Source organism: Natator depressus, chromosome 5, assembly GCF_965152275.1.
Source record: "Natator depressus isolate rNatDep1 chromosome 5, rNatDep2.hap1, whole genome shotgun sequence".
Lineage (NCBI taxonomy): Eukaryota > Metazoa > Chordata > Testudines > Cheloniidae > Natator > Natator depressus.
Window position 1 is genome coordinate 101,757,452 of NC_134238.1, and position 121,896 is coordinate 101,879,347.

Genomic DNA, 121,896 nt, shown 5'->3' on the forward strand with positions numbered 1-121,896 from the left:
CTCAAACAGTTCATGATGTGGGCCTAATCTTACCAAAATTGTTCTATGGACCATTTCCCCTCCCATTCGAGATCAGGCAACACCTTTGTGGCAGGTACAGCAAATGCTTACAAATAAAAGTAGTACTAGGAACGCATTTATAGTAATTTCAGTCCTGGGAACGTGGGATCTGCCAGTTCACTGAAGACCACCATCAGGTCCTCCATGTGCCACCACCGATTTACACTTTACACTGATCTACCACTTCTGAAGTATGGATGATCTTATTAAATTATATCTTTAAATTAATGTATCATGAAAAGCCTGTATGTATGTGGATCCACCATGAGTTAACGGAGCTGTGTATTGTCATTTGTGGTCACTTTCACAAAAATACATATTCCTGACCAGCCATTGTACTGGACAGGCAACCTGGCTGAAGGCAAGTTAAAACAGTTGGCCTTAAAGGGTTGCACCGTCACTTGAGCCTCTGGGTCAATGAATTTGGGGTCCACCAGGGATTGGTGGATAGCTGACACCTGTGCTCCAGTGTCTCTTCACGTAGTAACCTTCCTCCCACCCACACTCACAGTTCCCCTTCGCTCTGGGGGTATTTGCGAAGCATCTGGGCCTGAAGGCTCTCGGTGGGACCCCAGAGTGATGAGTTGCAGTCGGCTGGTGCTCTTGAGGCAGTTGGCCTTCATATGCCCCAGCTCATTACATTTAAAGCATCACCCAGCTGACTGTGGGCTGGGGTGAGGTGGATAGTTGGAGAATAGGGTGATGGGATAAGAGGGCATTTGGGGGTCTCCCTGGCTGCGTGGAGGGCTCCTCCTTGAGAGGTGGGGTCTTGGGCTGACCCTGATGGTGGGGTGTCATCTCGGGTTGCCCCTTCTGGTATCCCCACTGACTGCTACTAGCTTCCTTCTTCTCCGCCACTTCCATGCATTTGGTTCCCATCTGCCCAGCCTCAATTACAGTTTTGGGTTGCCCACCTAGGATGTACCTTTCTATTTCCTCAGGAACACCCTCTAAGACGTGCTCCATTTGCATGAGGAGAGACAGATCTTCCAGAGACTTAACACTTGCTCCCGATATCTAGGCATCCCAATTTTTTACAATCTGGTAGGCGCGTTGGGGATATGTGACGTCTGGTTTCCACTTTAGGGCTCTGAACCGCTGACGGGCACACTCGGGGATCAGCCCCATCCCAGTTCTGGCCTTTTAAAACGTTCAGACTCGTTCATGTGTTCTTTAGGCATTTCAACTGCCACCTCTGCTAGGGGTCCATTGAGTTGTGGCCTCATCTCCTCTATATACTGGTCTGCAGGGATGTTGTACCCAAGGCAGGCCCTTTCAAACTTTTCTAAGAAGGCCTCTGTATCATCGCCTACCTTGTCCAGTTTTAATGTTACAAGCAAAACAAAAGCACCTGGGGTTCGCACAGAGGACTCAACAAGCCAAAAAGAAATAAAAGGAGAAAAATCGAACTGCGTTTTCCTACACATTTCCTGGTCCACTTACATATCTGGGGTTTCCCTCTCCAGTTGGGAGAACAGACAAACAAAGGGAGAGTTTTTCCCGCATTTTAAAAAGTTCTAGACAGGAAAGCCCTCACTTCCTTTTACCTGTGCATCACAGTGAGATTTTTTATCCCTTTACAGGTAAAGCAAGTAGAGACCAGCTATTAAAACGGATGTTATAGCTAACTGTCTGGGTGTCCAGAAAAGAGAGCTACCTCCCCTGCTTCATTTAATCACAACAGCTTTATGAAAGGCCTTGCGGCTGGCGGCGGCCCGGCCCCCCTCCGGCCAACAAGAGTGACCAGGAAAGGTGAGCTATTACTAGCAGGAAAGCGCGGGGGGGGGGGGGGGGGGAAGGGACCTTTTGTAGTGATAATCAAGGTGGGCCATTTCCAGCACTTTACAAGAACAGTAGGAGGGGAAATAAACAAGGGGAAATAGTTTTACTTTGTGTAATGACCCATCCACTCCCAGTCTTTATTCAAGCCTAAGTTAATTGTATCCAGTTTGCAAATTAATTCCAATTCAGCAGTGTCTCGTTGGAGTCTGGTTTTGAAGATTTTTTGTTGAAGAATTGCAACTTTTAGGTCTGTAATCGAGTGACCAAAGAGACTGAAGTGTTCTCCGACTGGTTTCTGAATGTTACAATTCTTGACGTCTGATTTGTGTCCATTTATTCTTTTATATAGAGACCATCCAGTTTGGCCAATGTACATGGCAGAGGGGCATTGCTGGCACATGATGGCATATATCACACTGGTAGATGAGCAGGTGAATGAGCCTCCGATAGTGTGGCTGATGTGATTAGGCCCTTTGATGGTGTTCCCTGAATAGATATGTTGGCAATGGGCTATGTTGCAAGGATAGGTTCCTGGGTTAGTGTTTTTGTTGTGTGGTGTGTGGTTGCTGGTGAGTATTTGCTTCAGGTTGGGGGGCTGTCTGTAAGCAAGGACTGGCCTGTCTCCCAAGATCTGTGAGAGTGATGGGTCGTCCTTCAGGATAGATTGTAAATCCTTGATGATGCGTTGGAGAGGTTTTAGTTGGGGGCTGAAGGTGATGGCTAGTGGCGTTCTGTTATTTTCTTTGTTGGGCCTGTCCTGTAGTAGGTAACTTCTGGGTACTCTTCTGGCTCTGTCAATCTGTTTCTTCACTTCAGCAGGTGGGTACTGTAGTTGTAAGAACACTTGATAGAGATCTTGTAGGCGTTTGACTCTGTCTGAGGGGTTGGAGCAAATGCGGTTGTATCGTACAGCTTGGCTGTAGACAATGGATCGTGTGGCGTGGTCTGGATGAAAGCTGGAGGCATGTAGGTCTCCTGCTGGTAATAGCTCACCTTTCCTGGTCACTCTTGTTACAGTCTGTATTGTAATACCCATTGTTTTATTTCTCTGTGTATATAAAATCTCCCCACTATATTTTCCATTGTATGAATCCGATGAAGTGAGCTGTAGCTCACGAAAGCTTATGCTCTAACTAATTTGTTAGTCTCTAAGGTGCCATAAGTACTCCTTTTCTTTTTACAAAGAGATTAGGTTCTTCTCTGCTCCTTTCTACAATTTAATTACATTTCCCAGTAGGCTTTTAGCTTGTTACAAACACAATTAAGGTCCAGTTTACACTACAAGTTAGAACCATGTCTGTGACAAAGGGCTCCCTCACTGGATTGTAATGGAAGGGTAACCAAGGCTTTAGTACCTCGCCTATATGCACATTTTTTGGTAAATCTTCCAACACTGCACTGCCCTGCAACTCCTGCAGGAGTTGCTATGGGCTACTGTTGCCAGGACATACGTGTTTAACCCACTGTGTTGTGAAGCTCTGTTCAGAGCAGGTCTGTATGACATGATGGTAAAAATGTTTGTAGTTGTTTTCTATGATAGCTGCTGCTGGTGCAACAGGAGGAGATTTCCCTAAAAATGCTAGTGTAGGCACAGCTGGTTGCAAATATATTGGAATACTTATAACTTCACCAGTGCAGCACAACATATGCTATTTCCTATCTACGTTGGTAGAGAAAACCTGTTCCTCTGGACCTAAGTTAAAGACCTCATCCTAGATGTTGCAACTATTATAATCAAAGTTTGTAAAATGCCTGGTCATTTTGTGTGGGTGGAAGACTTTTTACAGGTGATGAATAGCTCAAGGGGCTTTCTGTAATGCTTTTTTACCTATTGTAGTCTAGGCACCTTTACCTCTTCATCACCACTACAGCTGAATTCCATCCTTCATTATTCCAGCAGAGTTTTTTATATGTAACTAAGAGAAAGGAAGTGATCTCTCTCTCTCTCTCCTGATTTCAGGTTTTAACTGATAAACACCAATAAAATACCAATTTATTTTTTATAAAGAGGAAATCTGTGTTTATTCAATGAACACCAGAAAAACACCTGATATGGTTACTTGTATCGAAGGGCTTGTCTACATGGAGCAGTAATGGGGACTACAAAGGTGTGATTTCTAAAGTGAACTGACATGTTGTGCATTAACTGATACGTCTAAATCCCACTGGTGCGCACTAAAGGTTCCCTAGTGTGCTTTAACACAGTACTGTTTGACACAGTACTATGTTAAAGTGCATTAGGGAACATCACAAAGAGATTACTCATTATAGTACATACTATTGTAATGGGTAATGTATATAATATACATCTATACAAACAGAAATCCCCTGATTCTGGAACTGCTACATAAAACTCAAGAATTGCTAAAAATAACCCCCAAAATATGAAATTAATAAGGCCCCAAAACAGAATCCATAGCTATACAGCAAATGATCAAGAGTCCTTTTCCCCTTTATTTTTAGTTGCTCTAGGGAAGGTTGACTCTGGCTATCATCTCAGTTGTTAGAGAACAATGATGAAGAGAGGAACTGTATTCACAAAATTACTGAAATTACTCTTTGCCCAATTTTATCATTTAGTCATAAAGCTTATTAGGCAGTCAGTCAATCTCAGGTTATTTCAGTTATCAAACAGGACTTCAGATATGTGAATATACATTTCCAATAATTCTCTTTATAAAACAGGACAGTCCACAAAAACTGCAGACTGCTATGTACTTCTCCAAACAAGCACATTTGCAAACACCTCCATTACAAGCTTATACTTGCCAAGTTATTTTTAATGTAGTCATTTGAAGTTTCATTGTAGTGAAAAATAAATCTGCAGAAAAATTCAAGCAGAACTAATTGCTATGTAAACAGTATTTTTTAAAATCTGCTAATTGGGTTTCTCCAGTTTTCTTCCATATGAGATAAAACCATGGCATAAATCCTCCTATACCAGCAGGACAAAATAAAAGCTTGTGTGACATTCCCTCTTTAAAAGGAGGCTAAATCTGCTCTCTTAAATCCTCCCAAGCAGTAATGAAAGTCATTCTACTAAAAATCTACCAAAATAGTCTTCAGAAGAACAAAATCTTAGAAAGTCAATACCCAGTTCCACCAGCAAAATGAAAACAACATGCAACGAATGCGCTGGCATATGTGGTCTTGGAGAAATTAAATTATCAGATAAGAAATCACCATTCTACAATGTTCCTTTCTGCCTGTCCAGACATGAGGAACTTCAACTGCAGCACTCAGTTCCAGAACACAGTCAGTACCTAAATTTTTTTGAGTTGTACTGAAGTACAGCATGCAGGCCCCGTCTCCAAATGGAGGCATCTGAAAAGGCAGCCACAAGCCTGTAATTGTAAAGGTAAGGCACACATGGTTGCTGCTTTCTACAATTCTGAAGAGGAAACAATCCATCTCAACTCAAGAAGCAGACAGCTCTTATAAAATAACACTTCACTGAAGGCAGGGCCTCTTTCTCCAGGAAGGGTAAACTTCCTTAATGCAACATCTTACTCAGTGAACTTGGAAGTCTTATGAGGTTAATAAGCCTTTCTTGGGAGTAAAAAATGATAAACCATTGATCCGAATTCCTACTTTCCAGATTTCTTTTAGATAGATATAAAGAGTCCTCTTTATAGCAGGATTGAGATGGTGCTTTAATTTCTCATTTCAAGGTGCTAGACAAATTATGTTGAGAGAGAATTCTTGGGGCAAGTAGAAAGAGAGAAAACCATCTGGGGAAGAAACTGAGAAACAAGCTTGAGCCTTAACTTGATGAAAAACCAGGCTGAGATGGCTGCAGGATAGAGCTTGAAGCTTCCCACTCCCCTGGCTGTACAAATGACCCACAGAAAAGCAGTTTTAACCGTGAGAACTGAAGATATTTCTTAGGGGCTAGGGGTTTATAAGAAACGTGAGGGTGTTCAGCATCATGCTGGCGTTCCGAGGGTCTCATAGATGGTGAAAATTCAACTTTTAACATACTCTGAAGTAACTCCCTTTCTCCAGATGAGAGTTTATGGATGGACAAACTCCTTCCTTGTTTGATAAAGGCCTAATCAAACTCTCACTAATGTTAAGAAGAGTCTTTCCATTCCCTTCAATGGGCACTAGATCAAAGCCTAGTTGCCAAAAACACCCAGGACAGGATTTAAAATTTAAGACAGTTCCAGCCAAATTTAGACTGCTGACAGCTTAGGCAGGGTATAATGTGAAACTTTTCCCAGGATTCCTGCATGATTGCCTGAATGGTTTTAAGGTGGGTCTGCTCTGAAAAGTGAATCTTAAAAATGGCATAAGGGTTTTTCCTGTTATGATCACTCAATTTCTTAATCCAATATGCTCAGTTTACAGACTTGGCCTGGGATCTTAGAGTCTTTGCAAAAGAAGGAATAGGTGTGTTAATGACAAGGCTAATGGCTGTAAAAAAACAGTAAAAGTGTGTTTTTCTCACCCATGTCAGCAGATACAACTTTGAATACACAGAGAAAGCAGATCTACTGTGTAGGTATATGACATTTTTTACAGTCACTTTTCATAGTCGAGCCAAATGTACTTTTCTGGTAGGCTTTGGGTCCCCCACGGTCCTCCCCAAATAGACATCCCCAAGTTACACAAACAGCTTAAAGGAGGATGTGAAAGACCCCAAAAGCAAATTGTCTGTCTGGTCAGTGTATTTTCCTTTTGAATGGAACTGGAAAGGACCCTGGGTAAATGAAAAAAGAAGGGCTGAACTTCTGGGATTTAGTTATCTAAACAAATATGGTGATTAGCATATCAAGAAATATGTATTTTATATAGCTCTTGTTCAGCCAGTGGCATCTTTAGTCAGAAGGAAGGAGGGAATCCTAGGAATTGTGGTGAACTAAAAGTTTTTGAGGGAAGATGATGGTAAAAGAAGCCAAATGCACTGGTATGAGATCCACACAACACTAGGGACAAGGGGAGAAAAGCACCTTGAATTTGAGAGAGGGGACTTCTTTTCTGATCTGGAGGAAGGTCAAATTCAAGAAAAGGATTAAAGAGGAGTCCAAAGTGAGCAGAACAAAAAGGCCTCCCCTAATGCAATCATACCTGGCACCTGAACTTGTTGTCAGAAGGGCATCTCGTGGAAGCTGAAGTGTCTGCCCAGAGCTGAAGCACTCAAGAGACCTCTTCTCTAGGAGCATGAAGGGGTCCACGCAACAAGCGGCACAGAAGGCATCATCTGATGAATTGATTCATCCCTGATCCACAGCTGGAGCTCCTTCTTCTCCTGTTTACTAGAGCAGTCAAGAGTTTCAAGAGCTTTACTTGCTTCAAGAGCTTTACTGTACCCATGCCTGTTACTTTCAGAAGAAAAGAAAATACTGGTCTAACGGAAGGGACACAGGAACTCACTACTGAGTATTCTTGATTTTGACTGGATGGCTATATGGTGATACATGGGAAGGAGAAGCAGTCCACTGGATTTGGATCGGTAGAGCCCTAGCCCAAGCAGAAACAAAAATCCATATGAGTTATATTCTATCCATGTTCCTTGTGCAGAACTTCATTTGATGGCATCCGACGTTATCTCAGCAAAGACTGTGGATATTAGATAGTCATATATTTGCATGTCCAAATAACTAAACATGCTGAAGGCTATATCAAAATTACATTAGTAAAAGTTAAGTTTATGTATTGTTTGGTGTGTTGTCCCACCCCCCAACCGCATACTGATAAATATTCATATACATACAAAAATATATGAATCTGCTATAGGAAACAGGAAAAAATAGTTCATCATAAACACATGAAAGAAAAGATTTGACAGAAACACCATTTTGAAACTAATGAAAATTATTTCTTCTGCAACATCAAAGAGAGAAAGCAAAAGGTCAAAAATCACTTCATAGTGAGTAAGACTACGATTTAGTCATGGATATTTTTAGTAAAAGTCACGGACAGGTCACAGGTGCTAAATCAGTCACTAAATGTAATGCATATACACTGTAAAGAGGTGCATGTATAAATTGTTCTCCCACGATGCAATAGATACAGTTTTCAACTACTAAATCTTAGGTGCTGGGGACACTTCAGCGGACGCTGCTGCTGGGGGTGGGGGCGGTGCTCCGGCCGTCGCTGCTGCTCCTGAGGGGAGGGGTGGCCCAGGACCCTGCTGGGCTGCTGATCCGGGTTGGAGGTGGGGCAGCCAGTGGCCCTGCCGTTGCTGTTCCTCTGGGCAGGAGGTGGCCTGGAGTCCCGCCACTGCTCCTTTGGGCGTGGGGAAGCCCAGGGGCCCTGCCGCCTCCACTCCTGCTCCGGGCAGGGGCGGCCTAGGGCGGCGGTGCTGTTCCCAGACGGCTGCTCTGGGGCAGCACCCGGGACCAGTTGCCTGGGTCAGCCACACCAGCCGCTGCAGCTGCGGAAGTCCTGGAGGTCCTGGAAAGTCACGGAATCAGTGACTTCCATGACCTTCGTGAAAGACTTGAAGCCTTAATAATGAGAGTTTCTTTGAAATATGAAATCTGTAAACAGGAAACCTGTTCCTAATTATTGAAATCCTATATGTAATGCAAATCACAGCTCAAAGCTTGGTGGCTTAAATAATTCTTTTTGGCAAAGTTCCACTCTGCAAGATTTTTCTGTATTAATGCATGTCTACTGTAAAGAGGTGCATGTATAAATTCTTCTCCTACGATGCAACAGATACAGTCTTAAAATACTGTCAAAACAAAGCAGTACAGCAACATGATTTATTACATGTTATTGTTGCTTAACAGTACACTGGTCCAAAATTACTAAAATACTTAAAAAACTATACATTATGTAAACAAAACATAAATAAGACAGCATAGTTCTTTGTACATATAGTTTAGTACAGATTGTTAGGGATCAGGAATATGTACAATTTTACACCATGGACTGGATTTTTACAATGCATAAATATATTTTTTTACAGAAACAAATCAAACAAAAATAAGATTTGACAAAAATAAAAAAGACACATATTGTTATAAACATGCCGCCTAATGGTTCAAATTGTAAAATGAAACATGTCAATGTAAATGTGCAAAATGCTAGATTCCTTTAAACTAAAATCAAATTTTACACTTTGCTATGTATATTAACAAGTTGGTCATTTTGACCATTTTATTAAATAACCCTTTGAACGCTTAGCTTAGAGGGAAAACAAACAGATCCTCTCACATCTCCCACAAACAAACTGAAAACAGCTGCAATCTAATACAAAGATTAGATTTAAATAAATCAACTATTTAAAGTATGTTTCAAACAGTGTAAGAAATGTTCAACAGTTATAATGATTTCCAAAGTCCAAAGAATGCCCCAAACATGTGAAATTGGCTCATTCACTCCAAATTCAGGATGCGGCTTTGTCAGATTTACCTAGGCCAGATGACTGAAAAGCAGGGAAGACACTAGTAGGATTTATGCTTTTGGACACTGCAATGGGTGACAGGGAAGAAGACAGAGAAGAAACCACCTTTGATGCTGGAGTATTTATAGCATTCAAAATGGCTCCTTCTGGGCTGACCAACAGTTTCTTGATAGATGTATCTAAGTGAAATACTGAAGTGCTACTTGGTAACTGAGAGTTACCAGCATTTATGGCAGGAACCAAAGAAGTTTTAGCTAAAACATTAACTGGAGCTTTTATCACTGAAGACATAGACAGTGTTGCTGTAGACGGTGGAGCGCTTGATTTAGCAGCAGTGTTTACTATCTGTGGTGTTGCATGTACGATGGGCAGAGTGTTTGCTGTCCCAAGAGAGTTCACAATTTTTGTAGAGCTTTTCAGAGGATGTTTTGATGTCTGCCAACTTAATGAATTACTTGGTGCTAGTGTGATGTTCTGGGAAATATGATTTACAAATGGTAGACCTCGAGCCCCTTGGCCATTGTTAATAAGTAAAGGAGGCCCATGTTTTGGATTAGCAGAGATGAGAAGAACATGGCTGCCTGCTCCAAGGCCTTGCGGTGGAACAATAAATCGAGTGCCATTAATCATGATGTGAGTTCCAGGTGCCAAAGGCGTACATGTGTTAATAACTATTTTCTGTTGAATACAAGTTTCATTCAACTGACCCATTGCCTGGCTAGTTACAGTTGGTGAAACAGTAGCAGTCTGAATGACAGAGGCACCTGGAGCACAAGAGTAAGCATGAGCTGGTTTTGTTAAACTAGGAGGTATCTGCTGGCATGGGAGAGAAGTAAAGTTGGAAAAACTAATTATTTTACCTGTAGTTGGTGAAGCAAATGGCAATACATTTTGAGGTTTGTGAAAGTTTGCATTAGTTGGCACTGCAGCTGAAATTCCTGGTGACTGAAATTGTACCAGTGTGGGGGGCTGTCCTTTTGGAAGGGGCAGACATTGTGCAGCAGCTGGAACTGCTGTCAAGCGAGGAACTGTTTGAATGACTTTAGTGGAGGCTGCCACAGGTCCAGGCAAGGTAACTGGAAACTGCAAAGCAGACGGTACACTTTGAGAAGATACTCTTGGTTGTGTAGTTGAAATAAGAACAGATGAAGCAAGATGTCCTGTTTTCACAGTTGATATGGCCATAGTATTTCCAATATTTGATGTACATAGTCGACTAGTTACAACTGGCCTTATTCTTGAAGAAGTGTCATTTCCACTAACCAAAACAGTGGGTTGTGTCCCAATAGAAGTCCCACTTGGTGTCACTGAAACTGAATCTAAACATGCATTTGCTGTTGTTACTATAAAAGCTTTTGCTGCAACACTTATAGATTCATTAACAGATGTAATACTTTGATTCACAAAACCTGAACATCCTGGAACCAAACTACCACTTGTTGACAAAGGCAAAATAAAACCCTTGCTGTTTATGTCATCTATTCCTTTGGGAGCTGCGGACTTCAGTATGTTAATTGGTGGAACATGCTGTGCATTGCCTGTGCTATTTACAATGGCTTGACCTATGTTTAGTCCAATTTTAACATCTTTTATTTGAGACACAGTAGGTGATGAACTTGCTTTTATTGGTGCTCCCATTGTAGATGGAATTAGAAGTAACTGAGGTTGTTCTGGGGTGTTAACATATGTTTTGCCTATGGAGGAAGGCAGGGCCTGTTTTAATGATTCTGCAACTAGACTGGTGTTTGATGGACTACTGGGAATTGGAGTATTAATGAAAACCAATTTTTGGGCACTAACACCAGTGGATGTTGGTGTAGGTATTATATTTACTCCTGTAGCTCCACAAGGAGAAAGAATAGGTGGATTTGTGACCAACATAAGTTTTTGAATCGGAGTACCACGGATCACATCTCCATTTGTTGCTGTAGCAGTCTCAGGTTGTGTAACAGGATATTTTTTAGTTTTAATACCAACCTGTTGCTGTGTTGAAGGAGTCTGGGTAATGTCTGTGCTACTTTGTTCAATATTTCCTGAAGAAATGCTAATTACATTAACAGTACCGTTTGGAGTTGCTGGCACCAAAGTGCTAGTTGATGAAATGGAGGACAAGAAAGTAGGAGATGATACCTGTTGAGTTTCCTCTATTACTTGATCCAAACTGCCACTAGTGGGAAGCTGCCCTAATGGAAATTTGAGATTTTTCCCTATTATCTGGTTTAAGCCTGCAGGAATGGCTGGAATGGTAACAGAAGATGTTGTTGAGGGGGCAAACCCAGAAACAAAAGACTGACCAAACAGTGGGAGACTAGATGCGGCCGTCGCTACAGATGAAAAAGTAGAGGTTGACAACGTAGTGGATTTTGGAACCAAAAATGCCTGAAGCTGAGGTGCATAAGTGAAAACTGAATTTGGAGATAAAGTATTAGGTGAAATCTGGTCTGGGTTTGTCTGTACTTTAACAATTCCAGTGTTCCCCCCTCGTGTTGTGACAAGAATGGACTGCGATTCTCTTATACACACTGTTTTCAGCTCCTGTTTAGCTTCACAGGAGTCACTAGCCTGCTGTGGTGCTAGACTGTGAATGGAACAAGTAGTATTTGCAGATCCACTTAGTGTTGTTGCTGATGCCAAAGGCTGACCTAATGTGGAAACAGTGGATGACGGTAAAGGTACAGAGAATGTGTCAGGTGAAACCGTAGTCTTCGTTTTGCCAGCTTCACTTTGGCTAATTTTAACTGCTGATGCTAGTAAGTTACTTGTTGCAGTTACAGAGGACAAAGGTTGTGGTCTGTTCACTGGACTAGTCACTTGTGACAAATGTGTAACACTCTTGTTAAAAACTGTACAAGATAGTTGAGTGGTAGCATTTACAGTTGGGTTTACAAGAACAGGTGCTAAAGAATCGTTAACGTGTGCTGCCTGTGGGAAAGATGTACAGTGCAGCTTTGCCACAGCTTTTCCTTCTTTGTGTTGTATGAGAAAATTTTGGGGTAAAATAAGAACTTGCTGCATGACTTTTTCTCCTGTTTTAGAGTCAATCACAGGCTGCATTTGAATCTTCACTGAGCTGTTATGGACATCTATTGGTACACAATGGCCACTTGGCATTTTGTATACCATTTGTAAAGGACTCTTTGAATTGGTCTGGCAGGGCAATGCTGGCTTTAGTGGGGATGATTCCACAGACGACATAACTGCCTTTTCAGAAGCAAATATGTCCCTACCCATAGGGGGTGTCAGCTGATTTGTTAAGGTCACTTTGTTCCCAATATTCTTAGCAAGCAAAGCCTGGATGGGTTTGGTCCCTTTCAGAAAGTTTGATACTGACATTGCAGAATCTGTCAGGGCAAATGATTCTGGAGATGATAGCTCGCTTTGTTTCAGTTCACTCAAACAACTGTTAGTCTGCATCTCACTTTTGGCACTCTGGACTGTAGCCTCACTTGTGCTTAATTTAGCTTTCTTCCTTGGTGAAAGGTCTTTTGTGCTATCATCCAGGGAACTATTTTGCTTGGACTGACGTTTAATAGATTTGGACAGTGTCTTCTGTATTTCTTTAGAAGTCAATTCTTTCTTCAGTAGCCTGCTCCTTCCTGCAGGAAAATCCATTTCTAACAGTTTCATTTCATCTGCAGAAAGAATTAAACAAGTAATTGTAAATATACCACAAGTTAAATGTTTGCAACTGACACAGCTATATGATAGTTTATTAGTGTTTAGCTAAATGCAATGCAGTAGTTTATAAGTATGCTGTCATGTAAAGAATAGTTTCTGATGTGATGACAGTACTAATCATCCCATTAATTACATGTTTAAACATAATTTTAAAAAACCATAAGAACTTAGCCTCGAGCCAATTTACATTTCAAATCCTATTGAGGAGGCACAGAATTTCATTTAAAAAATCATTAAGTCCCAAATTTGTATTTATGAATGCATCAAATTACAACATTCTAAGTGACAGCATAGTTTCCAGGATTTGATGTTACAATGCTTTAATTTAAAGCAAATTCATGAATTAAAAATAGAAATCCAGAAGTTTTTATACAAAACCAATAGATAGTTATGGCTCCACTGCCTTTCATCCCAATTCATCCCAACTATTTAAAGAGCACAGGGAAAATGCTAGGGATGGATCAGGAGTAGACGGGTACATGCCCATAACACTGAGGGCAACAGGAATTTGTGGTGTTGTGCTATCCATAGACAGCCCTGTAGCAGATGCTGTCAGTTCTAAGCTCTAATTCACGTTGGGTGCCATTTCAGCACCCACCACAGGCCAGAATCCAGAGGGCACAAATGTAGCACAAAGCTACCTTTGCCCACCCTTTCTCTCAGCTCTGCTTCCAAGAAGGTCAGCACAGAATCTAGACCAATATAATTCACCATAGTAAAAATAACATGTAATACACAGCTACAACCAAAAAACCACAACACCAAGCACAGGAAAACTGTAGGCCTTGTAGCACGTCCACATGGTCACTAAATCCCAGCTAAGTGCTTACCAAACTCTGAACGATCTTTTTGCAGGATCTCCAGATGCTCTGCAGCTTCTGAAGATTTACTGGCTACTGCATTGAAAGATTCTTTTCCATTATCAACTTCACCTTCTTCATTACTCCATAGTTCTCTGGCAAATTTTTCATGGTCTGGCTGTCTTTTGAAATCATCATAGTCCTTCTTCAGTCGAGACCTTGAACAGAATATCAGACATAATGACTAACTTCTGCACCCTATTTTAAATATTTTATTAAGGAAATACTTAACTATTCATACTTGTACCTATACTTACTGCCCAAAAACTTAATTAACATAGTTAAGATTCCCTAGCACAGGCTTGTGCCCTTCCAAACTGAGCACAGTGACTAAACTTAACCCGCTGAAAACCAGGAAATACAGATCTAAGGTAACGGCTCCCTTCTTGCCACAACCAAAATTCTGTCCCCCTGGAGCTAGCAATAGGTACTGGGACCAAATCAAATCTGACCTATTGCTAACAGTATCTGCCACTTTTTGTGTTGTATCCAACACAATTCTATGCCATCATTCCTTTTCATACTCTCTCAGAGACCTTCACTGTATTAGGTGCAGCTGTATTGGTTCAGGAATCAGTTGCAGCAAGTTCCCTGAGCTCACCCTGACATCTGAGTTGAGGCACAGCTGCAGCTAGAGACATGAGGGATCTCTGCTTTTGGTCTGTGTTATATACTAGGTCCAATTAGATTATCATAATGTTTCCTCTTGGCTCTAAAAATCTAAGAATGCCTGAAAGAACTTTTAAAATGTCTCAAGTCTCAGGGCTGCTAGAACAGCTGCTATTTACCTCCAGTGCCTGATATTCCACTAGGTATGTCAATAAGATGGGACCATAAGAGTGCTTCACCCCATTTTAACATAATTTTACATATTCTCAATGCCCACCAGAATTCCACATCTGTCCTAGCATTCACACACTACCAGGCACTCTCTTTGTCCTCTGTTCTGCACTACTGCTCTGAGAAGTTCTACAGTTTGTTGGAATATATCAAAGTGAATCAGAAGGATAAGACATCGGTAACTGAAGGTGATGACCGAGAGGGAATCCTTAGTACAAGGTGTTAACAACTAGCAAGTCTTTGGAGATTTGTCTAGAACAGGTAAAGTGGTCAAGTGTAATTTACAGAGCTGGAAAGACCTATTAACAACATTTTAAATACAGCTTCCTTGATGTGGATCTTGGTGCTGGTCTGCAGCTGATGTCAAATCTGACACCAGCTGAGGTCAGTCCAATCAGGTAATCTCAGTTTTGTGCAAATCAGTGCCAAAGTTTGAGCAACAAGTGGGTGCAAAAAAATTTGTAAGAACAGGAAAATTTTATTCACAGTTAAAAGGTGTTGTATCTCAGGACCCATGGGTCCAAATGAATCCAACTTTGCACAATTAACTCTACTCTGGACATTGACTTGGCATAGTAATTCTAAAAACAATTGGAGTATGCATGGGAATTTTAGGGCATTTTGAAAAATCAGATGTTAGACAGAAAGCTCTGCTTAATCTTATCTATGGAGTCGTTAGCACTCCTGCATAACATTAAAACATCTAGCTCTTTAAACTGAAATACTGTCTATACCTCACACATAACCTTAAAGGATTGTTGTTACCAGGATGTTAGCATCAATTATTACTTTAAAAAATGTAACTTTTGTGTTTTGTTCATCTCTCTCACATTGTTCCAAAGAGTACCCCATTTACCTATTTCTCTGAAAAGCCTTCATTAGTTTTGGTTCCCATGGTAACAATTCATTTAGCAGTCGTACCAATGTACAGTGCAATTCCTTTACTGCTTGTTTCCGATGGTACCATCTTCCCTGCAAACATAAAAACATTTATTTATTATTGCATTATAGCTGCGTCTAATAAATATATTAGTCTGACACCAATGTCAGTGTACTTCCATGCAACATATAAAAAAGAAAATACAAAACTAAACATATATTACATTTGACTTTATCAATGCAGTCCAGTCTCAGCTTTAGTAAGGCAAACTCTAATCTTATTTAGAATACTTTTATTGAAAACAAACCCAGAAACAAAATCCTCATAAATAAAGGTCTCTTACCAAAATGTTTACTTTTTCAGGGACTAAGGTCCACTCCTGCAAACGTTTAAACATGTGCTTAACTTTACTTCCATGAGTAACTTTAAACATGTGAGATAATCCCATTGGGCTCAAAGGGACTAGACTCAAATGTGTAAAGTTTCATGTGTAAATGTTTACAAGATTAGGACTTAAAATTGTATTACAGCAAACCTAAACACTATTTTTAATTAGAGGTACATATTTTATGAATTATCAGATTGAAATAGACACTTTACAAAAAGAAAAGATATTTTATAATTTTCAAGATTATAAACTTCCCAGAAAATTACTTTTGGGGCTAACGTGTCTTACAATTGTATTTTATCCAAAGGCGAGTTTCTTGGGAAAGTTCTATACGTGGTGAGATTAATCATGATTCATGTTTTTAATTGCACAGTTTATCGTGATTCATGTTTTTAATTGCTTGACATCCCTAGAAAAATTGTAAAAATCTGTCACAAAAAGAAAGTGTTCCTCCTTTTATTTTCTGATAACTCAGATATATCCCAGGTATAGAAGGTTTCAGAGTAGCAGCCGTGTTAGTCTGTATTCGCAAAAAGAAAAGGAGTACTAGTGGCACCTTAGAGACTAACCAATTTATTTGAGCATAAGCTTTCGTGAGCTACAGCTCACTTCATCGGATGCATGCTCAAATAAATTGATTAGTCTCTAAGGTGACACTAGTACTCCTTTTCTTTTTGTGAATACAGACTAACACGGCCTACTCTGAAACCTTCTATACCTGGGATATATCTGAGTTATCAGAAAATAAAAGGAGGAGCACTTTCTTTCTGTGACAGATTTTTACAATTTTTCTAGGGATGTCAAGCAATTAAAAACATGAATCACGATAAATCGTGCAATTAAAAACATGAATCATCATTAATCTGACTATTAAACAATAAACCATTTATTTAAATATTTTTGGATGTTTCTACATTTTAAAATATACTGATTTCAATTATAATACAGAATACAAAGTGTACAGTGCTCAGTTTATATTTATTTTTTATTACAAGTATTTGCATTGTAAAAAAACAAAAGAAATAGTATTTTTTAATTCACCTAATATAAGTACTGTAGTGCAATCTCTTTATCATGAAAGTTGAACTTACAAATGAAGAATTATGTACAAAAAAACTGCATTCAAAAATAAAACAATGTAAAATTTTCGAGCCTGTAAGTCCACTCGGTTCTACTTCTTGTTCAGCCAATCGTGCAGACAAACAAGTTTGTTTACATTTGCAAGAGATAATGCAGCCCACTTCTTGTTTCCAATGTCACCTGAAAGTGAGAACAGGCGTTTGCATGGCACTGTTGTAGCCGGTGTCGCAAGATATTTAAGTGCCAGATGCGCTAAAGATTTGTATGTCCCTTCATGCTTCAACTGCCATTCCAGGGGACATGCGTCCATGCTGATGATGGGTTCTGCTCGATAACAATCCAAAGCAGTGCGGACTGACACACGTTCATTTTCGTTATCTGAGTCAGATGCCACCTGCAGAAGGTTGATTTTCTTTTTTGGTGGTTCGGGTTCTGGAGTTTCTGCATTGGAGTGTTGCGCTTTTAAGACTTCTGAAAACATGCTCCACACCTCGTCCCTCTCAGATTTTGGAAGGCTCTTCAGATTCTTAAACCTTGGGTCAAGTGCTGTAGCTGTCTTTAGAAATCTCACATTGGTACCTTCTTTGCATTTTGCCAAATCTGCAGTGAAAGTGTTCTTAAAATGAACATGTGCTAGGTCATCATCCGAGACAGCTATAACATGAAATATATGGCAGAATCCGGGTAAAACAGAGCAGGGGACATACAGTTCTCCCCCAAGGAGTTCAGTCACAAATTTAATTAACGCATCATTTTTTTAACGAGCGTCATCATGGAAGCATGTCCCCTGGAATGGTGGCCAAAGCATGATGTTTAGTATATCTGACATGTAAATATCTTGCAACGCCAGCTACAAAAGTGTCATGCAAATGCCTGTTCTCACTTTCTGGTGACATTGTAAATAAGAAGAGGGCAGCATTATCGCTCGTAAATGTAAACAAACTTATTTGTCTTAGTAATTGGCTAAACAAGAAGTCGGACTGAGTGGACTTGTAGGCTCTGCAGTTTTACTTTGTTTTGTTTCTGAGTGAAGTTATGTAACCAAAAAAAATCTACATTTGTAAGTTGCACTTTCATGACAAAGCAATTGCACTACAGTACTTGTATGAGGTGAACTGAAAAATACTACTTCTTTTACTATTTTTACAGTGCAAATATTTATAATAAAAATAATATACACTAATTTCAATTACAACACAGAATACAATATATATGAAAATATAGAAAAATATCCAACATATTTAATACATTTCAATCGGTATTCTATTGTTTAACAGTGCGATTAAAACTGATTAATCACGATTAATTTTTTTGAGTTAACTGCGATTAATCGACAGCCGTAATTTTTCCAGTTAGATAACTCAAAACGGTTTTCTTTTCCAAACTGAACCTTAGTTTGTATAATCCTCCATGAAGAATGCATGTTAAACAGAGTAATGTGCAATGTACACTACATTATTTTCCTTACTAGTTATTTAAGTGGGCATCGATTGTGATTATTAAAAAAAATTAGTAATTTAACACTATACATTTACATGGCACTTTACAAAGCAGGACATATATGCTTTATATATATTTGCCACAAGAGCTTAATTATTGAGGTAGTCATAAAAATGAGTCTGGATATCCACACTCTGCTCTCATACTTTTGCCACCTCGCTAAGTTCAGTGTACTAGAGGAACGAACTGGACTCAGTGGGCCAAATCCTAGATTCGCTCTTGCCATAGATGATGTTGAGACAGGGAAAGACGGCATGGTTCTGCTGCAAAAACAGGGAGAGGAGTTGGTGGGAACTCATCTCCACATTTGATCTGCACCCTTAGTTTGCTGCAGAGCTCTGCTCTATAAGGGCTACCTGTACCCCAGAATGCATGGAATTTTTGCAAGAAGCGTTGGATTAGGGCCTGAAGTTACAGCCCTTCAAGAGTCTGCAGTAGTCTCCATGGCTTGTTGGAAAGATTCCTTTCCACCCATCCCCAGGAGACTTCCCCAGTGCACAGCATGATCACTCAGGTTGCTAGCTTGTTTGAAAACAGTCCACTGTTTTTGCTATGATGTGCAATCATTTGCATTTTATACAGCAGAATGAATGACTACTTATTGCTTATTCTTTAATTAAAATTACAAAAAACAAGGTACTTGAATGAAAAGCTATACATTAATGCCAAATTATGATTAAGATTTAACACCCAGAAAAGTCAGGAAATTATGTGTTTTAATTCCCCCATGTGTAAATTGGTCACACTGCTCATATTATATATTGAAGTAAAAAACTGTCAACAGATACTATAATAAAAAGTTATATATGTGCAATATAGCCTAATTAGAATCCTGCTATTGGTTACTCATAAGAGTAGTCAATAGAACTATTTACAGTAGAAAACAATTAGTTTGAGCAGATTTATTTCATTTTAAAGAGTATATTTAAAATTCCACATAGAGAATTACAGACATAAATGCATTTGTATATCATATAGTACTATTGGAATACATAAAATGGATAATACTGAAAACAAAACATTAAAATAAGTAAACAGAATCTGACTGACTTCAGGACACTGAGATATTGTACATGTCTTGAATTCAGCACAGATTAAGACACATAAAAGTAAGATAAAGATGATGGATTAATATGTGAAATGTAGCTTGGGTTGAACAAAGAATGAAGGAATAAACGGATTTTTTTGAGACTCTTTTACCTCTAGAGATCACTGATATTCTGATTTGGGCAGGGAAAGTAGAATTTATCTTAGGTGGATTGGGCCACTGAATAAACTTTAAAGTAAAAAGTTGTAGAATGTGCTGACAAAATTGGCACAAGCATAGGCTTTAGTGTAAGAATGGACTACGAGCTTTTATTAGATTAAAATCACCTGAGGAGGGAACATCAGATGTGTAGAGGTCACATTCCTCTAATTTAAAAAGCAAGATGGGAAATTCTAATTTCAATTTCTTAAGAAAATTCATGTCATTCAGATTAAAATCTCTGGACAACTCCACATTCTGTTTGTTTTCCCAATCATTTCTGTGCGACTATGATACAAAATATCATGGCTTATTTGAAATGTAATTATGTTCTTGAATCCCAATTGTTCATTTTTCTCAGGATCCTGGAGTACAGCTGTTGGAGCTAAACCTACTGGTATTAATGCATAATGACAAGTAGAATAGAATGTGCAGAGTACTCTTTCCTCACATATGTTTAAAGCACACAGTAGATAAGAAAAAAAGGTACAAGGCCATTTGTTTTACTGGGCCAGGTTTTTTATCAGTGCAGTTCAATGTAGCTTTCAAGACAGAGAGTGCGATTTGTGAGAAGACCCTTTGTGGAATAAATGATCTGTTAGCAAACTTCAGACATAAAACTAGTCAAAAACAATGAAAATAGAAAACATGTTTTCTGAGGTACATTACAAACCCCAGCATTTTACTTCCTACACAAGTGCAAAATAACCAGGACTCTATTTCACACCTATGATAGAACATATAGCCTTGTATTCTTTATTACAGAGAAAACTAAATCACAGTTAAAGACAGGGATCGGATTGGGTCAGCTCATGGTATTACGCCTATATAAGCAATTCCTTGGTGGCCCACTAGTTTCTACAGAAATTCAGCATTCATTTAAAAATAATTATTTCTAGTCCCTGTTGTCTCAAAGATAATGTTCTGAATGTGACTTGATGCAGTGCCGAATCTACAGACAAATGGAATGAAAAATTACTGTTACAACCAAATGCTGCTCTTCTTCCGTGGGCACAGAAAGGGCCAAATGCAGTGGACCAATTATGATTCTACTGCACAAAGAAAGAGGGTTTGGCTGCTCAGGGAACTCTACAGAAGCGGTTTCATGGAGTGACTAATAAATCTGTCACTTTATGATTCCATGCACAACTCCTTCCCTCAATGAGGGGCATATTGTGATAAACAAAGTGGGGGAATAGCTCCCTTTGATGGTCACCCACAGCCAGGCTAAACAGGCCTCCACACCTAACTCCATTCCTGAGCCTCCTACAGGAACCCAGCCAGAGGTGTTGAAACCAGACCCCAGACCAGAGTCTATGACAGAGTCTATAACGGATCCAATTCCTGGGACCCAGCCCGAACCAGTCCAAGGATCGGAACTGGTAGAGCAGTCAGCACCAGCGCCCATGCTTGCAACCCCACCAGAGTCAGGGAGCCAGCACCAAGGGGTGCCACAGAGCCTGCACCCGCAGCAGCAGCTAAACCGGCGCAAGAGGCTCAACCGGAGCCTGAAATAGCATCTAGTGCACCAGCGGAGAGTGGTTCACAGTCAACAGAAAAACCTGCATCACTTCCAGGGGGACCAAGCCCAAGTCCACAACCCAGCGAGGAACTAATGTCTCCAGCATCAAGGGAGCAGTTCCAGGCAGAGCAGGAAGCGGATGAGAGAATCAAGGGAGCTTGGACAGCGGAATGGAGTGACCCATCGCCTCTCAGCTCTTCTAATAGGTCCAGGTTTGTTATAGAAGGAGGACTCTTATACAAGGAGACTCTTTCTGGTGGCACAAGGAGGACTGGCATCCTCAGACAGTTGGTAGTTCCAACGAAGTACAGGGAAAAGCTCTTGAGCTTAGCCCACGATCACCCTAGTGTCCATGCTGGGGTGAACAGGACCAAAAACCGTTTGGGGATGTCCTTCCACTGGGAGGGAATGGGCAAGGATGTTTCTACCTATGTCCAGTCTTGTGAGGTGTGCCAGAGGGTGGGAAAGCCCCAAGACCAGGTCAAGGCCCCTCTCCAGCCACTCCCCATCATTGAGGTTCCATTTCAGCATGTAGCTGTGAATATTCTGGGTCCTTTTCCTAAGAAGACACCCAGAGGAAAGCTATACATTCTGATCTTCATGGATTTTGCTACCCGATGGCTGGAAGCAGTAGCTCCAAGCAATACCAGGGCTAAAAGCGTGAGCCAGGCATTGACAGACATTTTTGCCAAGGTAGGTTGGCCCTCTGACATCCCTATGGATTTGGGAACTAACTTCCTGGCAGAGACCATGAAACATCTTTGGGAAGCTCATGGGGTGAACCACTAGGTGGCCACCCCTTACCACCATCAAACAAATGGCCTAGTGGAGAAATATAAAGGGACTTTGGGGGCCATGATACGTAAATTTGGGAATGAGCACTCCAATGACTGGTACAATATCACAGTCTGGGATTTTCACCATTTGAACTCGTTTATGGCCATGAAGTTAAGGGACCATTACAACTGGTGAAGCAGCAATGGGAGGAGGTTACATCTTCTCCAGGAACTAACATTTTGGACTTTGTAACCAACCTACAAAACACCCTCAAAGACTCTCTAGCCCAGTGGCTCTCAAACTTTTTTTTTACTGGTGACCCCTTTCACAGAGCAAACCTCTGAATGTGACCCACACCCCTTATAAATTAAAAACATTTTTAATATATTTAACACCATTATAAATGCTGGAGGCAAAACGGGGTTTGTGGTGGAGGTTGACAGCTCACGACCCCCCATGTAATAGCCTCGAGACCACCTCAGGGGTCCTGACCCCCAATTTGAGAACCCCTACTCTAGCCCTTGCTCGAGAAAACCTACAGGATGCTCAACAAGAGCAAAAGGCCTGGTATGATAAACATGCCAGAGAGCGTTCCTTCAGAGCAGGTGACCAAGTCACAGTCCTGAAAGCACTCAGGCCAATAAGATGGAAGCGTTGTGGGAGGGGCCATTTATGGTCCGAGAGCACCTGGGAACTGTTAATTACCTCATAGCATTCCCAGACCCTACCCTAAAACCTAAACTATACCATGTTAATTCTCTAAAGCCCTTTTATTCCCGAAAAATCAAGGTTCTCCAGTTTACCACCCAGGAGAGAGACAATGCTGAGTGGCCTGAAGGAGTACACTATGAAGGAAAAAGCAATGGTGGTGTGGAAGAGGCGAGCCTTTCCATGACCTCTGGACATAAGCAGTGACAGCAAATCCAGGAGCTGTGCACCAGCTTCGCGCCAATGTTTTCAGCCACCCCAGGACGGACAGAATGGGTGTACCACTCCAGTGACGCAGGTGATGCTCGCCCAATTAGAGCCCAACCCTACCGGATGGCTCCTCAAGCCAAAACTGCAATAGAAAGGGAGACCAAGGACATGTTACATATGGGTGTAATCTGCCCCTCTGAAAGTGCATGAGCCTTTTCAGTGGTTCTGGTTCCCAAATCAGACTGGGAAATCCGTTTTTGTGCGGACTATCATAAACTAAATGCTATAACTTGCTTAGAAAACTATCCAATGCCATGCAGAGATAAACTATTGGAGAAACTGGGACGTGCCCAGTTCATCTCCACCTTAGACTTAACTAAGGGGTCCTGGCAAGTGCTGCTAGATGACCCAGCCAAGGAAAGGTCAGCCTTCATCACCCCTGTAGGGCTGTATGAATTTAATGTGCTCCCTTTTGGACTGCGAAATGCGCCCGCCACCTTCCACGGACGGGTAGATAACCTTCTGGATGGATCTGGGGAATTTGCAGTTGCCTACCTCAACAGTGTGGCTATATTCTCAGATTCATGGGCAGAACACCTGGAACACCTCCAAGCTGTCTTCCAGCGCATAAGGAAGGCAGGATTAACCGTTAAGGCCAAAAAGTGTCAAATAGGCCTAACCTACCTTGGGCCTACCTTGGACACCAGGTGAGTCAAGGTACTATCAACCCCCTACAGGCTAAGGTAAATGCTATCCAAAATTGGCCTGTCCTCACCAGCGGATTTATTGATGTTCACTAATAATAATCCTGGTGGATGCTCCATCACTGACCATTTTAAAATCAAGATCTAAAAGCTCTGCTGTGGGAATTATTTTGGGGCAGTTCCATGGCTTGTGTTATGCAGGAGGTCAGACTCACTCGATGATCACAATGGTCCCTTCTGGCCTTGGAATCTATGAATGAATAAGCAGGTCCAATCCTTCTTGGGCTTGGCCAGGTATTACCGACGATTTGTACCACACTACAGCCAAATTCCCACCCCTCTGACAGACCTGACCAGGAAAAAACAGTCAAATGCAGTTCCGTGGACTGACAAGTGTCAGAAAGCCTTTAACCAGGTTAAGGTGGCCCTTATGTCTGACCCTGTACTGAGGGCCCCGGACTTCGACTAACTGTTCATCATAACCACAGATGCGTCCGAGCATAGTGTAGAAGCAGTTTTAATGCAGGAAGGACCAGATCAACAATTCCATCCTGTCGTGTTTCTCCACAAAAAACTTTCTGAGAGGGAAAGCCACTGGTCAGTCTCAGAAAAAGAATGTTACACCATTGTGTATGCTCTGGAGAAGCTACGCCCATACATTTGGGGATGGTGGTTCCACCTGTAGACTGACAATGCTGCACTGAAGTGGCTTCACATAGTCAAAAAAACTAACAAAAAAACTTCTTCAGTGGAGTTTAGCTCTTCAAGACTTTGATTTTGAAATACAACACATTTCAGGAGCCTCTAACAAAGTGGCCGATGCACTCTCTTGGGAAGGTTTCCCAGAATCAGCTGCGTAAAAATGTCCCTGCATTCTAAGTCATTGTAGTCCTTGAAATGTAAAAAGTACTGTTTAGTTCTTCATGTAATTATTAGTAACATTAGAGGTGCATGTATCTTATTAACTCTGTTTTCTAAGCCTCCAGGAAGAAATCCCAGCTGACCTGAGCTAGGCTAGACAGCACCGTATGTGATTTGGGGGGCATGTAACAAATAAAGTGGGGGGATAGCTCCCTTTGATGGACACCCAGCCAGCCAGTTAGCTGTAAAATCCCTCTTGATAGCTGTTCTTTACTTGCTTTACCTGTAAAGGGTTAAAAAGTCCCCGAGGTAAAGAAAAAAAAAAGTGGGCACCTGACGAAAAGAGCCAATGGGAAGGCTAGAACTTTTAAAAATTGGGAAAGAAACTTTCTCTGTCTGTTGTTCTCTGGGCTGCAGGGACACGGAGCAGCAACGCTATAAGCAGAAATGCTGAGTAATGTTTGAACCAGGTATGAAAAAGTATCTTCCAAACCTAGAAGAAATTATTTGGACAGGGAATGTTTAGTTAGACACAGTCAGGTTTATTTCTTATTTTGGCTTGTGGATCTCCTCTGTGCTAACCCCTTATGCCTTTGTTTGCTTGAAACCAGTGGCGTATCTAGGTGGAGCGAACAGGACATAAGAAAAGGTGCCACCCACTTGTACTCACCAAGCGGCGCTCCGGGTTCTCGGCGGCACTGAAGGCCCCCGCCGCTGAAATGCTGCCGAGAACCTGAAGCGAATGAAGGCCCCCGCCGAGGACCCAAAGCACGTGAAAGCCCCTGCAGAGGACCCAAAGAGCATGAAGGCCCCCGCCGCCGAGGAGCTGGAACGCGTGAAGGCCCCCGCCGCCGAAGACCCGGAGCGCTACCAGGTGAGTAAAAATTAAAAAAGGAGCCTATAAATTAAAAAGGCGCCACTTGTGCTCAGAGGGGGAGCAGCCGCCCCCGCCCCCGCCCCCGGCTATGCTACTGCTTGTAACCTTTAAGATGAACCCCCAAGAAAGCTAGTTTGGGTGCTTAATTTTTGGAATTGCTCTTTTAAAAATCTAGCAAAAGCCTAAGTTCTAGATGTATTTTCTTCCTTTTTGTTTTTAATAAAATTTACCTTTTTGAAGAACAGGATTGAATTTTTGGTGTCCCAAGAGGTTTGTGCATGTGCTGTTTGATTAGCTGCTGGCAACAGCTAATTTTCTTTGTTGTTGTTTTTTCTCAGCTCTTCCCCGGAGGTGGGGTGAATGGGCTTGAGGGTACCCCACAGGGAGGAATTCCCAAGTGTTCCTTCCTGAGTTCAAGGGGTTTTTTTGCATTTGGGTGGTGCCAGCGTTTACCAAGCCAAGGTCAGAGAAAAGTTGTAACCTTGGGAGTTTAATACAAACCTGGAGTGGCAAATACTAATTTTTAGAATCCTTGCAGGCCCCCAGCTTCTGCACTCGAAGTGCCAGAGTGGGGATTTAGCCTTGACAGATGGGTATATGGGTTTCAACATTACCAAATCCTATGGGTTGTATTAGTGGAAGTGGAGATGCTCCACATCAAGCCACTGTACTGGAGGGGTAAGGATCCTTTCCCCCAAACACTTTTTGAGCAGAGGTCCAACATTTATTTTTAAGAGAAATGTGAACTCTTACAATTTGTTTCCTTGAGCTTACTGTAGAGCATGAATATAACACTTTACAATCAACATTCTTAACTATTTCTCTGCTGATCATTTTAACATAAATATCAGCAACTTTGGGATTGTAGGCAGAGCTTTAAACTGGGGCAGAGCTGGAAGAGAGTACCAATACGACCGCTTTTCTCCCCAGTGTGACTCCTAATTATAGGTAGTGGCAAAAAATTAGTATTTTTGTTCTGGTAGCAATAAGTTATGATATTTGGACTTTTGAACAAATGATCAAATATTTGTATAAAGGAAAGTGTAAAATCTGCTCTTTATTGGTGGCTTATAACTATATTTAACAAAAGAAAAATACCATTTACAATTATGTGCTGAATGTTCCCATATGACTATGGTTAGAGAGACAGTCAACAAATTCTGAACTTAAAACTTACCTTTTTTAAAAAAAATTAGGATTCCGACATCCAGAGCAGCCATGGAATGCTGACTCCGCTCTCCGTGATGCCCCAGCATACACTAGTCTGATAATGGCATACTCATCATGGAACCCCAAAGCAGACTGGAGCCAGGATATGTATACAGGGGGTAAGGACTAAACTTTTATTTTTTAAATAAACACACACACACAACCACAATATTATGCAGTTTTATAAGATTTTTAAAAATTCTTATTTTATATCCTACGGGACATAAAATAAAGAATATTAGGAATCTTACAAAACCATGCAATATTGTTCAAAAAGGGTGGTGGTGGAAGGAGAAAACTTACCTTACCCTTATAGGCCTGCTCCATTCTGCAGCGGGGTTCGGTGGAATGTGTGACATCACCAGTCTACCATGTTCTAGTGATGTTACACGGAGAGGGAGCTGGTGAACTGCAGCTGCTTTGGACATCAGACACCTAAAGAAAAAAATTGGTAACTTTTAAGTTCAGAATGTTTTGAATGCCCTTCTTACCTTAGTTACGGGCAAAATCCTACAACAATTCTTACTCAGTCCCACTGGCTTCAACAGGCATTCTGAGTGACTAAAAATGCAGGATTTGACCTTATGGGGGCATTCAAAATATAAAACACAGGTGCTTCCATTTTAGTTAACAAGAAAAGTGGCTGCATGTCAATGACATGCATTTTAATGTCTGCAACACAATTTCCAAATAAAAATTATGTATAAAATATGTGGCTTTAGTTGTCATCTGAGGAACAGAACTGGAAACAAACAAAAGTCTGTGAACAGTCTTTCATATTCAGAAAGGAGAACTTCTACAAAACTCATTGCACATCTCTGCATTAGTTATATAGTTAAGAATTTATTCTGTGGCTATGGAATTGGCAGGGAAATGATCAGACTTCAGCTCAATATGCTTCTTTAAAAATATCTGGTTGGGACTTCAAGACGTGCAGGGAGAGCCTAGAAAACCAAGCTGTTCCTACAAATGAGGCCTCAGCCTTTCAGTGGCTGTCTACTAATATTAACAGTACTTCCTTTAACAGAAAATAAGACTTAATTTCTAATACAAAATAAAAACAATTTGTTTCTCTTAGCTCTCATGTGCTCTCTTAGCAGGCAAATGTGCCAGACGACAATAAAAAACTTCTGTAGATCCTCACATAATGGTTAACTGTTCTTTTCCTCATCAGTGGCACACCCCAATTTTACCTGGTTAGTTACAACAACGTTCTCCACATAACAGAATCCTGAGAAGAGTACAACTACCAACAAAGTGATTGCTGGACTATCTGGAACAACCAAACCTCAACAGTGATCTCCTCAGTGAAGATAGCGCTATACATCCAGAGGTTCTCAAACTTCATTGCACTATGACCCACTTCTGATAACAAAATTACTACATGACCCCAGGAGGGGGACCGAAGCCTGAGTCTGCCTGAGCCCTGCCATCCCAGGCCAGTGAGGGGAGGAGGGGAAGAGTCAAAGCCTAAGCCACACTGTGGGGGAGCAACACCCAAGCCCCATCTCCGAGGGCTGGGAGGCATGGGGGGAAAAGCCCAAAGGCTTCTACCCCAGCTGGGGGGCCTGTAACCTGAGCCCTGCCACCCAGTGCTGAAGCTCTCGGGCTTTGGCCCCAGGAGGTGGGACTCAGGCTTTGGCTTCGGTCTCAGGACCCAGCAAGTCTAACACCAGCCATGGCGACCCCATTAAATTAGGGTCGCGACCTACTTTGGTGTCCCAACCCACAGTTTGAGAACAGCTGCATTAGACCTTTGCTATACTAAATCCTTAAACAACTACTGCCAATTATGTTTTATCATGAAAGATCAACAAGCTAATATACTTTCAGAATCATGCAAAATACAACTGATTACATCAGCACTTTTCTTTCAGAAATTGGTCTTAAAAAACAGTATCAATGAAAATAAAGAAATCTTGTTTCTGTTTTCAGAATACTGAGGCATCACAAAATGAAAGCAAATTAGCGATAAGACTTCTAGCTGCTGATAATGTATGTCTTCATTTTGTGGTTTAGTCTTTATTACAATATGCCTAATCAGAGAGATATTGTCAGCCCATTCAGCCAAGTGTTCTACTTTCCCTTACGGAAACAAAAATTATCATTTCATTAGCTAATTTACAGCATCTTATATTTTAAAGAAAATTTGGAAAAGCTTAATTCAAAAATAGCAGACATTTTTTCTACTCTCAGTATGAGCTCTGTAAATTTTATAAGCCAGTGGCTCTCAACCTTTCCAGACTCCTGTATCCCTTTCAGAAATCTGATTTGTCTTGCGTACCCCCAAGTTTCACCTACTTGCTTACAAAATCAAACACCAAAATACAAAAAAGTGTCACAACACACTATCACCGAAAAATTGCTTTCTTTCTCATTTTTACCATATAATCCTAAAATAAATCAACTGGAATATAAATATTGCACTTACATTTCTGTGTAGTATATAGAGCAGTATAAACAAGTCATTGTCTATATGAAATTTTAGTTTGTATTGACTTTGCTAGTGCTTTTTATGTAGCTTGCTGTAAAACTAGGCAAATATCTAGCTGAACTGATGTACCCCCTGGTTGAGAACCACTGTTATAAACTAACCTGAGACAGTAAGATTCTTCAGCACTGGACTAGTCATTTGTTGCTCTCTGTCAAAAGAAGCTCTTGGTTTTTACCAACATTCATTCTCTTAACACATTACAACATATACTATATGACATCTCTTGAAGATTTACAGGGTTTTCCTTTATAGATACTAACAAACCTGTTAAATTCCCTTCCAGTAGTTGAACCTTCCACCCTCTTAACTGCTGATAACCAAACATTTCCCTACCTCTTTTCATGCCAATATTTTAAAGAAAAGTTAGATATTTAATTATAACTACTGCTGATGTTTGGATATGTTGTCTTAACTACTTTTGAAGATTAATATATACCTTCAGATATATAAGGCACTTTAGAACAGGGGTGGGCAAACTATGGCCCATGGGCCATATCCAGCCCTTCAGATGTTTTAATCCAGCTCTCAAGCTCCCGTTGGTGAGCGGGGTTGGGGGCTTGCCCTGCTCTGGCATTCCAGTCAGGGAGCAGGGTTGGGGGCTTGCCCCACTCTGCGTGTGCCGTGGCTCCGCACAGCTCCCAGAAACAGCGGCATGTCCCCCCTCCGGCTCCTACACATAGGGGCAGCCAGGGGTCTCTGCACACTGCCCCTGCCCCAAGCACTGCCCCCTCAACTCCCAATGGCTGGGAACCATGGCCAGTGGGAGCTGTAGCAGTGGCACCTGCATACGGGGCAGTGTGCAGAGCTGCCTTGCTGTGATTCCACATAGGAGCCGGAGAGGGGACATGCTGCTGCTTCCGGGAGCTGCTTGAGGTAAGCGCCACCTGGAGCCTGCCCCCTGACTCCCTTCCATACCCCAACCCCCTGCCCCAGCCTGATCCCCCTCCTGCCCTCCTAACCCCTTGATCCCAGCCCAGAGCACCCTTCTGCACCCCCAACCCTACCGCAGAGCCCACACCCCCAGCCGGAGCCCCTCACCTCCCTCCCTGCACCCCAACCCTCTGTCCCAGCCCAGAGTCCCCTCCCGCACCCTGAACTCCTCATTTCTGACCCCATCCCAGAGCCTGCATCCCCTCTCACACCCAACCCCAATTTCATGAGCATTCATGGCCAGCCATACAATTTCCATACTCACATGTGGCCCTTGGGCCAAAAAGTTTGCCCACTCCCGAATAAGAGGTTTCTATAGATACATTAGGATATGTCTGTACTGCAATTAAATACCTGTGGCTGGCCCATGTCAGCTGAAAACAAAATGGTGCTTATTGCTAATGTATCTGAGTGCGTCTCAGACATTAACTAGGGATAGAGCTGTATGTACAGCGCTGTAGCAGTAGGGTTGCCAGGTTTCTGGTGTTTGACCAGAATGCCTGGTCAAAAAGGGACCCTGGAGGCTCCTGTCAGCTCTGCTTTAGTAAGCAAGAGTCTAGATGTAGGTGAAAATAAAATGTTTCAAGGGTGTGATAATTTTTACAGTTTTTTTTATTCTAATGGAAAGTGAGTTGCATGTATAAATCCCTGTACATTAAGAGGAAAATATATCCCTTACTCTCCACCACAATGTAACCCAAAAGCAAGCCCAGATTTTGCCCTTTGTGGTTCTACTTTGTTAGTAGATCATCTTAATTTTCAGTTTGTTACAGCCTGCTATTTTTAAGAGGGATAAAAGTCCATTCACCTTTCCAACTATTTACTTTTCCATATTTATCTCAGGCAATAGCTTTACCTATCTTTTAAGTTTCACAAATAATACAGAAGAAAATTAAGAAATATAACAGGCAACTCCTTATGGCAGTGGTTCTCAAAGTATTGTGCATGTATCACTGGCAACATGTACCACAATCAATAGGTTTATCAAAACGAGAACCTGCTATAACTACATTGACCAAATATTATGGAGGTGGTACTCAAAGAACAACTGTGTTTCATAGGTTATAAATGTTATGACCTAACATGTAATACACAGCTCACAAAAGTAAATCAAAGAGAATGAAACTAAGAGGCAACTGAATGACAACAAAAGTATTCTGACCGCACATTCATAAAAAACAAGCAACAATTGGGTTTCCACGTGTGCTGAATGAGAAGACTCCATAGGCTTCCTTAGTTTATCAGTTAGGGAGCTTCAGTGAATTCACTAAAATTTTGGTAGGACCCCAATCAATTATTTAGGATTCCAAGAATTTCAGCAAGCAAGATGTAGCAAGTTGGTTACAAAACGGAATGTTTTCCCCTCTGTAAAATTTGGTTACTTAAATGTTCCATGTATAAGTGTGATAATACATGGCCTGGTGCTGGAATCAGAGAGGTAGGAAACCCAGTGGTTCTGCTTTTCCCAGTCCTCTCTTCTAGACAGAAACTAGTTACGGTAAATGGACCCAAATTCTGAACACCACATGCTTTACATTAACTGGCCAAAGTAAAATCACAAAATCTACATCAGTCATGTCTGCCCTTTTCATCCTGAGGGACAAACATAGTTTCTGAAAGCTCAAGGGGGCAAAATCAATATTTTGAGGCAGGTGCTTTGCCCTATTCTACTCCCTTTATACCACTCAGGCAAAGAAAGTGAGGAGAAACCACCCACTAGCCTCAACCTGGAGATTCCCCTGGACCTACAGCTAGTATAGCCAGCTCCTGTGCCTCCCTTTTTACATCCCCTGGCACAAAGCGTGTGTTGGAAGTGAGAAGAGGAAATGGGTGGAGTGCACTGTGCTCTTGCTATCCCTAGCTGATGTATGGTCCCTCCTAGAAGATACTGCCAGCTAGCATGAGTCAAAAGCAGCCTCAGGATGCACCAACCTGGGCTGGGGCAGAGAATTAGGGAGCTGTAACTGGTTGATAGTTTTCAGCTTCTCCTCTTTTTACCCTCTCTGGGGCTGCCCTGGCCTATGTGGGGACGGGGAGCCAACATCCTTTGCTAGCTACTCCCCTAGGCTCAAGCTGATTTGTTCAAGTTTCTTTTCCTGCATCTCTTTGACTCCCACAGCCCAGCAAGAAAGCAAGCAATGAATTAGCCAGATTTATTCCCTGCAATGCAACAGGTAAGCTAGTAGGGGAGCTGCTGGCCAGCTGCAGCAGGGAAAGGACAGCAGCTGCTCAGGGAGCATCTAGCTCACATCAGAGGTACTGCTGTGAAGGGCTGGGGCAGCAAGGAAAGTGGTGCGCAGCAATTTGGCAGGATGCAGCGATGGGGCTGATTCAACTCCAGTTTAAAAATGAACGGAGTAGCTCATTTGCAATTCATAATCAAATACACATTTTCTTCCTAACAGGTCATCCTCAAAGGCCACATGTTGGACACCAATGATCTATGCCATTAGGGTGCTACAAATCTAGCAGTAATCAGGAGATTGATCTTCTTCTGCACAGTTTTTCTTGATGGAAGAACATTACCCACGACTAAAGCAAAAGATATTAAATTGTACAGGGGAATCTAGGATCAAGCTGCTTGATACATCCAGACACAGAATGAGTGAAAAACTTTTTCAATAGGTCCATTGTTTTCATTATTGCAGGCGCTGGTGATAGCAACACTGATAGCTAAATTAAGGTTGCCTAACACTTTCCATTATACAAACCCATTTTCAGTTGCTTATAATTTTGTAACACTTAAAAGCATAAGGGCTGAAATTTTCCATGCCACAAGTCTAACTCAGGCTGAACTGTCTTGGAAATTTCAGATAAAACTGTTTAGCCATTTCAGAAAATGACATCTGAGTAAAATATGCTGTTTTTCCTATGTTAAAGAAATCTTACAACTGTTTAATTAAGAGGCTCTGGCACCTCCATGTTTTTGAGCAGGGACTTGAAACTTGGCAGCACAGTTACCTTAGTATCAAGGATGTGCTTATTTGCTATTCCTGTGAAAATCCACCCAAATTTGACCAAACTACAAGACTCTAAAAACTGTAGTTTGCATGTGCTCAGAAGTATGCTAGCTTAGCAACTAAATTCTCTGAAGATTTACTCTGCACTGAGCATGCTCCATCTCCTTACAGTTCCTAAGTGCTGACAGGGGGTCAGTTACTAGGAGTATTGAGAGTAGGAGTACTGTCTCTCCTGTGTTCTGAATGCTCCTGTCACTAGCACCCAAGCAGCAAGGAGAGGGAAGATGTATGAATGTATTGATGTATGTATGAAGTATGTAAATATGAAGAAAGAAGTCTGGAATGACTAAATATCAGGAATAAAAATCCCTGGCCTAGTTAGGCTCTGGCATCAATTCTGCAGTTTCTAAGAAGTTAACTTCTTCTGATAACAGTCTCTCATGAAAAACATCTCTTAAGATATGAGGAAGCTGGTTTTGAACTAGAGGGTGTGCTCCTCCCATCATCAGATAAACTCAAGAACTCTCTGGTCCTAAGAAACATTTCCAAATCTGGCAAAAATGAGGACAGATGGTCCCTAAATGGAAGAATAAGGGTAAGGCTACCAAAGTCCTCTGGTAAATCTTCATACTAGCATTTTAGCCAGCATTACAAAAACCTGATGGCCCTGAGACCAATCAAAAAGATCGTTTATGCCTCCAATAGCCCTTATCTTTTCCAGCTCACTAGCCCTAGATCCTTCGTAAGACTGGAATCCACCTAAGGAGGAAAAGCAACTGATGGAATTGGCCCTTCTGATACACCTTTTCTTCCCTTCAAATAGCAGGCCTATCACCTTTGCGTGCATCTTTATTGACAGACCAGAATTTCATAGTTGTGTGCCTACAAGCAGCATTGATTACAACCAAAAAGAAGTGAGTAGACAAAATCCTAATATTTACAAAAAGCAGTAACCTGCACAACTATGGACTACGCAACACGCTGTAGCAGTGACCAAGTTTTAACAGAGTAAGATAAGAAAAATCTAACTAAATTTAATACAACAACTACACAGGGAGAGAGTTATATTACATGACAGAACAGATTAGTGTAGAGAAACTGAGGGATGACTTGTGGGTAGGAGATTTTATACACTGTTTTAAAACAATGGGTTTGAGGGACATACATCCTCCCCCCAGCAATGTTTCTCTGTGGCAGGAAAAAAACTCCTACAGTGGGGATCAGCAGGGGGAATGTCATGAAGGAGAGAGAAATTCCAGTTGCTTCAAAGGGGTCATAACTCCAAAAAAAGGCCTCTGATAATTCAGCTTCTTCCAATGATCCTGCAAGAAGAGTTTCAGTGTCACTCTTTGGACTGCCACACAGAGAGAGGCAAAAACAAAACAGGCCTCAAGAAGAGTACAGCTCAGCCCAGACCATCAGATATAAAAAGCTACTGAACTTTTTTGGGGCAACAAATTAAAAGAGTTTGGTCTAAACTATCAAGACGTGATAACACGCAATATAACATAGGAACTGACATACCATATCAGACAATGGTTCAGCTAGTGCAGTGTGCTGTCTCTGAGAAAACTAGATGTTTCAGAGGAAGTTGCAAGAAACCTCATGGCAAACACTTATGGAATTGCCTCCCAAAAAGGGAATGTTATTCTTAGGGTTTATCCACAGGAAGACTTAGTGGCACTAGCCTGCCATGCAATAACTGGCTCTGTAGATTCTGCTACTGCATATTAGAAGTCCAATAGTACACTTTGACCTACGCACTACAGAACTTTTAGTGCATGGTAACAGGGTTCACAAGGCCAGTTAGTGAATAGCAGGCCAGTGTGCTGTAGATTTACACTCCAGCTTGCCACTCACTAAGTTTCCATGTGGATAATCCCTTAACTTCTGTCAGACAGAGACTGGCCCATTCCCTGAAGAATTAAAATTTATATCAATTCTATTTTTTAAATTTCTTATCTAATTTAACTGTGGATGTTACAACTGTGCCGGTCTTATTAGCAACATAAATCTATTTGATGCCTCCTAAACTCTTAGTTGCAATGACATCTCCTGGCAATAAACTCCACAGGTTAATCATGTGTTGTAAAGAATTACTTCCTTTTATCAGTTTTAAATTTGTTGCCTTATGATTTCACTGAATATCTTTTTGTTCTCGCATAATGAAAAAGAGTAAACAGAGCATATGATTTACCTTTTCTATCGCATTATTTTGTATCATTTCCGCTATTGTTTATTAATTCCCCGTTTAGAAATCTCCTCTTTAAATGAAACTAAATGCAGTCCCAGTCTTTTCATGTTCTTAAATTTTTATTTTATTTTTATGTAACATTTACATTGCTGTAGTCCCTAGAGACCAACCGGATCAGGTCCTCATTATGGCAGACCTTTACAAACATATGGAATGTGATGGTCCCTCCCTCAGAAAGCTTTACATGGAAGTCTTTTCCTGACTCTGTGCATTATTTGTATCAGTACTCCCCAGGATTTATGCTATATTCTTTTAGAGACAGGGCGACCAGAACCGAGCATATATAAAGGCATTGTTACATTTCAGCTTAATGAGCAATTATGAAAAATTTAGATATTTACATACCCTTCTAAAAGCCTTGCTGTTATTAGATAATCCATTATAGGAGGAACATCAGCAGAATACACATATAGCTATTAATCTGTACTGCTGTACATAGATATTACTTCTATATTACTAATCTCTGCCATTCTGGTAAACCTCTCTCGCATTATTAGTCTTGAAACCAAGCTGCAGTCCTGCAGCTGCAAAATAATTTCAAATGGGGTCCATAACTCAGCTTTGAGTGTTGTTCTAGGCATCATTCTGAGTTTTTAAAGTAAAGTCTCTATTTTTCATAGTCCAGGTTAACATTTAATACCTCTTCCATTTTTCTAAACCTACCAAATCCACTTTTTTTCTTTTTTTTTGCAAATAGAACATTTGTTGTATCAATAACCTAAGGGGACCTGAACATATGTCTTCAAGCACCTAAAGTAATATAGGCTGAATAGCCTAATTTTCCTTCTAAAATACAGAGACAAAGTCATTTAAAATTGTTAGGCATTTCCGTGGCATTTTTAAGAACTCTATCGATCACAGCTGCCATAGATGAAACTTTTATCAAGAGACGGAAAGGAGAACAGAGTTCAATAGTAGAAGGGGTTTGAGCCAGAGAGTCAAGAAAACAAATGGGTTCCACCACTTATGCTTTTAAAAACATTCATCTTGGTGGGAGACTCTCCCTCTTTGCCACCGCACCCAATATCTGCTGGATTCTTTGGTCCAATGGGTCTGATTTTGGCTTCTTGGCAACAGCGTCTTGGGTTATGTGGCCCAATGTCCGCTAGGTATGAATCTGTCCCTCAATCCCCACTCCAAGGCCAGATGGAATGATCGTGATGCGTTGCCTCCCATGAATGAACACTTCAGCAGCTGACTATAAATACAAAAGTCAGGCTAAGCTGAATCTGACTACACATTTGTGGAAGAGGAGGAGTCAGACATCAGCATAGACATTATGTGGCTACATCACAGGGCCCTGTGTAACCATGTATGTGGCTGGAAATCTAAGCATGACCACAAATATGTGAGGATTCCATACGCTGAAGTAGTATGAGAATGTGGCCCCAAGAAAAGGTGCTCACAGAATAAGTACAAATAAACCTACTCTGTCTAAGGTACTATTGCCCTGCCCAAGCTTTACTGAATTAAAACCATGAAAAAATATTTAGATTGCTATATACTTATTAATTTCACTGATTCTTGACAGTAATTGTGAACTGAACACTAATATAAAGATATGATGGAAATAAAAAATAAAATCTTTCTAGCTAGTTAACTCCAGAGGCTTCCATACAGCTACTCGTAAGACACACATTCTAACAATTGACAGGCTCCAGAAAATAACTGGAACAATTTTATACCCATACAAAAGAAAGTTTTTGAACATCACATACCGATTTCTTTCTAATGTTCTCCAGATCTTTGAGTTCATTCTCGATTTTTGTGATTAATTCCCTGAGTTCATCAAGATTAGTGCAAATAAGCTAAAAACAAACAAACAAACAAACAAAAAAAGACTTGGTAATGCATCATTTAAAAACACACACTGAAGTTAAAAAAAAAACTCATCTAAAAACACATTTTAATGCTTAAGTTTACCACTTGATCTTTTCTTTACTTCTGCAATTAATATATAACAAACAAGGAAAAAATCCCCATAACTTTTAGAGAAAAATCTTATTAGACAGACGTCAGTCTTCAAGCTTACATAAAGATGGAGTAGCTGAAATTTTGATACCGCTGGCTGCGTCTCCATATGTTCTTACATAATTTACACTTCCCCGCTTGTAAATGCCTGCGTCAGAGTCCAGGTACTTTCTAAAAGACAAACTTGCAGTGCAGAATGACACAGATCAGGAAACTTGCCCTAGTTTTAACTGTGCCTCTGAATACCTTTATGCATGCTCCAAACGATTCCTTAGCACTGAGCTGCAATTGAGCTAGTAAGGTCATTACACCTTATTTTTGTTTGTTTATACAAAGTACCAGTAAATAAGTGTAACTATCATTTAAAATAGAAAGTCAACAAAAGACAATGGGCCAAATTCAGCCTTGGTATAAGGAAGTACAATTTCACTGATTTTAATTGAGTTGCACATGTTTACACCAGACACCCATGAAAGGTAATCCAAAAAACACAGCTGTTTTCACAAAGTAACATGATTTGAACAAAAATAAAGCACTCAATATAACGTAACCCAATATAATGTATACATTCCTGTTACTAATTTCTTCAACAGATGGCTTGTTTTCTTAATATTTCCTTTCAGACTCTGGCTGTTAATTTCCTGATTAACTGAGCTTGTCTACATTAAAGAGGCTGAGCCGCTGCAACGGCGCTGCTGAAGTGGCTCTGTAGACACCACCGACACCAATGGGAGGGATTCTCCCACTGGCATAGGGAACCCGCCTCCCCAAGAGGCAGTAGCTTGCGCTGTCTACATGGGGATTTAGGTAGGTTTAACTATGCTGCTAATTAGCGTGGATTATTCACACCCTAATGTAGTTAAACCAACCTAATTTTCTAGTGTAGACCAGGCCTATGAGCACAAACATAATGTGAGCAACTAGCAGAAGAATTCTGGTTTACTAACATTTATGTCAACAATAGGCTTTTAATCTAGAAACCATAAAACTATAATTTTTTTACTCATATAATTGAATTTTAAGAACTCTAGGTCTTGGTGGAGGGGGTGTGTGTGTAAGATATCAGCTGACAACAACTTTTTTCCAGAGGCTATAACCCAGCACGGTTGGTCACTGGATTTAAAATATCAAAATAAGTGATACCAAAAAACATTCAAGTCTGTCTTCAAAATGTTCACTAACGATTACAAACATAATTAAATCTTTTAACAACAGAACACAAAATAAAAAATGACAGAATACAATTACTAATATTTATGGCAAATCATCAAATTATTCTAACGCACTCTGATTTCAGTTGTTTTAACCCAGGAAATTTTACAATGGGAACAAGTTAAAATAAAATTTATGTACACTGATTTGACTATTTTAGGCTCCAAGTGTCCATATGCCTACCTTCTCCAATACAATTTTTTGTTGTTGTTTCTGATACTTCCCTTCTCCAATTCTATTTTTTTAAAATAGCCTTGTTAATAAAATACAGCATAGGCTCTTTTGTCAAGATACCGAGGTTTAAAAGACAGCTAATGCATACAGGCAATAATTACTTTCCATAACATTTTACTGAAAAAAGAGAATTTTTATACATACTTCAGTGGGTCTTTTTAAGACAGTGGAATAACTCTAACTTTATTAAACAAAGTAGAAATGAAAGAATAAGTGAGCAAATGATCAAGCTATCTTAGGCTTTTTCAAAGTATTCCTTTTTTACTGCAAAAACAAAAAGTATATGTTTGCACAATCTGCTCTTCAGGTAGCTAGCAGCACGAACTATTCTTAAGTTGCCCAACTCTTCCCATTATAAAACTATTTTCAGTTGCTCATAACTTGGCCAAAACTTGAACCATTTGGGCTGAAGTTTCCAATGCCAGGTTTCTGCCTCAGGCTGATGATTTTTTTTTAAGTTTCAGCAAAAAGGGTCCAACCATTTCCACAAATGAAAATAGGGAAAATACATTGTTTGGCCCATGCTGAACAAATTAACACAACTGTTTTGTATAAAACTTTGGCACCTCCATGGTTGGGAGCAACAGCTTGAAATTTGGCAAGGAGATTACTTGGAGGAAGATGGACTGTGAGGGAGAAGGGATAACTGGAACTCAGATCAAGAAGTTAGAACTGGGTGGGCATGGAGACTGGAAAAGGGAAAAGTTACCCACAGTTGGAGACTGGGATTAGCTAGATGAGGACACTGAGATGAGGAGCTGTGGAGTTGAGAAAACAGACTGGAATGATGACTGGATAAGGGGAATGGGGCAGAAAAGGTCAGGCTTAGGGAGAACAGGAGCAGAAGGGTCTGTGACTACTAGAGGGCACTCCCCTTTAGAACCTGGAATGGAACCCAAGATTTCTGAGTCTCACCATTACTCAGCTGTCTGAAAATATCTGTGGAACCCATTGGCAAAGTGTGCATCTAATCCCCATCTAGTGCTAGTCCACGTAGAGGATCACAACCTACTACAGCTACTACTACCACCACCAGTTACTATACTAGCTCAAGTAGTGAAGATCTGTGCTGTGGATCCAGGGGTGAAAGTAACTTAAAGGACTTACCAGTACTTCTGGGTTGGCTCTGGGCCCCTGGAAGGTGCGGGGCCTCGGGCAGAAGGGGTGGGGCTGGGGCCAGATTCCCCCAGCCAGCTCTTCAGCAACTGCTAGACCCATGCCACCTGGGGCTCCAGCGGTGATTTAAAGGGCCTGGGGCTCCGGCCGCCGCCAGGAGCCCCGGGCTCTTTTAAATTGCTGGGCCCCAGGGCAGCTGCCCCTTCCCCTCTCATCAGAGGCCCTGCCAGTATGGTGCTTAAAGTGCCGTGGCAGCACTTTAATGAAGGCCATGTACCGGCCCATACCGGGAGCCACTTACTTACTGGTACGGCGTACCAGCCCGTACTGGCTTACTTTCACCTCTGTGTGGATCTAAAGAGAAGGTTACTCACCTTGCAGAACTGAGGTTCTTCGAGATGTGTGTCCCTCTGGGTGTTCCACTCCAGGTGACAGTGCATCCTGGCGCCGTTGATTGGAGATCTTCGGTAGCAGTGCCTGGTCGGGACGCACGTGCTCAGCTGCTGTCTCACGGCATCATTAGAGTCTGCCTGAGCACGCACGTCCCGCACCCCCCTCAGTTCCTTCTCTACCGTAGAGATATCAGAATAGTACTCCAAAGTAGAGGGGAGGAGGGTGGGTAGTGGAACACCCACAGGGACACACATCTCAAAGAACCTCAGTTACTGCAAGGTGAGTAACCTTCTCTTCTTCTTCTTTGAGTGCTGTCCCTGTGGATGCTCCACTCCAGGTGAATGTGAAGCAGTTGGTTGGTGGGACTTTGGAGTTGCAGCAGTGACAACTGTAGACAGTACTGTGTGGCCTACTATGGTATCTGCCGTGGTATCCTGTGTGATAGCATAATGTTTGGCAAATGTGTGGTCAGATGTCCATGTGGCCACTTGGCAGATGTCAGTAATAGGTACGTTATGGAGGAAGGCAACGGATGTTGACATTGCCCGAGTAGAATGAGTTCTGATGCCCTCAGGTGGTTGGGCATTCTGAGTTCGATAACAGGATCTGATGCAGTCAGAGATCCACTTGGAAGGTCGTTGCTTAGAGATGGCCACCCATTCGATCTGTCGGTAGTGGAGACAAATAGCTGAGGGGATTTACGAAATATTTTAGTCCCGTCTAGATAAAAGGCGATTGCCCGTCTGACGTCGAGGGTATGTAGTGCCACTTCTTGTGGAGCCTTATCAGGTTTGGGATAGAATGCAGGTAATTATATTGGTTGATTAAGATGGAAGGTAGACACCACCTTAGGGAGAAATTTAGGGTGGGATCGCAAGGCAACCTTATCTTTAGAGAAGGTTGTGTAGGGAGGGTAGGCCATCAGGCAATTATTTCCCTACTCTTCTTGATGACGTTACGGCAACTAGGAAAGCTATCTTCATAGATATCGAAGACCACGAAGGGCTCGAAGACCAGCTAAGGGCTCGAAGACCACAAAGAACTAGGTTGAGATTCCAGGTGGCTGCCGGTGGCTGAATCTCAGGGTAGAGATTCTGCAGGCCCGTGAGAAGGCGTTTTATTGTGGGGTGGGCAAAAAGTGAATATCCGTCCAGTAAGTCACGGAAGGTGGTAAGGGCCGCGAGGTGTACTCTCATGGAGCTGAGCAAGAGCCGGTTATGTTTTAGTTTCAAAAGGTAGTCTAGGATGTTAAGGAGGGTCATGGCATGGAACGTCAAGCGTTTATGGGAGCACCAGACAGAGAAGCATTTCCGCTTTTGCAGGTAAGTCTTACAAGTGGAGTCTCTTCTACTGTGCAGGAGGACATACGGGACCTGCTCAGAACAGGCTAGTTCGTGGGTTTGGAACCATGAAGGAACCATGCCATCAGATGAAGTTTCTGGAGCTGTGGATGAAGAAGTTGGCCCTTGTCCTGAGACGGCAGATCTGGTCTGTTGGGGAGAGTCCTTGCAGGACGGATGCACATGCATAGCACGTAAGGGTACCACGTCTGTCTGGGCCAAGCCAGGGCAATAAGTATGACCTGGGCCTTGTTGTTTCTGATCTTGCAGAGAACCATGTGTATCAGAGGGATCAGTGGAAAAGCGTACACAAGTGAGTTGTTCCACAGGATGAGGAACATGTCTCCTAGAGATGCAGTACCAAGTCCCACTCTGGAGCAAAGTAGGTGACATTTGCGATTCTGGGTTGTGGCAAAGAGGTCTATCGACTGGGTGCCACAGCGGGAGAAGAGCTGTCGTAATATCATGGGATGTAATTCCCATTCATGTTCCTCGGAGAAGTGTCTGCTGAGTGTGTTGGCAGTAGTGTTGTGACAGTCGGGTAGGTATGAAGCGGTATTTTCTATGTGGTGTTGTATGCACCAATACCTAACCGGATGGCCTCCATACATAGGGAGCGCGATCGTGCTCCCCGCTGTCTGTTGATGTAAAACATACATGCTATATTGTCCATTAGGACCCGGATGGATTTGTTCTTTACAAGGGGGAGGAAGTGAAGACAAGCATGTGTGACTGCTCTGAGCTCTAGGAGATGTATGTGCAGACGCGTCTCTGACAGGGACCAACGGCCCTGTGCCCTGTGTCCCCCCAGGTACGCTCCCCAACCCATCAGGGAAGTGTCCGTGGTGAGCATGAGTGTCGGGGAGCGTTGCTGGAAGGGAACGCCCATGCATAGGTTGTCTGATTTTGTCCACCATTGTAGGGAGGCTAATACGTTCGCTGGAAGAGTTAGCATCATGCAGAAGGTGTGTCTGCTGGGTTTGTAGTTGGAGTTTAGCTAACCCTGAAGACATCTCATGTGCAGCCTGGCATACTTGACCACGAAGGTGGTGGCTGCCATGTGGCCAAGAAGCTGTAGGCAAATACTTGCTTGTATCCTGGGGTGAACGGAAAGCATGTGTATGAGATGTGTAATAGCTAGGAATCTGTTGTGTGGGAGCGAGGCTCTGGTTTGAATTGAGTCCAGGTGAGCTCCGATGAATTTGATCTGCTGTGTGGATGTTAGGGTGGATTTTTGAAAGTTTATTTGTAGATATAAACTGTGGAAGAGGGAGATGGCGAAAGGGGTAGCTTGTAATGTCTCGTATGAGCTGCCTTTGATGAGGCAGTAGTCTAGGTAGGAGGAAAGTATAATCCCGTGCCTGCAGAGGTGGGCCACAACTATGGCTAGGGTCTTGGAGAATACCCTCGGTGCTGTGGAGAGTCCCAGTGGGAATACCCTGTACTGGAAATGGTTGTGTCCGAGTGTGAATCGCAGGAAGCATCTGTGTGCTGGATGAATGGATATGTGAAAATAGGTGTCCTGTAGGTCAAGGGCTGTGAACCAGTCCCCTTGTTCTAGCGTGGGTATTATTGGGCCCATGTGACCATCTTGAATTTCTGGACACGTACAAATTTCTTCAGTCGGCATAGGTCTAGTATAGGTCTTCATCCCCCGCCCTTCTTTTGGGTCAGAAAGTAGTGGGAGTAGAACCCTTTTCCTCAATGTTGTGTCGGCATAGGTTCCATTGCACCTATCTGTAGAAGATGAGCCACTTCTATGCGAAGTAGGTGCTCGCGAGAGCGGTCCCTGAAGAGGGACGGGGTAGGGGGAAGGATGGGCGGGTAGCATAGAAAAGGGATGGAGTAATCTGACTGAACTATTTCCAGGACCCAACGGTCCTGTGTGACCAGCTGCCAAGCATGGTGGAAAACCTCGAGGTGGTGGCCAAATGGGCAAATAAGCAGTGGAGTCAAGGGGTGGTCGCTCAAACCCTCAACCAACACTTCAAAATTGCTGTTTGTTTCCTGATGGGTGGGAGGTAGCTGGTTGAGCCTGGTTTTGTCTGCACCTAGGAGGTTTAGCATGATTCCTGGCTATATCATATGGTCTGGGCTGGGGCCGGTGATATTGTTGTGTGTGTGGCCTCTGATAAGGTTGATACCGTTGTCTCCTGGGGAGGGACGAGTATATGCCCAGTGTGCACAGGGTTGCTCTAGAGTCTTTCATAGTGTGAAGGACTTCGTCTGCCTTTTGGAAAAAAGCTTATCTTTATCAAAAGGTAGGTCCTCCACTTTGGTCTGCAGGTCTTTGGGGATACCGGATGCAGACAGCCAGGAAGATCTGCACATAACCACTGCAGTTGCGGTAGTGCGAGCTGCTGTGTCTGCCATGTCCACAGATGCTTCTAGGGCCATCCTGGACACCAATTGGCCCATGACAAGAACTGACTTAAAGTCTGCTCTCCTGTCCTCGGGGATACAGGAGGTAAAATCAAAGAGCTTACTGTAATTGTCGAAGTCGTAACTTGCAAATAGCGCTGAATAGTTTGTGATTCTGAATTGCAAAGTGGAGGAGGTATAAACCTTGCAGCCCAAGAGGTCAAGGAGTTTGAGGTCCTTGTCTTGCAGGGTGGGTCGGTATTGTGGCTGTTTTGTCCTGTGTGTCGCTGTATCCACTACAAGAGAATTCGGTTGTGGATGAGAAAATAAGAAGTCTTTAGCAGGAACATAGTATTTACGTTCAGCCTTTTTGCAAGTTGGTGGGATAGAGGCTGGGGTCTGCCAGAGGGTACCAGCTGGTTCTAGGAGCACTTCATTTATGGGGAGCGTGATCTTTGAAGGCACAGAGGGTTGGAGGATTTTGAGGAGTCTGTGTTGTGACTCCTGGACCTCCACTACAGGGATGTCCTGGCTGAGTGCCACCCTTTTGAAAAGTTCCTGGAATTTCTTAAAGTTGTCCACATTTTGTGGAGGCGGAGGCATGAGGGCTCCATCTGGAGCTGATGGAGAGTTAGGAGTCGGTGAATCAGGGTATGGTTCATAGCTCACCTCTTCGGGGGGGGAGGGGAGCGGCTTCAGGCGATCTAGATGAAGATGGAGCTGGAGACAGAGGCACAGAATAAGCTCGTGGTCTGGTGGAAGAGTCACGAGGATGAGTGGCAGGAAGAGCCGGCCAAGGGTACCACTGAGGCCAAGGCATAGGATAAGAGAAGTGAGGTCCCACCCACAGGGGGACGAAGTAGGGAAACTGAGGCTGGTGCTTGTGAGCCATGTCCTGAGGTATAAATGGTTCTGGTGGAGGAGAGGCAGGCTGGGAGAACTCTGCCCGCTGCTGCATATTGGGCTCGTTGTCAGTGAAGGTAGTCAGGTCAGGTGGGGAGAGCGGCTGGTCAAACAGTGAGCACTGGTGTCAAGGAGCGGAGAGTCAGGCTTAGGGGCCACTGAGATGTGGTCCTGATTTAAGAATTGCTGCTGCTCCCTGGGCTGTGATCCAGCTGAGCGAGATATGTGATCAGAAGCACGTATTGACTTCCGCTTTGCTTTTGTGGGTACCGCGGGCTACAAACCGTGGGCTGTTTGTAGGCACCCTGCAGGTCTGCTCCTGCTTCTGGAATGATAGGCAGGCTCGGTGCCAACGTTCTTGTTGGCACCAGGGCAGAATGCACTGTCGGCACCAGATCTATTTTTGGTGCCAAGGGGACCGGTGCCAAGGAGACCTTCCTGCTATGGGAAATCGGGTCCCTGCCTCTGTGTTCCGCGGGAGCTGTGGCTGAGGTGCTGGGATGGTTGGAGGCGCCTGCCTTCGGCGCTGTCAGCACTGAGGGTAAGGATCTTGCAGGAGACCCTTTACCCTTTTGAAAGTCTCTGCAAGGAGACAGTTGGGCTTCCTGCCTCTTCGCCTGAGAGGGTGAAGCCATGCTCCCAACTAGTTCCGACCTGGCCGGGAAGCATGAGGGAGAGGGTTTGCTATTGCCCGTCTCCATAGGCAGCTGTAGGGATTTCTCCATCAGGAGCATTTTCAGCCACAGGTCTCTGTCATGACGAGGCCCTGGTTTTCAGGCTGGTATAATGGACACACTTGGCAGGGACGTGTGTCTCGCCGAGGCACTTCACACAGTGTGAGTGTCCGGCAGACCATGGCATAGGCTCCTGACAGGAGTCACATTTCTTAAATCCTTAAGACCCTGGCATTATTGCACTAGGAATGCTTGGGTAGAGTGTCTCAACTGGAGACAAACTTGAGGAAAAGAATAAAGTTTTTTGGTTTTTTTTTAAACTAATTAACTATTCTAAAGGAAGGGAAATAACTGGGATGTTTCTAACTAACTATTTCTATGTCTTTGTACTTATTTCCTTTAGTGACCAGGGAAGAGGATCAGAACTGTCCCGAGTCCCGTCTTCAGCCGAGGACGGTTGAGAAGGAACTGAGGGGGGTGTGGGACGTGCATGCTCAGGCAGACTAATGATGCCGCAAGACAGCAGCTGAGCACGTGCATCCCAACCAGGCACTGCTACCAAAGATCTCCGATCAACACCTCCAGGATGCACCGTCACCTGGAGTGGAGCACCTACAGGGACAGCACTCGAAGGAGAAGTTTCCAACCCTGCTGATGAACCATGTGGATATCAATATGGTTCCACATGATTAATTCTATTTTTTCAGTTTTCTTTTTAAAAACCTAGGAAATTACACACAAAAAAACATGTTTAAGGAACACTGAGGTTCCAAATTCAACCATTCAGAAGTTAAGAAATGCCATCATTAAGATTGTCCATGCAGCCTCCTTGTGCATATGCACTATGATACAGTTTTTAACTCCCTGATCATGTACTATCTCTTTCACAGGATTCCTGCATCATTCAATGTACAGGATGTACTGTGTTCTCAGGATGAATCAGAGTTATGTAGTGAAGGAGGCTGTAATACCCCTATCTCATTTGTTGCAGAAGTTGAAAGATGTGCAGTGAATGAGGCAAGGAATTGCAGGAAGAGAAAAGATGGTCTCGTGATTAAGGCATGAATGTTGACCTAGAGAACTGGATTCTATCCATGCCTCTGCTGCAGAGTTCTTATGTGATTGCTAGTCAAGTCACTTCATCCAAACTTTTCACAGATGTTCACTAACTGTGTGTTCTTGGATGCTCAAACTGAGACCCTGGGGATTGATATACAGAAATATTGAGCATTTATAGCTGCACGTGAAGTCAATGGGAGATGTGCTTTGAATATATAAAGGGCTGTATAAAGCGAAGTAGTCTGAAAAATCAGATCTTAGGTGTCAAGTTGGGCACCCAAAGTGGATACTTTTGATTTTAATCTCTAGGTATCTCAGTAAAATTGGGATTATACCATCCCCTCATCTCACAGGTGTACTGAGAAGGTAAATTAGTTAATGCTTGTGAAGCACTCAGATACTATAGTAATAAATGCCTTTAAAAGTCCATGAAAATATCAGTAATTCTGTATTCACAACAGGATTTAAAGAATGTGCAGTAAATAAAGCCTGAGGCTACACACTGAATGAGGATACAACAAAATATTGAAAAGCAGCTCAGTCAGTGAACACCATCAATTCTGTGCACTGAATGAAAACAGGATTCTATGGAGGGAAAAAGTATGTGATGATGTAATTATAGACTGTATCATGATGTATAAGCGCAAGGAGGAAGAATTAAGGTTGCACAGGCTACTTTAATTTTGAAATTTCCTACATTTTGGGTACTTGACTGCATAAACAGCATACACATCACCACAGCATTCTCTTTAAAAAAACCTCAGGTGGAAGGGCTAGTAGGCAAAATTCAGTGTTTCATTTTTTGTGATAATATTGCATTCTAAGTTGTTGCAAAGTTTTTGCCACTCAGCTTAAGGGAAAATGCCACTAATGAAACCAGAATACCTGTGTTTTGATTCATGTTGTCACATCCTCATAGCTAATTGCTGGTTCTTTTTCAAGAGAGGCATGTAAAACAACACACTTTCTACTACTAAATATTTTGAACAAGAAAAAGAATGTGGGAAAAAAGCTGTGCCCTTTATGGTTTTTGCAGGTGGCGACTGAAGATAAAATTTGGGTCTTTCAGGCACCTGGTCTGCAAATATTTATGTATGTGCTGAAACTTTAAGCGCTGTGAATAGGTCCACTGAAGTCTATGCACACTGAAGTTAAGCATGTACGTAATTTGGATTTGGGATTTGGGTTGGTTAACATATATGGGCCTGATTTTCAGAAGTGTTGACCAATTACTGTGGCACTCTGTACCTCAAAGCAGCACCCTGGAACCCACATATTCACGCCATGTAAGGTTTCATATGAAAGGTCATGATCTGCTGAAACCCATTTTTCTGCCAAAATATGTATATCATTAGTGTATATGAAGTTATGAGATTTTTCTGTATGGTTGTTACTGAAATATGCTGTAAGTTTGCTCGTGACATACAGAGGAGGTGACTGTGACATTATATAATTAAAATATGACCATGTAGATCAGGAGTGGGCAAACTTTTTGGCCTGAGGACCATATCGGGTTTCGGAAATTGTATGGAGGGCCAGTTAGGGGAGGCTGTGCCTCCCCAATCAGCCAGGTGTGGCCCGGCCCCCGCTCCCTCACCCTGCTTCTCAACCCTGGATGCCCCCCCCCCCCCCCCGGGACTCCTGCCCCATCCAAGCTCCCCTGTTTCCTGACAGCCCCCCCGGCACCCCTGCCCCATCCACTGCTCCACCCCCACACTCCCTGTCCCCTGACTGCCCCCAGAACCCTTGCCCCTGACTGCCCCCCACCGCCCCATCCAACCCCCCATCTCCTTCCTGACTGCCCCCATTCAACCCCCTGGTCCCCACACTCTGACAGCTCTGACCCCATCCACACCCCCGCCCCCTGACCACCACCTTGAACTCCCCTGTCCTCTATCCAACCTCCCCTGCTCCCTGCCCCCTTACCGCGCTGCCTGGAGCACCGGTGGCTGGCGACACGGCTACACCAGGACAGGCAGCCATGCCATGCAGCACAGAGCACGGGGTCAGGCCGGGCTCTGCAGCTGCGCTGCCCCAGGAGCTCACAGAACATTGAGCTGGCAGCGCAGTGAGGTGAGGCTGCAAGGGAGGGGGAACAGCGGGGGAGGGTCCGGGGGCTAGCCTCCCCGGCCGGGAGCTCAAGAGCTGGACAGGAGGTGGGATGTGGCCCGCGGGCCGTAGTTTGCCCACCTCTGATGTAGATCATTGTTGCTACCACTGTTATATAATTGCAACACATCTTATACAAAGTGTGTCAAGTAAGGTGTTTATGGAAAGGTTCTGATTTGTTGATTATGATTATACTATTTGTATGCATGTATCATTTTGTATTTGAAGTTATGAGTATTGGCTGTATACCTATATTTCAGATATGTTTGCTCCTGTGGTAACACTCATAAGGTATTTATCCTGCACGTCTTGAAGGGACTATACAAGTTAAATGGCTCATCAAGGAACACTTAACTCACAATGGACCATGGAAGACGCCCATCCACACCTGATGGACTTCTAACTAGAGTACCAGTAATGGCTTCTGCTATGACTGAGCGACAACATGCATGGATATGTGACTTGCCCTTGTGACTCCAAACACCATCTTGTTACCTGTAATGTTCCACAGTGAGAACAATGGGTTTCCCTTCAATTGCCAAAAGCTATAAAAGGCCCTGGAAATATCTCCATTTTACATCTTTCCTGCTCAATCCTCTGAACTATGAACTTATGCTAATGGGAGCATTCTAACCAAAGGACTGAGGACCTTCCAATGATTTGGAAGCAACCAGAGACTTAACAAGCCAGCAGTTTATTCCATCACTGCTACAAGACTGATCCAAGGACTTGGCAATTATTGTGTGTATTTGATTTCTTTAACCAATTTTAACTCTCATCTCTCTTTCTTTCTTTCTTTCTTATAAATAAACCTTTAGATTTTAGATACTAAAGGATTGGCAACAGCGTGATTATTGGGTAAGATCTGAGTTACATATTGACCTGGGTATGTGGCTGGTCCTTTGGGATCAGAAGAACCCTTTTGTTTGATTAAATGGGTTTTAAATGATGATTCATCTTTAAGTCTAGGGTCTGGGTGTTGAATCCAAGACTGGAATGCTTAAAGAGACTGCTTTTTTGACTTATTGTTAGCCAGTGTGGTGACCCAGAAATTTACTTTTGTTGCTGGTTTGTTATATCTTATGGGAGAATAACCAGTGGTTTTGGGGGGGTGTCTGCCCTATTTCTCAGCAGTTTGTCCTGAATTTGGTATTTTCAGTTGTGACCCACGGAGGCACGGTGACAATGACCTCCGCCCAGCTAGGGTTGCCAGGCATCCAGTTTCCGACTGGAAGGCCCAGTCGAAAAGGAACCCTGGTGGCTCCAGTTAGCACTGCTGACTGGGCTGCTAAAAGTCTGGTTAGTGGCGCGGGGGGCTAAGGCAGGCTCTCTGGCTCCACGCAGCTCCCGGAAGTAGCTGTCATATCTGGCTCCTAGGTGCAGGGGCGGTCGTGGGGGCTCCATACACTGCCCCTGCCCTGAGCTCTGGCTCTGTAGCTGTGGGGGCAGCGCCTGTGGGCGCAGGCAGCATGAAGAGCCCCCTGGCTCCTCTGCCTAGGAACCAGAGCCTGGGACATACCGGCCACTTCCAGGAGCTGTGCAGAGCTGGTCCTATGTTCTTAAAATAAAAAATATTTTATACAAAAAATTGTGTAATGGAAGGTGAACATATTTTATTTACATGAGAAAACAATGTCTCCTTCCTGTTTAAGCTATTTAACTATTGTAATTTCTCTGAAACAAAATTATTCAAGCACAATTTTTACTAGAGTAATTATGAATTTAGGACTCTTGCTCTAAAAGTTGTTGAAAAAAATGGGACATGCAATATCTAACTTTGAATCTCATGGTTTATGGCATGTCAAATTTGCTTTATCAGATCTTAATATTCAGAATTCATAAAAGCATGTTAAATAATTAACTTCTATTTATATGCACTATTATGAGAAAACAGCTGAATGCATTCCCCTGCCTACTCTGCTCTTGAAGCTTTTAATTTTTTTTTTTAAATCAGCCCTGAGCTCAAATCTTATAAAACAAGTACTGTAACAATCCAGAGCAAATCTTTTCAGGCAAATTAAAAACTTCGTTCATTTCAAACTAATGATAAGAAGATTTATCACTTACACTGTTAAGAAAAATTGAGTTGGCAAATCATTACAGATGAGGATTTATGTTCGCTGACTTGAAAGTGTCTTTATGTTCTGTTCTTCATTCTTTTAAATTATACTTACATGTCTGGCAGTAAATTTTATGAAATCTGTGATTTCATACTCACTTTGGTATTAAAACTATGAAGAGAGAGCAGTGAAACTCGGAAACATTTTCTCATGTTGTTCCTCCTCATGGTATTCCCTCCAACTTGATGTTAGAATTATGCTTGAAATATTTACCAATATGTATTTGTAATGTATAGTTTGGGTACTTGTTTGTATTTTGAGCAGGTTGTGGCTTTTACAAGGTATGAATAATAATTTGCTCAGCCACTGAGATTCTTTTTAAAGCATCTCCCCAATAAGATCTATCCTGATAAAATAAAGTTCAATAAATAATACTGTAATTCCTATGTCCACATTATGGTTTTGTACAGCTTGAAGCGTTTCTATATTGCCAGATATGTCTCACGTATATAAAGCAACTTCTGAAAAAAATTCTGAACTTTATGTATTTATTTTACAATAGGTCTATGTGCAAGGATAACAATACTCTTATGATTATCAAAGTGCCTCACTTTGCATATTTCACACCCTAAAAACAGGCTTGCAGAGCCTCACTTAATTAAAAGACTACCACTATATTAATGAAATGCTATAAATATTTCTCAAGTACATATTTAGAGCACAGGGCACCAAGAGAGCATTATAAAGGCACACTTTACCCTGCCATATCCAAAAACTTTAGCAGTATTTCCACTATACCTCCTTTCATATGTACATATTCTTGGACAGGACTCCTCTTTTTCAGCCCTGCCTGCATACTGATATTAAAAAAAGATTTCCTAGTAAGGTTGTACTGCCAGTATTGACAGGTCATAACTTAGTTAAAATAGTTTTAAAACTCATTGGGGCTCCACATTATCTGGAAGACATTTTAGATAACTTATGTCTTGCCTACACTGGAATCAAAACTTGACTAGCTGAAACAGTTTTTAAAAAACAATAGCGCAGGCAGGGCCTTATTAATATTTAATTGTGAATTAATATACATGTGGATAATGTGCCAAGAAAATATAATTTTTGTGACATACTTGACATACTCCCCCCCCGGACTTTTATCAGTACCCTTTCCTCCTCCATAATCTAACACTTCTACAGTTGCTAGTTGCAATTCTAGTACCTAATACTAGGAGCATAACAAAAATGTTTAGATATAGGTAGTGATCTAGCATCTAGGGTTAGTTACTAGGCATTACCATTTAGAAATTCTATCTGTGACCTCTTCTGGGACACTGCATCTTCACAGAAGAAATGGTTCTATTTGTGGGTTTTCCAGAATGATTATAACTTACATAAGGCCTTAGTGCTAAGAATACTATTGATGCCTTTCTTTAGGTAAGAGATATAAAAGAGTAAAAAGACAGTCTTGTAGTTACAGGAGCACTCCAATCCAAGTGAACATGCATACATAAATCATGATCTATAATAGAAATGCTGAAAGACTTTAGCTGTAGTAGCACAAGAAAACAACACTATTATAGTTAGCATTCTCTTTGAGCTCTCCAGTCTAAAGTTCATGTACAGATAAGAGTTAAAACTTTAAAAAAAAAAGATTTCACAAGTCTGGCTTTTTTCAGACTCAGAGTAAATCAAGCAAGGTCTCCCTTATACAAGGATATGCAGTGTCACACAACATGTAAAAATGCAACTAATTATATCCATGGAAACTACAGGTTTGTTAATATGTACACAGTATTACCTGTTACATGAATCACTATTAGTTTTTCAAAGCATGTTCTGTATTTTTTCCTTGACAATCTTACTTAAGTATCTCTCGGCAACACTATGTAAGGCTGTACATAATTAAATATATATGAAAACATTTACTGCTACAAAAAGCAGCACACACATTTGAGAATTCTATCAGATTAATTCTTTGGATCTGCTTGTCTGTGGTGGGAAGAAAATAAGAGAGTCACTCCTCATTAATTGCAAGCATAACTTCTAGAGTCACAGCCAATTGCAGTAGGAGATACATGCTCTAAAGACATTTAGATTTCAAGTATATAGAACAAAAATTGAGACATTTACCTGAAATTCTGGCACCGTAGGCTTTGTGACAGCTTTCCTCTTCTTTGTAATTGCTTTTTTAGATATGGATTTTTTTCCTTGTAAGATTAAAAGAGAAAAGCTTCATAATGCTGTTTATTGCACTTCATTAATAAAACCAAATTACATACAACCTTGAAAGTTAAATTATAACTAACAGATGGCTGATGGTGAGTCATGTAAACATAATGAATCAGAACCAGACTCAGCAAAAGCAAACATTAAACGACAAGTACTTGTGTGCGGGGCAGCCTTATTTCAACAATGAACAAAACCACTATAAATGCCAACACACACCAAATGAAAATTAAGGTATTACAGCAAGAACATCAGTAAACTATGAAAGAAACATTCACACTACCATTGTGAAGGGGGGGGGGGGGCGGGGGGAATCCATAATTTAAACCAGAAACATAAATCAAAAAACAAAACAAAAAAAACTTACCTACAAAAACTCTTCTCTGATGTTAGTATCCCACATTGATCCACACACTAGGCCTGGGGCCCTGGCGTGTGATATTAAGTGTGCTCTCAGAGCACAAGTAATTTCTAGAAATCACCTCATGGATACACTGGAGTTACCATACCAGAAGAGACCACTGCTCAGTCTAGTCTAGCAACCTGTACCTGGCAGCAGCCAAAACCTAATCTTGCTTTAGAATCAGGCAAACACATTCCCCACAATGCATTTCCTGCCCAACTGCACAATGTAATGATATGGAAGAAAAATTCCTATTCAACTTTAAAGACAATCAGTTTACCCTTGAAATATCAGGGATAATATTCCTTGTAACCTCTCAGTCAAACAAAATAGCTATAAATGTTACATGTGGGCAAGATACTCAGGGCTAAATTTCTTTATTTCTACAATCACACACAACTGTACATATTTAACATCTCTGACCTCTTCATTTGCACTCTAACCATTAATCCATCTCTGCCAAGACTACTATTACTATTCCAAACCTCAGAGTAATTTCAAAAAGCTGCAAATGAACAAAAATAACCAAATAATTTAAAAACAACCTACCACATAAAGTTCCCTTTTCCCCCCTCTAGTATGGATCAGGTAAAAAATTACCAAATTCTTCTCATTGACTTGCCTGGAGTAAGTGTTTCGGGTTTTATTGTGAGGTGATTAAAATTTCATTACCCATATTTTGGTCCATATTTTTCCAAATTTGGTTTGATAAATTTTAATTATTATTTTAGTGTGCAATATGCTTTGCAGTACAAATACAAAGATATGGCTCCTGTTACGATGTATCCAGAACAGCATAGAAAATAATAGTGAAAATATTATTTATATATATCAATGATAAATTGTCACCTGGAATACTCTGTTAGGGAATATTCTGTTCTCATCACATTATTTCAAAAAAGATATAGCAGAAACAGAAGTGGTCTAGAGATGGGAGACAAAAATAATTGTGGACGTGGAAAGACTTCCATCTGAGAAGCAGCTGAAAACTGCTGGGATATTATAATTTAAAAAGAACATGAATAAAAGAGGACATGACAGACGAACACAGAATAATTAATAGTATAAACAAAGACTAAGCACTCCTACTTGCTATAGCAACATATGAACAAGGGGACATTCAATTAAACTGAAAGGTGACAAATTACACAACTATTAAAAGGAAATCCTTTTTTTCAAAACACATAAAGAATATGTGGAATTCATTGTCACAATGTCTCATCGTGGCCAATTGCTTAATAGGATTCAAAAACAGATTACACATTTATATGGATAATGAGAACATCTACAGTTACATAAAAATTATATATATTTTAATATGAGGGATTTATAAAACTTGTGGAATCACAGAAATGTAACACTAGAGGGACCTCAAGAGGTCATCTAATCCAGTCCCCTGCACTTAGGCAGGACTAAGTATTATCTAGACCATCCCTGTTAGTCTAACTTCTTCTTAAAAACCTCCAATGACAGCCATTGCACAAACTCCCTAGGTAATTTGTTCCAGTGTTTAACTACCCTTACAGCTAAGAAGTTGTTCCTAATGTCTAACATAAATCTCCCTTGATAAAATTTAAACCCATTACTTCTTGTCCTGTCCTCAATGGATAAGGAAAACAATTTATTATCTTCCTGACAACCTTTTATGTAACTGAAGACTGTTATCATGTCCCCCTCAGTCTTTTCTTCTCCAGACTAAACAAATCCAATTTATAAATCTTTCCTCATCGGTCATGTTTTCTAGATCTTTAATTAATTTTGTTGCATTCCTGTGGACTTTCTCCAATTTGTCCACATCTTTCCCAAAGCGTGGTGCCCAAAACTGAACACATTACTCCAGTTGAGGCCTTATCAGTGCTGAGTAGAGTGGAAGAATTATTTCTTGTGTCTTGCTTACAAGACTCCTGCTAATACATCCCAGAATGATGTTTGCTTTTTTTGCAACATTATTACATTGTTAACTCAGATTTAGTTTGTGATCCACTATAACCCCCAGATCCTCCTCTGTAGTACTTGTTTCTAGGTAATCATTTCCCATTTTGTATTTGTGCAACTGATTATTCCTTCTTAAGCAGAGTACTCTTCATTTGTCCTTCCTGAATTTTATCCTATTTATTTATTTATGTCCAGATCATTTTGAATTCTAATCCTATCCCCCAAAGTGCTTGCAACCTCTCCAAGCTTGTACTGACCACAGACTTCCATAGCGTATTCTCTATGCCATTATCCCAATTTATGAAGATATCTAGAACTGGACCCAGGACAAATCCCTGTGGGACCCTATGATGGGTCCCCCCGCACGGTGCCACCTGGAACTGGTGTACCACTGAGCCCCCTGACCCACCAGCCTGGGCTCCCTCTCACACTGTACTGCTATGACAAGCTGCAAAGCCCTCCAGCCTGCACTTTCACCAGCATACATACAGGTAGGGACACACCCAGCTGCAGTTGGGGCTCTCTGCAGGCTCTCTGACCAGCTCCTGCATAGGAAGGCCACAGCTAAGGCAACTCCCAGCTCCCAGGCACGCACCCTCTCTTGAGTATAAACCCAAAATTATACCGTCTTGTGTTGCAAGGGAAACTGTACAGCTTAAATTCATAAAGTTTGCCCCCTCCCTCAATGTGGAGAGGAATATGCAACAGCATTTGCCTCTTGAGCTAAGATTCCCATATACTTCACTCCAACTCACTGGTTAGATAAAGCAAAAACAAGTTTATTAACTAAAAAAGATAGGTTTTAAGTGATTATAAGGTATAGCAAACAGATAAGGAGATTACATAGCAAATAAAAAATGCAAACTAATCTTAATATACTAAATAGATTGGATACGAATTAGCAGATTCTCGCCCTAAGAGATGATACAAGCAGGCTGCAGATTCTTTAGGGGGCAAGCTGCACTTGCTTTACAGCTTGGAATCCCCAGGTGTTTCATTCACAGGCTACAAATCCCTTTAGCTTCGGCCCAGCACTTCCCCAAGTTCAGTTGTTCCTCAGAGGTTTCCAGAAGTCTTCTTCTGTGGGGAGGGAAGAACCCCAGATGATATCACTCCTTGCCTTATATAGCTTTTGCATATGGCGGGAACCCTTTGTTTCAAAGCTTGGTTCCCAGACCAGTCTGGGGAAAAATACTAACATCCCAAGATGGAGTCCAGCATCATGTGGTCTCATCACATGTCCTTGTAGATTCATAGCAGCCATTATTCACAGGCTGTTTGGAGTGTTCTCAGGAAGGCTTACATGGGAGATAAGCTTCTTAATGGCCCATTGCCATGAATAGGCCCTTCCCCACCCACTATCTACACCAGTGGTTCCCAAACTTGTTCCGCCGCTTGTGCAGGGAAAGCCCCTGCTGCGCCGGTTTGTTTACCTGCCGCGTCCACAGGTTCAGCCAATCACGGCTCCCACTGGCCGCGGTTCACTGCTCCAGGCCAATGGGGGATGCTGAAAGCGGCGGCCAGTACGTCCCTCGGCTCGCGCCACTTCCAGCAGCTCCTATTGGCCTGGAGCAGCAAACCACAGCCAGTGGGAGCCGCGATCGGCCAAACCTGCGGACGCGGCAGGTAAACAAACCGGCCCGGCCCAGCAGGGGCTTTCCCTGCACAAGCAGTGGAACAAGTTTGGGAACCACGGATCTAGACTGAAAGCATCTTGTGTACTGGATATTACCCGGGTTTAACGACATTTGAAATACAGATACATAGTCAATATGCATAGCTTTTCCAATGAAACCTCACATGACTTCTCTTGCATAAAATCAGGGTGGATAAAAATCAATAATCTTTTATATTTAAATCGGATTTTTTTTTTGATAAAATGGTTTTTGAGGAAAAACCTATCTAAAGAGAGTTTTAATTAAGATACATTATAGCTCAAAGATATCTCATCATGGAATAGGGATTATAAATTTTAATTCTATAGTATGAGACAATATATTCATGTAATGTTTAAGAAAAGTTTTGTAAATGAGTTCCAATAGTTCATGGATTAATTTTACGGCGTTCCAGGGGCTTCTGTATAGATTATTTAGGTTAATCTTTCTATCTACCCAATGGGACTCAGTGCTCAGTCTAGAAGATACCATCAGAGATGCTTAGTTTTGCAGTTCTCAAACTGTAGATTTGTGTCTCCAGAGATAACATGCTTGTTAACAGCAAAAATGTTTTAAATAAATAAATAATACAGAGAGGTGAGAAATAACAGACCTCAACCCTACTGTCCCTCTGCAAATTTGTGTACACACAGTCAATCCCTTACCTCTCTCTAAAAGTGCAAAGTTTCAAAAAGTTCAAGGAATAGAAGATTGTTGGGGGTGGAATACATGTGGACAAGGAGAAGAAGTCTGAAGATAAATGTGAGAAGGGAAGGACAGGTAGTAGAAACAAAACTGAAACTGTATGAGCAGCATATTCCAGAAATCTTGAGGTCTTTCTGAGTGTAGCCTTCATTGATTTGAGATCTACTATACCTTCTCTCACTAGAAGGGAAAACCTATAATGGCAGCAGGCTGTAAAGAGACCCAGTTTGGGAATATTTTAATGAAGTTCCTCTACCTGTGGGTAAGACAGGCATGCATGCAAAATGCAAACAGTGCAACAAAGAAATGCAAGGCCTGGTTGCCCGAACAAAACAATATCATGAGAAGTGTTCCTTCTCAGGAGGAAGCTGTGTTGAAGATGATTCATAGATACTAAGGTCAGAAGCGACCATTATGATCATCTAGTTCAACCTCCTGCACAACGCAGGCCACAGAATCTCACCCACCCACTCCTGCAAAAAACCTCTCACCTATGTCTGAGCTACTGAAGTCCTCAAATCGTGGTTTAAAGGCTTCAAGGAGCAGAGAATCCTCCAGCAAGTGACCCGTGCTCCATGCTACAGAGGAAGGCGAAAAACCTCCAGGGCCTCTTCCAATCTGCCCTGGAGGAAAATTCCTTCCCGACCCCAAATATGGCAATCAGCTAAACCCTGAGCATATGGGCAAGATTCACCAGCCAGATACCCAGGAAAGAATTTTCTGTAGTAACTCAGATCCCACTTGATCTAATATGCCATCACAGGCCATTGGGCCTATTTACCATAAATATTTAAAGATCAATTAAGTGCCAAAATCACGTTATCCCATCAGACCATCTCCTCCATAAACTTTTCGAGTTTAATCTTAAAGCCAGATAGGTCTTTTGCCCCCACTGCTTCCCTTGGAAGGCTATTCCAAAACTTCACTCCTCTGATGGTTAGAAACGTTCGTCTAATTTCTAGTCTAAACTTCCCAATGACCAGTTTATATCCATTTGTTCTTGTGTCCACATTGGTACTGAGCTGAAATAATTCCTCTCCCTCTCCGGTATTCATCCCTCTGATATATTTATAGAGAGCAATCATATCTCCCCCAACCTTCTTTTAGTTAGGCTAAACAAGCCAAGCTCCTTCAGTCTCCTTTCATAAGACAAGTTTTCTATTCCTCGGATCATCCTAGTAGCCCTTCTCTGTACCTGTTCCAGTTTGAATTCATCCTTCTTAAACATGGGAGACCAGAACTGCACACAGTATTCCAGATGAGGTCTCACCAGCGCCTTGTATAACGGTACTAAAACCTCCTTATCTCTACTGGAAGATGATGAAAGGAACGTGTCTGAACATGCAGGATCTTCAGGTTGGTAAACTTTTTTATTTCATACTTCTTTATTAAGGACTGCCTGTATTCCTTCTGGACTATTCTTGAATTCTCATGTTTGAGCAAAAAATATAGTTGGTACTATCTTTTTAGATGCAGTTGTGATAAAAAATGAAGAGCAGATCTTCCTTTTACAATTTCACCTTTAAAGTAGTATTGAGTGTCAGTGAATGCAATGAGTAATACTAAATGAGCAGTATGGTAACAATAATTAAATAACTACATTGACTTATTTTGTTTAGGAGAATCCACCCTCAATATACAGGATTCTAAAGACTATCCACCTTCAAGATCACCATCATTTTCCATAGTTTCAGAGTTATCTGCCAATGACAGTGTTTCAGTCACATCATGTATGTCATATAGCCACAGTATATCACCTGTAGCAAAAAGAAAAAAAAATCATCATCCAGAAACAACCATAGATAAGTTTGTTATAAGAACCAGCAGATTACAAAACGAGGTAATTGATGAAAAAATTGCCTGGTTTGTTTATGCAACAATCTCTCCTTTCCGTATGATTGAGAACCCACACTTCATTAACTTGGTTCAGTCATTAAGACCAGGATACAGTTCACCCAACAGAGCAGATGTCGCAGGCAAATTGCTGGATAAAGTGTATGAAAGAGAAACCGAGCAGTGTGCAAAAGGTCTAGAGGGTAAAATTGTTAACCCGAGTCTTGATGGGGGTAGCAATGTCCACAATGATCCTGTTGTATGTGCTTGTGTGACAACAGAAGAAGGGAATGTCTTCCTTACAGAAACAATTGATACATCAGGAAATGCACAAACAGCAGAATACTTACAAGAAATAGCAGTAAAAGCCATAACAAACTGTGAAAAAATATTCAAATGTCTAGTACGCAGCTTGGTCACAGACAATGCTGCAAATGTATCCAAGATGAGAAGAAATTATTTAGAAGAGAGTGAAGAGAGTCCCAAGCTAATAGCATACGGCTGCAGTGCTTATTTGATGCACCTCCTAGCCAAAGACTTCAGTGTTCCAGAAATAAAGGCTAATGCTGTTGAAATTTCAAAATACTTCCATAACAACCACTTTGCAGCAACTGCTCTGAAAAAAGTGGGAGAAACCAAGCTAACACTTCCACAAGACGTGTGATGGAACTCAGTAGTGGACTGTTTTGAGAACTATATCAAGAACTGGCCTAATCTAATAACAGTTTGTGAACAAAATCGTGAAAAAATAGATGGAACGGTCACAGCCAAAGTTCTCAACATTGGGCGTAAGAGAAATGTTGAACACATGCTGAGTACCCTGAAGCCTAGTTCTGCAGCCTTGAACAAAATGCAGGGAAATAGCTGTTTTATTGCTGACACTGTTGAAATCTGGAAGGAACTCAGTGAGATCTTAAAAAGAGAAATATGCAATGATAGAGTTAAATTACAAGCATTAAAAAACTGAATGGGACAAGCACTGTCACCAGCTCATTTTCTTACAATGATTCTCAATACTCGGTACCAGGGTCAAACCTTAACTGCTGAAGAAGAGGAGTGGACTATGACATGGACATCCAGCAACCATCCCTCCATAATGGCAACTATAATAAACTTCTGAACTAAGGGTGAACCATTCAAGAAATACATGTTTGCGAATGATGTTTTAAAGAAAGTCACACCAGTGAACTGGTGGAAGTCACTTAAGCACTTGAATTCAGAGACTGCTGAAGTGACAATCTCACTTTTAACAGCAGTAGCTTCTTCTGCTGGTGTAGAAAGAATATATTCTTCCTTTGGGCTAATTCATTCCAAATTGAGAAATCGTTTGGGACCTGAAAAAGCAGGAAAGCTTGTTTTTCTTTTCCAGATTATGAACAAACAGGAAAATGAAGGTGAAGACGACTGAGTTAGCTGCAGAAGCCAATATTTTAAGTTTCTCATGTTGACCTGGCTGACATAGTTGATTTCTGTTGTTGTTGTTTTTTTAAATATTTCATTTAACTATTTTAGTTAAAAACAATTTTAACAAAAACAAACCTGATTTTTAAAAACTTGAATGTTTAACTAAATTCAGGTTTCAGAGTAGCAGCCGTGTTAGTCTGTATCCGCAAAAAGAAAAGGAGTACTTGTGGCACCTTAGAGACTAACAAATTTATTTGAGCATAAGCTTTTGTGAGCTACAGCTCACGTAGCTCACGAAAGCTTATGCTCAAATAAATTTGTTAGTCTCTAAGGTGCCATAAGTACTCCTTTTCTTTTAACTACATTTAAAATGTTGAATATTTGTTTTGTTAAAATATTATGTTTGCTGTTGAAGAAAAAAATCCGGAATACATAACATTGTTGTTTTAGTTAAATAAAACAATTTAAATGTCTGTCTGGTGATGTTCTCCTCCTAATACACTATGGCAAGAAAATCCTCCAAATATTAATGATTAACCTTTTGAACTGGAGATAGTTCACCTCCCAATGATTTCATAAATATCTGCTTCAATTACCTTTGGGAAATGAAATAACCAAATAATCATTCATTTTCTGATATAGCGTAAAACTAATCTGAAAAGTTTTCAAAATAAATCACTTTAAAAATGTAGAGTGTATACCTTCTAAAAATGAAAACTACATCTATCTCTGAGTTGTGAAGAATATGTATTAAGGTTAAAACAACCAACAAGAATGCACTTTTATGTAGAAATCCATGATTAAATCGAGTCTTCCTGATTAGATTTAAATCAATTTGATTTAAATCAAATCGACCCTGCATAAAATGCATCATAATTATGTCATAATCATATCATATCATCACTGTGAAGAATATGGGGTGCAATGTCACAGACCCCACCCACTATTGCCTTCCACCTTGACTGTGAACCACTAACAACTACTCTGAGTATGGTTTTCCAACCAGTTGTTCACCCACCTTATAATAGCTTTGTCTAAGCTATATTTCCCTAGTTCACTTATGAGAAAGTCATGTGAGACAGTATCAAAAGCCTTACTAAAGTCAAGATTTATCACATCTACTGCTTTCCCCTCCTCACCACCCCCTGCCATCCACAAGGCTTGTTGCCCTGTCAAGGAAGGATATTAGGGTAGTCTGACATGATTTATTCTTGACAGATCCATATAGAATGTTACTTATAACTTATATCTTCTAGGTGCTTACAAACTGATTGACTGATTATTTGCTCAATTATCTTTCAGGGTACCGAAGTTAAGCTGACTGGTCTATAATTCCCTGGGTTGTCTTATTTGCCTTTTTATAAACAGGTACATTATTTGCTCTCTTCCTGTCCTATGGGATCTCTCCTGTCCTCCACAAGTTCTCAACAATAATCACTAATGGCTCAGAGCTCTCATCACACTGTTAAGTATTCTAGGAAGTATTTTGTCAATCCCTACTGACTTGAAAACATATAAATTGTCTTAGGCTATGGCTACACTACAGCCTATGTCAGCATAACTTATGTCGCTCGGGGGTGAATAAACCACTCCCCGGAGCAACAGAAATTACACCGATATAACCACTCGTGTGCACAGTACTATGTCAGCAGAAATGCTTCTCCCACCAACATAGCTTCTGCCACTGGCTGAGGTGGGGGTTTTTTTAATGCCGATGGGAGAGCTCTCTCCAGTCGGAATAGAGCGTCTTCACCGGACAGCTGCGTTGCTGCAGCACTGTATGTATAGACATGGCCTAATTAATTCTTAACTTAGTCTTCCCTATTTTAGCCTCAGATCCTACCCCATTTACGCTGATGTTCACGATGGTAGTCATCTGATCACTGCTCACCTTTTTAGTGAAAACTGAAAGAAAAAAAAGGCATTTAATACTTCAGCCATTGCTACATAGTCTGTCATTATCTTTCTTTCCTCATTCAGTAATGGGCCTACCCTATCTTTGATCTTCCTCTTGCTTCTAATGTATTTGTAAAATGTTTTCTTGTTACTCTTTATGTCCTCAGCTAGTTTAGTCTCATTTTGTGCCTTAGCCTCTCTAATTTTGTCCCTACATGCTTGTGTTGTTTTTTTTATATTCACCTTTCATAATTTGGCCTAGTTTCCACTTTTTGTACGACTTTTTTTATTTTTATTTTTTTTGAGTTTCCAGTCATTGAAGATCTCCTGGTTAAGCCTGGTGGTCTCTTACTGTACTTTCTGTCTTTCCTATGCATTGGAATACTTTGCTCTTGTGCCCTTAATAATGTCTATTTAAAACACTGCCAACTCTCCTGAACTCTTTTTTCCCTTAAACTTTCTTCCCACTGGATCTTACCTATCAATTCTCTGAGTTTGCTAAAGTCTGCCTTCCTGAAATCCATTGCCTTTATTGTGCTGTTTTTCCTCCTGCCATTCCTTAGAATTATGAACATTATCATTTCACAATCACCTTCACCCACACTGCCTTCCACCTTCAAATTCTCAACCAATTCCTCATTTGTCAGAATGAAATCTAGAACATCCTTTCCCCAGCCACTTTCTCCAATTGCTGTAATAAAAAGTTGTCTCCAATGCATTCCAAGAGCTTGTTTGATAATCTGTGCCTTGCAGTATTATTTTCCCAATAGATATATGGGTAGTTAAGTCCCCCATCACCATCAAGTCCCGTGCTTTGGATGATTTTGTTAGTTGTTTAAAAAAAGCCTCATCCATCTCTTCTTCTGGTTAGATGGTCTACAGGAGACCCTTATCAACATCACCCTTGTTTTCTACCCCTTTCATCCTTACCCAGAGACTTTCAGCACCTCTGCCTCCCACTTCTATCTGAACCTCAGAGCAAACATATACATCTTTGATATATAAGCAAACAGTTCCTCCTTTTTTTCCCTGCCTGCCCTTCCTGAATAAGCTGTACCCTTCTATACCAATATTCCAGTCATATAAACTATCCCACCAAGTCTATGTGATGCCAGTTATGTAATACTTGTGATTATTCACTAGTCTCTCTAGTTCTTCCTGTTCTTGCATTGGTATACAGACATATAAGATGTTCATTAGATCTGCCCTCTATATTCTCTCATCTCTCTTTTGTCCCTGCTGTGATTGCCCATGTTGCTCCCAGATTCCGATCCTTCACCTAGGTCTCCATGGGCTCCTGTCTCCTGCTCCTGTCAAACCTAGTTTAAAGCCCACCTCACTAGGTTATCCAGTCTATATCCAAAGATACTCTTCCCCTTCCTTGATAGGTGGACCTCATCTCTGCTCAACAGTCCTTCTTGAAACAGCATCCAAAATTGAAAAAGCCAAAGCCCTCATGGTGACACCACCTGCACAGCCATGCATGCACCTCTAGATGTGCCTGTCTCTGCCTGAGACCTTATCCTTAGCCGGAAGGATCAATGAGAACTCCACCTGCACCTCCAACTCCTTCATCCTCATTCCCAAAGCCCTGTAGTCACTTCTGATTGGCTCAGGATCATATCTTGCATTATCATTAGTACCCACATGGATGAGCACCATGGAGTAATAGTCAGAGGGCCAGAAGATCCTCAGCAATCCTTCTGTAATGTTTTGGATATGGGCCCTGGCAGCAGCATACCTCCCAGAATGCCATGTCAGGCCAGCAGATGGATGCCTCTGTTCCACTTAGAAGGGATTCATCAAACCTTGCCTTTGTTTCCTCTTGGGAGCAGTGGCTGCAATCCCCCCAGCCTTGGGGGGTACACAGCTTCTTCTCCTCCACCTTCAGGAAGAATTCCTTATCCCTTATTGTCAGGGCAGCATCCTGTCTCTATGGATGGTAGGTTGGGAGCAGGGTAGAGCACTGCCTGCTGCCAGAAGTAACCAGCAGCCTGCTCCCTCAACCTTTGAAGGAGCCATTTCCTCCTCCAGCTGAATTGCTTCCTCAACCTTGGAGGACTCTGCATGCATATTTTCAGTGAATTCCTCATGTGCACAGATGCTCCTCAACCTAGCCACTTCCTCCTGTAGCTCTCCCATCTGCTTCCTGAGAGATCTACCATTAGGCGCCTCTCACTCTGGTGGTCTCCCCAGCCTGGTTATCTATATGACAAGGAAATGCAGGCCATGGATGCTTCTGGGCAGAAGCATCCACGGTCGGGTTCTGTGTCTGTCTGTGCTGGTGGAGTAGCCAGGAGCAGTGTTGGCATTGGCAACATGGCCTTTCCAAACCATGGTGATTTTATTCTTTCTCCCTCCTACCAACGCCCTCGCAAACTCCCCTGTTCGCTAGTTCCCATAGTCTCTCTCTTCTAGGTCAGCCCTGTCCCCTCTAACACTCAGGGGAAAGGTGATCAAGGATCAAAGGACAGGAGGCTAGAGACTTGCTAGTGCACTCTCAGCTAGCAGGCTTCTGGCCCCCACTCCCACACAGCTCTCAAACACACAATCCACAACAGACCATGTAACCACACTATAAACTTTAAGCAAGTCAAAAGAAAAACGAAACAGACAAACTCACCCAAGAATTAGTCCTCTCTCCTTTTTCACCAGGGATTCTCCCTCATGCTTCTGGATATCTGGATATATGCCAACCAATAACTGATAGAGGAAAATTCTTCCTGACAAGTTTAATGAGCCGTTTATTATGTAATTGCCCACTGTACAGTTTCTTGCACCTTCCTCAGTAGCAACCAATAATGGCCACTGTCAGAGACAGGATACTGGACTAAACAGACCACTGGTGTGATCTATTAAAGCTATTCCTAGATCTGAAATTGCACATGCTGAATTTATAGCTACATTTTAGGAGTTTTACATTATCAAAAGTAGAACTTTGGCTGGCACCTCACCCACCCACCCACAGATATGAAGAGGAGACATTTTCAAAAGCACAAAGGGCACACAACTCCCACTGAAAATCAGTAGTTAGCATGTTCTCATCAGGAAATTTCCGGGACCAGAAGGGTTTCCCTCAAATTTTTATAAAAATATAGACATTTTAAAAAACCCTAAATATTCTGGATATTCTCCCATAGAATGAAGATAGCACTTTTCTTATTTATCTTTCAAAAAGATAATCCAAGCCTGGGCTGTAGAGTATAGCAGCCCATTTTACTGATTAACATAAAGCCCAATCCTCTGAAATGATGCAACTTGAATGCTGCATACATTATCTAATATACTTAGAAAAAACAGTATTGGAGAATGAAAGATACGCTAACCAAAAGCACAATGAGATTTCTGATATACTGACACTGAGCTAAAAAGGCTTAGCACCCTGCTGTACCCCTTTCCCTTGACATGGAAGGACTGAATAACATGTTCTGGGGTTTCTGAACTATTAATTGGGTTACTCCTCATGTTTCTTTTAAATTAAAACATGTCATGTATGTTCTCTCTTTATTTTATATTTTAGCAGTTATACAACTGGTTGCTAAAATCTAGATATATGTACATTGAAGGAGTGACTTTTGGCAGTTTGCAAAGATTATGCTACAGTTCCCAAACCATAATATTTCAATCTCATGTGTTATAGAAATAATTGAAGATTACTCTAATTTTGAATCCAAAAAAACTGATTTGCTGATATTCAACCCAATGCTGTATAGGGCTTGCCTTCAAGCCATTGTTGCAATGTGACCTCTCTTGGCAATCTGACAAAATTAAAAATCTGGACATTATGATCACTGATGAATAGAGTAACATTGTGAAAGAGAACTTCCTACCCTATTTGATAAGGGCATAAAGCGATAAGAAAGATATGTTTTTATGAGAGAAGCACATGAATACTATTAAAGTGAATAAAAAGACTTTAAAAAAATCTACCTAATTAGCATGTTGCCTTGTCAATCTCTGAATCAGTCTCTATTCAGAAAGAGATCCTGGATGGCCCTTAACAACATCAACCTCTTCTAGCTCTAGGTGACTTTAACCTACTTGAGCCTAATCCCAGGCTCTCTATTACATTTAATCTGAGGCTACCCATGAAATGCCAAGTGAACTAAACCAAACCACTCTAAGATTAAGTCTGTCAAATCCAGTTTCCCTTCAGTACATTTTTACCTGAAATCCATACTAAAAGATCCAACTTTATCATGCACACTTGTAGAAGACTAAGGGTTTCAGCTATAACTACTAAATTTTATGTAAAACTCCCTTTTACTTTAATCCACATTTGTTTCAGAAAAAAATATCTTCTAGAGTGGGGGTTCTCAACCTTTTTCTTTGTGAGGTTCCCTCCCAAACATGCTATAAAAACTCCACGGCCCACCTGTGCCACCAAAAGTGTTTTTCTGAATATAAAAGCCAAGGCCAACATCAGGGGGTAGCAAGCAGGGCAATTGTCCAGGACCCCACAAAACTCAGTTGCTCAGGCTTCAGCTTCATGCTCCAGGCCCAAGCGGGGAAACAGGACTCCAAGGGCTTCAGCTCTAAGTCCCAGTGAGTCTAACCATGGCCCTGCTTGGCGGACCCCCTAAAACCTGTTCATGGCTTCCCGGGGGCTGCGGACCCCCAGCTGAAAATAGCTGTTCTAAAGAGCATTGTTTGCTTCGAGCACTTAGACACTGGATGACATAAATACAGGGGTTGGACAAAAAACAGGAGCTAGAATTTACTTTGAGAAACTGACCTAAAAAAATCCCTTAGAAATTGGTTAGAATAATATCACTGATAGTAAAATATCAAAGGAAATGCTCTTCTATCTAAAGCTATTCAATATTCTATAAGATTTACTGAACCCCCACTTCAGTACAAAACAAGGGATTATTACCCAAAGACAAATGTTTGGGATGTGGTTAATTATAGGTGGGGCTGGCAGCATCACCTATTGCTAAGGTTGTCCAACACTTCCCATTACCAGACTCTGTTTTCAATTGCTTATAAAACTTTATTCAACTTTAACCACTTGGGCTGAGGCAGTGGGTTGGGAGCGGAAGAGGGTGAGGGCTCCGGCTGGGGGTACAGGCTTTGGGGTAGGGCCAGAAATGAGGGGTTCAGGGTGCAGGAGAGGGCTCTGGCCTGGGGCAGGAGGTTGGGATAGGGGTGTAGGAGCTCTGGCTGGGGGTGCAGACTCTGGGGTGGGGCTGGGGATGAGGGGTTTTGAGTGTAGGAAGGTGCTCTGGGCTGGAATCAAGGGGTTCGGTGGGCGGGAGGGGGGATCAGGGCTGGGGCAGGGAAGTGGAGGGGTGAGAGCTCCGGCTGGGGGTGTGGGCTCTGGAATGGGGATGAGGGGTTTGGGGTACAGGAGGGTGCTCCAGGCTGTGACTGAGGAGTTTGGAGGACAGAAGGTGGATTAGTGCTGGGGCAGGGCGAGCGGCACGGGAGGTGGTACAGGCTCCAGGCAGCACTTACCTGAGGCAGCTCCTGGAAGCAGCAGCATGTCCCCCCACCCAGCTCCTATGCGGAGGGGCGGCCAGGTGTCTCTGCGCGCTGCCCGGTCCGCAGGTGTCGCCCCGCAGCTCCCATTGGCGATGGGTTCCCAGCCAACGGGAGCTGCGGAGCTGGTGCTTAGGGTGGGGGCAGAGCACGGAGCCCCCTGGTTGCCCCTACACCTAGGAGCGGGACGGGAAGACATGCTGCTGCTTCCAGGAGCCGTGCAGAGCCAAGGCAGGCAGGGAGCCTGAATTAGGCCCGCTGCGCCGCCGACCGGACTTTAACAGCCCCATCAGCAGTGCTGACCGGAGCCTCCAGGGTCCCTTTTTGACAGGGTGTTCCAGTCAAAAACCGGACACCTGCCAACCCTACGGCTACAGCGCTGTACATACAGCTCTATCCCTAGTTAATGTCTGAGAAGCACTTAGATACATTAGCAATAAGCACCATTTTGTTTTCAGCTAACACGGGCCAGCCACAGGTATTTAATTGCAGTACAGACATATCCTAATGTATCTACAGAAACCTCATAACTCGGGGTGGGAAAACTTTTTGGCCTGAGGGTCACATCTGGGTATGGAAATTGTATGGCGGGCCATGAATGCTCATGAGATTGGGTTGGGGTGTTGGAGGGGGTATGGGCTCTGGGGTGGGGTCAGAAATGAGGAGTTCAGGGTGTGAGAGGCGACTCTTGGCTGGGACAGGGGGTTGGGTTGCAGTGGGGGAGGTGAGGGCTCTGGCTGGAGGTGCGGGCTCTGGGGTGGGGCTGGTGGTGCAGGAGGGTGCTCCAGGCTGGGACCACGGAGTTAGGAGGGCGGAAGGGGGACCAGGCAGGGGCAGGGGGTTGCGTATGGAAGGGGGTTGGGAGGCAGGCTCTGGGTGGCGCTTACATCAAGCAGCTCCCAGAAGCAGCAGCATGTCCCCTCTCCGGCTCTGATGTGGAATCACAGCCAGGCAGCTCTGCACACTGTCCCGTATGCAGGCGCCACCACTGCAGCTCCCACTGGCCGTGGTTCCTAGCCAATGGGAGCTGCAGGGGCAGTGCTCGGGGCAGGGGCAGTGTGCATAGCCCCCTGGCTGCCCCTATGCGTAGGAGCCGGAGGGGGGACATGCCGCTGCTTCTGGGAGCTGTGCGGAGCCACGGCACACGCAGAGTGGGGCAAGCCTCTAATACCATGTGACAGCCTTGCAATTGTGTTGTCAGAGCCAAGATGTTTAATTTGCAAATCACTCCTTGCATTACACACTTATTCAAACACAAGTGTATAAAAATTATATATGGTTTTTGTTTTAAATATCTGAAAAATGTAAACCAATGAAATGACTGAGCAGACACATTATTCCAGTAGTGGTCAGACCAGTGCCAAATACAGAAGTAATATAACCTCCTTACTACTCCTATTCGATATTCATCTGTTCATGCACCCAAGGATAGCATCAGATCTTTCGGCTACAACCATAGGCACCGACTCCCTGGGTGCTCCGGGGCTGGAGCACACACGGAAAAAAAATAGGGGGTGCTCAGCACCCACCGGGATGACCAGCTGTTGGCAGCCAGGAATCAACTGTTTTGCGGGTGCCTCGACTTATGAGCTGTTTCCTAGGGGCAGCCTGCACGCAACTGCGATCAGCTTTTTGGTGGGCAGGCTTAGATCAGCTGTTTCTCACCTCCCTGCTCCCACAGGGGCTGAGTGAGTCTCACAAAAAAAAAAAAATCTTAAGGGTTAGGTGTGGGTGGGAGTGCTGGGCTATCAATAGCAGCACAGCCAGCCCCTACTCACCTAGGGTTGCCCCACACCTCTTGGGCTGATGGCCATGGCGTCTATGTATATGGTTGCTCCCTACCAGCCAGGCTCCACTCCAGCCACAGCAGGCATCAGGTGACCCAAGGGAGCCCAGCTAGGCTAGGGCTGGGTGCAGTGGTGGATTAGGGGGAGGAGAAGCCTCAACCCCGGCAGGAGCCACGCTGGGGAACAGAGGAGGAGCCCTGACCCCAGCAGGAGCTGCACTGTGAGGGATGGTGGGGGAGGAGAAACCCTAGACCCCGGTAGGAGCCGCACTGGGCGGGGGGCAGGGGAGAAGCCCTGGACCCAAGCAGGAGCCGCACTGGGGGAGGCGGAGGGAGAGAAGCCCCGGACCCCGGCAGGAGCTGCACTGGATAGGGGGGTGGGGAGGAGAAGCCCCAGACCCTGGCAGAAGATGTGGGGCTGAAGTCCCCAGCTCGGGAGCCCCAGGCACCCTAGTGGCAGAAGCTGCAGGGCTGAAGCCCCAACCCCCTTCTGTGTGGAGCTGGCCTGAGCTCCTCTCTCCCCCATCCCCCCTGCACGGAGCTAGCTTTCACTCCCAGGCTGTGGAGAAATTCAGCCCAAATCTACCCACCTTTATATCTCCATTTCCCCCATCATTACACAGCCATGAATGGATTTAGCCTAGGAGGCAGGGTTAGCATTAGCCCCATTTGGCAGGTGGGATCTAGGGGACACAGAGGTGAAGTGACTTTTGCACGGCTAAGCAGGGAGTCTGTGGCAAAGCAGACCCAGAACACCTGAGCCCGAGGCCTGCGCCTTAACCACTAGGCAACCTTCCCACCTAAGGAGGGGGAACCTCCTCTGCCACTTTGAGTGTGTGGGTGGGAGCAGGCACTAGATAGAGCCACCAGGAATTGGGGAGGAGAGATGGAAAAAGGGACATGGGTGGGAAGCAAGAATGGGGAAACATCAGGATGGGGAGCAAGGACTTAGAGAAGAAACAAGAGAAAGGGAAACGGAAAGGGACAGGGAGAGCGAAAGAAAGGGAAAGGAGAAAGGGGCAGGGAGAGGGGAAAGACTCTCCACTGCTTGTCCCTCTCATCCACCTTCTTCCCACAGCCAGCAGCGGCCCTCAGCTCCCAAACAGGCCCTAAGCAGGTGTGAAGCCCAGAGTGAACATAATGTCTTTAAACTGGGACGTTAGTGAAGACAGCTTGTAGCTGAGTGCAACGATTTTAATATACTGTAATTCATGATAATGTAATGTTATATTTCATTACTATTTTAATAATGATTACATTGTTAAGATGCCAATGATAGACACACATTCAATAACAGAATATGGAACAAGTGTATAAATATGCTGAACACTGCCAGTTTTCGGGGGAGGCTGAACCCACCCCCCCCCAAACACACACACCTCGCCTTCAAGGCAGGAGAGGGCAGAAAGGAGTGAGCAGTGGATAGGAGATGCTCTGGGGAGAGGACTTACGGGGAGGGGGCAGAGCAGGGGCAGGAAGAGGTGGACTGGGGCAGAGTGAGGGTGGGGCCTTGGGGAAGGGGGCAGAGCCGGGATGGGGCACCCACTAGCGAAACCAAAAGTCAGCATCTATGGCTACAACCTCACACTGGGAGCTCATGTTCAGCTATTATCCACCAGGACCCTCCCAAGTCTTTTTCCAGAGTCATAGCTTCTGTGTCCCCCATCCCATAAGTATGGCCTGCATTATTTGTTCCTAAATGTATGATTTTGCACGTGGCCATAATAAAATGGATATTGCTTGCTTGTGCCAAAGCTGACCAAGCGATCCAGATAGGTCACTGATCCAGAACAATCTTCTTCCTTATTTACCATTCCCACAATCTTTGTGTCATCTGCAAACTTTATCAGTAATGATTTTATGTTTTCTTCCAGGTCATTCGTAAAAATAACTAGCATAGGACCAGCACTAGAAGCACAACTGTTTCTTGATGATTCCCCATTTACATTTTGAAACCTGTCCAGTTTAATCCATTTAATGTGTGCCATGTTGATTTTGTATCATTCTAGTTTCTTAATCAAAATGTTGTGCAGTACCAAGCCAGCAGCTTTTCAGAAGTCTAAGTACAGGCAATCCTTGACTTTACGACGTTCAACTGACGACAAACAGCACTTAAGACGCTTCTGAATTGACACGCTGATTCAACTTACAGCAGTTGGTTTCAACTTTACAACGCTTGGTCCCACAAGGGAGTGGGTTGCAGTTCTGAGTTACAACGTTTTGACTTACGACGCAATTTTCAGGAACCAATGACTGTGTGCTAAGTCTGAGGACTGCCTGTATATTACATCAACACAGCTATTTTTATCACCCAAACTTTATATCTCAAAGAGTTAGCTTCACAAGATTTACCTTCCCTAAAGTCATGTTGACTGGCATTAATTTTATTACCTTTCTTTAATTCTTTATTAATCAAGACCCATATCAGCCATTCCATTATTTTGCCCAGGACTGATGTCAGGCTAACCGATGTATACGTATCCAGTTGGTCCCGTTTACCTTTTTAAAATATTGGCACCACATTAGCTTTCTTCCAATCCTTTGTAACTTCCCAGTGGTAACAATATTTTATTTTATTTGAGAAAATGAGACCAAAGCCCAACAAACGGGAAAAACAACAACAAAAATTCTTGTTGGACTACTAAATTTGAAGTCTGAGGTGCCTGTGGAGAAATCATCAGAATTCACTTTCCCCAGCCTGGAAACATCTAATTGCAGCTCTCTCTTTTCTCCAATAGACAGAGAGAGTTTTCCTTCCTTATTCTGAACTGGAGTAATATGTACTATATAAAGTTCCACTGGTCTCTTCTAAAACAAGGACCTTATTTTTTCTTAAGTTTTAGTGCTTAAATTACCATATTGACAGCCCTGGGGACTACTACACAAATCGGGCATTGGCAATAAGAGTACAAGTTTCCTCCGTAATGCCATGTCCATGGGCCTCCACTCTGACCTAGAAGAACACCTTTAAAATGCAAGAATATAGTGTAGTCCTATACTTGATATACCATGACCTCTCTGCAGAGGTCCAGTAAGACATAGTAACAAGATAAATTTATAGCTAGTCTAAGCAAAAAAAATTTGTCAAATATCCAAATAACTTCTACACTCTGTAGGTTTTATATGCTGATATTTTAATCCCTTCCTCAAAGCACTCTTTGATGAGCCAAATTTCCAGGTTTGAAAATGTACATTCTCACTCACTGAATAGATGAGATAGAGCTGACACTAGCCTAGAAAGGAACTTTATCAAGTGATGCACCACTAAAATAATATCTGATAATTAAATCGTGTGTTTTTGAAAACCATGATTTATTTTAACAGGGACAATGGAGATCATATTTATCATTCTGACATATTTTTAAGAAGACTACTTGTATTTGTAAGTTTCACAGTAAGCTGTCACTGATGCAATTCTCTCAAAATCTCTCACAATGGTAAATATAGTGAACATCCCAGAAAGATTTTTTTAACTGAGACTCTTTAACAATGCTCAAAACCTAGCTTTTGGAAAAGGTTTTTAGACAAAATGTTGCAAATGCTATTCACCTGTAACCTGTGAGGAATTCCTCTTGACTTGAAATTGTAATGGTTTACAAGATCTGGAACCTCTTATAACAACAAAGGGTGGGGTGAGGTGAAGGTTTGCTGCATAGAAAAATATGGTTTCTGAAGTCCAGAAAAGGAGGGACTAAAAACAGGAAGTGTCTTAAATCACGCTAATTTTTGCCATTAGCCATGGCAAAATACAGGCTTATCTACACTTAAAATGCTGCAGCTGAATTCTAGCACTATCTAACCAGGGGTTAGGTAGGTTTAACTGTGTCATTCAGGGGTGTGGATTTTTCACACCCCTGACCAACACAGTTACACCAACCTAATTTCTTAGTGTAGACCAGGTCTAAGGGTGAACTCATACAGCCACCTGGTCCTCAGGCCTCTTTGACTCCACGAATTCTAACATTTTCAACCAAATTCCATCAAAAAATTTGATTTGCCCTACTAGATCTTAAATTGAATTGTAAGTCTGAACTATCTGTTAACAGAAATAGTAACACCCAGTTACCTTTACAAGGGCATAGGACACACTTTATCCCCTCCTGTTGTTCCCTGAAGTTCAGAGGGCAACTGAAATCTCATATTTGTTAGGTGCTTATTTTTAAATGTAGACTATTCTATTCCCACCCAACAGCTCCTCATCTAGAAATACACAAGGTTCGGGAATCCAGCAAATCGCAAGACAGAGTGCACATCAGGGGTTTCTGTGCTGACATGGTCTGCATCTGCCTTGTCTCAAAACAGCAGAGGTCTTACAACAAATGAATAATTAACTGACTCACAACACAGAATGATGTTAGCAAATAAAATGAAATCTCAGTGACACATATTTCTGAGGACATTGGTGCTGAATGACAAACACAGAGGCCTGATGCTTCAAGAACTCTGTTACAACTTAGAAAAATAAAGTGGTCCTACAGTATTTCATTATATGCTCATAACCTAGTTGACAGGCCTTTCTAAATCTAGATCAGTGGTTTTCAAACTTTTTTTTTGGAGACCCAGTTGAAAAAAATTGTTGATGCCTGCAACCGAATGGAGCTGCGGATGAGGGGTTTGGGGGGTGTGGGGCCTCCGGGCTGGGGCAACAGATTGGGCTGCGGGGGTGAGGGCTGCAGGGTGGGGCAGGAATGAGGGGTTCAGGGTGTGCTCTGGGCTTGGTGCAGGCTCTGGGGTGGGGATGGGGATGAGGGGTTTAGGGTGCAAAAGGGGGCTCCGGGTTTGAGGGGGCTCAGGGCTGGAACAGGGGGTTGGAATGTGGGAGGGGGTCAGGGCTCTAGGCTGGGGGTGCAGGCTCTGGGGTGGGGCTGGGGATGAAGGGTTTGGGGTGCAGGAAGGGGTTCGATGGGGGGCTCAGGCCTCGGGCAGGGGATTGGGGCGCGGACTTACCTCGGGCACTTCCCGGTCAGCAGCGCACCGGGGGTGCTAAGGCAGGCTTCCTGCCTGTCCTGGCACCAAGGACTGTGCTGTGCCTCAGAAGCAGTCAGCTGCAGGTCCAGTTCCAAGGCAGAGGTGCACAAGCAGCTCCGCGCAGCTCTCGCCTGCAGGCACCAGTAACCAGCCAATGGGAATGTGGAACCAATACTTGGGGTGGGGGTAGCGCGTGGAGCCACATGGCCCCCCCACCTAGGAGCCGGATCTGCTGCTGGCCGCTTCTGGGGCACAGCGCAGTGTCAGAACAGGTAGGGACTACCCTGCCTTAGCTGGGCAGTACCACCAGCGGGACTTTTAATGGCCCAGTAGGTGGTGCTAACCAGAGTCACCATGATCCAGTGCCTTACATTCCGCAACCCACTATTGGGTTGTGACCCGCAGTTTGAAAACCACTGATCTAGATGACATCTGATGCTATTGTAACAGAATTTTTACGACTCCGAGAACATAGTTGAGGATGTGGATGGAATTTATACTGAACACCACCAGATTAAGTACATACATGTTAAAAGGAATTAATACTTCAATCTCAGAGTCTGAATTCCATACCAAACACAAATCATCTTTATGTTCTACATAAGTATTTGCAATTTTGACTACTGTCAGGGTTCCCTCCCCACTCTGAACTCTGGGATACAGATGTGGGGACCCGCATGAAAGACCCCCTAAGCTTTCTACCACCTCAGGTTCAAACTTCCCCAAGGCACAAATCCTTTCCTTGTCCTTCAACGATATTGCTGCCACCATCAAGTGATTTAGCCAAAGATTTAGGGAAAGGGCCACTTTGAGTCCCTGTTTCCCCAAAATATTCCCCCAAACCTCTTCACCCCCTTTCCCGGGGAGGCTTGAGAATAATATCCTCACCAATTGGTACAATGTAAGCACAGACCAAACTCCTTAGGTTTTAGGACACTGAAAATCAATCAGGTTCTTAAAAGAAGAATTTTATTTAAAAAAAAAAAAGGTAAAAGAATCACACCTGCAAAAATCAGGATGGAAGGTACTTCTTACAGAGTAATAAAAAGATTTAAAACACAGAAGATTTCCCTATAGGATCAGATTCAAAGTTGCAAAAAAACCAGGAATAAAACTCACTCTTAGCACAGGGAAAATTCACAAGCTAAAACAAAAGATAATGTAACGCATTTCCTTGCCATTACTTACAATTTTTGTAATCTTAGATGCTCATTTCAGGTATGTTTTCAGGAGATATATTTCCTGCCTGGTCTCTCGCTCCCCATTCAGAAGAGGGAACAACACAAAGAGAGCACACACAAAACCTACCCTCAGATTTGAAAGTATCTTCTTTCCTCATTGGCCCTTTTGGTCAGGTGCCAACTAGGTTATTTGAGCTTCTTACCCCCTACAGGGAAAGATTCAGTACAGCTACCCAGGAGGGATTTTATGCTACCCTTAGCTGTATGTTTATGACAACTACAAAGAAGGGAGAAACAGTGAATACTCAGCAAGTGTATTAGTTTGAAGCTCTTAGAACATTATTACGAGGTTCAGGATTTATATCAAAGCTCCTTTGAAACAAATTATTTCGGGGAATCTCTTGCATTCTGACAGAGCTGCCACACTATCCCAGAATGGGCTTTCTACATCAATGAATCAGATTGACAAGAATCAAAATAACAATTATTTTAATCTCTACTTTAGCAGAGTTGTCACGGTACTGCACCTCTAATCTCTCCTGGTCTCTCTAAGCCCTTCTAGATCTCAAGCCACAGGAGCTGTCACCACTTAATGTGGATTCACACAACTGCCCCACACTCAGACCAGGCCCTGAGTTGCAGTCTCCTGTATGATATATTTTAGCCGGTCTGACTTGTGTGATTATTCGCGCTGTTAAACAATAATAGAATATCGTTTCTATAAATATTTTTGGATGTTCTCCACATTTTCAAAGATACTGATTTCAATTACAACACAGAATACAAAGTGTACAAAGCTCGCTTTATTTTTATTATATTTTCACTGTAAAAATAAAAAATGGTATTTTTCATATACTGTAGTGCAATCTCTTGATCATGAAAGCTGAACTTACAAATGTAGAGTTATGTACAAAAAATAACTCCATTCAAAAATAAAATATAAAACTTTAGACCCTACAAGTCCACTCAGTCCTCCTTCTTGTTCAGCCAATCGCTCAGACAAACAAGTTTGTTTACATTTGCAGGAGTGTGACAGGGTGCTAAGCAGAAAACTGTTTAGCCAACCCTCTGTCACTCCAGCTCCAATTAAGGGAGGTGAATTGGAGCTGGGCAGACCACCTGGCCCTGATTGAGGAAGCTTGAACAGCTGCTGCCTCATCAAGTTGGGGCTGGATAAGAGCCCCAGGGGAAGGAAGGCCAAAAGAGGAAAGCTGCAGCAGAGGAAAGGCAGTGAAGAGAAGCAGAGAGAGATAGCTTGCCCTCTTTCTCCTGCTGGTGGACTGCAAGAAGAGGACTACTTGTAGGGTGGAAAGGTGGTGGGAGCACAGCCTGTAAATAAAAGCAGCAGGTGGGCACTGCACCAAAAGGTCTCTTTGTGACTTTCTCAGCCCAGCGGGGGCAGGAGCCAGGAGGACCCTGCAGGGACACTGTTACAAGGAGATAATGCCCACTTCTTGTTTACGTCACCCGAAAGGGAGAACAGGTGTTTGCATGACACTGTTGCCGGTGGTGTTGAAAGTTATTTATGTGCCAGATGTGCTAAAGATTCATATGTCCTTTCATGCTTCAACCACCACTCCAGAGGACATGCATCCATGCTGATGATGGGTTCTGCTCAATAACGATCCAAAGCAGTGCAGACCAGTGCATGTTCATTTTCATCATCTGAGTCAGATCTCACCAGCAGAACACGGATTTTCTTTTTTTGTGTGTGGTTTGGGTTCTATAGTTTCCGCATTGGAGTGTTGCTCTTTTAAGACTTCTGAAAGCATGCTCCACACTCCGTACCTCTCAGATTTTGGAAGGCACTTCAGATTCTTAAATCTTGGGTCAACTGCTGTAGTTATCTTTAGAAATCTCACATTGGTTCCTTCTTTGAGTTTTGTCAAATCTGCAGTGAAAGTGTTCTTAAAACAAACAACATGCTAGGTCATCATCCGAGACTGCTGTCACATGAAATATACGGCAGAATCCGGGTAAAACACAGAGCAGGAGATATACAATTTGCCCCCAAGGAGTTCAGTCACAAATTTAATTAACGCATTATTTTTTTAACTAGTGTCATCAGCATGGAAGTACGTCCTCTGGAATGGTGGCCAAAACATGAAGGGGCATACGAATGTTTAGCACATCTGGCACGTAAACACCTTGCAATGCAGACTACAAAAGTACTATGTGAACATCTGTTCTCACTTTCAGGTGACATTGTCAATAAGAAGTGGGCAGCATTATCTCCTGTAAATGTAAACAAACTTGTTTCTCTTAGCAATTGGCTGCGTAAGAAGTAGGACTGAGTGGACCTGTAAGCTCTAAAGTTTTACATTGGTTTGTTTTTGAGTGCAGTTATGTAAGTGGCGGTGCAGTATATGAGTGGGGACACAAGGCCACATGGGGAACGGAATGCAGGGACACATGAGTGGAAGGGGTGGCTGAGTGGGGGTGCAAGGACACATGGGGACAAGAAGAGGGGGTGCAGGGACATCCTGGGGATGGGGGAGTAGGAATGGCTGAGTGGCGGTGCAAGGACGCATAGGGACAGGGGAGATGTGCCTGACTGAATGAGAGAGGCTCAGGGCCACCCAGGGTCTGCCTGGTGGAGGCTCCCTAACAATCCCTCTTCCATACTTCTCCCACCCACACGCAACAACCTTCCAAGTTCACATCCAGGCTCCTTCCCAGCTATTACTTCCCTCTTCCTCAGCTCCTACATTATCCCTGACTCCCCCAAGCCTTTTCACTGCTTCTGAGGAGTGCAGGAAACACATTTCTGTATTGTAGTTTAAATGAATTATTACTCAAGAGTTCTGTATTAATATGCCTAGTAAGAAATCTATTTGTCAAAAAACATTTCTTGAATCTTTTTTGCTGTCTGTATTGGTACAGACATAGATGCTGACAAGTATTTTGAAATAAATTACCAAAATAATTGAAATTGGCGTGATTATATTGTGTTATTTTGACAAAATATGCAGTATTTTAAAATATTGTACACAGAATTTTTCATTTTGGCACAGAATTCCCCCAGGAGTAAACAAGCCACATCTGAGGCTCATTAAAGGGCTGACAGTCTGAAAGAGCTGTACCAGCAGATTTTACAGATCCACTCTGCATCTGCCTTTACCTACCATTCTCCATTCTTTCTGCCTTGAAGTAGCTACAAAATCTGCTGTGGCAGAGCATCCTGACTGTGTATCTTCATTTCAACAAACCTCAGGTGGTTCATCAGAAGCAGAGCTCTGCAAGGTAGATTTCACCCTACCCTCCCTCTCTCAAGCATCTCTAGTGTTGATGGGGTGAGAGGGATGCCAAATATCTCCTTCACGGTTTATTGTAACCTCTTCTCCCTCCCCTGTTGATGTGGTGAGAATGGGGTAAGTAAGGGCTGATGTTAGTGCTGGGAGCAGATGGAGAAGAGGGAGCCAGGGAGGTGAGCCTACTAGTGTTGGAAGCCCATGTATCTACCACTCTGGGCCATAAATCCTGAACGGGCTAGGGCAGAAACAGGACAATCTCTCATCTCATTTACTCAAGCTATCTTTCTGATCCTATATGTCCCTCATCATGGCCCATGGTCATGTATTCCATATTGTGCCATATTCCTAAGGCTAAGGAGAAGGGGTTTTCTTACTGCTTTGAGATCCGTGTTTCATAGAACAGTATCTCCACAGCACCAGTTCCTCTGTTTATGAAGATGAGGATTTTCACCATACAAGAGAACAAGCTGAGAAAAAATGTAGGTCACATTTCTCCCCAAACCCAGCTAGGATGATCCCTCCCATCTTTTCCTTCCCTCTTCCCTGCCACATCAATTTCTGGAATTTAACTTCAGTGAGTATCTCTTGCTCTATGTTTCTGTCAGACACTGGCTGGGGTGAATCTTTTTTTCTCTCTAGGTTCTTACATCAAACCCATCAGTATGTGGATGCCTTGATTTGCTCTTGGCCTTGGTCTACACTAGGAGTTGAGGTCGAATTCAGCAACGTTAAATCGATTTAACCCTGCACCCGTCCACACGACGAAGCAGGTTTTTTTCCCGACTTAAAGGGCTCTTAAAATCGATTTCCTTACTCCACCCCCGACAAGGGGATTAGCACTGAAATCGGGCTTGCCGGGTCAAATTTGGGGTACTATGGAGCAATTAGACAGTATTGGCCTCCAGGAGCTATGCCAGAGTGCTCCATTGTGACCGCTCTGGACAGCACTCTCAACTCAGATGCACTGGCCAGGTAGACAGGAAAAGGCCCGCGAACTTTTGAATTTCAATTTCCTGGTTGGCCAGCGCGGCAAGCTGCAGGTGAGTGCAGAACTCATCAGCAGAGGTGACCATGCAGAGCTCATCAGCAGAGGTGACCATGATAGAGTCCCAAAATCGCAAAAGAGCTCCAGCATGGACCGAACAGGAGGTACAGGATCTGATCGCTGTATGGGGAGACGAATCCGTGCTACCAGAACTCCGTTCCAGTTTTCGAAATGCCAAAACCTTTGTCAAAATCTCCAAGGGCATGAAGGACAGAGGCCACAACAGGGACCCGAAGCAGTGCCGCGTGAAACTTAAGGAGCTGAGGCAAGCCTACCAGAAAACCAGAGAGGCAAACGGCCACTCCGGGTCAGAGCCCAAAACATGCCGCTTCTATGATGAGCTGCATGCCATTTTAGGGGGTTCAGCCACCACTACCCCAGCCATGTTGTTTGACTCCTTCAATGGAGATGGAGGCAACACAGAAGCAGGTTTTGGGGACAAGGAAGATGATGATTATGATGATGAAGTTGTAGATAGCTCACAGCAAGCAAGCGGAGAAACTGGTTTTCCCAACAGCCAGGAACTGTTTCTCACCCTGGACCTGGAGCCAGTACCCCCCGAACGCACCCAAGGCTGCCTCCCGGACCCGCCAGGCGGAGAAGCGACCTCTGGTGAGTGTACCTTTTAAAATAGTATACATGGTTTAAACGCATGTTTAATGATTAATTGGCCCTGGCATTCGTGGCTGTCCTGGATGTACTCCCAAATCCTTTGCAAAAGGTTTCTGGGGAGGGCAGACTTATTGCGTCCTTTATGGTAGGACACTTTACCACTCCAGGCCAGTAGAACGTACTCAGGAATCATTGTAGAAGAAAGCATTGCAGTGTATGTTTGCTGGCGTTCAAACATCGGTTCTTTATCTCTCTGTGTTATCCTCAGGAGAGTGATATCATTCATGGTCACCTGGTTGAAACAGGGTGCTTTTCTTAAGGGGACACTCAGAGGTGCCCGTTCCTGCTGGGCTGTTTGCCTGTGGCTGAACAGAAATGTTCCCCGCTGTTAGCCACGGAAAGGGGGGAGGGGGGAGGAGCTAGCCACGTGGTGGGGGGAGGCAAAATGCAACCTTGGAATGAAAGCACATGTGCTATGTATGTAACATTAACAGCAAGGTTTACTGTGAAAGAGTGTACCCATTGTTCTATAAAATGTGTCTTTTTAAATACCACTGTCCCTTTTTTTTCTCCACCAGCTGCATGTGTTTCAAGGATCACAGGACCTTCTCCTTCCCAGAGGCTAGTGAAGATTAGAAGGCGAAAAAAACACACTCGCAATGAAATGTTCTCTGAGCTCATGCTGTCCTCCCACATTGACAGAGCACAGACGAATGTGTGGAGGCAGACAATGTCAGAGTGCAGGAAAGCACAAAATGACCGTGAGGAGAGGTGGTGGGCTGAAAAGAGTAAGTGGCGGGCTGAAGAGAGGGCAGAAGCTGAAAGGTGGAGGCAGCGTGATGAGAGGAGGCAGGATTCAATGCTGAGGCTGCTGGAGGATCAAACTAATATGCTCCAGCGTATGGCTGAGCTGCAGGAAAGGCAGCTGGAGCACAGACCGCCGCTACAGCCCCTGTGTAACCAACCACCCTCCTCCCCAAGTTCCATAGCCTCCTCACTCAGACGCCCAAGAACGCGGTGGGGGGGCCTCCGGCCACCCAGCCACTCCATCCCAGAGAATTGCCCAAGCAACAGAAGGCTGGCATTCAATAAGTTTTAAAGTTTTAAACTTTTAAAGTGCTGTGTGGCCTTGTCCTTCCCTCCTCCACCACCCCTCCCGGTGCTTCTCTCCTCCACCACCCCTCCTGGGATATCTTGGCAGTTATCCCCCTATTTGTGTGATGAATTATTAAAGAATGCATGAACGTGAAGCAACAATTACTTTATTGCCTCTGCAAGCAGTGATCGAAGGGAGGAGGGGAGGGTGGTTAGCTTACAGGGAAGTAGAGTGAACGAAGGGGCGGGGGGGTTCATCAAGGAGAAACGAACCAGAACTTTCACACCGTAGCCTGGCCAGTCATGAAACTGGTTTTCAAAGCTTCTCTGATGCGCACCGCGCCCTCCTGTGCTCTTCTAACCGCCCTGGTGTCTGGCTGCGCGTAATCAGCAGCCAGGCGATTTGCCTCAACCTCCCACACAGCCATAAACGTCTCCGCCTTACTCTCACAGATATTGTGGAGCGCACAGCAAGCAGTAATAAGAGTGGGAATACTGGTTTTGCTGAGGTCTAAGCGAGTCAGTAAACTGCGCCAGCACGCTTTTAAACGTCCAAATGCACATTCTACCACCATTCTGCACTTGCTCAGCCTATAGTTGAACAGCTCCTGACTACTGTCCAGGCTACCTGTGTATGGCTTCATGAACCACGGCATTAAGGGGTAGGCTGGGTCCCCAAGGATAACTATAGGCATTTCAACATCCCCAACGGTTATTTTCTGGTCTGGGAATAAAGTCCTTTCCTGCAGCTTTTGAAACAGACCAGAGTTCCTGAAGATGCGAGCATCATGTACCTTTCCCGGCCATCCCACGTTGATGTTGGTGAAACGTCCCTTGTGATTCACCAGTGCTTGCAGCACTATTGAAAAGTACCCCTTGCGGTTTATGTACTCGCCAGCTTGGTGCTCCGGTGCCAAGATAGGGATATGGGTTCCGTCTATGGCCCCACCACAGTTAGGGAATCCCATTGCAGCAAAGCCATCCACTATGACCTGCACATTTCCCAGGGTCACTACCCTTGATATCAGCAGATCTTTGATTGCATTGGCTACTTGCATCACAGCAGCCCCCGCAGTAGATTTGCCCACTCCAAATTAATTCCTGACTGACCGGTAGCTGTCTGGCATTGCAAGCTTCCAGAGGGCTATTGCCACTCGCTTCTCAACTGTGAGGGCTGCTCTCATGTTGGTATTCATGCGCTTCAGGGCAGGGGAAAGCAAGTCACAAAGTTCCATGAAAGTGCCCTTACGCATGTGAAAGTTTCGCAGCCACTGGGAATCGTCCCAGACCTGCAACACTATGCAGTCCCACCAGTCTCTGCTTGTTTCCCGGGCCCAGAATCAGTGTTCCACCGCATGAACCTGTCTCATTAGCACCATGATGCCCACATTGCCAGGGCCCGTGCTTTGAGAGAAGTCTGTGTCCATGTCCTCATCAGTCTCGTCACCGCACTGACGTCGCCTACTCGCCCGGTTTCGCTTTGCCAGGTTCTGGTGCTGCATATACTGCTGGATAATGTGCATGGTGTTTAATGTGCTCCTAATTGCCAAACTGATCTGAGCAGGCTCCATGCTTGCCGTGGTATGGCATCTGCACAGAAAAAAGGCGTGGAACAATTGTCTGCCGTTGCTCTGACAGAGGGAGGGGCGACTGATGACATGGCTTACAGGGTTGGCTTACAGGGAATTAAAATCAACAAAGGGAGTGGCTTTATATCAGGGAGAAACAAAAACAACTGTCACACAGAATGGCTCCCTCAAGTATTGAACTCAAAACCCTGAGTTTAGCAGGCCAATGCTCAACCCACTAAGCTATCCCTCCCTCTGGTATTTCAGGCAGGACTGTATCTCCATTAAAGTTTTCAAGGTGCCCCTGACAGACCTCACCAAAACGACTGTCAGCCGTTGATTTCACAGAGGGAGGGAGGGAAGAGCAAATGAGTACAAAACAAATCTGGTCTATTTCTTGTTTTGATCCACTCCATCTATCTTTTACATCTTTGGCTGGCAGCAGGCGGTGCAGTAGGACTGCAAGCCATCCACATCTCCTGGCTGCTCGGCAGAAGATGGTGCAATCGGACTGCTAGCCATCCTCATCTCCTGCCTGCTCACCATAAGATGGTACAATAGGACTGCCTGCAGGACTAAAGAGAATGACCTGGTCGAGTTACTCCTAATTTAGTCCCTGTGCCCATGTCTGCCCAGGTGCTCCTGACCGACCTTACCGAGGCAGCCAGGAGCACCTTGGACACAATGAGGATGGTTTTCAGGCCTATTGCACCATCTGCTGCCACAAGGCAATGGGTTGCAGCTGCTGTGTAGCAATGTAGTACCGCGTCTGCCAGCACCCAGGAGACATACGGTGACCGTGAGCTGTGCGGGCTCCATGCTTGCCATGGTATGGCGTCTGCACAGGTAACTCAGGAAAAAAGGCGCGAAACGATTGTCTGCAATTGCTTGCACAGAGGGAGGGAGGGCCTGACGACATGTACCCAGAAGCACCCGCGACAATGTTTTTTGCCCCATCAGGCATTGGGATCTCAACCCAGAATTCCAATGGGCAGCGGAGACTGTGGGAACTGTGGGATAGCTACCTACAGTGCAACACTCCGGAAGTTGACGCTAGCCTCGGTACTGTGGAAGCACTCTGCCGAGTTAATGCATTTAATGCACTTAGAGCATTTTGTGTGGGGACACACACAATCGACTATATAAAAACGATTTCTAAAAAACCAACTTCTACAAATTCGACCTAATTTCGTAGTGTAGACATACCCTTGGTCTCTAGGTTCAATCAGGGCAAGGCTGTAGAGAAGTTTCATGTCTGTCTGAGGTCTCAACTGTGGAAATTCCTCCTAGAAGAGGTCCACAGAGCACCTCACTCACTCTCTTTAGTGCAGGGGTCTCAAACACGCGGCCCACGAGCTGCATACGGCCTGCGGGGTTATTTCCTGCGGCCCGCCAAGCTGTCCACCAAGCTCCCCGTGCCCCCCTGGAGTTATGTCCTGTGGCCAGCCAGGCTCCCCTCTCTCCAGCAAGCCGCATCCCCGCTCCTCTGCCTACCTGCAGGAGCTTCCACCACCAAACAGCTGTTTGGCAGCGCTTAGCACCTTCCAGGAGGGAGGGGGGAGGAGCAGGGAGCTGCACGCTCAGGGGAGGAGGCGGAGAAGAGGTGGGGCAGGGGCGGGGATTTGGGGAAGGGGTGGAATGGGGGCGGGGAAGGGGTGGGAAGAGGCAGGGCCTCATGGAAGGGGTGAAGTGAGGGCGGGGCCAGGGGCAGCGTGGGGGGCGGGTCAGTGATGCGGCCCTCGGGCCAATGTACTAGTCCTCATGTGGCCCTTTAGTGCATGCTAGAAGTTTCATCTACTTCAGTTGACCCATTTTTTTAGTCTTTGGATTCCCTCCTTGAGCTTTTTTTTTTTTTTTTTTTTTAAATTAACTGTCTACCTTTTATCTATTCCTCTTACCAGTTCGAAACTGATCCTTTGGAGGTGTTCTGTTTTTTGGGTTTTTTTTTTTTTTTTATGCAGCACATTGTACTCTTAGCTGATTTCGCTTTAGTATTTTTTGTATTTGTCTCCTTTGCATGGTACTCAGATGCCTTGTGATAAGCACATTATAAATGTATTACACAAACAAAACATATGGAGACTCTGTACACTCTCTCCCACATTCCCAACAGTCACCTTGATACAGGAAATTCTGAAAAATTCTTAATGTGTGAGAGCATTCCCAAGACATCTGCTGGAGCCCACAATTTAAGAGTGGGAATCTATGAAGGGAAAGTGTAGATACTAAACTAGAATTACAGGGAAATGTATTTTTTAACAAATCATTTATATTCTTTAATATTTCCCTTGACAAATTCACCATAACAATTCCAGTATGAAACTAGGATTTCTTACCACACAAGTGCAATTTGATATAAATAACCAGATACTTCCATTAGCTTACTGCTAGATTTACTACTTAGTTACAGAAGCTCATTTTATGACTAATATAATACAATTTCATTGCCCACTTTTTTTTTTAATTTGCAGCCTAGCATACTTATTTCTGTTATAACAGGCTCTCCCAATATAACATGCTTGGTACCCAAAATATACCTTAATAAAGATTAGTAGAAATAAAGAAGCCCTTAAAATAGAATCAAACAAATTACATCAACTGTCTGCAGACTCATCTGACAGCAGATCCTAGTTCATGAAGTTGCCTTAAGCAAGATAATGTTGTTTATGTTTTAAGCATTAAAACAAAATGAAAAGTTAGTATGTTACAAACATTGGGCATCAAATTACAACTATAGCAGCTAACACAGATGAGGAATTTGTGATAGTAAGATTTTTAATGCTCAATTCACTATATATAAGATATACAAAGTGAACAAACAGAAAATTGCAATTTTTCCCTGATCTCTCTTTTACAGTAATCAAGTAATCATATTAAAAATAGTATTACTTGTAACAATAGTTAGTTAAAAAAAATCAGACAGAATAATTTTTAAGGGCCTTTGAAGTCAATAGCATTATTTCCACTGATTTCAATGATGCAAGGTCAGGCACTTTTCTCAGCCCAACAATCTGAATGTTGAAAATGTAAAAAACTTTTCACTATGTACACATGGCAAAATAGTTTGTAAAATCATTTCTTTAAAATACAGTTGGTATTTCTGAGAGCACTGCTAGTGATGACCACCTTGCTAAAGAGTTTGACAAATATAAGTATAGCTGTAAGCTGTAAAACAGCTTACATAATTTATATCCTGTTTAAATACCACACTGCTATTTTACCTGTGGTAGGGAGCGTGTGGTATCTGTGCTCTACACGCCGCCCTAAGTGTAGATATAGCCTCAGATGCTTTTGCGTCAAGTAAAGAGTCTCACAGCAAACTACACTGACTACAGGCTACCCTGAAAACTGTACATGCATCATATTTTGTCAAGTTTTATTAATTGACGGACCTGCTCTGTGCATACCATATATTGGATGTGAAACTCTTCCATCTAAAATTAATATCAGAAACGTAAAAGGCATGATACTGTTCCCATTCACAAAATAAAATATAACAAATACAGCTACAAAGTCTATTTTAAGAACACGCCACTATCACCCTCTCTCTCACTTTTAGTATAATCAAATCAACTTACCAGATTTGTGCTTCTTGTGTTTTGCTTTCTTTTTGATGATAAACAACTTATTCTGGATCTCAGGTTTGTAAGTCTTGAATGGGTGAGGAAGAATCTCACGCTTTCTTTGCAGGTCATCACGTTTTCTCTGCAGATGTGCATTCAAAATGTCTTTCAGTTTCTTTTTTTTCTTTTTCTTCTTTTTTGCTCGCATCTTAGTAAGTTTTAGTTTCTTATTATTCCATAGTGAATTCTCCAGAAACATTTCTCTAGCAACTTTGTGGCAATTCATGTCTGGATTGTTGCTATGACTCCCATTCACATGTACTTGGCAGGTTTTAAGGGTATTTGTTTTTAATGGGCTGGGCTCAGTTTTTATTAGGGAAGCTTCATGACGTTTCTCTCCATTTTCTACAACCCTGATTTCTCCTGGGCTGAGAGGTTCCCCAAAGCCAACAATTTCTCCTGGACTAATTGGCTTCTCCTGGTTCTCTTTACAACAGCCAGTTTTTTTTATGTCACAGGCTCTATGCATTTTAATTTCACAGTTGGGTTTCATTTCTTTTTCCGTGGTGATACTGAAACTATCCAAGTGAATTTTTGCTGGACAACAAATAAGAGAATCCATACTTTTCCCTGCTTCTATTTTACAGTGAGGTAGCAGCTCTTCTCTACCACCAAATCTGACTTCCCCGTTGCTTTTGCTGACATACTCACATTTCACTTTCTCCAATTTAATCCGTGGTACTGTTTTTACTTTGATGGGTGGAGCTGGAAATGCAGGAGCTTGAAAAGGCTTCTGTTTGTAAATCCGTACATCAGCACCACAGAACTGTGGAAAATGAACATAGGCATTCTCCAAGAAATCATAACCAAGGATCACTTCCCTGCACTCATGGATAGGCTGCCCAAGCACAGCATCTTGAACATCTTTTTGTGTTTCATATACAAAGTCACAGAGGCCTTTTAGCAGCCATACTTTTTGGTAGAATGGGAGCTCATGAAATGGTGTTCCCTCCAAAGGATTAACTTCCCCAAGGACTTTAAAAAACTGGGGGCATAGCCCAAGCTTTTCTGCACAGCCATCAGGGTTGTCAGTTTGCCCTACAACAGTGTACCACTGTTGCACTTTCTGTCTAAGTGCTGCTTCCCAAGTCCTGTAAGGAAGAGTTGGTCTTCGATGCAAGGTAGATCTTCGATGAGGAGGACTTAACAAAGAAGTCATTATTTTGGATAAAAAAGCATTACACTGAGGCATTAGAAGACAACGTTCCAACTCATAGAAGACTATTTCAGGCAAGTTTAGAATTTGTTGTGCTAAACAAAGGAAATGACCAATAGCTGGAATTTCCCACATGGTCTCCATCCTTGTAGGTGCTGCTTCAGCTAAAAGTGACTTTTCCCATTCTTCTATTTCTTTCTGACTAGCTTCTTCTGCCTCTTTTCGTTCTTGCTCTCGTAGCCTATTGAAATAAAAGAAATGTCACAAAAATTAAGATATCTGATTTACCTTAAAAAATAGTGAAGGAGAAAAGTCAGAAATACAGAATGAAAAACCAATAGATTTTGTTTAAAGCAACAATGAACACAGCATGTAAAATCAGAATTCAGTTGGTCTTTAAGATGGATTACATAACACATCAGTACTCAAAATGGGAACGTATAGGTGATTATATCTTACCTACACTTCTTACTGCTGCCACTTGGAAAAAGAGGTGAGGGGATGAGAAAATCTTGGCAGATACCATCAGGTGTTCCCCCAATAACAATTCTACAGCCCTTTTATCAGCAGACACTGTTTTCTCATCAAGTATCCAATTAAAATCCTATTCAACTGCATACCTGTTGAGACTTTACCTTCACACTGCTGTACTGTGACTTCGAACAGCTATCTTGTCTCTTGTTTTCATTTAACATCTTTCTGATTTATACACAAATATACACACTTAACAAAAGGTATTCTAGTGTATACATGCCCTTTTTCCATGTGTGTTTTACTAATCAATGTGCAATGTGGGTTAAAAAGAGCAAATAAAATGTGAGGACGCATAAAGAATGAGATGGAAAATAACACTGAAAATATAATGATATTACATTTACAAATGGTATGCCCTCAGCTGGAATAATGTATTCAGTTCTGGTGCCACACCAAAAAGGATACAGCAGAAATAGTCTGTATTCAGAGACAGGTGATATAAATAGAGACCTACCTAGAAAAATTTCGATAGGTTGAAAAGAGCAAAACTACTTTAAACAACACACTAATAAAAAGGAATTTGATAGATGTATACAAAATAATAACTAGTATAGAGAAGACAGACAGGGCGCTTCTATTTATCTTTTTCATAATGCAAGTATATACGTACATTCAATAAAATGCAAAGGCAACACAATTAAAACTGATTGAAGGAAATGTTTTCACTACACACAAAACTGGCCTGAGGAACTAATTGCCACAAGATAGGATAGAGGCCAAAAGATAGCAGATTTCAAAGAAGAACTGGACATATATATGAATAATGAGAACATCCAGAGTTTCATTAGTAAAGATTTTTTTTTTTTTTTAATTTGAATGGGGTATAAACCTTCTTGTTTGAGGGCATACACTAGACTAACTCATAGGTTTAGGAATAATTTTTCCCCACGGAAAAGTTATTCCATAACTGCCTACTACAGAGTTTCTTACACTTTCCCCCTGAAGCATCTGGTACTGACCATTGTCAGAAACAAGGATATTGAGCTAGCCCGATCTCTGGTCTGACCCAATATTGCAGTTCCTATTATCTTATTTATTTTCAAACTATTTGCCCCAATTCTCCCTCTTACACACAAATAAATTAATATGAAATATACATTGAAAGGATAAACTCCTCCCAATTAAGCCAAAAGACCCTAACCAAACACAGACTTCTCCATTTGATGACAGAAAGCTATTAATGAGTACTAGCCTCTAAAACAGTGGTTCTTAACCTTTACTGCAGCCTGCACCCCTTTGGTTCTCAAAATATGTTCTCTCACCTCTTATCAAAAATCATTGAAGTAGGTCAGTTCTTTAAACCTAGATATATTTTTTGTTTGTATATTACAGTAATCGTTAAAAAATACATAGTTCTAATGAAACAAAGTAGTTGTACTTAGGTGCCTGTGCTTAATTTGTGTTTTCGATGATTTACCTTCTAAAAAAATCTGGCATGTCTCGCACTCCCAGAAAGAGCATCTTGCACCCCCAGGGGGTATGTGCACCCCAGGTTAAGAACCACTGCTCTAAAATAGACATTACTCTGCCACTTTATACATTTTTATGTATATGTATTGCATTAATAGCCTAGTTTAGATTGTATCTTTGTCGCAAAGAGGGAGTACTATACCACAGACCAGCACTTTTCACTGAGTGAGTGTGCTATATGTATTTAAGAATGTGCAAGAACTACAGAGAAGTAGCCATGTGACATCAAAATGTAATTCCAATGAAAGTTTAATCTGACACAAATCATGAAGAAAGTTCAAATGGTTTGTAACTGAAACCCCAAGATGAAGTTTCCTAATACTATATTGTTGGGTATTTGTTATTTATTTACCTATTAAATGCAGAAAGATATATTAATGCAACACCAAAAAATTTAAATTAAAAAATATCAGTAAATTCAAAAGTTGATGTTTCCACATCAGCGTTAATACAGCCACATTATACATATGAGGTCAAATCTTGCTTGCCTTACTTGGATGATTAAGTCCATTGAAGTAAACAGGACTACTTACATGAGTAGAGTGAGCTGTATCTCTCCTGCATTATATTTCAAGGTTAGCAATTACAGGCAGTCCCTGACTTTATGACGTTCGAATTACAACACTTACAACGTTTCTGAATTGACCCCCTGATTTGACTTACAACAACTGGTTTCAACTTTACAACCCTTGGTCCCGCAATGGAGTGTATTGTGGTTCCAAGTTATGACATTTCGACTTATGACGCAATTTTCAGGAACCAATTGTGTTGTAAGTCCAATGAGTGCCTCTATTAAGTTGTTAAATATATGCCATTAACAAACACACATGTACAAAGGTGTCCGAATTAATTGGGAACCTTCACGTCTACATTTTCTAACTTTTGTCCACTGAAATGTTATACCTCAATATTGTATTAACATAGGATTTTTTCAGTTAACTTCCTGAGGGTGGGCAGTGGAATAGAAAAAAGAAAGTAAAAAAAGTGACAGGTTTCAGAGTAACAGCAGTGTTAGTCTGTATTCGCAAAAAGAAAAGGAATACTTGTGGCACCATAGAGACTAACCAATTTATTTGAGCATAAGCTTTCGTGAGCTACAGCTCACTTCATCAGACGCATACTGTGGAAAGTGTAGAAGATCTTTTTATACACACAAAGCATGAAAAAATACCTCCCCCCACCCCACTCTCCTGCTGGTAATAGCTTATCTAAAGTGACCGCTCTCCTTACAATGTATATAATAATCAAGTTGGGCCATTTCCAGCACAAATCCAGGTTTCCCCCACACACACGCACAAACCCACTTTCCTGTTGGTAATAGCAACCTGGATTTGTGCTGGAAATGGCCCAACTTGATTATCATATACATTGTAAGGAGAGTGATCACTTTAGATAAGCTATTACCAGCAGGAGAGTGGGGTGGGGGGAGGTATTTTTTCATGCTTTGTGTGTATAAAAAGATCTTCTACACTTTCCACAGTATGCATCCGATGAAGTGAGCTGTAGCTCACGAAAGCTTATGCTCAAATAAATTGGTTAGTCTCTAAGGTGCCACAAGTACTCCTTTTCTTTTTAAAAAAAGTGAAGTGCTCCCATCCAAACACCCACTCAATTGCCACGCACTCCTAAACCTCTCCTCCACCTGCGAGAAGCCTGCCGTTCCTTCGCAACTACATAAGGCGGCTTCCAAATGCCTTAGGCAGCTAAATACTCTAACATATGGTAATGTGTTTATTTGAATATATGAACTCTACACTGAAATAAATGTACAGGTAAGTTGTGTATATTAGAGCACTTGGGCTTGAAAAAAGGTGGGACCAAAAGGGTTTCTGCACCTTGGAGATGGGAGGGGAGGGGAATGGTCTGGTTTAGCAGATGGTGAAGGGGGCCAATCACTAAGAATAGCTATTAATAACCAAAACCAATCCTTAATTTATTAAAGATGTTGAAATTACAGCCAAAGATTGCATGCAGGCACACCCATTCAGAGTATAAATAATAAATTTGGCTATATAAATTTTTTCAGTATATCAGTAGGAAAAAGCACATTTAAGGTTTTTTTATTTTACTGTTGTGATTACTAGTTCAACAGAACTTTGAAAATATTTTTGAAAGTAATTAAAGTAATTACTAAAACATTCATGCAATTAGTACTGCATTGGTGAAATGTATTGGCATCAATATTCCCTCAATTATTATTATTATTATTTTGTACTGAGGGGGCCACAAACTCCATTGAACATTACATTTTTGTCCTCCAGCCAAAAAAAAAAAAAAAGCGAGGGGTGAGCATGGGAGGGGGATTGTGTGTGTGCAGTGAGGGGTATGTATAGGAGGGGTTGTGTGTGTCTGAGCTACGGAGTGTTTAGGAGAGGTTCTGGGGGGCAGCCGGGAGAATAGGGTGTAAGGAGGGCTGCTCCAGGGTGTCTCCTCCCCAGTCTCACACATTAGTCTCTATTACCACCATTCATGATGTCCCAGAGGGAAATGATTTGCTATGCAGCAGCTGTCTTAGGAGCCTGGGAGAGGGAGGGACAGGGAGAGACAAACCCACACACCCCCCGCAAGTTCCCTGGGCCAGGGGTTTCAGACATGCCCACTGGGGACTCCCAGGAAGGGGGCTGGGCTGGAGCTCACTCCCCTGCTGCCTCTTGGCAGCAGCAACTGGACACGAACTACTGTGCAGATGAGATGTGGGTATGCGGTCAGGGCTGTGTGCTTCTGCCCCTCAGGCCACAGCTTTGGAACTTCCGCTAACCCAGGCCAGCACTACAGAGCCCAGACAGGCCCCATCTGAGCTCCTGCCCAAGGGGCATCCCAGAGCCACTACCTCCTCTTGGCTCAGCCAAGCATGACACAAAAACAGAAGGGCTTGCATTCCCTTGCAGTAAGGAGAGAAGTCCAAACCCACCGTCACGGGGGAGGGAACAAGCAGATTCTTAAAAGAGCCACACCACAGCCTTGCTGGGGCCGCACAGAGGAGACACGAGCAGTGTGATTTCTGATCTGCGCTGTATATATAAGATTCCTGCACAGTTTACACCGAACTATGATGGGCTTTATTAAAACAAACTACAAAAAGTATGCCACCGTGTACTTGTTAGTGCAAAGTTTATAATCTAATTCCACTAAACTATATCATTTTTGTCAACATATTTTCCCTTTATTACTAAAAAAAATCCTAAAGACACCTTTGCTTACTGCTTGGCAAAAACCCACGAAACTAGTGTAAATTTTATTGTTTTTAAAACCTGTTCTTGAGAATGAATCTACATCATTTAATAAATATTTATTGCACAAAGTCTTTCCATATTTTCCACCATTGCATGTTATCACACAATATTTTGCTGTGGCCATATTTTATCTCCAGTCTTGCATATCTAGTTTGGAAAGAGAAACATAAAATTAAAACATGATTTCAATACTTGGTGTGTGATTGTGTGTAAAGTAACATTTAAAAAGGAGTCTGTATTTTATATTTTTATTTGCAAATCACATTGGTAATAATGGGAAGCACTGTACATTTGGTAATGTCAAAACACTGACATGATGAAATCACTGTAAAGAGTGGCTGCAACAAAACGATACTTTTATCTGACAAATAAAAATATCTGATCCAAACATATTTCTCTGAATGACATGTCCGACAAACTGTCAAATAGATTTCCTCATCTTATACTGGAATCCTACATTCCTTAGACAAGCAAAAATTCCCACTGACTTCAACTGGATTTACACTGAATAAGGGCTCAGCTGAATTTTAGCGGCCATATGAACTTGTCAACTCTGGGTCTTGCACCTATAGATGCCTCTTATGCTTTGTGTGGAGAGAGAACTTTCAAAATTTTAGCTATTTAAAATTAACATAAAAATAAAGCTGGATGGTAAATCAATCTGAAACAAATTAAGAAAGCAAAGCATTAAAACTCTACATGTGGAAAAAAATAATCACACTCTCCCTGAAAATTATTTACCTGATACTTTTAAAAGTAACAAAGTATAACAGAAAGCAATTAAAAAACTATTTATTTTTTTTCTGTTTATTTTGTGCACTTGATTGCACCTTCTGTAGAGTCAGCTAGTGCAGTGGTCCCCAACTTGGTGCCCACGGGTACTATGAAACCCGCCAGGGCATTTATGCGTGCCTGCCTAGTGACACGGTGTGAAAGGTAATGCCCAGCAAGGGAGAGAAGCCGCGGCCCCGCACCTGCCGAGGACAGAGAACTCTGGGGCTGCAGGTGCTGGTGTTCTCTGTCCCCGGCAGGTGCGGGGCCACGGCCTCTCACCGGCTTCTCTCCGCACTGCCCAGAACTGCCAAAAAAAAAAAAAAAAAAAGTGTCTCGGACTGCCACCGCCCAAACTGCCAAAGCGCAAAAAAACACCGCATCACGCCCGAACTGCTGAAACAGAAAAAAAAAAACCCGCTCAGACTCTGCCACCACAAGAATGGACGAAATGCCGCCCCTTAGCATGTGACGCCCCAAGCATTTATTTGCTCCGCTGGTGCCTGGAGCCGGCCCTGTGAGTATTCTTCCGCTGCACTCATACTGCTGTTTTCTTGTGCTTTGCGATTTATTATTGTTTTAACGTTTTGCCCCAAAATGAGTGGTTCAAATAAAAGACAACATACGCATTATTTCAATGCAGAGTGGGAAGAATCCCATTGTTTTATTGAAAATAAAGGGAAATATGTTTGCTTATTGTGCGGTGGTACTGTTGCAGTGCCAAAAAAACAATGTCGAACGCCATTTCCAAAATGATCACGGCTGTTTTGACATTAGCCATCCATTTAAATCTGAGTTGAGAAAGAAGAAAATTAATCAACTCAAATCAAACCTATCTGCCCCGCAATCTATTTTCACTAGACAAGTGGTAAAGTCTAAAAGTGCTACTATTGCTTCCTTTAAAATTGCTCATCTGCTTGCAAGAAGAAAAAACCCTTCGAAGATGGTGAATTGCTGAAGGAAGCATTTTTGACTGGTGCTGATTGCCTGTTTCAAGGATTTCCTAACAAACGTGAGATTTTGTCGGTAATACAAGACTTGCAGTTATCAGACAACACAGTTACGAGGAGGATACATGCAATTTCAAGCGACATGCAAACTCAGCTAAAGGATGACTTGGAAATATGTGACTGGTTTTCACTGCAGTTCAATGAGTCGACAGATATATCAGATACAGCGCAGTTGGCAGTTATGGTGAGGATGGTATTTCGTGACTTCACCATAAAAGAAGAGTTACTCAGAGTATTGCCTATGACAGGGCAAACAAAGGGTGAGGACATCTGTAATTTATTCAAATCATATGCAACATCAATTAGTATGCCACTACACAAGCTGTCTGCAATCACCACTGATGGGGCACCAGCAATGATGGACAGCACCAATGGATTCATTGCACTCTGCAAGAAGAATGAATCCTTTCCGAACTTTATGTCCTATCATTGCATTATCCACCAAGAAGCTTTGTGCGTCAAAGTTCTTTCTTTTCAACACGTCATGAATGTCGTTATTAAAATAATTAACACTATTCGAGCTAAACCTTTGCAACACCGACTTTTTACGGCCCTGTTGGAAGATGTTGATGATAAACAATCTGATCTTATCTTGTATACAGAAGTATGATGGCTGAGCAAAGGTAAAGGTCTTGCATGTTTTTTAAGCCTAATTGAAGAGATCAAAGAATTTCTGAAGTCCACAGATCAGAACTTTGAGCAACTAGAAGACTCCAACTGGTTAATGGACTTGGCTTTTCTTGCCGACATCACTGACAAATTGAACATTTTAAATCTTGAGCTCCAGGGAAAAGACAAACGTGGCTCAAATGATAGGTTCTGTAAAATCATTCAAAGCAAAACTGATCTTGTGGATGTCACATATGAAGACGAAGTCTCTCATACATTTCCCAAGTATGAAGAAAGTGGTATGTGACAGTGATTTTAACCCATCACCATTTGTTATCCACATTCAAACACTTCTAGAACAATCTGAAAAGAGATTTCAACAGCTCACCACCATTGAGCCTGTAGTTGCTTTTCTTGTGAATCCTTTTACTTGCCAAATAGAGGTAACAGAAATGGCTACGTCAATTGTGAGTCTCATTCAAGAAAGAACAGAAGACGTGGAACGGGAGATTTTGGACCTTCAAAATGATATTGTTCTAAAATCCTGCGCAACAGATGAAAACTTTGACCGAAAAAAGTTTCCTGCCTTAAAAAATGTAGCATACAAAATAAAACCTTATTTCGGTTCCACTTATCTATGCAAAGTTCCGTTTTCAACAATGAACATCATAAAATCAAAATACAGATCTCGGCATACAGATGCCCATCTTGATGATTGCTTACAAATGGGAATATCATCCTACTCTCCCAACTACGAAAAATTGGCTGAAGAAATGCAGTGCCAAAAATCACATTGACTTTATTAGAAAAAAAACACATGAATTAATTATACCTATTTTCCATTAAGTGCTGATGAGCGCATATGATTAACTTGTATTTAACTTTTTTTTTAAATGTTTGTTTGTTTATTTAAATCCAGATACAAGTAACAACACAAAGAATATTTTTTAATTAACCATAACTGGCTATCTATGTTAAAGTAAGAATAATAAATATATCTGGACCAGCAGTTCAACAATGTTTTATATATAGGACTGAAATATTACTAGCCTCACTTTCTGCTTCAGCTAGTCTAAATTTTTCCAAAAAACTGTCCAATCAAAAATAATTTTACTTTTTTAAAAATAAATAAGATGAAAACTGTTAAGAAGTTTTTACAAAATAAATCATAAATTTTTCTTACAGATAGATAAAAAAGAGCAAATTCAATGGTAAGGTGAAAGTAATTGCCACATAATTTAATTAATACCTTTTACAAGTAAAATTACCTTTTTTATCTTATGGATTAATAAATATATTATTTAATGTACAAATACAAAATAAGCCTTGAAAAATGTTGGCGCCCGCCACACTCTTCTGAAAACATGAATGTGCTATTGGCCACTAAAAGGTTGGGGACCACTGAGCTAGTTTAATGCATGGCCCTTAAACTGGTACATAGTGCAAGTTGGCACAACAAACATGTGCCATGCCCATGCCCCGTGCATGTTATAGTTGTACAGAATACATTTTATTGGATGTTTGTTCTTTAAAAATACAAATTAGGAAATTATATTCAATATTACTATGTTAAACGTTGTTTATGTTGCTCAGTCAAGCACTCAATAGTTCTGAAATACTAGAATTATGATTGACCACACCACCTTAATTCTGCCACCTTGTTCACTTACCTTATGATATAGTCTTCAATTATATGATCAAATACAATATTACTCCAGAAGACCCTTGCCTCATTCAGTATACAGAAAGGACATGCGGGCTCAGAATTAAGATTGTCTGAGCAAACCTAATTCCGTCATTCCTGAACTTCTGAGTGCTTGATTTTGCAACCTAAATTATGTTCTCTTAACATAGGGTTGGTATGACGTTGCACCCCATAATGCTTTATGGGAATATGCTCATTAATGTATATATGACATAACTGGCATATGTTTTATGCTACATATGCCATGTAACATATCTCTGTAAAGGTTATGATCTACTGCACATATTCATCCTATTTGTATGCATGTATCATTTTTGTATTCAAAGTTATGAATATTGGCTGTTTACTTGTTGATTTTAAGGCATTTGGTCCCCTTCTTTAGAAAGGAATGTGTAAGTTAAGTGCCCAATCAAGAAACACTTAAGCTGACAATAGACCTTGATAGACGTCAATCCACATCTGAGCTTTCCTGGCTATGTGGCTTGGCCTGTAAAGTTCTGAGTCATGCATGGACATGTGACTTGCCCATGTGACTCCAAAACTCCATTTTGTAGCTGTAATTCTGCACAGGTGGAGGGAGGGGTTTAGAGCCACAAGGAGACACTATATAAAGCCTTGGGAAACCCCCTCCATTTTGTCTTCAATTGGCTCAAGAGATATCCTCTCCACCCCAAAGGATCTCTGAAAGAAACTGGAACAAAGGACAGTAACCACAGGGTGTGTGAGTGATTGCTGGACCCAGACTAGGAGACTAGTCTGTAAAAGGAAGCTCACTAGAACACCTCTGAGGGTGAGGTTTTATCTGTATTCAGTTTTCCTACTGGATTAGGCATAGACTTGCGTGTTTTCTTTGGTAATTTACTTTGTTCTGTCTGTTATCAGTTGGAATCACTTAAATCCTACTTTTTGTATTTAATAAAATCACTTTTTACTTATTAAGCCATAATATGTATTGGGGGGGGGGGGGAGAACAGCTGTGCCTATCTCTCTATCAGTGTTATAGAGGATGAACAATTTATGAGTTTACCCTGTATAAGCTTTATACAGGGTAAAACTGATTGATTTGGGGTTTGGACCACATTGGGAGTTAGGTATCTAAGTGTGAGGGACAAGAACATTTCTTAAGTTGCTTTCAGTTAAGCCTGCAGTTTGTGGGACATGGTTCAGACCGAGGTCTGTGTTTGTAGCCAGCAAGCATGTCTGGCACAACCAGGCACGGTTTTGGAGTCCCAAACTGGCAGGGAAGGCAGGGGCAGTAGTAGTCGTGGCATATCCGTTGGCAGCCCCAAGGGGGTTTCTGTGATCGAACCTGTCACAGTTGGGTTTTTTAAAAACAATTTTCTATAAAATAGCTAAAGGTCAGATTTTGAAAAAATACTAGGTGTCTAAAATGCAGACAGGTGCCTAGTGGGATTATTCCACTAGGTGCCTAAATACCTTTGAAAATCTGGCTCTACATCTCTAAACCCAGTTTTACAACTTTTATTCTTCTTAATTCAAGCAAGCTGTCAATGGGGTCTTACAAAGCTCCTACAACACGGAGCTGATAATCCACAGAATCAGGAAGATGGGGAAAACTGAACACAAGGAGACTAAAAAAAAAAATGGTCAGAGGTTATTACATGTGTATATGCACAATTGAAAACAAAATATAAATTTGTTGCTAATGTAACAAGAACACAAAATATCAATTTTAATAAAGTAAAATAAACTACTTTAAATAAACACATTCTATTAAAAATGTTCACATCCATTGGTTCTTCAAGGGTTTCTTTTCAGATTGGGTCCACACTGGTAAACATGCCACTCAGAGAGAAGAAAAAAAAAAAAATACATTTCTTGCCTGCTCATTTCTTTTCTTCCTCATGGCTTATCTGTGAATACATTCTAAGTGGGAAGTGACAAAAAAAATCACTAAAAGGAATGGTAGTATTGTATGAATAACCTTAGAAAACAAAAGACACATCACAGTCTGGTGTACTCATCTCCCAAAAGATGCATTCAAAGACACTTGTAAACGCAATTTGTAACATTCTTCAAAATCACAAATGGAAAACCAAGCTGCTACTTTATATATTTCTTTCACTGAAGGAAAGGTTCTTACTGCCCAAAATAAGACTGAGTACATTAATGCCTGATTGAGTAGGATTATCCATAGATTATTATACTTCTGACATACATCTGATCCATCCTGTGATAACAGATTTTGACAATTTCATTCCTTTTACACCTTTAATAAAATGAAATAATCAGTAACAATGGCTAGCTGAATCCCTCTTGAGTAGACCCTGAGCATTCTTCAGGCATCCAGTTTTATACCATGAATGTTCCTTATTAGCATACTTAACATTGCATGGGGGGAAAGGGATGGCGAACTAATTTTCTGTGATCTGAAAAAGACTGATTAATCTTTTGGTAAAAATATCAATGATCTTTAATGTTATTAAATTGTTCTTAATGTAAGCAGAGTCAGAATGAGCTCTACCCTGACTTCTGGGGGTGAGCTGTGGAAAAGGACTTCAGAGGCTAACCTCATTTCCATGGGCACACCCACCCTGCCTAGCATGATGGGACTGCTTGCCCAAATGGTCACTTTGGCTGCTGTGGGATCCACGATCTCTTTGTTATTAGGGAAACAGAAGTAAAGTGGTGTTATCCTGGTTATGTGAATCAAGGACAGTAGAACTGTACTTGGCATTTTATGAGGGATTTACCCTCAACTAAGTAGCACTCGCTAGGCAAGGGACATGGGTTCCAAAACCCAGTGAATTGAGAGAGGCTGCGAATAGATATGTGTACCTGGTAGTATGGGCCCCAAACAGCACTTTGACCCCTCCTCTCTCCAGGGTCTAACAACAAAGCTAATTTTGACTCCATTAGGATAATCTTGTTACATGCTGCAGAGCTGAAATCACTAACTCCTAGGTCTAAGCCTTACACCTACTCTGGGCTAGTAGTTCTGAGTGTGCCATCACTGAGGTTCCCCTACTAATAGTGAAATCATTAAGAGCTGAAAGCTGTGTTAAGTGGAAGGGGGGGCTGAAGACATTTTGGTGAGCAGTGAGAGGAATGGCTAGCAGGACAGCTGGCGGAGAGGCATGGCTGGTGGTGAAGACTGCAGCAGAACCCCACAGAGAGGCATGGCAATCAGCCAGTGACCCAAGCAGTGGAGCATGTAAGATGCCCCCATACCTCCCCCCCACTTTCACCCAGGCTGGGGGATACATGCTGCAGATGAACTTCTGAACTCTAGGGGCTGCACTGACCAAGGACAGAAACTGTGGGAGGGGTGCCTTTTAGGTTGCTGGACTTCCCTGAGGGGAAAATGCCACTTGTTGGATCATATTAAAGAAGTTCTGTATTAAAATCACAAATGAGTTTGATTCCCCATAGTTTAAATTCCAGGGTATCACTAATTAAGAGGTCTCTTGGTCTCTTATTTTTACTGTTTCTCTCCCTCTCTGTGTGAAACTTGCAAGCTGCTAATTGTGTTAGTACATCCTAAAACAGAGTCTGTTCTCAAAGCAATACTTTGTAACAACTACTCACACAGAGAGAGACTCAAAGCAATACTTTGTAACAACAGAAACAGCACCCAGAGACTCCCCGCCCTTTTGTTGTATTTATCTCGCTTTGTTAACAATTGTGATTAAAATAGAGATAGAGGATGTATGTGGATGGATGCTTGGTGTGGATAATAACTGAATGATCAGGGAGGTGCCAGCCTAAGAATCCAGTGTCCATCGGCTGAAGAAGGCGTCAAGTGGAAACAACCAGAGGACCCCCGGAGGGCAGACTGGAATCCACCCAACAGCCTCAAGGATGGGAGAACCAAAGAATAAGATAACATCTGGCAGCACGGAGCCATCAGGAATGTGCCATCTGCTGACTGATTCAGCAACAGCATGATGAAGCAATTCCCATAGACTGGCATAGGAAGAAATTCCTATAAAAATGGACTCTAGAAAGTGAGAACTTTGGGGTCTGATTCTGCAAACCAACTTCCAGGAGCATCAGATGAGCATCTGACAAGGCCCTGCTCCCTCCTCATGTCCAGGCCACCTGGGCAGTGGCTTGGCATGAACAACTCTAAGGCTGGTAACTATGATAACAACCTTGCAGAACTTGTGTGTGTATGAATGTGTGAATAAATATGAAATTGGATGGAATGTTATAGCTATAACTGCTTACTATGCTTCTTTCTGTATTCACAAATGTGGCATTTTGCCTTTTCCTCTTTAATAAGATCCTGCTTTTTATTTTATTGGTACAACACACTGCCAAACTTACTTGAGAGCGGATCTTTTGCTCATGGTTTGCGTTATGAATCCTGTTTGTGGTATTTCCCCAGATAATGCCACAGTTTCCCTCCTCTTTAAAAGGCTTTTGCTACACTCAGACTCATTGCTTGCAAGAGGGGAAGTACTGCCTCTTAGAGGCACCCAGGGGGGTGGTACATAAGCGTCCCAGGTCACTGGGTAGGGGCTCGAGACGGTTTTGCATTGTGTTATTGAAAAGGAATCCCTAGATACTGAACCCAGCCCTTGCTGCTGCCAACTCTGACTGGCAGAAGGGTTACATTAAGATGAATTTTTAGCTTTAAACAAAGTATTTCCCATCTAGCACTTTTTCTTGATGTGATTGCTGTTTACATGGATAAGTAGCAGATGTGGCAATATCCTGGGAAAACCCTACTGAATTAAGTTTTAGTATCTTTGGAGTCCATCCTATTAAGTGCAAAGATTATATATTATTGTGGATATGGATTATCAAAAAACTATACTGAATGAGGCAGATCAGAATGGGCTTCTGGAGGATAATACATGTGAAGTAGATTTCCTGGGAAATACCTAGAGGGAGTTGAATGCAAATTCCTTCCACCCCATCTTCAGTTAATCAAAAACCCAAAGTTTTTGATACTACACCCTGAAGAACGAACCATTTTCTGCTGGTTACCTGTTCCTGAAGGTTGAAAACAAAGGTCCAAGCTGCATGAACAAACAGGATGATCTGCTTGTTCTGAGCTAAAGCTGTTATTAACTAGTAACCACAGAAAAACTCCATGGTTTGAAGGACTGACTCCTACGAGAGCCCCTACTGGAGCTGGGGAAGGGTAGAATCGCTGGTAAGGTTATTAGCATGCATGCAGGTTTTATTTTTTTTAGTATTTTTTTTCTGTAGTGCTTTCATCTTAAGAGTTAGGTTGACATAAGGCAGCTCACATTGACCTAACTCTGTAAGCGTCTACACTAAAATGTAGCTCCAACTGATAAAACTCACCCACTACATTTACTTAACTCCTCCTCCGCAAGAGGCGAAGTGCATAGGTTGATGTGGTTAGGTTGACTCAATGTCAGTGCAGACACTGAGTTGCTTAAATAGACTGTTGCTTCAGAAACCGTTCCACGAATGCCCTACACTGACAGTTAAATCAATCCAAGCACTCCTGGTGAGGCACTGCTGAGACAAGGAGCGTACTGTGGACATGCAGAAGCAATTTAATTACTCCAGTGGCTGTAGGTTGATGTAACTTAGGTCAACTTAATTTTGTAGTGTAGACTTGCCCTCAGATATTTAAGGCCCGAAACTGGTGTTTATAAACAAAACACCCCCATCAACCTTAACTACCCAAGAAGTTAGAGTCAGAGAATAGCCACTTGACACAGCATACTCTACTCCCAAGGAGGCAGAAATGGGGACTAAGCAACCACAGAAGTTAATGTGGTTTGATGTTTGAAGCTTCATTAGTTTCTCCTAATGGTGGTCCCCACTAAAATGTCATATGCAATAGATGTGAGCCAATTCCAGCATAGATAACCTTACTGGTCATGCTGCCATTGAGGGATCTGGAGAAGAGAATTGGGAACTATGCAGAGGCATCATGAAGGTACATGAGCCAAGATCCTGCAGTTCTCCGGCCTAGTTCCTTTCCAGTCTACTGTTTTCACATTTGGAGCAGAATGATAGCGCAGAAATAGGCTCCCTAAGAAGACTTCAGATTTAATAAGTATGTTCTCCCTTTCCACTATTTTCTTTTAATGGATACTATGACCTTGAACTACTACACATTATGACAAACGAAAAGGAGAACAAGCGATATGCCCTATCAACATACAGTCCTTTTAAGAATGATCCTCAAACATAGTTCACAGAGCCCCAGAACAGAAAAAGAATTCTGTGGGATAAGTTAGGGATTGATAGGAGACAGTCCATAAGTGGACCTCTTTCAAAATACGCCACAGAATGAAATATTTATTGAATACATTAAAACATCCTATACAGAACATATAAATGGACATACACACACCATACACAGAGAATAAAAAAAGGTGATTATATGCTATTGGTATCAGGATGAATATAACTTCTCAAAATGTATTTAATTAAGAAACAACATACTCTTCCATTATAAGGAATGTGTTGTTCTAGACTAAAAAATTATATGTAGTATTTTATTTCAACAAACATGGATTAAGAATGTTTCAAGTTACTTGTTTTCAGTACTTCAGTCATGACTGCTTATAGTGACTGCTTATAGTCATACAAAAAAAAATGCTCATGGGGAAGTATGGTAAATCAGGATTCAGCAAACAAGGAATATGTCCATAGACTACTACATTCTGGCTTTCAAATGCTATTACAAATTTTCTGATATTAAAATATAAGAAGTTTTAAAATGATCTACACCATTACGGTGTTTGGGCCATTTTCCAATAACAAAAGTGAATCAAGACTAACTAGAGTTTTGCGGATACCTTCTAATGGTAAAAGCACATGTAATTCATGGCACAGTCGCAGTAAAAAAAAAAAAAAAACAATTTCACACTATGGTCACAGTAACCTTGTGGACCCTGCTGTCACACATTAACAGTTTGTTAGTTCACTTTGATCTCGTTCTCTTTGAAATGGGACTAGATCAAGGTGAACTAATCAACTGTTAATGCACAGCAGCTGATCAAGGCAAACTTATGACCTGTTGTTGTGCAGCAGCAGGGTCTACATGAACAGTTTGTTAGTAAGCACTGACCATCTGCTGCACATGAACTGTATGTTAGTTTACTTGGATCTGGCCCTTTTTCACTGAGAACTAGACTGATACAAAACTAACAAATTGCTAATGTGTAGCCACAGGGTCCATATAAATGGCAAAATGGTTCCATGACAGTGGTGACCTTTTAGAGTCAAGTCCAAATATATGGCAAAATTCATGGGTTCTGTGACAGTGGCAATCACCATGATGTAATTGCATTCTTAACTATATTGTAGTCCAGGGTTCAAAAGTGAACTCTGTATCACAAAACAATAGGTGATGTATTTGGTGTTCCAGAAGAGAAACATTTGAGAAATGGAAAGGCAAGACTACAAAAAAATTAACTTTTTCCTTTTACCTCTTTTCTTCTTTTGCTCTCTGTTGTTCTTCTTGTCTCAGAACCTGAACCATTATGGACTCAAAAATGCCTGTTGCCAAGCCTGCTAAACTGCGAGGTGTGGAACGACGCCTTGTTGAAGTGCATGCTGTTCCTTTCTCATCTTCCAACCCATAGTACCCTTTGGATGTTACTGCTATTGTTGTCTTCTCTCTCAAGTGCCTTGCAAGAAAAAATAGATCAATGCACAATAATTTTTCCTGACCAGCAGTAATCCACTACCTACACCTCTAAAATGTACAACTGGGTTAGGTCAGAAAAAACTGATATTGTTAGAGTGTCATTACGATCCTCAACTGAACTGCCAAATTCTTCAGAGATCAAACAACCACTCCTTTACAAAATATTAAACTTACATGCCAAAACCTACACTATTAAAAATGGTGAATAGCTATCTCCTAAATAAATAATAATTAAATTTTCAAAATTAATTTCTACATTATATATTTTGTAAACATCTAGACACAAATATTATATACTTGAGCTCAGATAAGGCTGTTTTCAGAACATACAAAAGCATTCTGAAACAAAAGATTTGTTGCAAACTCCACATGACAGATTGCCAAAATTTCAAATTTTAGATTACAAAATTGGGAATATTACAGTTTGAAATATTTACAAAATGAAATAGCTGAAAACAAAAGAATAATCTTTTCTTGTTTTGGATCTCTCTCTTACACTGTGTTAGGAAACTCAAATGAAGTCATGAAGTTTAATGATAAAAAACAAACACTTTTCACAACATTGTATTTTTATTCAATTAGTCATCATCTTAGATTGTCAAAAAAATCAAGAAAAATTACACACGCTTCCTGGGTTACAAAAGGTAAGAACCCAAACCACCACCAATTTCCCAGACTGGACCTAACAAAATAGAGAATGTCTTTCTCTACTACAAATGAATAGAGAAAATATATACACAAGATATTAGAATTGTTAAAGACTGAAGAGTTAGAGGTTGTTTTGTAATGAGTATTAACAGCAAAACAGAGAAAACAAGCTACAAGTTAATAAGACTAGGCAATTATATTTTGTAAGCTAAGATGTAAATAATAGTAATTCAGGTTGTAAAATTTTATGAAGGCAAAAAATACAGATATTGGCTGCCAACATATTTGAGGACCTTTATTATTATTAATTTAATATATTCCCTAACTTACTCGTGCAGAAGTTTTGAGCACAAAGAATGCACAAAAGGGAGCTATTGTCAACAACAACAAAAATCAAACTTCTCACATTCAGGTTCATAGGGTGTGCAAAAGCCACAATGCCATTCCAACATCACTCATCACACTCAGGATGAACAGGAGAGCAAGAAGCAAAATATAGGTATTTATATAACACCCATGTTAAAGCAATGTCTCCCCACTATCCCGGCCCGAACATGAAGCAATTAAAAGTGTAATCCTGGGAAGTGTCAAGAACGGAACATTCCCACCTGTACTTCTACACTACATTTACTTGTTCCTCTTCACTGTGAGCATAATAAAAAGATCCATATATTGGTCATTTATAGACAATACTGCAATTTACTCGGAGGATGTTGTTAAGGCCCACCTGCAAACAAACTGGATTAGCATGCAGCAGGCAACAACAGGGTAGCGCTGGCTGATGCAATCACCATCACACAATGCTTCATAGTCTGCATTGGTTCCCAAATGCATTTCAGGTCCATTTCATGCCCTTGATTCTCATTTTAAATGCCCTAATTTTACTTTTTAGATTGCAATCTCTTTTTTAGGATGTAAGCTCTGCAGGGCAGGGAACTTGTCTTCCTATAGGTCTGTACAAAACCTAGTACATTGTAGGCCAGTGGTCACCAACTGGTTGATTGTGATCAACTGGTCGATCCTGGATGATCTCCAAGCAGGGCTGCCGCTGAGACAGGCTCCCTGCCTGCCCCCGCCCCACACCGCTCCTGGAAGTGGCCACTGCGGCCCTAGGGGTCGTCCTCCACATGCTGCTCCTGCTTGTAAGCACTGCCCCCGCAGCTCCCATTGGCTAGGAATGGGGAGCCGTGGCCAATGGGAGCTGCGAGGGCAGTGCTTGCAGAGAGGGGAATTGCATGGAGCCATGCGCCACCCGCCCCCTCCCCTACAGGGGAGCATTGGCCCTTTCTGGGAGGGGCATGGGGCCAAGGTAAGCAGGGAGCCTGCCTTAGTGGCAGCCACACTGCGCTGCCAACCGGGAGCCAAGGGAGGTAAATGCTGCCAGGTAGGAGGCCACACCCCAACCCCGTGCCCTGAGCCCCCTCCCGGAGCCAGCATCCTGAACCCCCACTTGTACCCTGAACTGCCTTCTGCACCCCAAGCTCCAGCCCTGAGCCCCCTCCCAGAGCCAGCACCCCAAACCAGCCCTGAGCCACCTCCTGGAGCCAACACCCATACCCCCTCCTTCACCCCAACACACTGCCTCAGCCCTGACCCCCCTCCCAGAGCCAGCACCCTGTACTCCCTCCTGCACCCGAACACTCTGCCCCAGCCCAGAGCGGCCTCCTGCACCCAAACTCCCTCCCAGAGCTTGCACCCCTCACCCCCTCCTGCACCCCAATCCCCTGCCCCAGAGCCACATCCCGCACTGTGAACCCCTTAGCCCCAGCCCAGAGCCCACACCCCCCTCCTGAACCCCAACCCCCTACCCCAGCCTGGTGAAAGCGAGTGACGGTGGGAGAGAGCGAGTGAGGGAGAGAGACAGGGAGGAGCGAGTGGGGCGAGACTTTGGGGGAAGGGGCGGGGTAGATCCTCAGTTGCCCTTAAATTCAAAAAGTGATCGTGGGCTTAAAAAGGTTGGAGACCACTGTTCTAGGCACTGCTGTAACAAAAATAATTTATCAGAATGGTTGCCACTTGCTCTGCAACTCCCACCCCACTTGTTATCCTCAGTGGTAATCCTTTGGCTGCTGGAATCCAAATCTGAGCTCGGGAAATTTGGGACAAGACTATCCTTGGTGAAGAGCCCACGATTATGAAATACATATATACAGGAGACAAAGCTGAGTCCAATTCTAACCATATTCAGAGTAGTCCCCCAAATTACTCAACACAAAAGGAATGAACCACCAACCCAATGAAGTGGCATAAAAAGAGAAGAAAGATTAGCTCTACTTACTACAGGGTAAACATTGTGAGCAACAAAGGAATCATCGGCATTTGCTAATTTGCTCCCTACCCCAACCTTGCCAGAACTCCTGTAGTTTCACCACACAATGTACCATGAGAAAAACCATGTACATTTTGTGGCATAAAAAACAGGTATCATTCTTTAACAATAAATGGTAAAACGAAGGCTGTGCTGCACCATGGGATGTCTATCCAGAATACTGAGTGGTTAATTCTAACAAGCAGAGCTGCATGGACATAATGATTAGCAAGGAAAGTACCTTAATCTGGAATAACACAGTGGTGTGAACACACTTCAATTCAATGGAGTTAAATAGCTTCACTTACAGCAAACAAATTAATTGGATATAACATCCTCATATAGATGTGGCCTAAGAGCTTGTCTACGTGAGAAGCTATGATGACTTAATCAAAACTGAAGTTAAGCTAAAGCACATTAGTTTCAAAACTTTAGTTACTTCATCTTAACTTTCTGGAGTGTTCCCGTGTACACTAACTCTAATTATAGTCTGATCTAGAGTGGTGAAAGGAAGGAACAGAATTAGGTAGCAACTAGGCTGCCTGGCAATGAGATGAGTGCACAGGTGATTAACACAAGGTAATCTCTGATACTCCACCTTGCACAGGTGCTAGAATGCTTAGCAGAAAAGCAATCCAGCACCTACCATTTGTATATATTTCACAGTACCAGAAGAAAGAACTAGTTATTAGATTTTTAACATCTTTAAATGCAGAGATGTGTGTATAATTTGAGTTGGGGATTGGATTAATGCCCACTGCCCTTATAAAAAGATTGTTCTTTAATCAAAAGTCATGCTTTCATACCCAAAGAATATTTTTATAACACATTGTGTGTTTAGGTTAAAAAACCTTTACTGCACGAGATCTTCACCACCTGTTTATCTGTATATTCACATGCCAGACAACTAGTAGGCAGCCTTCATTTTACCATTTATTGCTAAAGAATGATACCTGCTTTTTATGCCACAAATCTCAACAAAAATCCTTGTTAGTGTGATGGTACTGACAAGTTTTTTCCTCCTTGGTTGCAAATCTTATGAAAATTTTCATATTAAAGCAATATGAATTTTCTTCTTTTACCTTCTTTTGTGTTCCATTCAAATATCTTTTGCAGCTGTGCTGTTTTCTAATATTTTATGACCAGTTTCTTCTCACTTTTACCTGATTTTTTGGGGACAGGGGGCTTTTGTGTTGATTTTAAATGTTCTGTATTTCATCAAGTTCAGCTGAAGCTTTAAAATTATACACATTTTCATCAGCCCCTAACTCTTAAGGATATTAAACAGTATGGTACCTCATTTAGCCAGTTACTGAGTGATTGCCAGTATTCACTTATGTTCAGAAACAGAATTCAAGGTCAACAAATTCACTGCGTCAGTTTGTTTAGATCTAAAAGATATGCTGAAAACCACTTTCTATAGAGAATTTGATTCTAAAATGCAACCTTATATACCAAAGGTTCCCAAAACATTTTTTGCTGAACCACTCTTCCAAGATTAGTGTTCCATGAGTACCCGCTTGTTTATAAGAAACAGATGGCCAAGGGGTCACCGATAGTCACGGGGGCTGGTATGTTGTGCCCCACACTTAGAAAGCTTCTGTTACAGAGTCACCTCATTTCTTCACAGATATGAACTAATTTTTCTCTTTTTAGATGTCCCATATCTGACTGGAAAAGCCTTCTAACTGCAGAGAGCTAGACACAGTGCACCCCAAAACCAGTCTCCTGTGTTGTCTAAGGGGAGCTGCTTCAGATAATCACAAGCAACTAAGCCCCAATCCCACTAATGGCATTGGTGCAACCAAGTTCCCAAGCCAAGGCCTGAAATACACCAGTTAAAAAGCAAAAAGATTTCTGGAGTAAATCATTGTCCCTGTAGTTGACCACCTTCCTACAAGCATTTCTTTCTACATGCTATTTTATCAATCCCAAGCTGACTACAAAAATCCTGTACATATCCCTGCAGTTCAGTCCTGAAATATTTAATACAAAGATTCAACTTAGTGTCTGTTATACCTGTGCTACTTTTAAAGAGTACAATACGTTAGAAGTTGGCATCTTTCACCACCCAGACAAAACATCTGACTATATTGGTGAGAACACCCTCCATGGGCTTTTTTATTACTTCATCTTCTTGTAAACCTCAGGTCCTATTCTCACACCATTCTCGTGTACACACCACTCAGGCTAGATGTAGTAATCTAAAGGCATTCTTCAATTCCTGTTCTAGAGATGCTCACAGTCCATTGCAGCAGGTGAGAAATCCAGGACTCAGCACGAGAAAAGTTTCTATATAGCTCTTTTAGAGTCTTCTGCTATTTTCTGCTATATTTGCCATTTTGGATTAACTGGGTTCCTATTTTTTCATCAGCAGTTTAGAATATGAATTTAACTAGATGTTGCAGCTATACTTTTATAACAATTATAGAATTAGGTCCCTCTGAAAAATTACTAACGTCCAAGTCTTCACTTATTACCCAGATTCAGCTTTCTTGAGGTTCAGTCATCATCATAACGACTCAGATGGCCTAATTTGAAGCTAATGTGATTACTCTTAGTACTAACACTACCTGTTTTTTCAAAATAGAGAAGTATAACATCCCTCATGATAAAACTCATTTGTTATCATTCCATTATTGTGACACTCTGTACCTCAAATTAGCATCCTGGAATGCCCATACTCACAGTGTCATATAACTAATATATGTTTTGTACAATGCATGCCTTGTGAGGTATCATTTTAAAAGTCTTGATCTGTTGAATCTTAATATCCTGTTGAATTGTATGTACTATCATTGTATGTTAAGTTATGAAGTATTGCTGTTTGTATTACTGAAATACTTTGAGGTTGGGAGATGCCCACAGCTGGCCCTTCATAGGGACAAAGGAGCAACCATCACTGGCCAGACTGGGGTTAATGGCCCATCACGAAGAATCCACGATCCCAGAGACTTCTCAGAGAGCACACATATGCAATGGGGACTCCCCCAGGTCAGGGCAAGGATCTTTCTAGCAGCTGGAAGGAAGTATAAAAGAGATACAATGACATCACTTAGCCTCTTCCCTCCCCCCACCCCAAATCTCAACACCTGAAAGATCGTCTAGAAGACAAAGACTCTGAAATAGGAAGATTGGTCCCAGGCTGGAAGGGAGTTCAGTATGAGTATTGAGAAGTGTAAACTGCCTGTAACTTCTACCAGGGTGAGAGATTGTTTGATTCAAATTTTGCTTAATCTGTTGAAGTTAAAATTTAGACTGAATTTCTAAGATAACCAACTTTGATCTCTATGCCTGCTACTTATAATCACTTAAAATCAGTCTTTCTGTAGTTAATAAATCTGTTTTATATTTTACCTAAAACAGTGTGGTTTTGGCTGAAGTGCTTGGGGAATCTCAGCTCAGATTACAAAGGCTGGGGCAGGTCCACTTTCCTCTGAAGAAGTGGCAATCTTATTAATGAGCTTGCACTGTCCATGGGAGTCTTGAGCAGTGTAAGATGGTATATTTCTGGGGTGCAAGGCTGAGGTGATTGGCTGGTGCCTCTTTCTGTATGATTCATAAGTGTTTCAAGGAGCATTCATACAATTTAGCTAGGTGTGTGGCTCCAGATGCTAATGGCTGAGTGATTACAGTGCTTGGAGGGGTGTTTCTTCTTGTCACTGGCATAGCTTTGTGAGAGACAAGCCAGGCTAGAAAGCTAAGGAGGCACAGTGGTCCCACAGTTCCAGATTGTACCCTGGGAATCCCTGTCACAATTATAAAGCCATTTGTAAAGGTATAACTGTGTAATCTGATTTGGTTAACGAGCCAAGCTTTGAAGGCCATACACTCAACTGGATGGCATTTCTCTGTTTGTCTATCCACTATCAATGCCACATCTGATCAGTTTTAGGCATCAGTGGCCAGAACCCTGGAAAAAATCAGAAAACTGCAAGAGTGAAAATGAGGATTCATCTCTGCAATTGCCTATAGATCAAACAAATGGTTGATGGCACTAATGCCTTCCAGCACAACAATACCTATATTTCATCTATGCCCAGCATCCCAATACAGTTTAACCTTGAATGACGTATCTCCTAGACAAATAATAATGATAGGGGAAGGTGGGATGTGACCGTGTACTCAGCCTCTTTGCATGGGAAAACATGGGGCCCTGAAATAGCAGGAAGAGGGAATGGGAGTCATACAGAACCCCTGGTGAAGAGAAACTGGGGACTCTTGTATGGGGTGAGGGGAGAATAGGGAGCACAAGAAGCCTCATGAATGGGAACCTATACAGAGACATTGCCATGAGGGAATGGGAGGTGCACAGAGTTCCAGGCATAAGGGAAAAGATGAGGGGAAAGTTCCTGAAAGAGGCCAATGGGAGGATGGCACACAGGGACCTTTTGTGTTACAACAGAGGGATGCAAGAAGTCCCTGATGTCCAGTGAACTCAGCCTGCAGAAGGTACAAAGTATGTTACACCCAAGTAATGATTTATTTACAAACCATTATTATTCTAAACCATCAATAAATCTGAAGCTAGTCCACACACACAGTCACCAGGAGCTATCCACTTGCACCTATCTGAACTAATACTTATATTGCAGGAGACACCCATAGATGTTCCCACTAAGGACTGATTCATCTTTCACTGTCTGACCTGCCCACCAGTTTCAGATACAGATTAAGAAGTCTAGCCTAAACTCTACTTTTGCTGATAAAGAAACTTCTGAGAATGTGAAATGAAGAGGACGAAAAATTATTATTAAATCAAATCACTTTCTTCAGTTGTCTTGACTAAAGAAAGATGCTACTAGGGATATATATGCCTATCAATATTAAAAAGAAATCTGCTAAGGATCTATATGGTTATCGATATCATTGTGTCTGTTTCTCCTCCTTAGATTAGGGACTTCGGAGTAGGTACTGAATCTTCCTCTGCTTTTGTGGCACCAACCACAAAATTTATGGACCAAATGAAGTGAGGCAGGAGCGGCGGAAGCACCCTGAAAGTGGGGGGACCAGAGGCACCCGAATGGTGGCCCCGCCCTCACACCACCTCTTCCCCCCTCTCCCCCCCGAAGACCCTACCTCTCCACCCCATCCCCATCGCTTGCCCTTACATCCAGTAAGAAGTGCGGGGGCTATGGCACCATCCATTCCAGCACCCCTGAAGTGAGGTCTAATGCAAAGTTTTTATTTTGGTTCTATTCTTTGGCCCAGATCCACAAAGGGACTTAGGTATTGCAGCACCTAACTTTTAGGTGCCTAGAAAAAAATCCATGGAACAACAATGGGAGCCACAAAACCTGATTTAGTTGCACCCTAGTCTCCCTATAAAATGCATAAGGAAAGACAGGCACCTAAGAATGAGATCACAAAAGTCAACATGCTAGGCAGAGTGTGCCTAAACTAGCCAACAGGAGACGCCACGGAGAGGGCACTCAATCTCTTCTGTTGAAGATGTTCCACTGCGTATAAATACTTAAGAGTCACTGGGACAGAGAAAGAGTGAGAATGACTCTAACCCGGTGAAAAGGGCTTCCACCCAGAAGGTAGGAGACACAGGCTCCATTCCCCCTGCTCCAATTACTATCTAAAGTAGAACAGCTTCAACAGGAAAGACCGAGGGGGATTCACATCAGACTATCCTACTGTCCAGTGGCTGAGGCACTCTCCTGAGAGGTGGCAGATCCCTGTTCCAACCCTTTCTCCATCACAGTCCCATCAGGAACTGAACCGGGTCTCTCACATTGAGGTGAGAGCTCTAATCACTGGGATAAAAGATATGAAGTGAGCACCACCACTTCTCCCACCCCCAATTTTGGCTCCACCCCAAGGCGCCCTCCTGCTTGCCACTTCACCCTTGACCCCAGCCCAGGAAAGCAGATCCTCTTCCAGGAAGACTTGCGCTGGGGGGCCCGCAGGTGCTGGAGCCGTGCTGCCTGGCGCTCACGCCACCCAGCACTGGTCTACGGAACCTGGCTCTCCAGGGCTCGGGCCCTGGAGCCCGGAAGGGCTGGAGGCTCTGCGGCTGTCCACCCTGTGCTTCGGGGAGCTGGGGGCACTGGGACTGGGAGCACTGGGACCGCAGCGCCCAGGGTTGGGGGTGCTTGGGCCACCCAGCAGTGGGGCCATGACACCCTGGGGCTGCAACACCCTGGGGTTGGGACCTGGTGGCAGCACCTGGCACTCAGGGGTTAGGGGCACTCAAGTGGGGCAGGCAAGGGCTGGGGCAGCATGGCTAGGGAAGCAAGGCCGGCGGGCACAAGGAGCAGGGAGGGGTTCGGGGTTCTGGTGGGAGCAGAAGGAGCAGGGAGGGTGGAGAGGCCTTGGGCTGAAGGGGCGGGCCCAGCCTCCCCCAAAGTTTTCGCACGCACCACCCATGGAATTTTTATAGCAGGAATGTAGGCACTGAGTGAATTTAGGTGCCTATCACATTAGACAGCAGCCAGGCAGGGATTTTGTAGATCGTAGTAGTGCCTAACATTGAAGGTTTATGGATCTTTAGCGATATCTGTAAGTAAAATAATGTTAGAATGCTTATCACTGCATCCTAAGTGCCAAACAAAATTAAAAGATGCATCATCTACCTCTAGCAGCAAAGCTCTCCTTTCACAAGGAGTTTCTCCAGTGGCTGTGCACTCTTTCTTGGTTCTACTAGTATCAAATATCCAAGAGGAAGTACCTTGAAGGCAATACTAAAATAAACAAATACATTTTTTAGCTGTCATTAAAGGTGAGAGGCTTGGGCTTAACCCCTCCTTCAGAAACAAGTTTCCTAAGCACAAAGCGTTGAGCCCTAGTGTGCATTTGGTTTTCATTACCTATTTGGGTCACAAAAACAAACAATTTAAGGAAAGTGAGGCAGAAAGTGACTTTTCCCAGGAGTTAGTCCTCAAACCCTGTAAGGCTCCAACACAGGAGTGTACCCCATACCCACATAATTGGCACCTGTTAGAATCTCTTTGGTGTCTCAGGAAGACAGACAAATGTTTGCTATACTTACCGGGACAGCAACGCCAGCTTCTGTTCTAGCATCATCTCCAGCTTCTGGGCCTGTTTGGAGAGCCAGTGATCCACTCCGTGCAACCGGTAACACGTCTCAAGCATTAGTCGAAAATCGGCGACGAAATCCGTGATCGCAGTGTACTGCCCACTGGAAAATCTCTCTTCCATCTTCAGCAGCCACATCCCGGCCGCTTGCTGTGGAAAGGAGTCGCTGCCGCTGCTACCTGCCAGGGAGGCCGTTCCTCCTTCCTCCGCGACCGCTGCCTGGGGCTTCAGAAAAGGAGCCGTCAGTGGCCGGTGCTTCTCCAGCAAAAAATCACACAGGATCCGGTAACCCTGCTGGAGCTCCGGGCTCAGGTTCTGCTGCCAGCGGTAGCGAGGGCTGTTGTCCCCCGCATTCTCCTCCTCTGGCTGCTGCTCGTTCTCCTCTGGCGGGCCGCCGACTGGAGCTGCAGCCTCTGAAGCATCCCCGGCGGCCGGAGACTCCATGTCCCCCTCCGGCCGCGCCAGGCTCATGCACCCCACACGCGCTGGGCCCGGGTTCCGCTGCTACCCACCGGCGACCGAGCCTAGGAGCGGGCTCCTCAGCATCAGCCAGAGCCCCCTCAGGCCAGTCACTCAGCGGCCGGGCGGGAAGGCAGGCTCACCTGTGCACAGACACACCGCTCAGTCCGGCCCTATGCCTTGGGGGCCCGTCCGCCCTCGGTGCCAGCCGGAGGGAAGGTGCTGCCTGCTTCCGGCTGTCTCCCATTCACAGTTCACCGAGAAGTTGCCGCGGTCTGTACCCGCACCAGCCTCCCTCCCTGCCGGGGTCTCCGCCCGCCCTAGTAAGCGCCGGGGCAGTCGCTTTTGCTCTTTGTGCCTGGTTCCGTCGCCCGCCAAAGGGTCCGTGGCCTCCCCTCTCCCGGGTAACACGGCGGCTATGGCACATATCCGGGCATGTCTTCTGCCCGTATCGGCCTCCCTCCGTCGCGGCTCTGTCTTCCCCCAGCCAGCTACGCGGGAAGGGGAAACCGCCCCCGCCAGCGGCCGCTCGGGTCTGGCCGGGCTGACCCTACCTTGGCCCGGCGAGAGAGCCGAGCCGGCCCAGCTCTCCCCTGGGCCCGGCGGAGGCTGCTGCCCCGCTCCCAGGCTGTGTCACCTCCCACGGGAGCTGGGGAAGCGGCCGCTCTCCGTGCCCGGCTCAGACTCCGCAGCCAAGCCCGGCCGGGGCCCCCTCTCCTCAGCCGCGAGTCGCACGGCGCCTCGGCCAGGCTGCGGGGCCTGGGTGCGCGGCGGCCGGAGCGGAGCCCTGTCTCCGCCTGCAGCTGCCTGTGGGACCCGTGTCTGCGCTCTGGGAGCTGCTCACGGAGCGGCGGGGACCGGCCGGGCGTCCTGTCCCCCTCCCCTCTACCCGCGGAAGGACATGGCTGCGGGCGGCGAGGCGGCGGCTGGCGCCGGCAGCGCTGTCAGTTAATGGCCGCGGAGGGCATCGGCTCGGCCCCCCGGGCAGGTTGGGAAGGGGCGAGAGAAAGAGAGGAGCCCCTCCAACACGCATGCGTAATGGCAGCGGCGGCCGCGAAATAGTGCGCTGGTTGTTTTGGACGCCAGCTGACATGCCGTCATTAGACAGCGACTTATTGTGGGACGGAGTGCGAATCTCAGGCGCATGCGCAGTCTGGGGCATTACCCACGGGTGGGTAAATCAGTGCGCATGCGCAATCTGAAGACGGCGCTGTGTGATGGCACTTGCCAGGAGAAGTGGGGCTGACCTCAACCTCAGGGTAGAGCAGCTTGGCGTCAGCCAGGGTACTGCTGGAGACAGGTGCACCAGAGCTACCCCTTGCTGAAGTGGTGGTGTTTGCATGCTACGGACAAGACGAGAATACTGCTGTCATCATTTTGCAGCTCAGCCACTGCAGTGCCCTCTGCTCTGGCTTTGACAAATGCAGCCTTGGCCTGCTCGTCTCACCTCAGCATGCTGCTGCATCGATCATTGTCGCTTTATATCCGTCCACGAGCTTCCCCCTTTACTAGCTCATCAAACGGAGTTGCTGCTATTCACTGTCAAGGCCTGTCTCACCCCCAGCCCATCCTCTCTTGTTTGCTGTCAAAGCGTCAGCGCCCATTTCTGCTCAGGTTGCTAACTTTAATCTTCCACTTGTTGCATTCTCGAACAATTTTGTGCTTCACACTTTGTTCTATAATGGGCTTGAGAACAACAATATGGTCTGCAAATTATATCCGCGGTCTAAATCCTGCTTGTTTCTCTCTGTGTTGCAAGTCTATTTGTTTCTTCATACATTCCAAGATGATGTTGCACATGATTTTCCACGCATTAAGAGTAATCTGATTCCTCTCCAGTTTTTGCAGTTGGTAAGGTCAGCCTTCTTTGGCTATTTTACAATACGGCCCTCCCTTCCTGTGGGTTGGGTTCTTTTCTCCATTCCATGTTCTATCCAAAAACACAAGGAAAGTCTGGAGGGTTGTTTTGTCACTTGTCTTGCAAGAGGAGATGCGGATTGGTTGGAAGGGAGATCAGGGTGTATGTCTTAAGCTGCATCAGGTAAGGTTACCACGTCTGTCTCTGCCAAATAGGAGCAATCGTGAGCTCTGTACTTTTTTATTTTTAGCAGGACCTTCAGTAATAGAGGATTAGGTTTACATGTACTCCCAGTTCTAGTAGCTACTGAAACACTCCTCTTTGAACATGCTGAACAGTCACCATTTTTTGAATCAGCAATCTGAAGGTTAGCTACAATTATAAGTGTGCTTGTAAAAGCATTTGATTTGTGTAACCCTTCTGCCCGTCAGAGTTGGCAGCAACAAGGGCCGGGTTCAATATCTAGGGGATCCATTCCAATAACACAATGCAAACCGGCTCGAGCCCCCACCCAGTGACCTGGGACAAATATATACCACCCCCGCTGGGCGCCTCCAAGAGGCAATACTTCCCCTCTCGCAAGCACATAGTCTGAGTGTAGCAAAAAGCCTTTTAATAACAGAGAGAAACAATGTGGCATTGTGTTGGGGAAACACCACCAACAGGATTCATAACACAATCCATGAGCAAAAAACCCACCCCAAGCAAATTGGGGCATGCCCCTTTCCCTTTGGTTCTTGAGTCCAGCAACCCCAAATCACCCAAAGTCCCAAAAGTCCAATGACCCAAAAGTCTCTGTCCCTGGTCAGGGCAGCCCCAGAGTTCAAAAGTTTATCTGCGGAGCTTTACCTCCCACCCTGGGTGGAGCTGGGATGGGGGTAAGAGGCACCTTACATGATCTGATGCTGACCGCCCCACAGCTCCATAGGCCTTCGCTCCGCTCCACCAGCCGCCCCACGAACTCCTTCGCTCCGCGGCCCACAAGCAGCTCCTGCTGTCCCACGAACTGCTCCGCGTCCCACCAACAGCTCCCGCTGTCCTACGAACTGCTCCGCCAGCCTGTCCACAAGGCACTCCAGCCGTCCCGCAAACTGCTCCACGGTATAGCTTCAGGCTCCCCCACTACTTAACACAATGCTCAGTGATTTCAGCTCTTAGTCAATTCAGCTCTTTGGTGAATTCAGCTTGTAGTAGGGGAGCCTCAGTGCTGGTGCACTATTAGCCCAAAGTGAGCTCAGCAGCCTGTAACTAGACTTCTAATGAAATCAAAATTAGCTCTGATATTCCACAGTGGAGAGAGGAGGAAGCACAATTAGCATGTAAGACCCTCACCAAGGGGTCCATGCCACCAAGTATTAATACTTGTCCCCAGCCTCTCTCAATTCACACAGTTTTGGAACCCATGACCCTTGCCTAGCGAGTGCTACTTAGTTGATGGTGAGTCCCTCCATCATAACAAAAGGCCAAGTACAGTTCCAAGTACAGTTTCCATAATCAGGGTAATAACAATTTATTCTTCCTGCCCCAATTACAGAGACACTGGGGATCCCACAGCAGCCAAAGTGACCATTTGGGCAGCTATGGCCTCAGTCTAGGCGGGGTGGGTGTGCCTATGCAAATGAGATCGGCCCCTGAAGTTTTTTTTCCACAACTTGCCACACCTCACCACCAGATGTCAGGGTGGAGCTCATCCTGACACTGCTTACATCCTTCCCCCAGCCGAGAATTTGTCGTCCCGACAAATCACACTCCCTTTATACCAACTCATTGGTTTCCTCCAAAGGGCCTCAGGAAGCCCACTTTAGCTTCCACAAGCCTGTGTGCTAAATGTATTGGCTCCTCACTAGTCACCCCAGGTGCATCATAAGTTAACCGTTTCACTGGTCTTATCACCCTGTCTCGTCTATTGAGACTCTCTGTTGCCGAGGTAGGGGGAACATCCTCTTGAGTGATGGATGGAGAGGCTTCCCTGGAGGGTCCCTCGGCTACTGGCGTAGGCCCTGTACTCCTAGTTCTAACGCTGGAGGGTCCAAGGTGCCCAGGGCATCCTCTACCTGTGTGTCTCCATTGTCCAATAACCTGTGTGTGTCATCACAGGGGGGTCTCATCAGCAGCACCGGGGTGTCAGAAAGGGTCCTAAATAATTCCGCCGTGGGGTTTAGGGCAGAAGAGGGAAAAATCTCGTTTGGTTCAGCTGATCGAGACTGAAATCTTGTCTCCATCCCAGGATACACCAGGGTTGTGTCTTCCTCCTCAGACTCAGTCTCAGATGTGCAGAATAGGGGTAAGTTAGCTGCACGGGGCCCGCTGTCTGTGTTGGATGGCGGCTTTGGTCTAGCACCTCTGTTCTGCCCGGCTGCCCTGTCGTGGCCCGTCTCATAAGGGATGCTTACCAATTCCCCCACAGGGAGCAAAAGGTTTCTGTGCACTGTCTTTATTTGCCCTGGACCCTCTTCAGGTTTGATCTTGTAGACCGGCAGATCTCCCAGCTTTTCCATCACCAGGTAAGGTATTGCCTTCCATCTGTCAGCTATCTTGTGTTTGCCAGCAATACCCAAATTTCGCAGCAGGACTCTGTCCCCCGGCTGGAGCTCCTGCGAACGCACTCTAGCATCATATCGATGTTTGTTGCGGTCTGCGTTCTTCCGAGCCGCAGCGGTAGCTAAGCGATAAGCATCCCGCAGCTTTTCTCTTAGTCGGGATACATATTGCTGGTGAGTTTCATAGCTATCTCCATCCTCTGATACACCAAAGCACAAGTCTATGGGTAATCTTGGTTCTCGCCCAAACATCAAGAGATATGGGGTGACTCCCATAGCATCATTCTTTGTGGCATTGTAGGCATGCACCAGAAATGTGACATGCTGGCTCCAGGTTGCCTTCTGCTCTGGTCGCAAAGTTCCCAACATATCTAATAGGGTTCGGTTGAACCTCTCTGGCTGAGGATCACCTTGGGGGTGATAAGCGTTGTCCTAGACTTTTTAATTCCTGCTATCTTCAGCACCTCCTTCAGAAGGTGACTCTCAAAATCCCGCCCCTGATTAGAGTGTATCCGAGCCGGGAATCCGTAGACTGAGAAATATTTGTCCCACAATACTCGAGCGACGGTGGTGGCCCTCTGATCACGTGTGGGATATGCCTGTGCATACCGTGTAAAATGGTCAGTCACTACTAGAATGTTCCCAACATTCCTCTTGTCTACCTCTACAGACAAGAAATCAATGCATACCAATTCCAAAGGTTTGTTGCTGGTGATGTTCTTGAGATATGCAGCCCTCGTGGGCAGAGTTTTCCTTTGAACACATCGAGCGCAAGTCTCACATTTCCTGCGAACATCTTCAGCCATTCGGGGCCAATAGAACCTACTACGAATAAGTTCCAGGGTCCTCTCCATCCCTAAATGCCCAAAGTCATCATGCAGGGCCCTCATGGCCAGGGCTCTGTACTTTTTTGGCAGCACTAGTTGTGCTCGTTGTTTTTGTAAAGGGTCAGTGGTCATTCGGTGTAGCACTCCCTGAATCAGTTTTAGTTTGGTCCATTCTCTCAATAGTAGTTTACCCTCCGGGTTAGGTGGACAACCGCAGCTGGGCTTCGCCCCTCCCTTTTGGCAAGTAGTGTATCACGAATGTCAATATCTTGCCGCTGGGCTTCTTGCCAGTCAGCCGCATTGAGCATGGGCAAAGGAGATTGGTCCAATGCAATATAGTTCACTGAAGCAGAAGGCATGCATTCAGGGGGCAGGCCCAAAGCTTCTGCAACACATCCCTGAAGGCTCTCACGGGCCTCTGGCTCTTGGCGACTCACATTGCAAATAGCTCTCACTCCATCTGTGGGTATCACAGCAACTTCTGGAGCCTGCGGACGCCTGGACAATGCATCTGCATCTACATTGCTTCTCCCTGATCGGTACTGAATGCTGAACTCATAGCTAGCCAAGGCGGCCACCCATCTCTGCCCTGTAGCATCCAGCTTAGCACTTGTTAACACATAAGTCAGTGGATTGTTGTCTGTCCACACCTGGAACTGAGCACCATACAAGTAGTCTCGAAATTTCTCAGTGATGGCCCATTTCAGGGCCAAAAATTCCAGTTTGTGGGTGGGATAGCGAGTTTCACTATAAGACAATCCTCGGCTGGCAAAGGCTACAGGTTTACGTTTGCCTTCCACTTCCTGGTACAGGACTGCTCCCAGACCCTCCAAACTGGC

General features: G+C 43.0%; 1 protein-coding gene across 1 annotated transcript; it reads right to left on the minus strand.

The window, feature by feature from the left end:
- Positions 1 to 8,431: 8,431 nt before the first annotated feature.
- Positions 8,432 to 116,612, minus strand: BRD10 (bromodomain containing 10). The gene is made up of 8 exons (XM_074953329.1): positions 115,327 to 116,612; positions 105,153 to 105,353; positions 87,232 to 88,673; positions 52,737 to 52,813; positions 36,896 to 36,985; positions 15,434 to 15,549; positions 13,708 to 13,895; positions 8,432 to 12,831 (listed from the first exon to the last, which is right to left on the minus strand). Exons 1-8 carry the CDS (start codon positions 115,842 to 115,844, stop codon positions 9,182 to 9,184), a joined length of 6,282 nt encoding a protein of 2,093 aa, XP_074809430.1. The 5' UTR covers positions 115,845 to 116,612; the 3' UTR covers positions 8,432 to 9,181.
- Between the last annotated feature and the right edge of the window lie 5,284 nt (positions 116,613 to 121,896).

Bases quoted from the DNA above. Each gene is read 5' to 3' on its own strand.
- BRD10 (XM_074953329.1), bottom strand. From the start codon at position 115,844: ATGAGCCTGGCGCGGCCGGAGGGGGACATGGAGTCTCCGGCCGCCGGG. The intron at 105,354-115,326 runs GTAAGTATAGCA...TTTTCTTGCAAG, and splicing joins AAGCTGGCGTTGCTGTCCCG to GCACTTGAGAGAGAAGACAA. The intron at 88,674-105,152 runs GTAAAAGGAAAA...TTATTTCAATAG, and splicing joins AGAGCAAAAGAAGAAAAGAG to GCTACGAGAGCAAGAACGAA.